General features: G+C 35.4%; 14 protein-coding genes and 1 pseudogene across 18 annotated transcripts; 8 read left to right on the top strand and 7 right to left on the bottom strand.

The window, feature by feature from the left end:
• The first annotated feature begins 991 nt into the window (after positions 1 to 991).
• LOC114711596 (probable galacturonosyltransferase 10) lies at positions 992 to 2,810 on the top strand. Its single transcript, XM_028896011.1, is given in 2 exon segments — positions 992 to 1,313; positions 1,316 to 2,810. Coding segments are annotated over 2 exon segments (1,488 nt in total). The 5' UTR covers positions 992 to 1,007; the 3' UTR covers positions 2,498 to 2,810.
• Positions 2,811 to 3,927: 1,117 nt separating this feature from the next.
• LOC114711589 (QWRF motif-containing protein 3-like) lies at positions 3,928 to 7,136 on the top strand. Its single transcript, XM_028896004.1, has 6 exons — positions 3,928 to 5,130; positions 5,229 to 5,348; positions 5,446 to 5,562; positions 5,772 to 5,861; positions 6,185 to 6,292; positions 7,016 to 7,136. Exons 1-6 carry the CDS (start codon positions 3,928 to 3,930, stop codon positions 7,091 to 7,093), a joined length of 1,716 nt encoding a protein of 571 aa, XP_028751837.1. The 3' UTR covers positions 7,094 to 7,136.
• A 2,249-nt stretch (positions 7,137 to 9,385) lies between these two features.
• Positions 9,386 to 11,459, top strand: LOC114711593 (uncharacterized). The gene is made up of 4 exons (XM_028896007.1): positions 9,386 to 9,522; positions 10,297 to 10,367; positions 10,517 to 10,603; positions 11,261 to 11,459. The coding sequence occupies exons 1-4, from the start codon at positions 9,402 to 9,404 to the stop codon at positions 11,282 to 11,284; spliced, it is 303 nt and encodes a 100-aa protein (XP_028751840.1). The 5' UTR covers positions 9,386 to 9,401; the 3' UTR covers positions 11,285 to 11,459.
• A 1,391-nt stretch (positions 11,460 to 12,850) lies between these two features.
• On the top strand, positions 12,851 to 16,242 carry LOC114711592 (formimidoyltransferase-cyclodeaminase). The gene is made up of 3 exons (XM_028896006.1): positions 12,851 to 12,945; positions 14,715 to 15,123; positions 15,364 to 16,242. Exons 2-3 carry the CDS (start codon positions 14,733 to 14,735, stop codon positions 15,873 to 15,875), a joined length of 903 nt encoding a protein of 300 aa, XP_028751839.1. The 5' UTR covers positions 12,851 to 12,945; positions 14,715 to 14,732; the 3' UTR covers positions 15,876 to 16,242.
• LOC114711590 (protein LTO1 homolog) lies at positions 13,540 to 14,468 on the top strand. The gene has a single exon (XM_028896005.1). The coding sequence runs from the start codon at positions 13,734 to 13,736 to the stop codon at positions 14,151 to 14,153; it is 420 nt and encodes a 139-aa protein (XP_028751838.1). The 5' UTR covers positions 13,540 to 13,733; the 3' UTR covers positions 14,154 to 14,468.
• A 2,140-nt stretch (positions 16,243 to 18,382) lies between the features above and the next one.
• Positions 18,383 to 20,757, top strand: LOC114711598 (formimidoyltransferase-cyclodeaminase). Of its 3 annotated transcripts, none has more exons than XM_028896013.1 (3): positions 18,383 to 18,579; positions 19,371 to 19,779; positions 20,078 to 20,757. In XM_028896013.1, exons 1-3 carry the CDS (start codon positions 18,556 to 18,558, stop codon positions 20,593 to 20,595), a joined length of 951 nt encoding a protein of 316 aa, XP_028751846.1. In that variant the 5' UTR covers positions 18,383 to 18,555; the 3' UTR covers positions 20,596 to 20,757. The 3 variants fall into 3 exon arrangements, with proteins under 3 accessions (XP_028751846.1, XP_028751847.1, XP_028751848.1); XM_028896014.1 differs by lacking the exon at positions 18,383 to 18,579 and adding an exon at positions 18,605 to 18,688; XM_028896015.1 differs by lacking the exon at positions 18,383 to 18,579 and adding an exon at positions 18,722 to 18,918.
• LOC114711597 (beta-glucuronosyltransferase GlcAT14A) lies at positions 20,749 to 25,251 on the bottom strand. Its single transcript, XM_028896012.1, has 4 exons — positions 23,919 to 25,251; positions 21,819 to 21,894; positions 21,590 to 21,705; positions 20,749 to 21,401 (listed from the first exon to the last, which is right to left on the bottom strand). The coding sequence occupies exons 1-4, from the start codon at positions 24,526 to 24,528 to the stop codon at positions 20,893 to 20,895; spliced, it is 1,311 nt and encodes a 436-aa protein (XP_028751845.1). The 5' UTR covers positions 24,529 to 25,251; the 3' UTR covers positions 20,749 to 20,892.
• Positions 25,252 to 34,122: 8,871 nt separating this feature from the next.
• On the top strand, positions 34,123 to 38,367 carry LOC114711599 (protein ULTRAPETALA 1-like). Its single transcript, XM_028896016.1, has 3 exons — positions 34,123 to 34,662; positions 35,986 to 36,310; positions 37,995 to 38,367. Exons 1-3 carry the CDS (start codon positions 34,452 to 34,454, stop codon positions 38,167 to 38,169), a joined length of 711 nt encoding a protein of 236 aa, XP_028751849.1. The 5' UTR covers positions 34,123 to 34,451; the 3' UTR covers positions 38,170 to 38,367.
• A 548-nt stretch (positions 38,368 to 38,915) lies between these two features.
• On the bottom strand, positions 38,916 to 42,185 carry LOC114711605 (H/ACA ribonucleoprotein complex non-core subunit NAF1-like). Of its 2 annotated transcripts, XM_028896022.1 has the most exons (4): positions 41,534 to 42,185; positions 41,123 to 41,488; positions 40,424 to 40,501; positions 38,916 to 40,227 (listed from the first exon to the last, which is right to left on the bottom strand). In XM_028896022.1, the coding sequence occupies exons 1-4, from the start codon at positions 42,056 to 42,058 to the stop codon at positions 39,163 to 39,165; spliced, it is 2,034 nt and encodes a 677-aa protein (XP_028751855.1). In that variant the 5' UTR covers positions 42,059 to 42,185; the 3' UTR covers positions 38,916 to 39,162. The 2 variants fall into 2 exon arrangements, with proteins under 2 accessions (XP_028751855.1, XP_028751854.1); XM_028896021.1 differs by having other exon boundaries at positions 41,123 to 42,185.
• Positions 42,186 to 46,012: 3,827 nt separating this feature from the next.
• Positions 46,013 to 46,675, bottom strand: LOC114711604 (uncharacterized). Its single transcript, XM_028896020.1, has 2 exons — positions 46,278 to 46,675; positions 46,013 to 46,173 (listed from the first exon to the last, which is right to left on the bottom strand). The coding sequence occupies exon 1, from the start codon at positions 46,547 to 46,549 to the stop codon at positions 46,343 to 46,345; it is 207 nt and encodes a 68-aa protein (XP_028751853.1). The 5' UTR covers positions 46,550 to 46,675; the 3' UTR covers positions 46,013 to 46,173; positions 46,278 to 46,342.
• Positions 46,676 to 48,774: 2,099 nt separating this feature from the next.
• LOC114711601 (secretory carrier-associated membrane protein 1-like) lies at positions 48,775 to 54,246 on the bottom strand. 2 transcript variants are annotated; one of them, XM_028896017.1, is made up of 13 exons: positions 53,918 to 54,246; positions 52,817 to 52,876; positions 51,937 to 52,038; positions 51,779 to 51,841; positions 51,333 to 51,366; positions 51,074 to 51,196; positions 50,601 to 50,663; positions 50,402 to 50,495; positions 50,022 to 50,067; positions 49,865 to 49,932; positions 49,549 to 49,597; positions 49,339 to 49,404; positions 48,775 to 49,250 (listed from the first exon to the last, which is right to left on the bottom strand). In XM_028896017.1, exons 1-13 carry the CDS (start codon positions 53,969 to 53,971, stop codon positions 49,164 to 49,166), a joined length of 909 nt encoding a protein of 302 aa, XP_028751850.1. In that variant the 5' UTR covers positions 53,972 to 54,246; the 3' UTR covers positions 48,775 to 49,163. The 2 variants fall into 2 exon arrangements, with proteins under 2 accessions (XP_028751850.1, XP_028751851.1); XM_028896018.1 differs by lacking the exon at positions 52,817 to 52,876.
• Positions 54,247 to 55,617: 1,371 nt separating this feature from the next.
• On the bottom strand, positions 55,618 to 63,951 carry LOC114711602 (protein STRUBBELIG-RECEPTOR FAMILY 3). The gene is made up of 18 exons (XM_028896019.1): positions 63,827 to 63,951; positions 63,565 to 63,643; positions 63,230 to 63,416; positions 62,750 to 62,879; positions 62,581 to 62,652; positions 62,376 to 62,441; positions 62,223 to 62,294; positions 62,044 to 62,115; positions 61,873 to 61,944; positions 61,720 to 61,785; positions 61,491 to 61,556; positions 60,589 to 60,980; positions 60,052 to 60,491; positions 58,989 to 59,260; positions 57,431 to 57,569; positions 56,552 to 56,688; positions 56,308 to 56,464; positions 55,618 to 56,184 (listed from the first exon to the last, which is right to left on the bottom strand). Exons 3-18 carry the CDS (start codon positions 63,348 to 63,350, stop codon positions 56,086 to 56,088), a joined length of 2,373 nt encoding a protein of 790 aa, XP_028751852.1. The 5' UTR covers positions 63,351 to 63,416; positions 63,565 to 63,643; positions 63,827 to 63,951; the 3' UTR covers positions 55,618 to 56,085.
• Positions 63,952 to 74,778: 10,827 nt separating this feature from the next.
• On the top strand, positions 74,779 to 78,240 carry LOC114711595 (lipoyl synthase 2, mitochondrial). The gene is made up of 4 exons (XM_028896010.1): positions 74,779 to 75,294; positions 75,529 to 75,740; positions 76,574 to 76,953; positions 77,875 to 78,240. Exons 1-4 carry the CDS (start codon positions 74,867 to 74,869, stop codon positions 77,998 to 78,000), a joined length of 1,146 nt encoding a protein of 381 aa, XP_028751843.1. The 5' UTR covers positions 74,779 to 74,866; the 3' UTR covers positions 78,001 to 78,240.
• Positions 78,241 to 95,610: 17,370 nt separating this feature from the next.
• LOC114711594 (indole-3-acetic acid-amido synthetase GH3.10-like) lies at positions 95,611 to 98,636 on the bottom strand. Its single transcript, XM_028896008.1, has 4 exons — positions 98,019 to 98,636; positions 97,712 to 97,813; positions 96,779 to 97,608; positions 95,611 to 96,320 (listed from the first exon to the last, which is right to left on the bottom strand). Exons 1-4 carry the CDS (start codon positions 98,381 to 98,383, stop codon positions 95,755 to 95,757), a joined length of 1,863 nt encoding a protein of 620 aa, XP_028751841.1. The 5' UTR covers positions 98,384 to 98,636; the 3' UTR covers positions 95,611 to 95,754.
• Positions 98,637 to 104,333: 5,697 nt separating this feature from the next.
• Positions 104,334 to 106,423, bottom strand: LOC114711600 (pentatricopeptide repeat-containing protein At1g03560, mitochondrial-like; annotated as a pseudogene).
• Positions 106,424 to 108,473: the final 2,050 nt, after the last annotated feature.

The raw sequence follows: 108,473 nt of genomic DNA on the forward strand, positions 1-108,473 counted from the left end.
ACCTAGGAATGATGATTGTTCATGAGATGGTTTGCATGTTTCTGTTACTCATCTTCCTTCCTCCTCCTTCAAAAAATGTATCATTTGGCCACCCTGCTTTCCTGGGAATCGTGCATATATTTGTGCGACGAAATTGTCACTTCTCAATTATGTGATATATTTTTCTCAATGTTCTTTCTTTTTCTTCCATCCCACGTTTTTACTTAAAATTTCAAAGGGATTGTTGAGGAATGGATTGAATCAAATTCTGCTTTGAATAATAGAACCAATACTATTTCTACTGGCTTTTACTTGTTGTAGGCCGCCTTAGCTCTAATTTAGAATTCTATTGTTATGCTGGTTTAGATTTCACAGTTCCACTTCTGGATTTCTTGACGCGCAAAATGATGTGCAATTCTTTCTCCCCCCCCCCCCCCCCCCAGTTCCTAATATACTAGTCTTTTATCTTTGCTGAAAGCCGATACATTTAGTTCATCAAATTATATCAGGCAAGTGAAGAAAAATTACTAATTTCCATTTGAAATTAATCCAAATTTTACTAATTTACTTCCGTGGTATTACTGCCTAAGGTGTGTCCTGACCACCGTACTGCTGAAAATTGTTATGGGATAGCTAGAATGTAATTCAGATTGTGTGTCCAGGTGCTGTAACTGCCTTAACTCTGAACGTGTTGTCACATGTTCTCTTTCCTTAATACTACCTCCGGTCCTAATTATAAGACTAGTTTGAAGATATAATTAGGACCGGTTATAATAGTAGGAAGTATATATATTATTTATGATGTTGTTTACAATGACTGAACTTCGTATCAGAATGTTAAACTAGGCTTCAGAGGAGATTGCTATGATCGCATGAAACAACTTTGACTTGATTAAATTGTCAAAATGTTGCTTCCATGGAATGCTTAAGTGCTCATTATGAAATTATAAATCTAAGATTTACTTTAAGGTCATGATGTTCGTGGGAGGGAGGAGGAAGAGATAATAGATACAGTCCTTATCATCCTTATGTTTACATATTATTTCTTGAACAATGTTATGCAGAGAATGTACAAACATGATAGGATTATGGAAGGCCTTAATATTACGGAAGAGATGTTAAGCCCCGACTCGGTGACCAGACAACTGAATGACCAGATATCCTTAGCGAAAGCTTTTGTTGTCATTGCAAAAGAAAGTAACAATCTTCAATTTGCTTGGGAATTAAGTGCCCAGATCCGCAATTCAAAGATTCTGCTCTCGAAGGCTGCTACAAGGCGTGTCCCTTTAACAACCATGGAATCAGAACATTCCATCCGTGAGATGGCAGTATTGCTATATACCAGGCCCAACAGCTGCATTAAGACAGTGCAACAATGATAATGAGACTGAAGGCCAAAATTCAAAGTCTTGAAGAACAATCGAGTTCTGTATCTGAAAAGAGTTCAAAATATGGACAAATAGCTGCTGAAGAAGTCCCAAAAAGCCTATACTGTCTTGGTGTCCGGCTGACAACTGAATGGTTCAGAAACCTTAATCTGCAAAAGAAATTGATGGAAAAGAGGCAAATGGAGCTGAAGCTAAAGGACAACAATCTTTACCACTTTTGCGTGTTCTCCGATAACATAATTGCCACTTCAGTAGTTGTCAATTCAACTGCAATAAACTCTAAAAATCCCGAAATGGTAGTATTCCACCTTGTCACTGATGAAATAAATTATGCTGCGATGAAGGCATGGTTTGCCATGAATGACTTCCGAGGAGTGACTGTTGAGGTTCAGAAGTTTGAAGACTTCAGCTGGTTGAATGCTTCATATGTTCCTGTTCTTAAGCAACTTCAAGACTCGGAAATACAGAACTACTACTTTTCTGGCAACAGTGATGATGGCAAGACGCCAATTAAGTTTCGGAACCCTAAATATCTCTCCATGCTTAATCACCTAAGGTTTTATATTCCTGAAGTTTTTCCTGCCCTGAAGAAGGTGGTGTTTCTTGATGATGATGTCGTGGTTCAGAAGGATCTCTCTCCACTTTTCTCCATCGATTTGAATGGCAATGTTAACGGAGCTGTTGAGACGTGCATGGAGACATTTCATAGATACCATAAATACCTGAATTACTCCCATCCTCTTATACGAGCACATTTTGATCCTGACGCATGTGGATGGGCATTTGGGATGAATGTATTTGATTTGGTTGAATGGAGGAAAAGGAATGTCACAGGCATCTACCACTACTGGCAGGAAAAGAATGTTGATCGGACATTATGGAAACTTGGTACGTTACCACCCGGCCTGTTGACATTTTACGGTTTAACTGAACCCTTGGATTCGTTATGGCATGTATTGGGATTCGGCTACACTACTGTTGATCCTCAGTTAGTAGAGAAAGGAGCTGTGCTACACTTCAATGGAAACTCCAAACCATGGTTGAAGATTGCGATTGAGAAGTACAAGCCAATGTGGGAGAAATATGTCGATTATTCTCATCCTTTATTGCAAAAATGCAACTTTCATTGATTTATAACCATGCTTTATTGGGGACTCCTAAGTTCAACGTTGGTCCATGGCTAGGCCTTGAATCGTACAAGCCCCTGCTGACTGATGATTATCCTCTGTTGTTATTGCAACTGTGCGTTTTCCACCGACCATGGAACCAGAAGGTTGGGTGATCCCGTGCACAGACAAGCTGGGTTTTGAGGTTTGAATTTTGCAGCCTGAACCAAGAAATGCCTGTACAATTTTTTTTGTAGTAACATGGGAGTACGCATTTGATTCTTGATATTCTGTTGTAGCATATGGATGTTGATTGTTATTGGATTATATTAACTTAGAAGGAATTTAGTTAGTCCATGTCGTCGTGCAGAACTGCGAGCTACATTTAACCCTTTTTCACTGGAGCTTTCCATATATGTTCACGTTTCAAAGCCTTGTTGATATTTCACGTTCCTCAGAAGTTCAATACTATTTTCATACTGGCAATCTGACACACGTGTCCCATGGACGTAAACAAATTTTAGGCTTTTTAGTCCGTCAAAAAAAAAATTGTGGCTCTTTATATAAAGGTTGCGTCCTGTCGAGATGTTGACATGCTAAAATTTTTCATGGTTAAATGGTAGTGATTTTGATATTGCTTTTATTTAACCAAATGTGACTTTGTTAAATATAGATAGAAGTTGGGGATTGGATAATTCTTCAGATATTTTTGCAAAAGTTGAGTTCCGGGGTGCCTTGCCTTCCCCAAAATAATGTGGTTATATTTTTCCTTAAAAAGTACCGTTGGCCGAAAGATAGACATGTGATCAACCAAGAGAAACAGAGAAGAAAAACTAGCTTATCTGCGCGCATGCTTACTCATTCAAACTCAATGAAGGGGTCCATCTATTTTTGGTAATTTCATATAGAAATTCTTTATCCTTCTTGCCTAGCCTTAAAATAATACTATCTTTTATATATATATATATATATATATATATATATTCTGAAAGAATTCAGGATTTGATTTCAGAATAATGATTTTTCTCATAATATATAACGGTTTATGACTGACAATCATAACTTATTCCATTCTGTTTCTTAATTTCCATAAAAGTCGTCCTGCGTAACAGCATATACTGGTGACAACAGCCTCCTGGACTCGAGAAGGAACTAACATGTTCAATTTGAAGTTTAAACTAGCCATTTGTAATCCAAACAAGAAGCACAATTAAGGCCATTCACATAACGAATATGTCGACACGTGGCACTTCCCCATTGAACCGGTCGCTCGTCAACGGCCGGCGTCTCACACAAAGTGGCGGAGCTTTCACCAATAACTTCTTCTTCCACCCGTCTCCTACTCCCTTTTCATTGTCTCTTCGCACATTTGATTTACCTGAAAGCATCTTCCCTCAACAATAACTCCCTACTTGCTGCCATTCCCAGTTCTCACTTTACTCAAACGTCTCACCATGTCTTCAACCAAGAAAGACAAGGATTCTGTGATTTCTTCTCAGTCGCCGAAGCATCGCAGAGGCAAAACACGTGAAGTGAGTTCGCGATTTCTCTCTCCCACCTCAACCACGTGGCTTGAAGCTGAATTTGCGTCTCCTCAAGGAGCTGTCTCGCCGATTCGACGCAAACAGGGGTCGTCGGACTCTACCGACAACCGGAAGCATTGGAGTCTAGAGGACGCGGGTCTTCTCCGAGGACAGCTTTGGCCTTCTTCGTCCTCTACAGTGAATAAAAACAACCTTGATGCTACTCTCGCTGATCATCTTGGTAATGATAGGCTCAGGGACTTCCTTGATCGCAAAAGTAACGAGAAATCTGAAAAATCTAACTCTGTTTTTGCTCTCACTAAGCAGAGGAGTTGCAGTGTGTTTAAGAGGTTTGAGAATGATCAATTTGATAATAACAGTAATAGTAATATTTCCAAAGAAAATCACCAACATGCTATTATTGGTGGATCTACGAGGTACACGGGAAAACTTGGTTTTCCCGGAAAATCATCTTCGTCTGTGAATTCCAGTTGTAAGGATTTTAATATTGTCCCAGGTAGATTGTCAGTAGATGAGAATGCTCTGTACAGAAAATCGGAATCCTTTACTACGACTCTGGACTCTGAATCAGACTGCAGCGATATCCCTTCAGGTGCTTCTGATTTAAGTACCAGGAAATTAGGGATAGAAGTTCCGTCTAAGTATATGAATCATATATCAAGAAGGAGCCGGAGAGGTACTTCGGATTCGAACATTCAGCATCCACTGTCATCAGAGGACTCTTCCATTTTAAAGAAATTCACTATAAAAAATGCGATCAAGAGGGCAAATTCTCTCACCGGATATAAAAGTTCAAAATCGCAATGGGCTCTATCACCAGGGCGATCAGGATCGCCACCGATGTCTGTGGAAAGCAAGGAGAAACTCATTTCGTTTTCAGGCTTGAAGCCTCCAACTAGTCCCTCACATGTAGCTAAAGGCGTGGATAAATTTCTAAACAGGGGCTTCGATTTCTTCCGGGGCAAGAAATCATCTACGAATTCAACTTTAACAGGATCGAGTACTTCAGACACTGTTTATCAGCTTCGATTGATGGATAATCGATTGATGCAGTGGCGATATGCAAATGCTAAAGCTGAAGCTGTGAACAAAAGCCTTTCTATTCAAGCAGAAGTAGGCTTCCAACTTCTAATATTGATACTAACTTTGTCGGTTTTTTCTTTTTTTTAAAACTTTTATAACAATGTTTACTGCATTTCAATGTGTTTTAGAGCAATTTACTATATGCTTGGAATGGCGTCACGAAGTTGCAACGATCAGTGATGCAAAAGAAGATGCAGTATGAGAAAGAAAAGCTTGAGATGAAACTTAACTTTATAATACAGTCTCAGGTGAGTATTACAACTCACCTAATTATAAAGATTTGTTGAAAGAAAATGAGTTAAAAATATGACCCCTTACTAAGCATGTCTTCTTGCTTTTGTGCAGAATAAGCTATTAGGAGTATGGGGAGATTTGGAAAGACAACACATGTCAGCAATTACTGTAATTAAAGATTGTCTGCACTCTATTGTCTGCAAATTACCCTTAACAGAAGGCGCAGAGGTAGGTTCAATAAAGGCTCACTGACTGAATGAATATTGAATACATTCGTGTATTATGCATGCTTACATACTTTTCCATATATCTCATTCTTTCTTTTTTTTTTGGAGGGAATATCTCATTCTTTAATTTTATTATAAATGTAGCATGCTTGTAAACTAAACTTTTAAACATGGATCAAATCACAATTTTCTGAGTTCTTATGCTTGCAGGTGGACATACCATCAATGTCTGTTACTCTAAAACATGCATATGAACTTATGGCTTCCATGAAGTCAGCGTTAACAAGTTTTTCACCTTTGGTATGTGGTTATCCTGTTGATGTTCTTATTTTGCTAATTTGTTACTCCTTTAATCCTATTTATAAGAAATATCTATTAGCTAGTCCTTAAGACAATACCACTTATAAAATTTAATGATACATTTTTAAAAACATCCTCGTTCCTTTCACAGTTAGCTTAAATAGTAACTTTAGTTTGTTAAGTGTAATTTTGGAAAGTGGTGAAATTTTTATATGTTTAGCTAATTTCCTAAACCTTTAGAAAGTAGTTAATAGGCCCTATAAAAAGGGAGGGGAGGGAATATTAACTAATAATGATTTTAATTAAGATTGTTTTATCGACAGGCTGATGAGGTTGCAGCATGGTTATCAGAATTAGCAGAGGTTGTTTCTCAAGAAAAATTGCTTCTTGATGAGGTTCATGATCTTTTCCAGAACATATCTTTTCTTGAGGTAGGTAATAAAATATGACTTGTGCCATTTTTGCTAGCACTAATTTGAACATAAATGTCACGTTGAAGATTTGGAAATTAGCTTTAGTGCTCATTCTCATTAGATCTGAATCATCTAAATCTTATTTGAAGTGTTCATATTTTAAAATTTTAATTAATTATTTTTAAACAAAAAAATTATCTTTTGAGAAAATAATAATTAAGAGATTATCTTTATTTTATATTCTAAACCTATTAAAATAATTATTTTGAACAAATAAAAATAAAAATAAATTAAATCTGGACCATCCAAATTTTATTTGAATGATCCAGATCTAATGAGCTTACAATGTTTATTAAAATGATAAGTCTGATGAGTTTATAATATTCATCAAAGTGATCAGTATTGTAACTGGTTCCGAAGATTTGGTTTAGCTAAGCATGAAAACCACTTCCATTAACCATTGCTTGTGTGTACTAAATGTACAAAAGTGTATCAAGCCTCTAATTACATCCATCAGCATAAAATCAGTATGTTCCGATATTAAAATTATTAAAAACCAAAAGGCTTGTGACAGGGAAAGAGAAAGTAAAAGTAGAAGGCTAAGATTTGTAAATTCTCATTTGGAGGCTTGTGATATACGAGTAGAATCTTAGAATGACATGAGGAAGAGCATTTGCATATGAGCATCCGTTTGATTTATCATCTGCATTATTAATGTTGTTCACACTGTATATACGACAGTTGCAAGAGAGAAGTATGAAATGTGGGCTCATTCAACTTCAAAGCCGGCAACAGCAATATTTGCAGCAACAATTGTAGCCAGCGAACTTTCCAATAGATTATGTGTAAATGAATAAAATGTTGTGACTAGACTAGGCTGATGCATAATATGGATGTTTTCATAGGAAAACAATTTTGGAAAGTTGTAGAGTTTTGTATGATAATGAATTGCTAGCAAAATATTGATTAAAAAAAATTGCTAGGAAAATATATGACATTTGGTAACGTATCAATTAAAAGAAAAACTGTATAAACAATTGTTTTCTTTTCATTGTTTAGATTCTCAACTGATAGTGATAATTCATCTATTCATAATTATATTCTTTTTTGATCTTTGTTCATCAAAATTATAAACCAAGACTCTCTTTTTTTATATGATTTAAGGAGTGTGCCTAAATTGGCATTATTTTATACGTCTTTTGATTGTGATCGCACAGGATAAATAGTTAATTTAAAATTTATTAAAGAGATTATACTTAAGCTTACATTACGCATAGGTATAGATAATCCGGTGCAAAGATAGATAACACGAAATGTTAGTGCTTAAAATGATTTGCTTTGTTCATGATGTTTACTACTCACTCGTGGTGATTACATCTACATGACATGCTACCTCCAATACTTAATTTAAGTTAGATAACTAATTAGAAAATATAAAAAATTATTTATTTGTAGTAAATAAGTATTGTTTTTTAAAAAAATATATTGATTAATCATGTGCATTAAAATAAAAACTCTTTAACATGTGAAATCAGTATGAAGACTATTTTAGAAAAAAAAATAAGAGTAAAATATATTGACTACCTTTCTATTTTACTTAAATTACAGAAACTTCCATTATATTTTTAAAACGTATATAAAATTCTTTTTAAATTAAAATATATGTTACACAGACCTCCTTTATATTTTTAATATTCAATTTCCATCGATCTAACTGTTAGTTAACAGTTAAGTTTGACTTTTAAATTTTTATTTTGACTAAAATATCTCTTTTTAACGTAAATGTTGTTTAAACATTTATGTATAAAAAAAAAGTTTGATACAACAAAAAATAATTTTAATACATGTATTTTCAAAATTTTTAATATGTTATAAATTTTTTAATTTCAATTATATTATAGAATTATATAATTTTAGTTCCTCATAAAATATTAAACCTTAAGATTTTTTTAAAATGGCTAGAAACTATTTTGAATGCTTATTTTCTTACCACATAATATAAATTATGTGAGTTTGAAAACTTATATAAATAATTTAAATTTATGTTTGTATTAACTAAATTACTTAATTTTTTGGCCCAATACAATAAAAACATCAAACAAACAACAATTTTAAAAATAAAAAAAGTAAAATTAAGGTAAAAGAGAAAATATTAAATTCTTCGATATAGTTTTAACCAAAATTTTAGGATTTAGTATTATGAAAGGTAATTTAGCAACTAAAAAGTATTTTAATATAAATTTGAATTAAAAAATCTTTTTGAAATATTCTTAACAGAGTTAACAATTTGAATTTAAGTATATGTTTTCAAAATAGAAGGAGATCTGTGTAATTAAGACAAAATACAAGGGATGTTAGAGTATTTTACTCAAAAAAATAATAAATATAAAAAATAGAGTAGATTGATATTTTATATTTATGATTAAATTAGATCTCCAACTAACTTTTATATTTATGATTAGAGGTAGTATTTAACAAACTTGTCAAGTCTTACTAAGGAAAAACTTGGCACTAGGCCAAACCAATCTGGGAAACTTTTAATACAATATTTTATTTCCTGACTTTTATAGAATCTATATTTCTGGGGACAAAATATTCCTTTATAGAAATTTATTTGTTTGCTAATATCATTTCATTAAACCTTAAAAAAATGTGATTCGACCAATTTGAAAAATCACTATGACTCGATATTACTACTATAAAAATAAATTAGTTTGCACGTGGGATTTATGTGTCAATTCCTTATTTTAACTGTTCTTGTATGTCATTCTCCCAAAATATAATCCAGGTAAAAAGGGACCAAATATTCAATCTATATACACCGTCAACTCAATCAACGGTTTTAGACAAATGGAATGATGGGGAAGGATCAAACAATTCTACATGCGAGACCAGGAGGCTCTGGCCCAAGGAATCAAACAATAACAACAACATGATTACCCCAAAAAAAAAAAAAAGGGAAATGGTCAGATGAGGTGTGGAAACGACGTCGTCGAACATAGTGGCTGACTCGGGTCATACTCGTCCCCCGGTGCAAGAGTTGGTTTTTGCCTCCTGCCGTCTGGTCCGCCTTTTCTTTTCGTCCCTCGGTTCTTCTCTGTCGCGTCGCGTATTCGAGTTGAAACACATGGCCACTCTAGCAGCCGCTGCGGCTCGCCGAGCAGCGTCTTTGAGCCGTATTTCCTCTGCTAGAACTCCGATTCAAGCCGCCAATCTAATCCACAGGCGTGGGCTGGCAGGAGCTGCGGGTAAATTTTAGTTTTGGATTGTCCATTTATTCTCCGATCCCAGTTGCCATGAAATTGGGATTACTGAATCCTTCCAATCCTCGCGTTTTTTATAGTTTGAGGCGCTATTGGGAGCTAAGAATCTCTGCTTTCTCAAGAATTGAATGTATTGTGTCAAGGGGAAAAAATCAATCATGTTTTTTCTTTGGCTCTAGATTCTTGCTATTTTCTGGCTTGTGATTGAACGGGAAATTTTTTAGTACAATGGAGATTATAAATCTACCTTTATTCGAAAGATGAGTTGTGAGTCTTTTCAGTTACTAGTAAGCAGCACATTTTATCGCCCAAAGGAAGCCTCAGAATAGTTGGCTCGTCCTCGCTGAGAACCAAAAGATTAAATGTTGGATTTTTTTTAATGATGAGAAAAACTGAATCCTTGCTCGAAGGTATCTTTAAATTATCATGATGTAATGAAACAAGGCAGTATAGAAACAAATAAATAAGTAGACAACGGATATCAAACACCATTTGTTTTCTGGGTGTGTGTAGATGTTACTTTGTATACATTTCTCGTGCTAATGAACATTATAATAACTTTGGGAAATAAAAATTATATTTTGGCATTGATGGTGGAATATGACTTGGAAAGTTATTATGCCATCATCCAATCAATACATTTTTCATCTTCGTACTCGTGTTGACGTTTGAACATATTGTATCGTGTTGTGGCCTACAATTTGCTTGAGTGGAAAGTTCTGACGTACGTGTAATGGTTTTCTCATTTGATTCTTGCAGATCACCATGGCCCCCCTAAAGTTAACTTCTGGCAAGATCCAATGAACCCATCTAAATGGAAGGAGGAACATGTATGTCTAATTTTGAGATTGAAGATCCACTCCATCCAAAAGATTTGTCAAATTTGACACGGCATGTTAAACTATTAGTTACATCTGATCTGCTATGTAAAATGGAAACATGTTCGTACATCTCTTCACCAGTTACTATTTGCCTGCAGTTTGTAATTGTTTCTTTGTCTGGCTGGGGCCTGCTCTTCTTTGGAGGATACAAGTTCTTCACTAGAGGCAAGGGCAAGAAAGAAGAGGTATTTCTATTTTTGTTTTCAATCCTACGGCTAAGATTTTCTTTTCTCAGTTTTTAGTTGGGCTGCTTGAGTTATTATGAATTATCCAAGCTCCAGATTTATTTTCATAATTGACCTATGCAACAGCCAAGTTCTGTGAGCCTGAAGATTTCTTCTTGGCCTTCAGTTAACCATACTAGAATACTTGGTTATTGTGTTATAGCCAGAATACTACCAAAATAAACATATTTGTTTGGACATTCTCTTTCAGCAGAAGAACAATTAAATCTTTGATGATTTATCTCATGTGTCATGTTAGTGGTTTGGCATTCCTGTGAATGCTGTGGGTGTGATTATTTTGAAATGTCTGGTATTTGCTTCCTTATTCTGGCCATTAGAGACTTTTTTTTTGGGGGGGGGGGGTCTTTTTAAGACAATGTGATGTGTTCATCTGCATGATAATCTCTTCACCGAACATACTGTGAAATCCGGAATTAATAGTATTAATAGGATACTCTTTCATGACTAAAATCTTCAGATTGATGAGAATTACATTTCATGAAATATTGCGCATTGGGTGAAAAGAATGTCTCAGAATGTTGTGTTGTTAATCACAGGCGTGTCTTATTTGGGAAGCGATGTTATGGTGTTTGCTAAGTAAATTCTGAATATTTGCAGGCATTGGTGGAGGCACTAAAGTGAGGTCCGGAGAGTTTGTAAGAATGCGTTTGCACTGGTTTTTCTCTTTGCCATGTCCGAGACTTAGTCCTGTTTTGGAAAATAATTCTTTTGGCTAGCTATTGGTCAATCCTTGAAGATAAAGAATCTTGCGAGATGATATTTTTCCAAGACTATATACCTATTGGCCGTTTGTCAGCCACACTTAACTACTAGCCTACTACCGCATTTGCAAGTGAATTACTACCTCCTATCCTAATTATAAGGTTCTTATAATTAGGAACGGAGGTAGTACTTTCATTGGTCTAAGGTACAAGAGCATTCCAAGGTAAGCTAGTTATGGGAAGCCTACATTCTCACCACTAAACGGTTTGAGAGGAATTAAAATTAATTATTCTCGAGGAGAGAATATCTGCTCTATTGATTGCTTGATGCGAAATAATTGGCCGCAGGAATTGAATCCGCGTTGCGTTTGAATAAAAGGGTTTGTCTATTTTACTATAGGATAAAAATAGTTTGATCAAATCAATTATTTTTCAGAAGCTGTGTTTTAAAAAATAAATTATTCTTTTTAATTTGGCCAATGGAAAAGATAAATATTCAAATGTTAAAATAAATTTATGAATTAATTATTAATTAGTTCTTTTTAATGGTTGTCGATTTTTAATAAAGTATTTTCTTTAAGATTTAATAAATTAGCTTTATTGTAAATATTTTTGAAAATGAAAGTAAGAGGGTTCAATGACGTGGTAGCATAGGAATGCAATGGAATTTATTTTGTCTGTATAAAGCAATTATGGGGATGGTACTTGGGGTTTCTTTGAATCGTGATTATTATTACCATCGTTACATTTTCTGTTGTTTGAAGTTCAAACTGTTATTTTTCCCGAGTTAGTCCTTACACTGAACTTTTCATAAATCATTAAAAAACCAGAAGCATGAAAAAGTATCGCGGGGTTGTCATTCTAATCTTTTAAACAATAAGGAACACAGCCGTTGGCATGAACAGTTAGGATTTTATCGCCTAATGATGCCTTCATATTAAGTCCTGTAGATATAATTGAAGCTGAATTAATCATATGTATCAAATGTTAAATGGTTTGTTATCAGGAGCCCCCCAAAAAAAAAACAGGGAATTGCTACAGGAAATGAAGTTACACAGAGAAATTTATATTCGGGAAAATTACAATGAAATCTTAAAGAAAAAATAATTATAAAAAAAAGTTATTTTTTTTAATTCTGGAACTTGTGTTACTTGAATTGTTAGTGAGATTTTTTAATAATTATTTTTTTGCGACTTTATTATAATTCTCACTTTATATTTTGCATAATTGTTTACAAGAGTTAAGGCTATGCGTTTGAAGGGTAGGGAAGGGGACCAGGGGAAGGAAAATGAAAATAACAAATGAGTTGTTTTGGTATTGAAAGTTGAAGCTTTCTTCCATGGGGAAAGCTGCTTCCATCCATCTAGGTAAGAATGGGCTTTCCTAGGGGCCCAAGATAAATGGGAATCGGCTTTCATTCCAGGGAATAAATAACGATATTACTATTTCACCCCTAATCTCATCCCGAGCGACCACGCCCCTCTTCCATTCTTCGTTCCTCAAATTCTCTGCCTGCACTTTCATTTTGCCATTCATCCCTGCTTGCTCTTCCCCTCAGATTCTTCAAGGCTCACTTACAAGGTATAAACCCATTCCAAATTACAATATGTTTTTTATTATTTTAAATTTCTGTTTGAAATTATAAATTATAATTACCGAATGCTCTCGTGCAATGGCATTTTGATTATGCTCTTCTTTTAGTCAGTGTTGCAAAGGCTAACCACGCAAAGGGAGAAAATTCTGTAGAACCGAATCCCTGTTTTAATTATATAGGAAAAAACTGTACAACGTTTTTGACACCAGAAAAATAAGAAAACCCGTTCCTGTCGACCGTCAAGGAGCCATTCACAAGCTCGTGTACTTTAAAATGTGCTCACCCGCCAGCCGCCGATAAGCTCCGCCGTGACCTTTGAGCATTTGAGATCCATCTGGCCCATGTCCGACGGGACGATGCTTTGAATCCTTCGCCAGAACCAAAAAAGCCCATCTCACTGTCGCAACGATGAGGCATTTTGTGGTCCAGGATAATTGAGGGTTATTTTTGTCATTTCACTATTTGTTTGTCTTTCACAACCTCCGGAAACTCGTACCAAACAAACTTATAAAAAAAAGGGAATCCCGGCGGGTGCCTCTACATGCCAAACACAAGTTTTGAGTGGTAAAAATTCATTCCAGGCCTCCAGGCGAAGGCCTTTGTTTATCCATTGAGAGTCTTCATCTTTCCCTGCGTCGACCTCGCGGCAGGCAAGATCAGCCTTTTTGCGTCTTTGGAAGTTAATTTGTCCCGCATACTGATACACCGTCCCCGGGACAAGAAGGTTGTCATCGATAAAGGTCGAAACTAGTTTGCCTGAGAATTCTGCTCTTGGATGTCAGACGATATGTTCGATTCATTTATTCACCTAGAAGAAACTCATCGTAAGGAAGGCTACGACGAGGGCTACAAAGACGGTCTAATCGCTGGCAAAGACGAGGCAAAGCAAGTGGGTCTCAAAGTCGGTTTTGAGGTTGGCGAAGAGCTTGGCTTCTACAGGGGCTGTGTTGACGTTTGGAGCTCCGCTGTTCGGGTCGACCCCAACTGCTTCTCTTCGCGGGTTAAAATTGCCATCAAGCAGATGAATGAGTTGATTGAGAAGTATCCGGTCTTGGACCCTGAAAATCTACAAGTACAAGAAATCATGGACAGTTTGAGGCTCAAGTTTAAGATGGTTTGTTCTTCACTGCACGTGAAGCTAGACTATGATGGCTATCCAAAATCTTCTTCAGACGCTAAGGATATTGAGTTTTGAAGAAGGTTCTATGATGTTTGAGAAGGAGAAGAAATATATTTCATTAGTTGTAGGATTTTTGCCCGATATGGGAATTTTATTTTTGCTAAGGTTGGTATTATGTGGCCTTTGAGTCTCATTCGGGCTGTGGTTGCATGGTTCAACCCACCCTCAGCTCTTTTAATGATCTTAGTATTATGGAAATTGATGTACCGTGGCCCTTTCTCGTTTTTCTTCTTTTATTCTCGTTCTCTCTTTTTCCCTGGGCCCTTCGTCCTCTTGATGTACGATTGCGTTAGTTTAATGATATTTCCCCTTTTAACTGGGAGTTTTTTTTTTTTTTTTGTCGAGATAAATTTCCATGAACTAACTCTTTTAAAGTGCTTAATGCGTCCTTGAAATGAAAAGTTTACCTCTGATATGGTTACTTTGGCTCAAAATTAGATGTTGTTTTCGTCGCTGTTGCTGTCATATCTTTAATCTGTGTAAAAAAACCTTCTTGAGAACTTGAGATCAGGTTGGATGGGGAGGCTTGTGGTCGTTTTTCCTGTCTCAGTCTTTACTTTTATGAGTCTCTGACAGGTAATAATTGGAAAGAAAATGTTGAAGATGATGCTCGCATGCTGCAAGGTTTATATATCAGAAAGCAGAAACAGGAGTGCATTGGAGTCAATTGAACAAGCCGCCAAGCTTTTCCCTCGAGCTCCAATGATCAACAAGTTTGAAGATGTGGCCTACAATAGAGTTGGTTACACTCTGGTTTCTGAGTTAGCTCCCGCCCCATCTTCTGAGCCATGCCACTTGAAAAGTGCTGTGTCTGCCATGGTGAAGGCTGCGTTTGACAGCATTGACTTTGAGATGCATTGTGGAACACATCCAAGACTGGGGATTGTTGACCACATTTGCTGTCACCCGCTGGCAGATGCTTCCTTGGATCAAGCAGCTGAGAGTGCTAGACTTTTGGCTGACGATTTGGGCTCCAACTTGCAAGGTTGGTATCCACGGCTGAGAGCTTTACCAAACTCTTAAATTTGAGAAACCCTTCCATCAACCCCTTCTGTCAAGTTGATGTTTTTGACATACCCTATGTAAAGTTCTCATGGGGGTTTGGATCTCACCGACACAAGTTGATTCACTGATAAATTGACTGTAGAACTATTTTTAATATGTCCATCTTTCCGCTTGAATTTTTTGCTTCATTACTTTTACTGATCATATAACTTCCCTGCAGTTCCTGTTTTTCTATATGGAGCAGCACATGAAGAGGGTAGGCCGCTTGATTCAATTAGAAGAGCATTAGGATATTTCAAGCCGAACTCCAGTGCAAACCAGTGGGTCGGAGGGCCAAAATCCAATTTCTTGACACTCAATCCAGATAGCGGACCATCTCAACTTTCTCCATCAAAAGGTGTCGTGGTGATTGGAGCAACTAAATGGGTTGATAATTACAATGTCCCTCTGTTATCTTCTAATATCAATGCCGTTCGAAGAATTGCAAAAAGAGTTAGTGGGAGAGGTGGTGGACTTCCGACTGTACAGGCAATGGCACTAGAACATGGTGAGGGTGTCATTGAGGTAGCCTGTAATTTGTTGGATCCAAGTGGAATTGGGGGAGACAGAGTACAACAAGAAGTTGAGAGCCTTGCTAGGGAAGAGGGTATTCCTGTGGGGAAAGGCTACTTTACAGACTTCTCACAGGAAGAAATAATTCAAAGTTACTTGAAGTTAGGTCCACTTGATTGAGGAGGGAACGAAAAACAAAGAACCCTTGTTCCTTGTCTGCCAGATTTGCCGAAGATTTTTCATGAGATTCTGTGAAGTCTCATTATAAGATGATGTTAGTCCAAATTCTCGCAGGTTGACCCCATTCTGCTGATCATTCCAATGAACTCGGTTTTACAGAAGTTATTCAAGTGATTGGCTAGTTTGCAGCATGTAATATTATCTTGAGGTGAGATATAATTATTTAGAGGATCGTTGAGATGCATTATTTGCCTCGTTGTCTATCTGAATAACAGAAAATGTGGCTATGATTCAATCTGTTCTTTCATTTCTTGATATTTGAGATAAGATATATGATATATAAGGGATATTTCGAATTCAGATACGTTATTTACCTTGTCTTTTTGGATAGAAGAAAATATCCAGGCTTTTAGTTTATCTGTTTATTGCTCGTCTAATTTCTTGGGGGGAAATTTCTCGTTCATAATTATTCCATGTCACTGTCAAACAGCCAGTTTCTCTTGAGTTTTTGTTTCTATTATTTGGAGATGATTCCGGCCATATCCACATGTTCTATTTTTCGTTAAAATATCTGCCCATTGTCCATCACGGATTGTCAATGGCTAAATGCAACAGTCGTTCTTCATCAATAGACAGAAAATAAGCGACCTCACGTAGGAAATAGATTGGTCCAGGCTTAATTCCAGCTGGGACGGGTAAGAAAAGCTTACAGCTTTCTTGTTCACAATAAAGGCTTGGATGTCCTGATTTTACTCCACATTTCCCAGTTTGAAAGTGAGTGCGGTCACATGAGACCCTTATTGGAATTGTATCAAAGTCCAGCAGCTCATATCAGCACATTAACGCTGGTTGTGAATAATATCTTTTCATGCCTCAAGTTTTATTGAGCGGAGAGATATTGGGAAGTATCCCTTGGGATTCTTTCTTGTAAATTGTGATCGTGGCAGTTTAATTTGGACATATAACCTGAGTCAAACCAGTAACCAGGGCTTTATCTCTTTACTCTTAATTCTTTTGCATTATTCCATTGCTTTTCATAAGAAATACCTATTATCTCTTTCTTGTTTTTATTTATAAGAAACATTTAAAAAATGTCTCAAATTTTTTTTGATTAGTTTTTTATTTTTTCCGAATTAATTACTTATTTTAAAATTCAATATATCTATTATATTGTTTCTTGAAATAATATTCATTCATTATCTATTCTCTCTTATACTCTCTTCCCCATAGATATTTTTTAGAACAAACTCACAATTTATATATATATTGTTTTTAATTAATTTTTGCAAAAAAAATTTATTCACATGGTGATTTGGTCAAATGTTTTTATTTTTAATAAAAGGACAGGGATGGTTTTTATAAAAAGAGAAGGAGGCAGAACTGTATATAGCCATTTTTGTAATTTCCAAAAATTGCAACAGTTAACAATTCTTCATTATCTCTCGCAACGCTACTCCAACACGCCATTGAAGGCGATGCTTATGTTTATGTATGTATATAAGATAAAGGTTAATCAAATTAGGCCTGAAAACTCAATAAATATAAACTAAATCAGTCGGACTCAGACAAAATTATACACATCATGCATCCGCAAGAAATGATTAGATTTTTAGTTTCTTGCGAATATGTATTTGATTAGATTAGGTTTGTTAATCATGATTTGGGGGATATGAAAGGCTTGTTTGGATTCTACTATTGCATATTTATAAACATTTTCATGTAACAAATTTTTTTTTTTCTTATTGAAAAGTTATTTATAAGAGCCGGAGCAACTGTCTGACCTTCGAAAGGATGATGAGCATGTGAGCCGCTACGGGATAGCGGCACGTGATTCACGCCCAAGCCAATGGATAAGCAAGCGTCTTTCGGTGTTTTTTCGGGATCACCGGGGAGCCAAGCGTCTTCAATTCTTTGTCACGTACTAATGTACTATCTTCTTAAAAAAAAAAATTAACTTGTTAATATTTCTTAAAACATTTGGATCAGATTTGGGAACAAAATATGAAAATAATACTAACTCTCCACTTTAATATAAAACCTTATTTGACTTTTATTTTGGTCCTAAATGTAAAACCTCAATTCATTTTGTCTTTCGTGTGTGTATATATCTATTTCTTTTTAAAGTAGTTCTTCTAACAATAGTAGTTTTAGTCAATATACTTTATTAGTAAAAATGTTTTTAAAAAAAATATCTATTTATTATAAATAACTAGCTTAACTTTTTTTTTTCATTTCTTTAAGTTAGTGAACTAATTTTTTATAATTAGAAGAGGCAGTAACATTTTATTTCCAACAAATATAAACGACAAGGCTGCACACTTATCGAAACTTCATCGTCTTCTTTTTTTGACTGCAGTACTTTTCCTGTCTATAATATAAAAGTTCAATGATTTCACTTTGAGAGCACGGGACGCACGTTAATTAGATTAAACTATTTTCTGAGAATGCAGTTCCTTACATGCCAACACGGAAAGACGTAGACTTTCGCCTTTCTGCGTGTTGCTATCCGCGGGCGAAGAGCTGAGTCACCCCCAGTGGCTTATTTATTGTGCCACGGCTCAACCACTTAGCACTAATCTGTGTGCCTTCTCGTTGTTTTGTTTTTCACCCCATAATTCACTCGTGACGCTGAGTTTTCACTTTTCAGAAAGAGAGACCACACCTAGCTGAATCGACACCCATGGATTTCCATCCCACTTGCAAGGTCAGAAAATCTATTCCCACTTCTTCGATTCTGAATTTTTACCTTCCAATCAATCTGATGTAACTGGCAGAAGTTTCTCGTGTCAATTCATGCAATGCAACTACAGATTGTACTTACTAAGACCTTTGTGTTTCTCTCTTTCTGTTTCCCCTGTCCTGGTTTATGTCTCTGCAGTGAAATCTTTCTGGGTTTTCTTTGCTGAAATGATCTTTGAATAATCCAAGTATTAATGGAACGAAACAGAAAGTGGAAGGGAATAATGAATTAATCCTTAAATAGATATGGTTCTATCAATGATCGTCGGTTTTTTTCCCTGTAAGAAAGACATTTTCTCCATCGGTGAGTTTCTGGTACAATATCATTTTTCCCCCCCAGAATGACCATGAAAGTTCGTATTTTCACTGTTCTTTTTTTACGGAGGTCGGAAAGAGTTTTTATTTTGCTTCTGTAGTTCTTTCAAAATCTTCTTTCTGATCCTGAGGACGTCCTCAAGGTCAAGGGATTTAGCCAAGGGCTAGCTAGTTATTGCACAGTCGTCACGTGCGTTAACTAACTTACCGGAGCTAGTTTCGCAATTTTCTTAAAACTATGGGGCAACCATATGGCACTGGAAAAAATAAAATAATTCGCAGTGAACTCAATTCAAGTTTAACATGTCTGTCATCCATAGGTTATCTTTTCATTCAAGGAAAAATGAGCCGGTTAAATATCATAATATGCAAGTAGAGTCGAACTTCTGTCCTCAGTATGTTGTATTTGCTGACTTGGTTGGACCATTTTTCACTTGTTAGGACAAGAAAGCCGTTGACCAGTCGATGTTACTATGCTGCAAGATGTTCATCTCTGAAGCACGAAACAGTGCAACACTTGACGCCATTGAAGAAGCCGCGAGGGCGAACCCAGAAACCGTGATCATAACCAAATGTGACGACAGAGCTTACAACAGAACAAGGTACACTCTTGTATCTTACGTGCTTCATGACTGTACAGGAAATGCTATATATAGCCCCTTGCACCAAACGGTGATAGCCATGGCGGAGGTTGCATTCAACTCCATCAACCTTGAATCACATGATGGTGCTCATCCAAGATTAGGCGTTGTGGATGATATTTTGTTCCACCCTCTTGGTCGTGCCTCACTGGATGAGGCTGCTTGGCTTGCTAAAGCAGTTGCTGCTGACATTGGCAGTCGATTCAATGGTTAGTGTCCGATATATTCAGGGGAAAATCATTGAGATCTAAGGAAGGAATGTAATCATAAAAAAGCCTAACAATAAGTGAACTGTATGTAGTGGCAAATTCCAGTACATAAAATGATAAGAGTATATAATGATTGCTTGTTACAAGATTTTTTTTATGATTACTTATTTTCTTGAAACCTTGTTGTAATTTTTCCTATATTCAATCCATTCTCTCGCTGCAATACGTACTAATGTTGTGGAGAAGTATTTATCATATTCATGTTTTGAACGATTATTTTTTTTCCTGGGAAATGCAGTGCCAGTGTTTTTGTATGCTGCAGCACACCCAACAGGGAAACCCCTTGACATTATCAGGCGAGAGCTAGGGTATTACAGGCCTAATTTCATGGGAAGCCAATGGGCAGGATGGACGATGCCTGAGATCCTTCCACAGAACCCTGAGGAGGGACCTATCATGGTTTCAAAAGCCAAAGGCATCTCCATGATCGGTGCACGTCCTTGGGTGGCTCTCTACAACATACCCATTTTGTCCACAGATGTATCAGCAACAAGGAGGATTGCAAAGACGGTTAGTGCTCGTGGCGGTGGACTGCCAACAGTTCAGACACTAGGGCTCGTTCATGGTGAAGACTCAACTGAAATTGCCTGCATGCTACTGGAGCCAAACCAGGTCGGAGCCGACCGGGTGCAGAATCGAGTCGAGATGCTGGCTGCTGAAGAGGGTTTGGATGTAGAGAGGGGATATTTCACTGATTTTTCTCCGGAAATGGTCATAGAAAAATATACCTCTTTAATTGCTGGTAATAGAAAGTGATCTCCTGATCACTTGCTAGTTGCTATCTAAGCGAAAACAACTTCTTTGTAACTCAAAGAAAGATACATGTTGTAAATTGCCTTAATGGTTGACTTGACCCTAATGGCAACCAAATGATGGTTTTTACCAAAATAAAACAAACACCTGAAAAACTGCTGCTCATGGTGCCTTTTGCTTTCTTAACTTTGAGCTTTGAATGTTTGATACATTGGGCACAAAAATACCGACCTTTGGAATCAATGTAACCTATAACCGCATATTTACACTTGAGATTATCCTAATTGGATTGTTAAATATTCAAGAACACTGCTTGCTTTTGAAATCTTCAGACAATAGAGTTTGAAATAATTCACGCAGCCTCTCAGCACCAGGGCCTGGCCTGAACACAGTATCATTGCCCCGAAAGGAACAAGCGTCAGCGCCTCCTGTTGAGTTGCCAACGCACCATGCTCCAGGAGAAAATCTATGTGTGCGTCCCAAAAGTTCTTTGTCAATCTTGTCTAGGACCGGATCGTCCTTAGCAAACTTCCGTGCAAAGGGAGCCTTGCTTTGAACCATTTTGTTGAAGTGCTTCATCGTTAAAGACATGGGGTGCTGCTTTGGTGGTGTGTCCCACGCTATGTAGTGAAGATCATGGCTTATAGCTGTATGTTGAAATTCCTCAGTGTTACAAATGACTGTGTGAAAATAACCCTCTGGAGAGGAGATAAAATTTGTATAATACATCAGAATTGTTCTTGGAAGGTTATCCCAGCCCCATATGCAGTATTCCACAAAAGATCGTGTCAGCACAACCCAAGCTGAACCTGTGCTCAGAAACAAACACAAAAGCAGTTTATGCAAAAATCAAGAGCTATATGCTATATTCCACATCAAGCCAAATGTCATGTTTGAGGCCGCATTTTATGCAACAATTACAAGAGCACTGCACTGTGTAAGCTTATGATGGACAATTAACCAATCAATGCATGTGGAGTCATAGATATAAATGTACCTGTAAATAATTTAAAAGAGGTGGGAAGTGTTCTTCGTTGAGTCGTCCATGCAATAGCAGATTTCTTTGATAAGTAAAGGGCCGGATCGATGATGATTGGTCTTGCTCTATGGTTGCTGAATATCAGAGGCAGGAAAAAGAAATGGAAAAACTTGGTAAACTGATACGGTGAAGCAATGGAGAGAAAAGCATCATTTTAATTGCATTCAAACAGTCATAACTTTCTTACAGTTTCCAACCAGCAATGTGGGTATGTTCAATGAAATTGAGCTCTCTAGACAGATTAGAAAAGATATGAAGCAAATCTGCAAAACCAGAATATATGTGTCAGATTACGGTTTGGCAACAATTGAAAAGTGCTTTTAAAAAATATTTTTCTGCAAAACGAGACAAACTCTTCCATATATTTACTTCGTATAACGTAAAAGCACTTTTAAAATCATGATTTGATTTCCATTCAAACATCTCCGTTCACAAGAACATTTTGAAGGTTCATGGGCAATTACAAAACGCTAAAAACAGCTGAGAAAAAACCATTACATGTAACAAGAAAATGAAAAGAATTTATGTGTTCTTAGGTATTTTCAGTTGAGCCATCTCACCCATTTTGACATCCATCATAAGCAGATATTTTTTGGTACTAACACTACTTAAAGATTAAATATAACTGATAATAGGTCGAAATTGCAAACAGCACCTCCAACACAATGCACTGCGGGAAAGTCTACATATTTATTGAACCTCAAAAATGAAACAAAAAACAAAGAAAAAGGAGAAGGGAAAACTTTCATGACCGTCAATTGTATATTACAGCTACAAGGAACAGGGAGGTAAATAAAAGGGGAGAGTGTTAAAGAGTGATGTATCGTATTAGATAAACTCATGAGTGATGAAGAATTTCTGAGGAGATGGATTATATCTAAAGCAATTATGAAAGTGTCCGCAATTTCCAAAATGAGTAGAAAAGACGACTCAAAAGCAAATTACATTTGCAGCACAACGTGTCTAAATGCCAGAAGATTATAAGATATTGGCTATAAAATTCTCAAACATAATCTTATATGCAGGAGCTATGAATTCTACTGGGGCCAAAACCAATATAGAAAGAATTTCTTAATTTTATCAACATCCCCGTCCAAACATTATGAGTAACCATCAAAGCTTTTTCTGGAATAAAAAATTAAGCCTTAAAATAAAGTTAGCTGATCAAGTGCAGCTCCTAAATGCAATTCAGCAGGTGCTAAGCTTATAAACTTTGAAGTTGGGGTATGCTTGAGAGAAGTAACCAAGGAAAGTGAAAATGCGGAAACGTCTCAAGATACATAATATTCTTTTTCTTTTTTGGCCTCAATATAGCATTCAAATACCTAGCCATGGTCCATCTTTTCACCTCCCACCAGCTTATATAACTCCACTCAAGTACATGAAGTGCACATGGTGTAACTCCAACACACAGACAACTACATAGAGATATTGACATTATCTTTAACAATAAGATTTCGAATTATGAAATCAAAGAGTTTCGTACACCTTTGTCTAGACAATTATCTTTAACAATAAGACTTCGAATTATGAAATCAAAGAGTTTCGTACACCTTTGTCTAGACAACTTTTTGAGCTATATCTCACTTTTTAGCTCATATAAGAACAAAAAATTCAACAACTAATGAAATTCCTCTGAAGTCTGCTAGTGGACTATCAAAATAGCCTGAATGATAGCATTAGACTGTATATCACTCTTAGGAACATCCAAAGTATAACATGAGGTAGCTAAATTCTGTCTTACTTAAGGGTCAACAGAATTGATTTCAAGTGAGGATGACCACGGTGGCAAGAAGGTCTAATAGAAATAAACTACTGGAAATAGCCACACCAAAGCAAGTAATTGCAAGCCAGACTACACTTTTGGAGACTGTGTGAATCTGAAGCGATGAATATTCATTCAGACAATCTAAAACCGATTAATCCAATCATCACTTAATCCAACTGTTATGTAGAGATCTATCCTCCACATCCATCCACAAAAATCAGGATATGGATGAAGTCCCATGAATTTTCTATTTCAAATCGCCAGTGTAAATTTACCAAATAAATGATCAAGGAATAATACAAGGTTGTGCTCAAGATTCCAGGCAAACAACATTTCAACACATTTACAAACATACCTATTGCCTGCAGGACAAACTCAAACGAGGACCGAGTTTCAAGTTTTCAAAACAACTCTAAAACAGCATAGTTTCAAACTCAAGCTTTTGGAGTTTTGACAAGAGTAACAGTAATAGCATATAAAATCATGAAGCCAGATAGTGAGAAGGGTTTTTCAGCTAACCATCCTGTGTCACAAGAGGATAATCTGAAGCACTGAGGTTTATGAACCAGTCCCACTCTGAGCTCTCTTTCAATAGTATTGCAATAGCTTGAAGGGTGCAAGCAATCATAGTTGGACCTTTATAAGTCACCAGATTGGATTGAGACATGACACGAACATTCTCCACTTCACGAAATGTAGGGTCAGCTTTCACTGCAGTTGCCAATTCCAACCTCTCACGGGGCGGAGCCTCAAGATCCAAATGCAAAACATATTGATTTCTTGGGTGGTATACTGCTTCTAAAGTCCTCATCATCCTATGACTATCACCTTTCGTGCCTGAAATAAGATAAGCAAACCTAGGTGCCTCCTCTATTTTTGGAACCTTATTAGCACTCCACGATCTTTCCAAATCCGATTCCACAAAATACCCACTTGAATCCTCTGATCTTGCAAATGAAATAATGTCAAACGTTGACTGTTCTCCCACGTTAGAAGAACTAAGCGCCCCAAGAATAGCTGTGAGAACCAGGCTAACAGACACAAGCAAGCTGGCAAAAAATGGTATAATCCATTTCCTATCACTAAATATCCTTCCTGAATGAGAATTACCATTTTTCCTCATACTCATTGGAATTCGAAGCAACAACCACAAATCTTCAGAAGAGGAGAGACCAATGAGAAGTATTTGAGGTTCAGAGACAGAACAAAGTTACCTTTTATGAAGAAGAATTAGCTTGGGAATCGATAAAATCTGGTTTTCACGCAGAGATGCATGATTTAACTTCGGTTAAATCGATAAAAATGCTAAGATTGTGATATGGGACCAGAAATTAACGGGATACATGAGAAATGTTTGGTTTCGAGGCCCAGCTATGGAGAAGAGGCTCTAAACCTGTTACCTCACTAGAAAGGGACAAAGTTGGAGGAAGGAAAAGATGGAAGCAAATTTGCGACAAGTCACCCTCCAGTCTCTTTACAAGTAACGTCAAATGAGGAACTTGAAAATCTTCGTTTTTTTTCCCCTTGAGATCTCGCCAGCAATTACTTAGATGCAGCTTGTTCTTTAGTGTGTTTATCTGCTGTTTCTCCTTCCCTCGGGAAACGGCCCGAGATCTATACCCCTCCAAAACTAGACACAGAAGTAGAAAAAGAACACGCTTGGAATGCAAGTTTTATATAACTTCCAACCTAAGGGAGGATTAGATTATAGAGAAGAAAAACAAGAGATTATATAGGCAAATAACCCAAAACAAAGAGTCCTAATGGATTCAATAAAGATTCAAAAATAGAGAATGACCAAGAAGAAAAAAAAAGAATTTGAAGGCAGGAAGATTCAAAATCTGAGTAACAGTGATATGAGGAAAACAGGGAGCAGGAGGAGGAGAAGGAGAAGCGGATTTGACAATTAAAAAGTGGGAAAGGAAGGAAGCGAAAATGAGCCGAGCCGAGCCGATGGCGTTGGGATTTGCTTTAAGCTTAGCCAAAATCATTAACCCCAAGGCCGGATACTAAACAGTTATAGGTATAGGATGGGGTATTTGTACTAATTAATAATGATAAACATGCTTTCATTCGAGTTCAATTGCTTTCACGTTAGTTCAAGTGGCTCGCTGAGTTCTACTTGTAATGCCAAACTGATGTCATGAGTCGTGCCTACTATCCATATCCAATGCAACTCCAAAAATTATTACCCTTTTTCAGTTATGTTCAAAGAAACAGGAACTCTCACTTATTTTTGGTTGTATTAAGAAAGTTTCAATCTTTAACTCTACTCACACCTTGTTCTTGTCTCTTTAAAGTCCAATTAAAAATTGAAAGCGCTGCATTTTCGTTCGCAGAGGAGCAAAGGCAAGTCTTGAAATCTCCATATATATTTCCTTTAATTAAGCTGTGAAGAGGGGGAAAAAAAGTGGATTAATTTTTCTCCATCGCGCCTCGACTTCTCCCAATCAACGCCATTGCTTTTCGTTATGGGTAATCATTTTCAAGGTTTTCGGTGGCATCTAGGAGCTTGAATTCTGGCTTTTTCGTCATAGCTAGCTGTAATGAGCGAATATCTTTGTGAGGAGAAACAGGGCTGTTAAGAACTTAAGATCAGATTTGCCAAGACAAGATTTAATTGCTGTGGAGAGAAGGTTAAAAAAAAAATTGCTGTGGAGAGAAATCTATTGGGAGAAAAGGTAAAAGAAGGCGTATTGTCTCCGTAAGAAATTCAAAAATTGGTCCTATTTTACCTGTACTTCTCTCTCTATTTTGCTGAGATTCATTAGAGAGGAGGAAAAGGCATAACTTAATGCTGAAGCAAAATAAAATAAACTGACCGGTCTCTATCAACAACAAAAAATAATTAAATAAACTGATTGGTAGATCTGAATTTTATGTTGAGCCTACAACAGCTTGCATTTTTAAGATTTTTATGACCGACAATTTCAATCTGAATTTGCATGGCAATTTTATTGTAGTTATTGGCACAGCAGAAGAAGCATACCGGTAAACTGAAAATACAAGTAAGCCAATTTAATTTGCAGCCGCTTCAGGTACATCAGTGGCTCTTATTAAATTTGAAAAAATGTGTGGTTTTTAAAAATTTTATTTTTTAATAAGATTGATAAACATAATAAAGTGTTAGTATCTAATAATTAAAAGCATGCCAATAATTTATTGTAATTCTGTATATTTAATTTTCAGTCCTTACAACTCATCAGTGAATTAGCCACATTGTACAGCACGCGTGTGCTTGAGATGAGAGTATCATTAACATCAGGAATTTGAAGCCTTCATTACTTTATTAATGATTATTGATTATTGATATGTTGAGTGATTGATGGGATAAAAAAAAAGTAAAAAAAAAAAAGAAACTTGCGTTTGGTGATTCGACCATTGGAGAAAAGATAATCTAGACAATTAACACTAATTAAAATAAGGGCACCTTCAAGCTGGAAGTCCGCTCATCTGGAAACTTCTCGAGCTTTGGGATATTGTATTTGTATTATCAAATTGTATTAACAAATTATAAGGACAATTGTGCAGATGGCAGGCCAAAAAAGAAGAAGCAATTGTTAGGTACAAATGAGTACTATTATAATATTACTGTTTACGATCAAACTTGTAGTAGGTAATTAATGAAATAAAAAAAATTGTTAGGTACAAATGAGTATTATTATAATATTACTGTTTACTATTAAACTTGTACTACTTCCGATCCTAATTATAAAAGCCAGTTGACTAATTTAAGGAGATTAAGGAAGTAAGTTCAGTTAGTTATTTGTCATAAATAGGTGTTGTCTTTCCTAAAATATCTTTGGTAATCAAGTGTATTAATTACAACTATCATTGTTAGAAAGACTACTTTGAAAAAATATATATAAATATGAGAGACAAAGTGGATTGGAGTCTTATATTTTAGATCAAAATAAAAGTTAAACAGAGTCTTATATTAAGGGAGTGTTTGGATAAAACCAAACCATGGTTTGGAGAATAGCTTCTGGAGAATAGATTCTGAGGAGAATAGATTTTGTGAAGAATAGATTTTGTGAAAAAGTGATTCTGAGAAGTGAGAGTGTTTGGATAGTTATTACCAGAAGTACTTTTTATATGTGCAAATTACTAAAAAGGGTATAAGTTAATATGATAATTACATAAAATATAGATTTATAATATATTTTAATTTGAAGGAACAAAATTGTTAATAATATATTTTTTACCAACATAATTAATAAATAATTAACATGTGTATATATATTTATAAATATAAGATTAAAAATGTTTCTGGAAAAAATAAATATTTTTTACCAACAAAAAAATATTATTTTATTTTAAAGATTATAAATATGAAATATCATGATATTTTTTGACAAAATAAATAAGCACACATTAAAACAATTTATTATTTATTATAGTAATTATCTTTTCCGCTTTATGATTCTTTCAGGCTCACTCTCTTGCTGCGTCAGGACCAAATGACCGTAAACCATTTCTCCACGCCAACAACGCAAGCGAGTCAAGGGGCATTTTTTGTCCAAATAATTTCTGACAACCCAACAGCGAAAGCTTCAGCACCAGAAGCAAGATAATTTTGCTTTCCACAAAACCAAGGTTTTAGAGGTTAAAACCATGGTTTCAGATGAAACCATGGTTTCAAAATATTGGAGGCTGTTTGGGTAGCATTTTCCCCAAACCATGGTTTGGGTCCCCAAACCATGGTTTGGGGTGCTACCCAAACAGACCCTAAGAACCGAAACTGGTATTAGGTAATTAATGAAATAATAATTATTAAACCAAAAATTGTTCTTCTCTACATAGCTGTGCTGCTTATGCTTTATCCCTGCACAGGACATCCTTCTGGTTTTTTTTAGCCCCAGCGAACGCCTATTTACTTATTTAGTTATCGGATTCACAGAAAGACGGAAAGTTAGGGTGATCCGCTCCCACAAATACATGCCGTGGAACCCACTCATTAACCGTTTGCTTCTGAATCATCAGACGGTAAGTGAATAACGTCTTGATTCTGATTGGCCTACAGTAAACAGTTATACATTGGTGTAATGGGTCCTTCCAGGGTCCCAAAAAAATAAGTATATAATCTTGAAAATTAATAAAATTAAGGAATATTTGTTAAATTAAGGATGTGTTTGGATGAAACCAAACCGTGGTTTGGAAAAGTGATTCTGAAAAATAGATTCTGGGAAGAATAGATTCTGGAAAGAATAGATTTTATGAAAAAGTGATTTTGAGAAGTGAGAGTGTTTGGATAGTTGTTATCAGAAGCACTTTTTATATATACAAATTACTATAAAAAAAAAAGACAAAAGTTAATATGATAATTACAGAAAAAAATAGATTTTATGATATATTTTAATTTGAAGGAATAAAATTGTTAATAATATATTTTTTATTAACATAATTAATAATACATAAGATAATATAATTAATAAATAATTAATATGTATATATATTTATAAAATATAAGATTAAATATGTTTATAAAAAAATAACAAGATACATATTCTATAGCTATAGGCTCTCACACTCTCTCTTTTTTCTCCAAAAGTAAAAAATTTTTGCTTTTTCCAAAATCATGGTTTTGACCCAAAACCATGGTTTGTACAAATTGAGTGGGTGTTTGGGTGACTTATCACCCAAACCATGGTTTGGGTGTCACCCAAACGGTGCCCTGCCATCCGGGAGAGCAAGAGGGAGAAGCTTTTGTCACCGTGGTTTTTTTCTCTTGGGACTGGACAAGGCCCTTAAAGCATTTTTTCCTGATATTGCAGCCCAAGATACAAAGCCCAGTGATTCGTTACTAATCTTGAGATCCATATGACTCTGAAATGTAAATCGCTTTTTTGACATTGCAGGAAATTATATTTCTAACCATAATTTAGTGGCAGAACGACAGTCTTGGAGTCTTAAATGTAAATAAGGTATTCCATTTTTAAGTGTAGTATCTCTCCATTTGCAATCGAGTTAAATCGAGATTCATATTCACAAGTGTGTGAATTAATATTTGCAACTAATGTTTTGAGTTTTTTTTTTTGGCAAAGTCATGACTGTCTTTAAATCGATATTTGAGGAGTTAAATCTCACTCCCCCATTAATTTAGTGACGGAAAATGTATATATTATTAGAAAATATCGTGATAAGTCATCCCTCTCCCTTTTAATGAACGGTCAAATTATATATTCATTTATTATTTTATTAACATAAAATTATAAAATTCAAATATTTAAAAAACATTATCTTATGAAAAAAAATTAAAAAATATATAACATACATCTCAAAATAAGAATAAAAAGAAGAGTGTATTTTTCAAATTAAAAAAATAAGAATGCCGTGATATATACTCCCTGCTTTTACTATTATAAGGTATATAGCTAACTCACACTTAGAGGTATTTGGTAACATGAAAAAGTTAAAAATATTTTTTTACGATTTATTTTGTATATTATAAAAATATTTTTTACAGCTATAATTTGCTTTCCATCCAAACATTTCCTAAAGAGCATGAACCAAATATATATTTTTAGGCTTTATTTTTTATTTTTTTAAAAAAGAATGTCTTGTCACAATAAAAGGAGAGAGAGTAATAAATACAGTAAAATGAGAAGCGGAATTTGATGTGGTCAGTGAGGTAAGGAGGTTGGCACTGGCGCCTACACAGACAACAGTAACATGAACCCATTACATCGTCAATGCTGCACAAGCAACAACCTGACTCGCAGCTTTTCTCCGTCCACCTGTCCCCCAAACATCAAAAAAAGTTTCCCTTTAAACAAGACAAAACGTCGTATTTGATTTAACCAGACAAATTAAATAAAAACTACTCTTTTATCCTAAATGTAAGACTTTTTTTAGTGTAATACAAAAAGTATTTTATATTTAAAATCGAAAAAGTAACAAGAACCTGTCTACATGGCCAATTAGCTCTTGCTTCATTAAACATTGGATTCTAATTTCAGCTGGGACAGGGTAGGGGGAGGGAACAAACGAAATACCAACAAGTCAAGCATTAGGTAGTTGATTAGCCAACAATTTCTGTTTACAAAACTGCTCATGACATGCGCAGGACTGGCCCATATATAAAACCCCCATTCAATTATTCATCCTCCCCACTTCCCAATGGCCAATACTACACCTATTAGCCTTTTTCTTTTTTTTCCCAATCAAAAGGACAGGTATTAACAATCTGAACTCACAAGTACGGTTGAACTTGTCAAAAAAAAGCTTTCATGCCACTGAACTAGTTATAATACTATACTATTAACAGTGTACTCAGTAACCCGACCCGAGAATCATATGCAAATGGATTCTATGGTATATTTTGTTCTTCTATTTTTCAAATGGAAAAGGTTTGTACTTTTATTTCAGCTGCGCCTACCAAAGTGAGGCCAAGCTGATGATGATTACCAGCACAAGTGCTTATAGGCGCCAAGCAGAAAAAGTTTGAATGTAGTGTGAATAACACGCCACCTTATAATAGCTTATGACAATAGGGTATAGTGTGCAGATTTTAAAGGGAACATTGCTTTATTCCGTGCATCAGTGTCGGAGGACAAAAGCCATTGGGAGCTGACAAAAATTAGCAAAAACGCAATCATAGAAACCACTGCCCTTTGCCTGCTGCATGCCACACGGCAAACTTATAAAATGACTTGGATTGGATTTCATCATTTCACAAATCATAACAATATATAACCTCAAGTTTTCATAAGGCCAGACAATGGAATCCATTTTGCAGATATCCATCAGCTGTTAAATTCTGTGATAATTTCTCATTGCAAAATCTATTCTTGTCCCGCAACTTTACTTTAAAGTTCATGATCTGATCTCTCTCTCTATATATATATAGTTGATGGCTTTAATTCACTGTCTGTGAACACCACGCAGCTGGGGGGACAACACATACTTACGTAAAGTGAAACAAGCGTTGGACACGACAACATTATATGAAGACAACTATATTTTAGACATGGATTTCTTGATAGGTCGCTTTGTATATATATATACTCACTCTCGTTTTATATATAAAGCACCTTTTAGAAGATGTGTCTTTATTAGTTCATATGATTATTTACTTTATACGTTTGCTGAAACACCAAATAGTTTTCTTTCAGATGTGCCTATATTGAAAATAGGTGGTTGATAGGAGCAGTGAGAGTGGGTGTAGATAGATATGATATTGAGTTTAATGTAATTAATAATGATAATATTTAAAACTAATTTTATGACAACTTTAATCTTTTGACTATTCAGATTGATATAAATGAGTTAATATTGAGTTGGTGGAGGGATAACCGAAGTTGGTACCGTCAGATACAAAGAGTAGCAATCTGCAGGAATCGTGATAGGCTCAGAACAGACATGCCTTTGCTTGTAGCAGGACCACGAAGTCTGCTAGTATTTGTCCGCAGAGAAAGAGAGATTGCGAACTGAGTCAGACCAAAAAAGCCAAAAAAAAAAAAAGCCATCTCATTCTCATATATAATACAAATTAAATACTGCCTTCGTTCCTTCACATAAGCATTATTGATTATTCCAATTTCCGAACCATACTTTTTAGGATATATATGAGTCATATAAGATCAGCATTTGTTGCTCCTACCTTTAATTTTTAATGTAAGATAAGCATGTTGATGCAAGCACAAACAAAACTCATTTTACAATCTTATCTTGTGCATCGTAAATCATGATTAAAAAGTTATTTTTAGAGACTCCGATCACTATATTAGTCAAGTTTTGACTAAGAGGGTGTTTGAGTAAAAACCAAACTATAGTTTTAAAAGTATTTTTACAGTATATGAAGTAAATATGTGAAAAAATGTAGTAACTTTTCTAAAACATCCTGTCAAATCATTTGCATTAAAATTATCATTTGATGCAAACTCTCTCAACATATACGATTAATATATAGAGATAGCTTAGAAAAATAATAAGTATATGGGACAAAATATATTAAAATTTTATATTTAGGACAAAATTTAACTCTAAACTAATTTTTATACGAAACAGCGAAGCATTTACTTTATCTTCAAATCTTCAAATCGTACAAAAACAATAAAATCATTCGAACCTTCAAAAATAAAAATCAATCGGACTAAAAAGTCAAATAGACAGTTGTATAGAGCTCATTAAAATGCGTGAAGAAATATTGAAACTAAAAAGGTGTACTAGATTCAAAAGAAGATTTATTGGTCATGGATCATAAGTAATTGATATAGTAGCTAGCTAAGATATATTTCATGATACTTGGTTGCCTTGAAAATTTAATGAATATAATATTTATCTTGATCAAATTGTCTTTCTAATTTTTATGCCATAATAAATGTTAAATTTGTCCATCAAAGTTAAAAACACATCACCTGTTTTGCATATAATTGATATAGTATATGTACATCCAAATTATATCTGTCGGGGCCTTGTAATTTTACTGGCATTAAGCACTTCTTTTAGAATTTTTTTTTAAGTATAAGGTTGCAGATTTAAATTCTCGACAAAAAATATGGTAGGCATGTGAGGTATGACAACACACACACACACTTCTTGAAACCCTATCGCCCAAAAGCACTGAGTAAGACCAAATTTGTTACTCAAAGTCAAATAATAATAGCACATGGACGTAGTTACCAACACTCCAAACTACTTCATGCTTCTTCCTTTTTTAAAATAAAATAAAAAATTTGAAAGGGGACAAACTAATAAAACGAAGGTTAAAGAAGCATTATTGAATCCGTGACCTCTCAACTAAGCTACTACTATAATACAAGGCTGTATATAACTATAATCATGTCCGACGCACCAAATATTGCAATATGATTCACGTACTGTATGTAATTGGAGGATATAAATTTCGTGCATTAACTCTAAAAAAACTCAGCCTTGTCCAATTTCAAGGTTAACATCTACCCCACACACATGTGCTTCCTTCGGCATCATAATAGTACTCCGTTTTTAATATAGGAAATAATTGTTGAGTTGGTTCTAATTTCAAATATGAGACTTGTTTCTCATATTTATTAATTTTTTCTGAATTACTTTTATGAATATTCTTTCAACTATAGTCAAGTAAGAGAAGGAAGGAAGACATTATGGAAGAAGATTATGGTATTTTAAGAAAAATATGTCATATTTCTTATAATTAACTAACCCACTTAACTTTCTTAATATAATCAAATTAATTAAATAGATCTTATATTAAAGACATGAGGAATATGTTTTAAGTTTATATATGTATATCCATTTCTCTTCGTATCTAAAACGTGGCATAATGAAATATGAAATTTCAGGGGAAGAAATAAATACGAAATTAAAGTGGACACTGAAACGACTAACAAGTAGATTTCCTCCTGTAAATAAGGCCCCTGAACTTAATAAGAATAAAAAATCAATAAATTCAAAGAATAATGGGAGGGCTTTTCGTTGCCAACATCAAGAGATTAAGTGTGTGATTAAATCTTATATCAAATGATTAGAGAACATATCAAATGTATATAAACAAATTATTTGAACACTAGAAACAAATATTAAGGATAATTAATACAGAAGTCAAATACATGGAGAGCCTCGTATGTGAAACCAAATTTGCTGCAAACCAAACAGGGCCTAATGTCAGATCATGCAGATAGCTGAGCTGACTATTTAAGGCTTTGGGAGTTTAAGCCCTTCGCCACAGCACATTGGTGTTGCTCCGCCAGCTCATTCACCGTCCCATCACTCACCTCTGTCACTGCCACTCTCTCTCTCTCGTGCGCTTACTTTCTTCTCTCTTCTGTCTCTCAATGTTTTTCCTGCCAGATCTCTTGGAGTAGCCCTTGGGGGCTGCTTGTAGTTTCGGGTTTTCTTTAACCTCCTTGAGAGCTTTTGTCGGGGGTTTTCCATATCGTATCAATACTCCATCATTTGGAGGATATCCTTGTACTGTTCCTGATTTTTCGCCGCATATCTTTCCTTCGACTATATATTCGACTTTCCTGCAAGATATCCTCTGGGTTTTATCTCTTTTCTTCTCCCTCTTCCTGGCCGAAACAGAGTCTTCTCTTCTCGCGAACGAGAACAATGGCAAATTGTTTAGATAGAGAAAGTGGGTTTACAATGTTCAGTGATGACGAACTGAGGGAGGTGAGTGGGGTGAAGAGGGTTGAAGACTATGTGGAGGTGACATGTGGGTGTACTAGCCATAGATACGGTGACGCTGTCGGACGGCTTAGGGTTTTCGTAAATGGATGCCTCGAAATCACTTGTGAATGCACCCCTGGTTGCCAGGAAGGTCTCTCTCTCTCTCTCTTCCGAGCTCTTTCTAAAGTTGAGGTTTTGATTTTTATGCATGTTGATTTCCTGAGTGTGCGATTTCTGTTGGTCTGAATGTTCACGTTCATGTGCGTCGCTGTTGGTTACTTAATCTGCGTTGCGTTTAGTGCTGGTAACAATAGTTATGCAAGTCGTCACTTCTTTTGCCAGTTACACAGTTCAGGTGTATGTTGATTTGTCTCAATGAAGACGTTCCTTTGGTCGAGTAATGGAGTTACGCGAATGCAGTTCTTTCTTTATATGAAGTCATTGGCAGTAAAACATGGCTAGTTGTTCGGTGCAAAGTTGTGCCTGTTGAATAGTATCGCATGTCCATCACGGCTGAGATTCGGTAGTCTTATTCTAAGGTTATTATGCTCGGTTTTGTTAATACTTCTAATGAGCAAAGTGAATCTGATGAAAGGAGTTATTTGCATTGTGGTTTGGTCACTGGAAAGACATGTTCTAATAACCTGCATGCTAATTAGAGTAGTTTTCCTTGGGTTAACTTATCAGGAGGTTAGACTACGTACGAGTCTGATACAACAAACTGCATATTAACATACGTTGACATAATCTATGGACTTGTTTCTGGCATCCACTTGTTTGCTTTCAGTTGTTTGATCAATTATATATCTAGAGTTTTGGTTACCCCGAGAAGAAGTCCGCCGCTGGCTATACAGTAGGCGTATTGAAGAATGCGCGCTATCATATAAACCTTGTTTGTCGCCGGCAGCGCAGTGATGTCACACACACATAGAGCACTGACGCAGAGGAAACTAAACGATTTTTTTCCCCAGCAATCCTACTTGGACTACACTGCAATAAAACCTATGTTGATATAGAAAGTAGTATTCTGGCATGTCTTTATGATTGAATTTGACCAGCGCCTGGGACATCACCGTCCAGGAAAGAGATTATATGAATGAGATTAGATTAAAAGTCTAATGGGTTTGTTCCATGTGGAGGAGCTTTTCGGGGTGGATTCAGAGTTTATTGTGTTAATGTGTCTTTAATACTTGAATGCAGCAGACAAGCTGTTAAATCTACTTGATTAATTCAGAATGCGGAGATAAAATATAAATGATTGTTTTTAGCTTTCTGCTTGCTTTCATCCAGAAGCATCTAAGTTTTGCCCTGGCCTGATCTCTACTGTGTCTTATGTGGTCATGAAGTAAATATAAATTGTTTCTATATTTGACACTTTGCCTCTCATGCTATGTGGTTTTGATCCGGAAAATTGAATTTAAAACAATTCTCTCCCCACCATGACCTCACTTCCATTATGGTGTTTTATGGCTAGACAAGTTGAGTCCTGCTGCATTTGAGAAACACTCTGGAAGAGAGTCAGCCAGGAAATGGAAGAATAATATCTGGGTGATCATTAATGGCGAGAAGGTTTCCCTGTACAAAACGGTGCTTCTCAAATACTACAATCAAGTATCAAAAACTGTTAATGGTTCCAATAGATTGAATAATGGACGGTCATGTCACCGTGATGAATTTATCAGCTGTACTAGGTGCAAAAAAAAGCGCAGGTTCCGCCTGAGGACTAAAGAGGAATGCCGCATTCACCATGATGCTTTGGCAGATGCAAATTGGAAATGTGCTGATCTTCCATATGACAAGTATGCTTACTCAGTTAGTCTCTTGCACTGAATTGAATATTTGTGCTAATAAACCTAAAACATTGGTGCTGCATACCAAAGTTTTTCTACATAAGAATTAACGGTCAAGTTAATAAACCATGCTTGCAATGATGGTGTTTAAATTATTGATATTTTGTGTTTAATGCAGGTTATTTAAGGCTTACCCCGTATTAAATAATATGGAAGTGAATGTTCCTAGGCTAATAGAGCTGTAATAATTATTTCTGTGATGTATAATCTGGAACGGAGTGGGTAACAACATTAAGCAGAGATATTGCTGTCCATTCTAAATAAAATAACTTTTTGTAATTAAAAAAATTCTTGAGTCTTGGGGTTGACCACCTCCTGCGATTATACGTTTGGACACAACATCTAGGTTCTCACAAAAATTATTTTGTCAAATCAGCTTGTATCAAGTAGTGATTCCAAACTGTGCTTCCACCTTCCTCTATTCTGCCGCAGCTTGATGAAGAACTTTATGAATAACATGTTGACAAGTCTTGTATAGTTTGCCTTTTAAGTTTGCAACTCTATGTTGTTACCTGAAGAATTTGAGCTGCTTGTAGAACCAGTCCTTCTGGTTGTTGGTTGCGTCAGTCATTGTATTCAATTCCTGCCAAGCAAAATGAAAATATGGTTGATGAAAACTGAAAATGGTGGAAAAATTATTTCCTTGTACTAGCATGTCAATGTTGCCCATGATCCAAATGACAAGAACAGCTCAGCCTCCATTGATATTAACCATTATTGCTTCTGTTCAGTTTATTATTCCTACTTGAGTTATATACATCTCCAGCTCATATTCTGCCTCGAGGGCTGATTTTTAAGATAATGGTTAATAATAACCAGAATTTCTCGATATGCGTTGCGTGGAGGGTGGTTGAAAGCCAAGAGAATATTGTATGCAGGTGTAAAATGTGTAGCATGAGGAAAAATAATGATTGCTTCTGGCCGTCTGGGACTTGTGTGCTCTCTGGCTCTGAAGGAAATCATCATTTTGCACAGTCATTTCATATGTTTGTTCTGCCCAGTGCTACATTTCCATTTCCTTCAGCCTGCTCTGGCCCCAAACACCTTGCTATTTGATTTGATTATAAAAGATACTCTGATTTGATAGATAAGGTGCTACCATCCCCAGTAGAATTTTTTTTGGGAAAAAAAATCGAAGCTCTTTCTGAATTTAGGGTCTCTTCTAAATAATCACTGGAACTTTCTTTGCTGGGAGTGGTATGCATTTGCCTTCTGGACTAAATTTTTTATGAAAAGAGAAGAAAATTTGCCCAAAACAATGTGTTATCACTTTGATTATCTAGCTCATGTGAAGGAATCTTTATTTCATTCTAGTTATAAGAAAAGCATTTGAAGTTATTCGTTTCTTATTAAAAAGACATGATTTCGTTACTTCAATGTAATTGTACCGTGTAGCTTTTGTCCTTTTTTTTTTTTTGGGGGGGGGGGGTCAACATCCTGTTTCGCTCAAGATCATTTTCTCTAATATATTTTTCAACGTTATCTTCTAGACAAGTTCTTGAAGTTACATGTAACATGATAATCTCGCAGTTGTACGTTGCCCCAAAAAAAGAATTCTCTAAAGTTTTACTTTGCTATCATGTGAAAACATATATATGGAGCAATAATTTGTAACGGTGAGCTGTATTGACAGAATAACATGCGATGATGAGGAAGAACGAGCAAGTCGCAGAGTTTACAGAGGATGTGCTCGTACTCCGACATGCAAAGGTTGCACTTCTTGTGTGTGCTTTGGATGTGATATCTGCCGTTTTTCAGATTGTAGCTGCCAGACCTGTACTGACTTTACCAGGAATGCCAAAGTTTGAGTCCTGTTTTTGCTTAATTCTGATATTCATATTCACACCCCTTCTCTTCATATGAGTCATTTCTTCCGTCATAGGAATAATTTTGTTATAACTCCTAATTGGATTGATGTTCCAGCCACGGTGCCCCGTTGATTGTTCCCATTGGCTGGATTATAAATTTCTATCAGTATTCTTGTTCTGTCTGAAGGAATCTGCTCCTATCTTCCCTTTAAGGGCCCTTTTGTCCTAGTCATTTTTTCCAGGAAAGTGTTTCTCTTTTAAATCACTTTTTAAAAATTTTTTACATTGTTTGTTTGTTTTTAAGAAAAGTCAATTACCAAAACAGGTCTTAGATTATTTTGAGAAGTTAATTTGAGTAGCCAAATTTTTGTTTTTAAAATATAGAAAAACAAATATTTGAAATGTCATAAAATCTAGAGTTGACTAAATAATAAATTATTTTTTTTATGAAGCTGGGTGAACAAAAATTAGTTTTTATCTAATAAGTCATTTTTTTTTTCATGAAACCTATACCGCATGAAAATAGCCTACTAAATGTTTTATGAGAAAAACATTAAAGAGATGAACTAAGTACTGGTAAAGAGAGATGAACTAAGTAGCCTGATATGTCACATGTACAAAATATACAAAGTCCACCAATTTATGCTGATAAACAGAATTTTACGAGTAATATTTAACATGAAATCTAGACCGTATGAAAATAACCTAAGTGTATTGTGAGAAGCAAAAAGTTCAAGTTCTAATAGTTTTACTGTGATCTAATATCTATTAGTATTCATCATCATTATTTTTTCTGTCACTGCAAGTAATTCGCTTTCATCGCGTTTTACATTTATATTTATGTAGTTGATAATAATCATAGGCACCAAATATAGCTCAAGTAGATTCATTTCAACCCAAGATTCAACATTACACGCTCAAAAAAAAAAAAAAGGGAACATCCAGTATGGCCCGGGTAAAGATTTGCATGGGCAGGGGAGCACACAGAACTTTCTACTTTGTTGGCCGCCAGCCTTTCCTTCCCCTTTGGTGAAAGGTTTTCCTTCCACGATTAGCAGAGCCACCGGACCTAAATTGATTGGGAGCATGGACATTGTCAGAACCTGACTGAAAATTATGATTTTTTTCTGGTTGCATGCCGTACTGTAAAAAGCCTTGCTCTCCACCACCCCTAACACATGTCTGAACTTGAGGGAAACTCATCCCAAATGTCATTTGATTTTGACCAAGAAGCCCCTGTGGATGCATAGGTTGCGCAAATATATTAGGCTGTACTAGGGGCAAGCTGGTTCCTGGAAGTGGAAGCGATCCTAGATTGGGGCCTAACTGCTGTTGAAATGGAATTCCTGTCACTGGCAACTGATAAGGATTTTGTGCATTTCCTGGGAACAAAGATAGGTCATTAGGAGGAAATCCATTGGGAAGCAGAGCTGTTTGTGGCTGCATAAGTGATATCCCATTTGTCCAAACTCCATTTGAAGCTAAATTAGGGCCGGGATTTGCAGGTCGAAAGGGTGGAACAATCGAAGCTGCCTCGAAAGGACCTGGTCTGATGCCTGAAAATGGAGGAAACTTTTGATGATTATGCGTTGAAGCAGATGGGACAGGGTTGGGAGGTGCTGCCGGGCCATTTTTCCTCGAAGCCTTCTTTTTGTTGTTTTTATGCTTTCCATGATTCTTATCACTAATGCCTCGCTTCATCACTTTTTGCATTTTCCTGTATTCTGCCTCTTTCTCGTCATCAGAAAACTCTGCTTCATCGGACACCTCTTCATCATTCAAACCAGAAGCATCATAGCCTTTCTTGTAAACATCCTTGTTATTAAGCACATGATTGGCAAATTCTGGAACAAAAGAGATCAAAGTACCCACATGGACACCCTTGGGGATTTCATTTTCAGAATTGTATCTCACAATATAGTAAGGGTTTTTGACAGGTCCAAAGATTTCATCAACCAACCCTAGTGGTGTTCGGGTTTCAGTTATCCAGAGAATGGACCCCTCATTAAGAGGATCATGCTTCTCAATCCCTTCCACAATGACTTGGGGGCTGATTATCTGTAAAATGAGTTACTTGATTCAGTTTATCAACCATATTATTTGACAAGCTATCCTTTATACTACAGATATTTTGTTTACTGTATTTAAACCCAGGCCACCATGCAGCCAAAAATAAAACATTTGCCACTAATAAAGGTCATAGTGAATGCCTATTATCCTTCCCTAATCAAAGATGTGGTTTTCATTATCTTACCGACATAACTACTCCTACTGGCAGCATTTGATGGTGCGGTTCTATGGTCACATTTACAGGAGGAACTGAAGGAAGATCCTGAAAAGCACAGTCAGTTCAAAAGTCAAGCTCAAAATAAAACTATATAATACTACAGAGCAAGGCTTACTGTGTACACAGATTAGTTCAAAAAAGCATGCTTCATAATATGTTTGCGAGCACCATGCCTGACATATCAAAATATTTTAAGAATACAATAAAATTCAGATCTAAAATGTAAAAGGCTCTTAACACTTTGAAACCTAGATTACACCTATAACATGACTTGCTTAGCTTGCCAGTAATGATACAAACTAGTATTATAGAACAAACTAACTTGCAGGTAAGCATCACGGGAGTAAAATCTCGTCACTCAAAGCCATTATTTGCATGTCTATACAGTATGAGACTCAATTACCGCGACCAGTAAAGATCATATTATCTAATGAATATCCGCCAAAAACATCTCATATGAGATGAGGAATCCTAGCGAAGTCCCCAACGATATCCAAACTAACCCCACTACAAAAAATTTCATCGGCAAACTCAAAGCAGTCCTCACCAACTAGGTTCAGAAGGCAATACTTTCACTTGCGTCGCCAATCAAATTTACTGGCACCATCGGGTTCCAGACCAAAATACTATCAAATATTCAGTCTCTGAGTTGAAGTATAAAATTACCTTGACCTCGTTCTTTGACCTGATGGGTCCTTCCGTAGCAGGCCCATCCTCATCATCTTCATCATTAATGCCACTCCAAGAAACCTCCCCAGCATTTTCATCATCATTGACGGCCGTGTCAGTACCCAGCTCTTGCCCATCAGAGTCATTTATCTCACCTTCTTCAACTTCCACTTCAATCTTTTTTGTAATTTTTTCTTCTTCCTGATGTTCCTCTTCTTCACTATCTTCACTATCGTCATCATCACTAGAACCACCACTAGTAGAACTATCGTCGCTATCACTGCTACTACTAGAAGATGCAGATGTTGATGAAGATGGATCATCACTCTCGGACTCTGAACTCTCGCTCTCATCCTCATCCATCTCAGTCTCACTCGACTCTGAACTCTCGCTCTCATCCTCATCCATCTTAGTCTCAGTCTTCCCGTCATTCTTTCCAATTATAACAGAGCTTCCGAGACCACTAACCAAACTAGTACTTCCCACCCCTTCCTTAACAATACTGTTACCACCCAAAACCCCCATTTCTTGACGCACTTCATCATCCGCCTCCACGACAGTAGTAGCTTCTACAGCAATTGTTTCAGCACCGTTTCTCATATCCTGCTCAGAACTCTGAAGCCCGCCAGCTAGACTAATACTTCCCATCCCGTCCTCAATGTTACAACCGGAAATCCCCAAACTTTCACACGCTTCTCCGTCCACTTTCAAGACAAGAGTAGATTCTATAGCAGTAGGCTCAGCACCATTTCTCATTTCTTGCACCACCGTACCACTCGGAATCCCCAAATTTTCACACTTGGCTCTCTCCTCCACTTTCTTCACGCTATTAGACACAACAGGATTTCTATCCAACTCCTCGAAGGAACAATCCTCGAGCACCAGAGGGAATGTGTCTGCGACCCCAATACCATTGTTCTCTTGATCAGCCATCGAATCTATTTGGGGCAGATATAAAATCTATGACTCGGTGGGCAAAAGTAAAATCGTTTGATCCAGCACCAAGAATAAGGTATTTTGATCTTGGAACGTTGTTGAAGACGTTCAAGAGAAGCTTCAGGGGGCATAGCGGAGGTTTTGTGCGCGGTTCGCTCCTTAAACCCTAGGGGACCGGCTACAAACAAAGTGTATTAGTTAAAAAAAAAAAAAAAAGAGAGAGAGAATGCATTATAAAAATGTAATTATTAATAGATTATATTTAAATTCATATTTCATTTCCCAAACTTAAATTTAATTCTAAAATTTTCAATTATTAATATTGATTCTGTGTTGAAGATGTTTAAAAAAATAAATAATTAACTATGTTTTTTCCGAATCGACTTCATTAAATTAAAATTTAATAAAAAATTATTCAATGGATATTATTAACGGATAAAATTAAAGCCTACTAATACTCTCTCCATTTTTATGAGCCTTTTTTTTTTTGGTTGAATTTATCATGTTCTTGCTTATAAATTATTTTGTGGGATCTGTGAAAAAATTAATACCTTATTTGATAATATTCTTGGAATGGATATAGCTGAGTATCACAGGGGAGCGGAGAATTGAGAAAGATGACCAATAATCTTTCGGAAAATATCTTTAATGGTGAATGATGAAAACTAAAAAAAAATTACTTCTTCTATCCTTAATATAAAACTTAATAACTAATCTAAATAAATTAAAGATATTAATTAAATTAGTTAATATAATATTTTTTTCTAAAACATTATAAGCATATTTCTGAATTCTCTCTCCTCCTTCTACTTAGTTATTAATATGATTAATTTAAAAAAAAATTAGTAAAGATATAAAATAGATCCTGTACATAAGACCAATATAAACTTTTCCAATGAGTACCTTTCTATCTTGTTATTTGTGTTTTTTTTTTTACTAAAATATAAGTATTTTTCTATTAAAAATAAATCCTATTCGAAACTCTTTCTATTAGACTCAATTCGGTCGGTTTATTGTGTTTCTTAATTTATTAAAGAGTTGATCCTGGGCAAGAGTCTTTACCATTTAAACACGAAATCTTAAGTCCAAGTCCATTCTAGACACAAATAGGAGAACATCAGTGTCCTTTTTAACCAGCCCAGCCCATCCGATAACTTGCCTCTCTTTGACTAGAAATCTAGAATCAGATACAGAGCGGAAAGAACCAAGATGGCCGAGTGATCCAATAAAATAGATCGGTCCTGTAACTGGTTCTTCTGCTTCAATGACTTGTTATTCGACACTGCAAACTTAAGAGTAATCCTCCGCCGCTCTGCCTTTTTTAAAAAAAATTTATAATAAGGTCTCAATAAACAAAAAATAATTACGAAATAAGTCTTAAGAATTTTTATTTTCTATTTTAAAACTTGTGATTACAAATTGTTTAGGTTGTTATTACCTTATTGAGATTTTTTAATAATTATTTTTTTCTTAAAACCTCATTGTAATTTTCTAAAAAAAATTGAGAAGATGAAAAATAGAACGCATGTAATGAAATTATATACAGATAAGGTCCTCGAATTTTAAGAATTATCATCAAGGATTGTGATCATTTTCTGAACAAATATATGCAATGACAAAAATGGCCACACTCTTTGCACTTTCATTTTGAATTTGTGTCTCGCAAACAAATCTCAATGACGTGTAGTATAGTTTGGTCAGTAATTAATGTAACCTTGATATACAGATGAATAGGGAGCAGAAAGCATAACGCGACACATCATTCACCGAGGTAAGAAGAAAGCATGTCGGAAGCCGGAGAGAAAGCTCATCGTCACATCGTTGTCTTCATCGGCCACAACTAAGAAGCTACGTGCCCCAATGATCATTTATTTACCGTTAATAATATCTCGAGACATTGATTTTACACATTAATGTTTATGCTTATAACATATAATTGAGTTTTGGGTTTGTTTGAAATAACATTTAAAAACACATATGAACACATTTTACATAAATCAAAACAAAGTTTATTTCACATGGCCTTTCATCGTCAACCTTCCTCTCTTTCTCACTCTCTTTGCCTCTTGGTGCATATGTTAGGCTCCAACCTCTGGCAAAAAGCTTTTCATTATGGAAAAATTGCTTGAATTCTAATTCAGGATAGTCGAAATCAAATTCCAAATCTCGTTCATTGCAAGCACATTATGTATCAGTAAGAGACTTGATGTTGAGATAGCAGCCAGAGCCAATAATATTGATGTTGGTGGCCTTTTCATGGGCTTTGTACAGTGCTCTCAAATGGTCAATTCTGCGGTTTTAATGGAGAATGGCGTTGATCTTATTTTTCTGGGGGAAGAAATATCAGCGTAACGTTAATAAATGCTGAAACCTGTAATATAAGGTCAATATCATGGGCATTCACTCAACTGTGAACGTGATTGAAAGCCACACGCAGCTACTCTCATGTCTCCTTAATTAATTAATCAGCGGCGAATAACTTTAATAATCGCTTGCAATAGCATTTTGTACGGACGAAAACGAAACCTATAAACAGTAAAAAATATTTTTTTTTAACCAAAATACTACCCTAAAAATCGTTACATAAAAAACGATTTCAATTTTACAGAGAACTTGTTCTTATTAAAAAGATTTGTTTATTCTAGCCTCTCCCCCCATCTTATCACTTTATTATTCTGCCAATTATATTTTTTAATAAAAAAAGTGAAATTCATTATGAGAATGATTTCACTTTTTCTCTCACTGTTCCATTTGACATCTATAGTAAATGGCATGAGGATTGAAAATTGTTAGCAAATTAGTTATCTAACTCTCATGTCAAGAATAAGAGGTGAAACTTGCTTTCTTGTGCCCTTGTGGTTTCCGGCTATGCTTCTAAATCTTAGGGCACGAGTTTGAGCGTTGGCATCCAAAAAAAAAAAAAGAACAAGAAGTGAAACATTTTTTTAATCATTTTTGCAAGATCAAATTGAATTACTATTAGAAAATTTCAAGCAATGTATAGTTAACAAAGAATATTTTTATACAAAAAAACAATTTTAATATTAATTTATTATCATCTCTGATTTTTAATATAAGATCTAGTTAATTATAATTTGAGAAAAGTAAGTTTAAAAAATTACTTAATTATAGCATATGCTACATGATCTATCTAAAATACTTATGTGTATCATCAAATTATGTATCAATTTAGAACCCAAGCAAATTAGTTTATAGAAAAATGATAAATATAATACTTTAAAATAATTTACTTATTTTATTTAATTTTTTAAAATTGACCAATTAGGTTTTATATTAAACACAAAAGTAGTATTTGACAATACATAAACAGCACTGCATATACAAATGAATTTATCCTAATTCCATGCGGTGGAGTATTTACCAAAATGCCCAAGTCCTATAATAGGATCAGGACCATATATTTACTTCGTATACCGTAAAAGTGCTTTTAAAATCATGATTTGATTTCCATTCAAACACCTCTTAATAGGATCAGGACCAAATTTATTTTTGATTCTCATATAGTTCATTGTACATGTCAGATTGAGAAAGCAAGAGAAAAGGTGAAACCATTCTTGAAAAAAAAAAAAACTTTCAAATTTTTATTAAAAAAGTAGTGATAAGATGGGCAAGAGAAATTAAAATGAAAACAAAATCCTCCTTGGCTTCTTGCCAAGAACTAGTTGTTCTGTAAAATTAAAATCGTAACTAACTTGATTCAAAATTCATCTAATAATAGAAATCATAACTGAATGGAAAGGAAGTAGAAAAAACCCTTGTCTGAGAGGGAGGAGTAAGCTCTCTGAATGAAGATCCGTATTTTTGCATTAACAAACTAAACTTAACAATAAACAGATTGATCGGTTTTGTTTAGTCAAGTCGTTATTTTGATCAAGATTTTTTTCAAATAAACTAAATTATTTTCTATTGGAGGAGACTAATCAGTATATGTTGACTACATTCAAATATTCATATACTTACCTAGAAAGCAAACTAATACATTACATGTCCTCTACAAGAAGAATACCCCGGCTTATAGGGAAACATGACCAAGGCAAGCTGTGATCTCTCTTCAAGTGTTTCTGCTTCTGGTTTCAAGCCACAGACAGATTCTTGAGCGAGGAGGACAAACACAGCAACTCATCAGGTTCCCCAAAAAGAAAAAAGTTAAAGAAACAGACTGATCAGACAGAGATCGAGAATATATAGGAGAAACCTGAGGAAAAGAAATTAAGTTAAAGTGCGCACGTGGTTGGAAAATGGGAATCATATGGTATCTCTCTAACGGTAAGAACGAAGAACGGCTCCACAAAAAGTGCAGACAACGGCTCTCCAGGATTTCCAATAAAATGGGACATAACAGAATCTGGTCGCCGACCTTATGTCCTCCACCTTGGCTCCTCCGCCACACCGCGAGCACGTCCCCGCCGCCGGCTTACTGTGAAGCACCTGTCGTGTTTGGTCCACCAGAAAACAGTAAAATACCATGATAATCTTCTCCTTCCCTTGCTGCTCTTTTCTGCTTTTTCCCGTCTCAGTACAGTGAAATTCGTTAATTTAAGGCAATATGGGAATGAGCATTCACAAGGGAGACTAAAGCCGGAGCATCTTACTGATGTGTTCTGCAATCATGAGCGTTGGATTTGTTGATAACCAATCTGGTGGCTCATAGCTGCTCGACGTTTAGTGAAGTCAAGCTGAGGCTGGCCTATATACAATCTGGTTCCGTGGAATGGTGTACGTGAGATCTAGTGGTACACGTGGATGTGATAGGAGGGACGAGGCTGTGAACCTTGGTAGTAACTAAGAAGAAGATGCTTGTTATATGTCTATGTCACTGTAATTTGGAGTGGGGCACGGGGCATACAGGTGGTAGTTGGTAGGTCCTCGTTGTGTTTTAGAGCATTACATGATCAAACCGATGGATCCATCTGTATTTCCCAGACGAAGATCAATTCAATTGCGAGTGGTCCATATACTATTCAATAAAATGTACATCACTAACGAAGTATGATGTGATTTATAAGTTTAATAAGTTCTTTTTCTTATTAAATTGATACTCACGGATGGCTTTAACAAGTAGGACGCCGAATGAAGTGCTCCTTTCAAAAGCGTAGTGTTATAATTCCCCACTTTTGATAATTTCCTTAATGGCTTAATTTTTTAGAATTGAATTCTCTCTTTAAATTTATGTTGATATCAACATCTCTCCACTTTTATCCTAAATTAATGCTCATTATTTTTCAACATGGGCCAAGTCTTTATCCGTTGATTAGAGGCAGTTTAATTTCAGAAACAATTATTAATCACTCCTAAAATTTTGTAACCTGGCTACGCGAACACCACACCTTCCGATATTTCATCTTATAAGTAATTAAGATGGGAGGGGACTCTGAGTTTCGTTTGATATTCTCTCCGTTACTATACATAAACTTCAAATAATTTAATCGAGTTTAACGAACAACCAATTAAAATTAGTTAAAAATAATAAATAGATAAGAAATGTACTTTTTTAAAATATGTCCTTGTTTATTATAAGAATAAGTGAGAGAGACAATAAATAAATAATAAAAGAGAATATATGAGAGAGAATGAATTATTAAAATAATTGGGTGTCATTCTTTTCAATGGTCATTTCTCTCCTATGTTCTATGTGTTTTAAAATTAATAGGAATAAGAATATTTCTCTCAATTCAAAGCGTTATCTCTCTCCCTCTCCCGTAACTAGTTAGCCCCATTTCTAATTAATGCTGTTTATAGTCATTAAAAAAACAATAAATACAATAAAAAAAAAAGGTAAAATTGTAAATAAAAAAAAAGCATTAAATATTCAGACAAAACTCAAAATAAAGTTTATAAATTGAACAATGTCCTTTTCCAAAAGTGAAGCTTATATATAGGATGAGAGGGAGTATTTTTCACTCTGCTCACAAACACTCATGTCATACTATCTTATTCTTAAGGTGATGGGTTGAGCACCATTTCCATAAAAGATTATACGAGACCGTTATAGTCTCTTCTCGAATATTAATATTATGCATCTTGCCTTGTAATTTTTTAATATGGGGAAATATTATTGCGGTGCTTAACCATATTGTAGCCAACAACCAACAAGATTTTCGAAATTAATTGTCACATTCCAAAGGGGCCATTTCTAAAATGTGTCTTGATGGAGAGGAATGAAAAAGTATAATAAGAAAGAAAATGACGTTTTGTGGGGGGGAAAAAATAAATGTTTAGTAAGTAAAAATGCTCATAAAAATGAAAAAAAAAACTAAAAATGATAATATCTTAAGCCAAGTTGCTTCAAAGGAAGCAAAGGGTCTTCTGTCGGCAGCAATCTTGGCCCGACCACCAGGGACATGACGGAAAGAGATTGAATTACCACACCATCCTCCCCAAATCACACCAGTGGCCGAATTACCACCCGTTCTGATTTAATCTATCAATTTCATAACTCAACTTTGTTCTTACAAATAAGTTAAATAATTTGCACATAGTATTAAACCTCAATTTCAGGATATAATAAGGTCCACTTGTCAAGTCGGCAGAACATGTGATTATTTTCAACGACAATTACAAGGCAATTCGGCCAAGTGCCTTCCACAAGCCATCCATATTATGACTGGCGTCCGCCAAATCAGAAAATTGTTCACTACAAATAATATTTTTCAAACACAATTATATGATATGTAATATTATCCAGTCATATCTGAACATTATCAAGTTTAATTGGGTAGCTTCCTCAATGTAATTTCTTCCATCCACAAGAAAATTTTTTCCCCAATAGATTTTAAACCTCCATAGAAAAATTTAAAAAAAAAAATATTTTTTGTTGATAAAGTACACGACAAAATTAAAGTAACATTCTGCAAGCCAAACATTATCATATCAAAGGAAACATCTCATGCAACCTTTTTTTCTTCTCCATATGCACAACTAAGCTTTTCTATCTTAAGCATCTGACATGACTGAATCCTATAGCCCAAAACCTGTGAAGATAAGTAAGCCGCAAAGAATCCAAGGCATTGGTAACAAAGAAATCAAGTTTTTTATGGCAATCGACAAGAAGCTAAGAGCTCCGTCCACCTTGTAAGTCGTGTCATAGAGCTGCCATCATGGTGCCCCTCGCAGCTTGGTGTTTCATCTCCGCAGCCTTGCCGCTGCCACGGAAGTACATGTATACTTGCTGCAAATGTAAATCAAGAAACAGTCAAACAAGATATGCATTAGAGAGAAGCCGAGAGAATATCAAGTTATTTCTAGATTATAAGAACCTGAATAACCCAGACGCTCAGCAGAGACTCGAGGCAGAAAAACGCAAACCCAATAAAGTAGAATATCTGCAAGTGAGAACAGGAAGTGACATAATTTTACCCCGAGATCAAGACGTAACAGCCCTTGGGGGCTAAACAGTATTCACCTATTGTTGCATGACTCTATGTTGGCTGATCATCAAGGAGTCAATTACAATATTGAAAACTTACCCCAACCAGTGCGTGGTCACCCAGCAAATCTATAGCAGGCAAGATACCTCTGTCCACATCATACATTATGCAACACAAATATTAGTTGAAATGGAACCAAAATGGTAGAGTCCAATAGTAACATATTTGTACATGAAATCACTATGAACGTGTCCACTCCACAACCTTAAGTGGATACCAATCCATTCAACTCTCCATTGTTTTCCTCCCTTCCAGTAGGCCAAATCAATAAGAGAGTAAGTGTAAATCTTGTGGGGTTTCAAACTTAATTAATACATTAAATCCATAATAAATCCATGAATAGGAAATAACTCACGTGAGGGATTTTCCTTTGAAGATAATTGGTGGAGCAACTGAAGCGAATATGCAAAAGCCAATATGCAACTGATTGGGAAAACACGGGAAAAAAGAGATCAGCACTATGCACATTAGCGCAGAACAAGTGTCCAGAATGAGAAAAGGCATAAACTTGCCAGGTAAAACAAGAAAAACCAGCCAAACTTCAGAGCACTGTCAGTCCTGTGACATGAGATAGCACAAAACTCTAAGAAAAGAAATGAACCATGTCGAATAATAAAAGCAGGAAAAACAAAAAGGATTCTGATAATTAAATGCTTCCTCTTGACAGTATTAATATACCCAAAATTTGCAGGAGCATCTAAATTTCATTGCTAAAGTCTAAATTTAACCAACTAGAAAAGTTAATGCTCTTGAAGTCCTTAATGTTAACAAAGCTTTGGTGAAGGAAAATAGATTTTATTCTTTTCAGACCTTAACAAGGATAACGAAGATGTCAAACAGAAATCTCTATTCCAAACATTAAAAAAATGAATAAAATCAAATTTAGCAGTACCTTGTAGCCCGATAAAGAGGGCGATACCACAACACGTAGCCACCTGGTACACCTGAAATAAAGTAGATGATAGCAAGAAACCATATTGTAGGACCTACAAGGGGGGGAAAAAAAAGAAAAAAGAAAAACCATGATGATCAGATCAGGTGAGAGTATAATAATTACAGTTCACAGCCCAACAAAAAGTTGTCAAACATACCTTCCCCTTTGATCCAAGCAGTAGTAACTGCCACAATATTCCATGTAAGGCACAGAACCAAACCTGCACAATTTTCACAATTCAGAAACAAAAGACATGTAAATTGGTAAAAATAAAAAAGATTGATTAAAACAATTCATATTTGCCACAATGGAAATTGTCAGCTGGAGAGGGGAGATTATTCACGGGTCAACATGTCAATAATGGAAGATGGAAATAACAATTCCCTAAAACAGATTCCAAAACTTAACAAAGAATTACACGAGGATGCACTGAAAGACCAAATTATCTAGCCAAGATGTAGCTCCCATCAACCCAAATTTGTGCTCTTTAAATTATAAAATAAAATTATGGACAGATAAAAATAAACTCTCATAAAGAAGTTCTTTGAATTGAAAAATAACACATCATAATTAATATGATATCAATTATCAGCAAGTAGGTAGTATCTAATACAAACTACTCAAAGATACCTAAAAATGTTGTGAATGCAACGTACTGAACCTTCTGCAGATGTATTGGTATTTCCCTTGCAATGTCATGATGAATGATCGGGAAGAATGGTGGCCAATTTTTCTCCTCTATAACTATACCAGCTGAGCCAAAAAAAAAAAAAAAAAAAACAGAAGATTATTGTCACAACACTTTGCTCAAAAAAAAAAAAAAAAAAAATTTGTCATACCACAGACATGTTTCCAGTAGGCTTCCGTAAGAATGAATAAGCTTACATACCTCGGGCTATAGCATCTTCCCTTCGTTTTAGTTCCTGAAAAGGTCATGAGCTCATTAATTATCTGACAGACAGAAGACATTGTACATGCAGAATGACCAGACCAACTTATAACAAGATAACAGAGAGCAGGCATGGCACTAAAAATTCTAAAATGGTGGTCCATCAATGTGTTAATCTCAATACTCAACAGAAGGAACATCCGTTTACTAATATCAAATAGTAAAAATGAAAAAGGCAATGCCATTTGGCATTTCTGTGGACCACCATTACCACCCAATCAGGTCACTAGATTTGAACTTAGAATTGCTAAAATCATCATAATTTCATAGGCACCACTACACTGAGGAAAAACAAACAAAATCATTGAATCTAACATAGCAACAATCATTTTCTAACACTAACACTTCTTTAAATGCTATCAAATGAAGATGGCAGGATAAATCACCTGTTCCCTTCTTTTCAATTCCGCTTCTTTAGCTTGAAGCTCCTTCTCTCTTGCTTTTACATCCTGAAGATGATAAGAAAATAAGTAAATCTATGCCATTAAGGACTTTTAAATAGAATCATTTTGACATTAAGCTCAATGTTTAAAACTTCTTTTACCGTTGAGGAATCTAGAGGAATATCAATAGTTGCCCCACGATCATAAGGCTCAGGAGGAAGGGGTGAGAGCTTAGATGCTGCAGAAGGGACAGTTGCGGAGTTCTGAGAAAATAAGCGAGAATTAGTAATGGTAATGAACCAACCTACATTATAAGCATGTGGTTGGAAAATCATAAGAAAAATATAGAGACAAATAACAAGAGACAAACATAAAAACTTGCAAAACAGTGGCAACCTACATCAAGTTACCTCCCCAAAACAATTCTCCTGTCCACACACAAAAAGAAAGGAAATATTTTTTTTTGTTTTGGGGGGGGGGTTCATCTTTCATTATGGTCCATAATCCATTTAAGAAAATCGTTTTGATAATTTAATAACAATGACATAGCCAGACGAAGTAAATCGGTTGAAAATTTAGTCCTCCTGGCCCTTGTGCAAGTTTATTGTGTTCTGCTTTAACCCACTCGTAGTGACTGCAAAATGTGGATTGGCATGGTTACTAGGTCGTTGATCTCGAAGGAACTTGGGAAGGATACTAATTAAAGAGATCATATAAGAAGGCATGAGCGAATGAATTATTTCCAAGTTAAAATATTCTGAAGGCAAAGTGTACGGATCAGAAGGGCCCAAGACCCCCCCCCCCCCAAAGGGGGCGGGGCAGGGTCCAAAGTTATAAAGCTGGTAAAAAGTATTGAAAGGATCTAAGCTCCACAAGAAGGAATGGAGGAAGTCCAAGATCATGGATATGCAGTAGAATCTTTCCAACCATATAGGCCAGTTACCAGCACCACGTTACTTCTCTCTTTCCAGTTAAAATATGATAACATAAATCGTTATATCTTAAGGAAATTGTACCCATGATAGGAAAGAGAAAGCTTACGGTCATATAAAATGCACCTCCACTATAGGTTGATTGTCCTTTTCCTTTACCTGCTCCATCCTAAACATTGATGAAAATGGATGCTGGTTTAGTTTTTAAAAGTCATGTAAGGTAGCACATCTGTAAGTTACAATTTTGACGATAGTGTTTAAATGATTCTTCAGTCTTGTGAATTCTAACAGGTTTTGTGTACATTCATTCTCTGACTTAAATTTCATTTTCCCAATGTCTAAATAATTCACTGATTACATTAATCATGCTGAAGACAATTTGTTCCAATTCTCCAAGAGGCACATAGTAAAAACCTAAAAATTTCAATATTGTTCAGCCTGTAATGAAAACTTTTGGTCTTCCATAAAAAACATAAAATTTTGATGACTTTGTTCAGAAAATTTTTCAGACTTTTGAATTCTAACAGCCTTTTTGCATGTTCATTCGTTGAATTAAATTTCATTTCCTCAATGCCTAAATAATCAATATATGGCAATGCAAACTTCTGATTTACTGCCCCCCCGCGCGCGCGCGCGCGCGCACAAACACATATATAGACAATAGATGATAGACATAACCATAAAATCATTTGAAAAAAAGATAAAGATGAAGAGAAAACAGTCAAGAAATCGCTCTCAGGCTTTTATTCTATTATTCAAACATTAATGGTAGGATGCAGTTACTCAATCCTCAATGATTTTAGTAACTAGCGAGCAATCTTGAGAAGGAAGCTATTATGATCCGAAGAAATATATATATCCTCAAGTTTCCAGTTTAACACACCACCTACAGACCATAATATTTATACTTCTTTTTTTCTGGATTTGGCAGCAGACGAACGAGCATCCCACAGGTGCAGGAAGCATCGCCTGTTAAGCTACATTGTGAATTTCAATTCACCAATATCTAGAAAACAACAAAGGGATCTGACATAGCGACATCCAGCCAAACAGAAATGGAAACCATCAGTTAACGCGCATCAACAATCATCACATGAACAATAAACTCAATGCACTTGCAACCTCATAGATCACACTCAAGGGAATCAGACACATCAAGTTGAGCTACAAGATTTGAATGCGAAAACCGTAGATTTAGCCACGAACTTACCGCGAAGGGATTGACCTCTTCTTCCTCGAAAGGATTCGAATCGTACCGACTCATTGGACCAGAGAAAAATAGATCTAAACAATAAGACTAAGCAAAAACCAAATGGATCTAAATAAAAAGGATAAGGAAACTTCGGGTTGGTAAGAAGGATGAAGAGACGATTCCTGAAATTGCGGTTCTTGTTGCCGCCGATTGGCGTAAGGGTGTGGCAGAATCAGAGAAGGTTTGGACCAGATGGCTTCTGTTGAAGGTCTTGTTTTGATTAGTGGGTAACTGAAAAGCAAAAGGATGAGGGGTGTTCCGTTCGCGCGTGAACGGAGATAATTTGATTCTCCCAGCACAGTAATGTAGAGTAAACGCGCATTTTAGAACCGCTGCCTGGATAAAATGTAGAGTATTTATTTAAACAAAAATATAACTTCATTACAATTTTAAGAAAAATTATTTATAAGTCCTAAATAAAATAAATTAATACAGAAATGCCTCAAAATTTATTTTTTATAAGTATAATAAGTTTCACCTATAGATATAAAAGTTTAATTTTTAAAACTAAACATGTAAGTTCGAACTTTGAATTATAAATATAAATTTTTTGAGACTTCTTTGTATTTGATTTTCTTACATTCTATGAGTAATTTTCTCTTGATTTTGTTTTAATCATTTGACATGATTATAAATTTTACTCACGTTTTTTATGTTATTTTCTTTTTATTAATCTTAGAATTTCATTTTTAAATCTTAATTAAGTATTATTTAAATTTAATTAATTGTTTTTACTAATTTTGTTAACTGAAATCTTACGAAGGATAATATTTTTTTACTACCCAAAAGTGACGTTTTGTTGTTTATTTCGTTTTTCGTTTTTCTTTTTTTGCTAACTACTGTGATTTTTTTTAACTAAATATATGTATCCTCCTATTAGAGATAATCCTATTTGAGACACTGTCAGGCACTATTATGATTTTTCCTAGCAACGACAATGATTCTTTTTTTTTTTTTGGGTCCGGGATATCAAAGACTATGACTACAGTTCGATCAAAATGTCTTAATTATCAATCGGATCTGCTTGAGGTCATTATCAATTCGATTGAAACTTTATCGTAACGTATTGGTAAAGTTCACAATTTCGTGGGAAAATATTGCATGCTGGTTTTAAAACACGAATAAATTACCTCAAGTTACATATTATAAACAAATTTTAAGGCTAGTTGGCGTAATTTACCCGAATGATAAAACATCAATCAATTCCATGGGCCAACCCATTTCTCTTGGGAGCAAGGGGTTTTGCCCTTTTCGATTCCTCATGGAACGTCACGCAGCGCAGCACCGGATATTCTCTATCACAATTTAGGGGATGTTAGATAACCCTCAAAAGTACTTCTCAGAAGTATTTTTCCGCAAAACGAAACAAACTCCTCCACATATTTACTTCGTAAACCGTAAAAATACTTTTAAAACTATGATTTGATTTCTATCCAAATACTCCCTTAGTGGCAACTCATATACAACACAGATTACATAGTTCCTGTTCCTGGTTTCAACTACGACAGGGAAGATGGTCCCTTTTTGCATAATTTGTAATTGTTTGTAAACCCAAAAGGAAACAGAGAGAATACATAGTATAATCGGCAATTGCCAACTACAATTTGTTTTCACGGGTAAATCCATAATTAAACCAACACCGTAGTCCAAAAGCAATGTTCAATCCAACGTAAGTAAATCTATCATTACAATGCAAACTATCGAATTACGTGTCACTTTTCAGAGCTGAACACGGAATCAAATGAATGCACAATGAAATTACATTTCATCACCAAATATTTGGAAACAACTATGAAACAAAAATGGGGTTAGTGAATTCTAGTTTCTGTGCAATACAAACATGATTATGGCAAGGTTTTAAGGAACTATATATATATAGAATTGTTAAGTATAAATGAGAACAAGAACGAGGAGGGAGGATTGGCGACCAATAAAATACTCTGAAACTGATTGAACAAATCTCCTCCCAGTAGTACTTGACATAAATACTTGATGGGTTAGTAGTTGGAAGCAAAGAAGCAAGGGGGCGACTATTTGACATGTATACTACTACTTCTTGTTGAATCTTGGTACTCTGGAGGTAAATCTCTGCACACTCATCTACGAGAACATATTGCTACTTTTCCTCAATCTTCATTTGATCCATTTCTGTGAGATTCCTTCCTTATCATATCTAGTAGGTATTGAACAACCTCCGACATAGGTGGCCTAAATTCTGGCTCCGACTGCAGTATGCATTGAGACCAGGAAATTAGATCCCATAAAACTTTGGCACATAAAAAAGTAGCCAGTAACTATAATCAGTTAGTGACAGTAGTGAAAGCTTGAAAGTTGCATTGAAATATCACCTGAACACACTGAGAAATAATGTCTGCAAAGTTTGACAATGATTTGGCTGGATAATCTCCACTGAGAGAAGGATCTACCATATTTGATAAGGCATCAATGTCATGTAGTTGGGGAATTGCCCATCTAACTAGAAATTGCTCCCCCCGAGAGCGTGTCCTGTCCAAGATGTTCAGAAATGCATAAACCAGCTGGATGAAAAATTCTAAAGGGGGTGAGCAAGTACTTAAAGCTATGCATTCTTACCTGTCATAGGACTGGCGGCCTGTCAATAGTTCTAACATAACCACTCCAAAACTGTACACATCACTCTGGTGTGTGTAAATTCCGGACTCAAATTCTGGAGCTCCATAGCCATAAGCTGTTAGCAGGTTCCCTGAGAGCTGAAAAGGATTGGTGCGATTTTAGTTTGCTACAAATGAAAAATACTTCCGATACATTAATGATGTTTCCTTAAAGTAGTCCTGCGATATAGTGCAAACTACTTCAGATGAACATCCAAATAAAATTTTTAATGTTTTACGTCTAATTTTATGACTATGAATGTAATAATTCAGCCCCGTTCTCCATTTTCCCCCAACTGTATCTAGCATTACTTCTTGGCTAACAGGGATCAGAATACCTTATTTCATAGAGACAGTCATGTTTTGAGCTGATGAATCCAAAACATCATTTTGTTGCGGCTGCCAATTACTATGTATTGGAAAAGATGTCTTAAGCCGGGGGCATATTCAAGTTATTTTACAATTAAATGCACAATTGAGAGCAATACATACATTAACATATACATATATTCATTTAAGTATATTTGTCTATTATCTATTTATGTATGCAAGAGCAATGTGAATTTTGCACTGCACGACATCCATCTGCATGTGCAATATTAGTTCCTACTTCCACCTTCTCCCATGGAGCCTCCAGGACGAAGGTGTATAGCTTTTAATATTACCATATTACAAGTTAGAATATCTGTATGGGTGAGAACTGAGAACCAATATTTCCTATTTCCAAAACTGGTCTCACATGATCAAAGCAGGCTTGACTTGAGTAAGTCAGACAAAGATATATTCATAGACAACCCGCATCCATTGCAAAATATAATAAATATTACTCGTATTATCGTACCTGACTTACAGAACCTGAAGTTATCAAGGGAGCCAAACCACAATCAGAAACACGCACAGATAGATCATCATCGAGGAGAATATTGGCAGATTTGAAGTTTCTGTGTACAACAGGTGGCTGGCAGATCTCATGCAAATACCTTCTCAAATTACCACAGCAAGTATTAGATTCAGAACATCAAATTATGTGTCTGTAAAATGTAAATATGTTCACACAAAGAAAAAATTTTAAATCCTCAACATTCAATTATATTTTTGCATGAATGTCATTCCCAAGTCCTGAAAAACCTCATCCCTCTATCAAATATTAGAGCTCAGAGAGAAGATTTAATATTAGGCACTGAGATGTTTCAACTTTATCTTGGTGCCAAAAGCCAGATGGATTTGGCCTTCTAATCAGACACCCCCACTTTCAAGATTAGTCAAACTGGTCCTCTATGCATTTGCTAGCAATTATAGACCCACAATAATGACCAACATACGGAAAAACTTGTAGAGCTGTCGGTGGGCTCAATTAGAACAACTTTATAGCTGGCTAAATAAAACTTGAGAAATAAGGTGCAAAACCTCTAGGAGAATTAAGGGATTGGATTATAACAACTCAATTAAATGGCTAGTGGGAAAGTGAAAAACTAAAAACTGATTATGAACGTGTACTTACAAAATGCAAATTTGAAGCTGTGTCCAGAAACTTGTAATCTTTGTCCTCTTCTCCTCTCTTCTCTAATTTTACTTTTTAATAATTACTTGTCTGATCCTTAATATAAGACCAAATTGGGGAGTTAATGTTGGTCTTATATACAAAACCTATTTCATATGTTTACTCATTTTTTCCAAATTAACCCTATTAATATTCTCCAATAATAATCAAGCAGGAAAGGAAGAGAAGGAATTAAGAAAGATGGTTAGGATGTTTTGAAAAAAAACCTATCATATTAACTAATTTAACTAACATCATTAATTTACTCAAATTAGTTAATTAAGAAGAAAACATATCATATATATAAGACCTATTTCATATGTTTACCCATTTTCCCAAATAAACCCTATTCATATTCTCCAACAATAATCAAGCAGAAGAGGGAGAGAAGAAATTAAGAAAGATGTTTAGGATGTTTTGGAAAAAATATATATATAATATTAACTAATTTAACTAACATTATTAATCTACTCAAATTAGTTAATTAAGTCTTACATTAACAACCAGAGGAATAGATGTCAGATGAACTGATCAAATCGCCTAAAAAATCTACCCATCCGGTGTGCCATAGCCCATAAAGTGAGTTTCACCCACATGATGAAGTATCATGCATAAATATTATGTTTTAGTGGTTTGGAATTTGGAAATCAATAGCAAATTGGGAGCATAAACTTGATGATGCGAAGATATATCTTGCAGCAACTTCTAGAAGTATGGCCGGCATCTACTGAAAACCGACACAAACTAAAAATTCAAACAAAACTCAGAATTTGAAAATGAAAGTTTCAAATTCACTACGAGCTATGCAATTAACAAACTGGGACCAATTTTCTTCTATGTCAATGATTACTGGACTCACTCTAAAGCTCTGGCTGCCCCAAGGGCTATCCGAATGCGAGCATTCCATGACAATCTTGTTTTGAACTCATCATCTGAATGCAGTGCATCCTGCAGTGACCCATTACTGCAGTACTCATAGATCAGCAGCCTTTGGCCATGCTCAGCGCAGTAACCGATAAGCTCAACAATATTTGCATGCCTGATTCTGTCAATACTGTTTACCAGTTCAAGAAAATCGTGATCCTTTTGATGCTCAGAAGCTCTTTTGTCCAGTTTCTTCACAGCAAGTAGCTATTAATTGATTCAGAAAGTGTGTAAGTATAGAAAATATGAATATGACATGCACACAGAGATTTACTGAGTCTGGGATAGTTCAATACATAGAAAAGACACCCAGGCAACAAAATATCGCATCGACCAATCTACCATGTGGTCCACAAAATTTACTAGAAAATTATCAAAAACAGAAGAGACAGAGAGAAAGTGAAAAATAAGTAACCATATTTATCAACCAACAATGTCACTGCACATTTATCCTCAAGTCCTTCAAGAAGTATAAAACTGAAAGATGTCAGCAGTTAAATTTACATAAAGAGAACAGGACAACGCATGAATTTACTGCATTGCCACCTTTTTTTTTTTGTTTTGGGGGCCGGGGGGGATTGGGAAAAAAAAAATGAAAAATTAAGTTCCACACGTGAAATTAACCTAGAAATTATCATAGATGAACAACCCAGCAAAAAGTATGGGACAAATATATTATTCTTTCTATGTTGAGTTTGACCTCAGAATCATTTAAACATCAACATATGAGATGATACAATGACTAGTATTGACTGGCCAAAAGTTTTTCCCTTTTCCTTTCCGGAGAGAATACATGCAAAAGAAAACGTATCAGTCGCATTCTTTACTTTAAAAAATTATTCATTATTAAGTAGTGACAACATTAATGTCTGCTTTACTGGCTATATCAAGGCTATTAGAGTACAGTAAGACAGGTCATACAACATGCGCAAAGAAACAAACAAAAAGCGATTTTACAAATCATACAAATCAATGAATTTGATAAAGAAAAACCATACCTTCCCATCAGGCAGCTCTGCCCTGTACACATTCCCTAGCATGCCTCCTCCTATAAGGTTATCTTGAGAAAAGCTGTTCGTATACTGTTGAAGGGATGCAATGGTGAAAGATTTTGCAAAAGTGGGAGAAACTGGCTTTTTTGCAGAAGGATTGATCGTAGCCCCTCGAGGGAAAGGAACTGACTCAGCAGTCACCTTCTCCTTAGGTGGTGGGGGTGGTGGAGGGGGTGGTGGAGGTGGAGGGGGAGGTGGAGGGGGAGGGGGAGGTAATGAGTACGCATCCAATGCACTCATGTCTATCTCATGATCATCCGGCCTGGGTAATGTTCCCATTCTTCGTACATCTTTGCCTTGCTCATCTTGTGACCTGGGTATAGCTTCTACTCTCCTGGTCTCTGCTTGATGATCTTCCTTTGTTCTCAGAACAGCTCCCTTTGGTCCTGTCCAAACGTAAATTTAAAAAATTTAGAAAACAAACAGATTTAGCATATCATTACTTCGAACAACTAAATATGATATAAAAATATATTTGTTTGCCTTTCTCAGTTTGACTGAGTGGTTGGACTGAAGTCCCATGATTCCTAAGATTGTGTCTGTCATCTCCATATGCTCCAATATGATGTTGCTTAGAAATTCTGCCAGCCCTTTCCCTTCTACTACATCTTGGAGTAAAGAGAAGGAGAGCCAAAACCAAAATAATAAATCCCAATACACTTGCAATAGATATCCAAACCACCCTTTTGGTGCTCTTTTTCGCTTTTCCAGAACTTGATTCCTTTGATGCAGTTGGTCCTTCAGCTGGTTTGGTAGGCACATGTCCAGTCGTTGGGGCCCCAGAGACCACAGTTCCTGGTGATGTTGTTGCTGGAGAATGAGCGGGAGGGGCTGAAGTTGTAGTGCCATTAACATTAAATGGGTTTCCATCTTTTCTGCAGGACATACGTCATCAATAGTTAATGTAGCCACAATATTACAAAATATATATTAATTATATTTCTGATGCTATAAAATTCATCTTAAGGAACAAAAAAGAAACACTTAGATCAAGAAAATGCGGTCAACTCTCGGACACTTGATTTTTCTCATTAGATCTTCACATGATAAAACCAGAATATCTGGCCTGATCATACAACTTAGGTCTCGTTATTGCCCATAAGGCCATAATATAATTGTCTAATGATCACTTTTTTAAGTCAGCCCACCATTCACTACTCTTCTTCATTGACCAAGTTGACATAATCATTCTTCAAAGTCAATCCTAAACCAAACATCCCAAACACCTGGTACATTTAGAAGGCTAAAACCACAAGATTAAACATTAAAATACACAGCACAAGCAGCTAAAAACAAGCGCCATGTCCATGTTCTTATCTCAAGTGCAAAATTTCATCATATTAAAGCATAAGAAACCAAAATACTTTAAAGTTTGAAGCTTTCACCTGAAGTTTGCGATGCTTAGAAGCTTTGGAGGAATTGGTCCATTGAATTGGTTGTTCTCTACATTCCTGTTCAAACAAGGGTAGAAAATACATGAATAAAAAAAGGATAAAAGGAAGACCAATTAAAAGAACTTTAGGCATTCCAAAGGTCTAAAACCTATCCATATTAAAGACATTTATATAAATGATCATATCATTAAAATTTATGAGTCAAGGCAAGGAGCAGTACAAATCATTCAGTGGAAGGTCTTGTAAAACATCAAGGGTCCCAGATAGTTGATTGTTCTGCAAATGTCTGCCGATAAGGGGGTTAGTTAGTTCACATGATCCACAACTGGGAGGTAAGTTCATACATATGGTCTTACCAAGACCAAATACTCACAAGGAGGCCAAAGCTGACAAATTCTCCGCAGACGGAGGCAGTTCCCCACTTAAATTGTTGTTCGATAAATCTCTGGACAACAGTATTAGCGGCTCCATTAGCGTCTATTGTAAATAATATGTAATCAATCTTCATTCAAATAATCTTATAATATTCAAAATAAGGTCTTACAGATTAACCAATTTTGTAAGTGATTGAAATACGTCCGGGATTTCTCCTGATAATTGATTGTCATTAAGAGATCTGAAAGGAGATAATTCAATCTTATTTACAGATAACACTACAATAAAATTTGACCTCAATAATGACCGGATATAAATACAAAACTAGGAGAGGCAACAAAAACTCACATGACTGTCAGTTCAGTCAAGGTAGATAAAGAGGTTGGAATACTTCCAGTGAACTGGTTATCTGAAAGAAAACTAGAATAGTACAGAAAATTATGCCTTATTATCAAAACTATTGGCAAGAGCTCTAGTGTTATCAAGGTAAGTATTACATACAAATTTTGCAAGGAGACTGGCAAGCTGGATGGAATACTTCCCCCAATGTGGTTGTTGCTTAGCTCTCTGTCCCAAAAAATGTTTAAAAGAATATTGACAGTGCAGAAGAGATATATATTTATCATAAAAGTGCACTATACACCTTCAAACATGCTGTGTGGGCGAAGACCAAGAAATACAGCTAGAAAGAGGAGAGCATTATTACATTTTCTTTATAGAAACAAACGTTCCCAAGCTATCACCTAGTTCGCCTCCCAAATTTGCACCAACCAGAACTCTGTCAGACATCATAAGTTGTTAAGGGAACCGAAAGCCAACTATTTTGAGTGATATCAATCAATATGAAGAAGAAACAAGAAGATGGGATACCATACATTGTCTGTATATCTGAACCATTACACTGAATGCCTTGCCATGCTTGTCCGCACGGGTCTCCCCCACTTGGAACCCACCCAGGGAGAACAGGGAAGCCCAGCGCAGCATAAAAGTTATTTATTGCAGAAACTGTTTCAATAAGCATATTTTAGAACTCCTTTAGACCACTCGTACCATACATGGAATTGTCACAAATATCAGGAACCGAATCCTAAGTTCCTATTATAATTTTCTCGTTCCAACACACCCACAGTTCAGTAGTCCTCCTGTCATTGGTCCAGATGAGGAAGAATATTCACGCTAGCGTTAAAATAAAAATAAAAAAATACAGAAGGCTGTCCTGTTTGCTAACAACAGCTGAGCCCTCAGTAAATCTCGAGTCGATTCCCACCCATTCTCCCGCGTTACTTCAAAGATCATATCAGCAATTAGCAAATGAATTAAAAATGATGGAGGTTAAAAGGGAGGAAAATCATTACCGTCAGTAGGATTCGTGTCCGCTTGGGAAAAATGAATCGTGCAGATCAACACAAGTCCCAATAAAAATTGTCCATAGATCTTTGCTCCTTTATACTCAGAAGCAGATCTTGTCCCACCCATTGATCCCCGGCTCAGTCCAATCTTCTCCAGCGAAGCTAATCAGGACAACATCCTCCCAAGTCCCAACTGAAAAATCCACCCGAACAGTTCAAGGGGGAAAAAGCATTTAATCAAATTGCAGGAAAAGGACTAAAAACGGAAGAAGCCCATAATTATCAACAGTTACACACACACACACACAAAGAAAAAACTAACTAACGCGAAAATCTCATACATGACTGAAGAGTGAGGACGCAATCCAAGATCAAAATGAACTCGCAGAGGAAGTGAGGAGCTGAAAATTTCGGCAAATGCTGGAAAAATGAAAGAAAATAAAGCAAGAGAAAAAATTCAGTACACGCTCCACAAGCAAAAACCTGAATTGGAGCTCAACAAATAAACTTAATGGTTAAGAATCAAATGAAATTAAAAAAAATAGCAGGGGAGCGGGGAAAGCAAGCAAAAGGAAAAGCCATCACCACTGAAGTTTTACATACTATATTCTATAAAACCCTAGCCGTTGGAAAAGGCTGGAAAATACGTAAAGGCAAACACACTTAGGAAATTCTCTGAAAGAGTGAATCTTTCTTTCTCCTTTTTTCCCCTCTCTGTATAGCCACTGGTTCTTTCTCTCTTCTGAGCTTAATAGCTCTATAAACATTTATAAAAAAGAAGAGTGCGAGTCATACATATCTCCTTCGTAATGGTCTACAGTAAACGGTGAAAGCACCATGCCACGCTCCTTGCCGACGCGTACAGTCCCAACTTTCAAAGCTATCCCCTTCGTCTCATCTTCTTCATTGCTTGCACGTCAGTAAACCGTTTTTTTATTGTCAGATTTGAAACTTTGAAATGATTCCCAACTTTTTCTGACTTGCAAGTTGCAACATCGGAACAATCATTCAGCATGTTACAATATATTCCCTGACGAGAAATTAAAATTTTCCTCTTCTAAGGGTGTGTTTGGATGACACCCCAAACCATGGTTTGGAGACCCAAACCATGGTTTGGGGAATAAATCACCCAAACACCCCCTCCAAAAACCAAAACCATGGTTTTGGGTCAAAACCATGGTTTTGACTCCAAAACCATGGTTTTGGAAAAAGCAAAATTTTTTTGCTTTTGGAGAAAAAAGGGAGAGTGTGAGGGCCTATATGATATGTATCTTGTTATTTTTTTTATAAACATATTTTTTTATAAATATATTTAATCTTATATTTTATAAATATATATACACATTAATTATTTATTAATTATATTATCTTATGTATTATTAATTATGTTGGTAAAAAAACATATTATTAACAATTTTATTTCTTCAAATTAAAATATATCATAAAATGTATTTTTTCTGTAATTATCATATTAACTTATGTCTTTTTTTTAGTAATTTGTATATATAAAAAGTGCTTCTGATAACAACTATCCAAACACTCTCACTTCTCAGAATCACTTTTTTACAAAATCTATTCTTCACAGAATCTATTTTCCCCAGAATCTATTCTCCAGAATCACTTTTCCAAACTACGGTTTGGTTTCATCCAAACACACCCTAAGCTGAACTTTCTTTGGCTGACCAAAAGGTTGCTATTTAAGTAAACAGTAAAATGATTATGGCTGCATGATTGATTACTGATGACAAATAAATAGGAGAAGGTGGTAGCTGGTCGACTATATTCCTCAATGACGCCGGAAATTATTATGAAGAGCGAGTTATCCACTCGGCATTGAAGTTTCCCTTTCCCAATAAACTAGTTAATTGAAGGGCATTTCACTAATAGCATTCAATTTACTACTCTTCCAATATTTTATATAAGACATATTTAACTAATTTGATTAGATTAAGAAAGTTAGGTAAATTAATTAATTATAGAAAATATGACATTTTTTTTTCTAAAATACCATAATTATTTTTCTTAATATCTTCTCTCCCTCTTTTATTTGATTATAATTGAGAAAGTATCTATAAATTATTTAGAAAAAATTGATAAATATGAGAAATAAACCTTATATTTAAAATAAAATTAACTCAATAATTAAATCTTTTATTGAGAATCGGAGAAGTATTAGCTAAAGATCATATATAAAACATGAATGGATTTGGCCGACTAATTATGAATTTTTTTTAATCATTTTATTTTGTTGAAATTCCATTCCTGTTGCGGGGAAAAACTTCACTATTCACGATTTGATGGTGTTAATTAACCTAGTATTATCCCGCCACGATGGATGACTGGGTGTTGTTTACGTGCCAGGGCCGCGCGTGATCGAGAAATTTGAGTTCGGGAGATTGCACAACTGTAATTGTTGCAGAGCCGCCAGATTCCCTAAGGTAATCACGTGCTGGGGTGTATGATTGTCATGGGCTCGTGTCAGCTATTTTAAAGACCACTGAACTTGAAGTATACTCGCCCTCATAATTGGATGAAGGCTTCTGTATTTCATAATTTATTAATTATTTTATTATTATTGGTTATTAACTTGTTGGGTGAAGTAAAGGAGGCCTTGCAATTTTGCGGTGTGAGATGACCTGCTGCGAATAAAAGCTGATCGAAAACATCCAATAATCCGAAGACTGATTTGGAGCTATCGACGCTGAAAAGACCTTCGAAGATTACTCACAAAATTGATGTGGCAATGCAATGATGGAATTTAGGAAAGTGCATGAAAGAAAATAAAGAGACCGTGGCGATGGATGGAGACCAGGCTTCAGCCCCGTATTCTCCCGCATCTAATTTAGATCCTGTTTGAGTGATACCCCAAATCATGGTTTGGATGATAAGTCACCCAAATATCCATTGGTTTTGAGCAAACCGTGATTTTGGAAAAAGCAGAAATTTTTTGCTTTTGAAAAAAAAGGAGAGTGTGAGAGCTTATAGGATATGTATCTTGTTATTTTTTTTATAAACATATTTTTTTATAAACATATTTAATCTTATATTTTAAAAATATATATACATATTAATTAATTATTAATTATATTATCTTATGTATTATTAATTATGTTAATAAAAAATATATTATTAACAATTTTATTCCTTCAAATTAAAATATATCATAAAATCTATTTTTTCTGTAATTATCATATTAACTTATGTCTTTTTTTTAGTAATTTGTATATATAAAAAGTGCTTTTGATAACAACTATCCAAACGCTCTCACTTCTCAAAATCACTTTTTCATCACATTTATTCTTTCCAAAATCTATTCTCCAGAATCACTTTTCCAAACCACGATTTGGTTTCATCTAAACACACCCTTAGTTAAGACCTTCTCGATTAACTCGACATTAATCCAAGAATGTTTTAAGACAAATTCTTTAACAATATATTCCATCTTTTTTTATTATAATTTTCAAATAATTAATTTATTGATAACAAATAATTAGTTAAAGTTAATTAAAAATAATAAATAAGTTAAAAATATATTTTTATTTTTAAATATGCTCTTATAATAAATAAAAAAATATGAAAGATAATGTGTGAAAAAATATGATAAGATAAAAATAATTAACGGTAACATTAAAAAATCCATTAAATATTAAGACAAATTTAAATTAAAACTTATAAAATAGACCAAACTCATTCTCAAATTTAAAGTTTATAAATAGAACCAGAAGGAGTATATATAAAAGAATAATAGCTAATTTTACTCCAAATAACATATTTTCTTAATATACTAAAAACAATTTGATTTCTAGGTGAGTTATGACACTTGTTGGAGACAATGGATTAAGCCATTAATGGGCAAGGGAAAACATTGATTGTAAAACACGAACTTTACAGTCTGGTGACACGAAAACTTCTCTATAAACAAAAGGTCACAAATATCATTCCTCCTATATCGTCAAATTGTTAGTGCTCACCTCTACAATTAAAGAAGAAAAGTGCAAAGAAAAAAAAAACACCGAGGCGGTTAATTAGTTGAATGATGATTGACATTGGCCCTCAGTGAGTCAGTGTAATATATTATTATGCAAACTTTTTGAAAAAAAAATGATTAAAGTAGATTCAACGTCTTTGAAGTATTTTGGATTGCATCCGATATCCTAAAGTATTTTTTAGATACATTTAGTATAATAAAATATTTGTTGTCCTGGTACTGAATGCACAAATTTTTTTTTGTGCTAGACGCACTTACAAAAATTACTTGGAGGTGCTAAATGCATAAAAAGGTACTTCACGTTATTGGACACACTTAAAAAATTTTAAGCTACCAGATGTATTTGAAAAAATATTCTGAGATGTTAGATGTATCTTAACCCGATTTTTACAAGTTTATTAGAATTTCAATTTAAGTGTCAAATTGGAATTTTTGTTGCTGAAATTTGTAATGCTTGCGTGGTTTGTTGTTTTGATATACGTATATATACGTAGACACCCACACAATAAATGAAACTTCGTACGATTTTGATATTATGAAATGGATGGTTTTGGACCTGTCAAGATTTGTTTGTTAATTTCTTTGGATCGAACATGCAACGTATAAGAATTAATGCTGGTTCAACATAAATGGGATTGAAAATTATGAAAATGGTATATTATCTCTCTTTCTAAATATATAAACCAGTTCATTAATTTGAAGAGATTAAGAAAATAAATTAAGTTAATTATTTATAATAAATAGATATTGTTTTTTTTAAAATATATTTATTAATCAAGTGTATTGATTAGAACTATCATTATTAGAAGGACTATTCTAAAAATATATATATAAAACGAAATGAATTAAAATCTTATATTTATAATTAAAATAAAAATTAAATAAATTTATATTAAGAATGGTAGGTAGTATTAATGGTGGGAAGTTTGGGAGGGCATGAAACTTGAAAGGAGAGGGAGGTCAATTTGAAAGGTTTTGTGAAGAGCGGCGAAAGAGAAGGCAATGCGAAGAAGATTGAAGAATTTAAGAAAATAAGGAGACCAAAAGAGGTTGGCCGTCTTTCAGGTTTTCTACTTTTAATTTGTCCCCTTCACATCCCATACCGTAGCTGTCACCAACGTGGCACGGAAGTCATATTCCTTCTCGTGCACTCTCACCCCTTATCCCTTGGCCTCGATTCTATCACTTGTAATTACTTTGTAATATTCCCCATCACATCCACATTTTTTGACTCAATTCATATATATGTGACCCCCTATTGTCTGTATATAAAGAGTGTGTGGGTAATTCTATAAATATTTTTTAAAAGTTTTTTTTAAAATTGAAATAAACTTATTCACATGTTTATTTTGTATACCGTAAAAATACTTTTAAAGTCATGATTTTGTTTTTATTTAAATATTCCTATAATCTAATTCACATCTCAATATTGATACTATACCTTTTTAGCCTGTTTGACCCTTTTTTAATCCAGCTAATTTCATCACAATTTTATCTCATGCTTTTTGCATCTCACGGTTGATGCCTTCATTAAGAGGGGGAGAATTCTCTCTTTTCTTCTCATTCTCTTTTCTCATCTTCTCCTTTTTTTTAATAATTAGATTAACAGTTGAACATTGCATTACATATTTGATCTTTTATGAAATAATTTTCTGAAGGTTAATTTATAAAATAAATAAATAAATTTAGACAGTTGTTAAGCGTTATATCTTGAGTTGTTAACTACTGCACTTTCGATTATTAATGTATACTTTAAAAAAATAAGGACAATTTAGTAACTAAAATAAATAGAATTTATTATAATGAGGTCTTTTGAAATTTTAGATTAATGTAATAATTTTATGAGACCTTCTTATATATAATTCTTTTAGATTGGACTAATTTAAAAAAAAAATAAAGAGAGAATCCTCTACCCTTCAAGGGTGGCCCTGGCGGGTTTTCCAGCGACCACGTTTGGCGCGGTCATGGTCCCGCACAAGGAACAAAAAACCGGACCGGAAATTAAACCGGTCAAGACAGTGGGTTAAGGGTTACTGGTCGGACCGTGGTCAGACCGGGGTCAAACCGGTCCTATTAAAATAATATAATTTAATTCATAATATTAAAAATATCATATTGATTATTATATTAATCAATTTTTTTTAACCAAAAGATTACCAATGAAAGCTGAAACCATGATAAAAAAGATTGTGAAAATCGACTTTAAATTCTTTGGAATTTATGTCCACTGTTTTTGACTCCATTGGCTTTGAAATCTCAATAAAAAAGATTTTGGCAGACTGGCAGTAGGTGAAAAAAAGTGCAAGAGCGCCGAATTCCCCTCCCACTACTTTTTCCTCCAATATCATATATCAACACGTACAAAAAGCACAGAGCCAATTCTTATCATTGCAAAAGTTTTGACCTTTCTTCCTCTTCTTCTCTCTCTCTCTCTAACTTTCCAGAGCAACGTGTTCATATTTTCCCCTGGCACTGTTAGCTTTCTCTCTCACTGTCGGTGATGGACACGATTTGGTTTTCTTGAAGGGAAGCTTCAAGTTCCAATAGGCAGTGAAAAGTAAGTGAAATTTGCAGTCAAAAGCTGTTCTTTTTCTTCCATAGTGCTCTAGTCGTAGAATTCACACGCTTAGTTTAAGTTCTCATTGGTTCAATCCTGAAAATCTGACTCCTACATCATCTGGGAAACAGGTCTCTCTTCAGATCTTCTTTTCTCTGCTCAGAATATGATTTTCACAATTTTGTTCTCCGATTGAAGGAGGGAGGAGCCGGTGCTGCTCGAGCGAGAGGAGAGGGAAGGGAAATGAGGGAACTCGACAGGAAAACCGGAAAAGAGAAGAGGCGGTTTTTTTTTTAATAAAACGGTGCCGTTTAAGATAGCTGACAGGTGAAAAAAATATAACCGGTAACCCACTGAACCGGATTTTGCCCGGTTTATTACCGGTTTTTTCCGGTTAAACCGGTTTTCCACCGGTTCAATGAACCACCGGTCCAATATTTAAACCAGACCGGACTGCAGACCGGTTCACCGGTTTTCCGGTTGAACCGGCCGGTCCGGTCCGGTTTTTTTTTCCTTGGTCCCGCAAGCTATAATCTTCCGGTCAAAAAAAAAAAACAGACACGAAGCTATGATGAGAAACCTGAAAAGGAATGACCAATAAAAACCCGCCACGTGCTCAAATGTCGGTCACAGAAGGCGCCCGTTACTTTGCTCCTCTCACAGTGTGACCCCCGTCGGTATCATCCAACGTCTAGTTTTGTTTTGGCCGGAATGCCCAATGTCTAGTTTATGAATCAGACTCCACTTTATTTTTTTAATACTCTTCCGATTTTTAATATAAGATCTATTTAACTAATTTGATTATATTAAATAAGTTAGGTAAATTAGTTAATTATAAAAAAAGTGACACATTTTTCCTAAAACACCATAATCATATTTCTTAATACTCTCTCTCTCTTTCTGCTTAATTATGGCTGAGGGAGTATCATAGGGGTAATTTAGAAAAAATTAATAAATATGAGAAATGAGTCTTATATTTAGAACCAAAATCAACTCAAAAATTGGATCTTATATTAAAAACCAGAGGAATAGTATATATTTATAGCAGAATCACATTTTTCTCTGACATGCTTTCCTTGTGTTTTGTTGTTTATAATAAGGTTTACGATGATTACGTTATAAACTTCTACCTGAATTAGGAAGAATCGCATCTCTTACATTAACCTAAGGCATTATTTTTCTCCATCTCTGCTCTTGGATCAAATTCCTCGGACTTGTAATATTTCTTGCGAGCATGAAAATATTTTTGGTGCCGCATAGGTGATAATCCTAACACTCACATACACAACGATGACCTGGCCCCAGGGAGGAATGACCGCTGCCTAAACACAAACTGGTAAATGGCAATGCACGTGTCGATAGAAAACATCATAGACCGAAAACAAGAATGTTCGGCTGGGACGGAGAAGATGGCCCAATGGCAACAACAACAACCAAAATTATCTTCGCTTTACAGAATTCTCTTTTTAAATAATTATTGAGCCTGACCGCACTAGTTTAGTCGCATTTTCTATGGTTAGTTTTGGCAGGTAGTGGTAGTCAAGTTGGAGTAGTTGTTTATATTTTAATTTTTTTAAATCAGTAGACCCTGGATGGATAGGCACAAGAATACGCACAAAAAATTAACATATCTAAAAATTCATACTCTTATTGCGTGACCAAAAATAAACATTTGTGATTTGTGAATAACAATAAATTGCATGTATTAAAATTCAGGCTTTGCTTGCTAGACTACTCCCTCATTAATATAAGACTAGTTTTGTATGTGAATTACATTATAAAACAAGTCTTATATTAAAAATAAATATAAATATAATTTATTTTTCTTTATATATTAATCAAGTAGTTAGAGATGTGAACTGTATGGTATGTGGTGTGTGTGATTCCCCCCTGCCTCCGGAGAAGGTTGTGCATAATTGTCCTTATAAAAAATATACATTCCGTAACAAGTAAGACTGCACCAGTATAAAAAAAATCATGAAATTGCATATTCACCCTTTAACTATAAAGACATAAAAAAAAAAGGATATATGATCATATAGAGAAGTTGATATAATAAATGTAAAAAGTTTGAACCAAAACTTTTTTTTTTTGGTTGTATATACCGCTAGGCATTTTCTTCTAGTTATAACTATGATAAGACGTAATAAAATATGAGTAAAAGACACCCCTTTCAATAAAACGTCGTTGGTTTGTAAGATGCCCAACAATTTTGAAAAGGCAGGATGGGTAAATACAAAAGGGTCCCCTTTTCTCATCAACTTTAAATCAAGTGGCCCATGCCTTGTCATTTTTCTCCGCGGCCACACACAACGTTATAAAGAACCCCACCGTGAAAGGGGCAGAAAATTCCTCCCAATTTTCAAGTCCAAGTTACTATTTAGGGCTGGATTGGAATTGCAATTGAATCTTTCAAAAACAGTTTCTCAATCTTAATTTATAAAATATAAAATAAATATATAAGAAGAATTTTATTTCAGCTTATTTAAAAATATTTATAACTACTACTTATCATAAACAGATCCAAACAAGCTCCTACTCAATGTTTTGAAGACCAAATCCCAGTAGTCATATTCCCACCAATATGCAATTTATTAAATCCTATACTCTATGCTAAATGTAAAATATCCCAAAATCAACATAACACTGCCAGGTTTATTAAGCAGCTAGCTAGATATAAATATGTCTTCCCATGCGGACAAGATGTATGGTAACTTTAAAAAAAAAAATTGCAGAGAGCAAGATCAAAAGAACAAGATCCCTTGCTTATGAGAATTTGACATTAAATACACATACATATTCCATCATAAGTTAACTGGGTTAGTTTTCTGGACTAGTTACTGTTGATACCTCCACCCCGCTGTGATTTGATCTGAATTATTGAGGGCGCTTCTAAGCGCATTAGCTTCTACCCAACCGAATACAAAAATATTCCTGCAATGTTTATGATTGTGACTTGCTCTTATATATGACAATAGGGTGGTCAGTGAGCCGTGAGCCAAGGTAACTAACCACAGTGCCCAAAAGACCACGTTAATTATGGGAAATTGGTAGCGACATGTTTGAATATTTTGCGGAAGTGCCCAGCCCACCTTGAGGTCCCAAAGGTCGTCTTCGCATTGATTAGTCGTTCCAAAGCTCTTAATTATACACGGCATATGGTATATTAGTATTTGTGTTTGAGTGAGCAGGCGCAGGGCTGTTCAACCATCTTAGTCACAATGAACAGCGACGTGATAGAAAATTTGTCAGAGTGTCCCATCTCGTTTTGGTGCTGTCCCGATCCTGATAGAAATGATACGAGACTGTCCCGTTTTGTTTGTTTGTTTTTTTAAATATCCTTGCCTTATAGTTGGACTATTGTAATGGCTTTTTTTTCCCCTTTTTATTTTTAGTTATTTGGGTTTAGCCTTTTTTTAAAGTATCTTTTTGATAACGTAATAACTTTAAAATTCATTTTCACCATTTTGAAAATCATAAACAATTATAAAAACTCTAAATAAATAATACTATTCTGATTCTAAATATAAGAACCATTTTGTAGTGTAAATTACACTACAAAATAGGTATTATTATTTACATTACAAAATGGATTTTATATTTATGATCAGAAAAGTAACTATTCAACTATATATATATGCTAAAAGCTACAAATATAAACATTTTGTATTTTTAACATTTAATAATTATATTTAAAAAAATTACTACCGGGCTGGGATGAGGCCGTCTCGTGTCTCGTCCCATCCAGGTCCTATTTTTTCTCCCGTCTCCAAAATTTTTGGGATGGGTTTTTCTCGACCCAGTATGGCTGAGACCAGGAGAGGTTTATTTTGAACACTCCTAGGTAAGCCAACATGTACATCATCTCCGATCTTCTTTATAGGTTACTTCTGGTGTGTTTATTGGATTCAAAAAAATCTTAAAATTTATTAACTTTATTTTAAAATTTAATATTTTCTTAATAACTTGATATTTAATATATACCTTTTTTTTTAAAAAATAGTAGTTTACACAATAATAAATCAGAAAATAAAATTGTATGCACACGTAAAAAATTAATAAGATGGACCTGTAAATATGATAAAAATATATATTTTTTCTGAATTATAAATAAAATCAGAGAAATGTGAAGCCAGTCAGTCACACATACATTCTAATCCGATGTCGTTGTCTTTCGCTTTTCACGACATTTTCCAACAGGAAAACCAAGCATGCATATCCAATTTGGAAGACCAAAGACCACACCTATAACATATTCTCTTTAAAATTGACGATCCGTTTGTTAATCAATCCGTCTTAACTCAGACATCACCCACCCACTCTCTGTCACAATTCACATCTTATTTATTATTAGTCAGTCTTCTTATTATTATAATTTTTGTCAACGACCTCCACTATTTTTTATTATATATCACTTTGACATGGTTTATGTGTATCTATCCCCTGCCATTGGCCTGAATTAAAAGGCGTTTCCAGCACGTAAGAGGGTGTTTCCTAGTTTTGAATTGATTCCACGGGCCGGGTTTTATATGGTCTTCAAAAGTCTTTCCGCATATAAAATATTAAAAATTCAATTTTATATTGCTATGATGTGCTCTACACATTTCATCTTGGAATGATTTTTTGAACAGACAACTCATTTACCAACACATGATATAATTTATAAAAAGTGGAATTATTTTTTTGACCTGAATAAAGTTACACTATTTACACATTAGGAATAATGTAATTTACAATGGATCAATTTTATTTAAATATGGAACCTTTAACTTTTAACTAGATTAATTTCATCTCTTTAATAAAATCATCACTTGATACCAAATCAGTTTTCATTTTGACGTTTTGTTCCCTATGCCAACTTTAGGCGGCTGGACACTTTTTCTTAAGCCCAATCCATATACTTAGGCCCAATAAGATGCCCAATGTTGGTTGGGCAATTCGACGTAATGCTTCGGCCCATAGTTGGCGGGTAGAGGTTGTTTGTTGCGACGTTACTTGCTGAAACTGAAAGCTTGACCAACCACGCATCATCCTCAATTCCTCATCCCTCTGCGCACTCGATCTCTGGTTGTACCAAAGAGAAGCGCAGTGAGAGATCATGTATTCCCGCATCAGAACCGTTTCTCGAATCCTCAATTCAGCTGCCAAACCTTTTTCCTCATCCTCCACAACCACGCCTTCCAGCACCACGTCTCAATATTCTCAGACTCTTGCGGGTCTCCGAGCTCGGCTTGAGGAGGAATCGCCATCTCTATCCGACTTCGTTGGCTTGAAGTCGAACAATTCATACTCTGTCGAGGTTGGCACGAAGAAGAAGCCACTACCGAAGCCCAAATGGATGAAGGAATCAATTCCAGGAGGAGAGAAGTATGTGCAGATCAAGAAGAAGCTTCGGGAACTGAGGCTTCACACGGTTTGCGAGGAGGCCAGATGCCCAAATTTGGGTGAGTGCTGGTCTGGCGGTGAGACCGGGACTGCCACCGCAACAATCATGATTTTGGGAGATACTTGTACTCGAGGTTGCAGGTTATATGATATGCTTCTGTTCTTTGCTGACTTTACTAACAATGTCTGAAGGAGCGATTTTGATTCTTTATCTGTCAGGAAACGATTTTGAATTGCGAATTACAATGGCTGAATGGATCATTTTACTGCCTGACATATTCTGTATATTTCAAAATAGTGTATCTAGCTGCACCTGAAATATCTTTCTTCCACTTGGTTTACCTGAAGTCGAACAATTCATATTCTGATGTTCAGATTTTGTAATGTGAAGACATCTCGAACTCCTCCCCCACCAGACCCTGAGGAGCCGACCAATGTGGCAGAAGCAATTGCATCATGGGGTCTGGATTATGTGGTCATAACCAGTGTTGATCGCGACGATTTACCTGATCAAGGAAGTGGTCATTTTGCTGAAACAGTGCAGAAGCTGAAGGCACTGAAGCCAAGCATGCTCATAGAAGCTTTAGGTATGCTCTCCGAATTTTTGTAGGCTGGGAATAAAGATTGCTGAAGTCATATTCGTTTATTTTCAGCCATTTCCCGGGTACACTATATAGATAGTCAAAGTAAAACTGATAAGGATCTTTTTGTAGTCTTTTTATCAAATATATTTTTGGTAAATTTTTTATCAAATATTTGCCATTGGTATTAGGCAGTTAGTTGAATTAGGTTCTACCTAGGACGCGGTTTTCCGGTTTGTTAATGACTTTCTCTTGGACAGTGCCTATATGTTATCATATCTTAGTGTGTATAAGAACCTATGCGTGATGAGTGATGTGATGCACTGGATTTTAAGACGTTTATTACGCAGAATGTATTACCAGAATCATTTGATTATTTGTGTTAATGATGACAAAAATCTATTATAATGGTACAACAAGAATTTGTCTTTTCAAATGATATCAGAGAGACTTGCCGTAAGTGTTGCAATTCTATTTTCCCTACAATTATTTTGTACATTAGTGAAGTAAGAAATCTTATAATCTGTGATGTGGCGTGACAAGCTTTCCCTTTTCAGCGGATTGTGTTGGTACTTTATTTAAGAGTTATATCAGACAAAGCATTGGCCAAAATCTTTTATTCAGAATAGATGGTTGTTCGGTTGGCCTTGGTCCCTGCCTTTTTTTTTGGGGGGGGGGGGGTTGCTAAGCTTGAACCCATGCGATTCCTTTATAATGCTCAGTGTGTATTTGTTAAGGTGGAATATCGTATGGAGAATTTTTTTTAATTGAAAACCATTTTCTGATAGCATTGCCTACTTCTTCCCTATGACAATAGATGCACTCTTTTGTCGTAACAGTTCCTGATTTCCGAGGAGACGCTGGCTGTGTAGAGAAGGTTGCCAAATCAGGATTAGATGTCTTTGCACATAACATTGAGACAGTGGAGGAGCTTCAGGGTGTTGTAAGGGATCGTCGCGCTAATTTTAAGCAGTCTATTGATGTTCTAATGATGGCCAAAGATTGTGCACCTGCTGGAACTCTCACCAAGACATCAATCATGTTAGGCTGTGGGGAAACACCTGATCAGATTGTGAAGACGATGGAGAAGGTGAGAGCAGCAGGCGTCGATGTGATGACATTTGGTCAGTATATGAGACCTTCAAAGCGCCATATGCCAGTATCTGAATATGTTACACCTGAGGCTTTTGAGAGGTATCAGATGCTTGGCATGGACATGGTAAGTTTCTTGAGTATCTTATATTTAGAACTAGAGAGTATTTCTTTTTCCTTTCCTTCTATAAGGCATCATAGAATGTCCCCTCAAATGCAACGCATGGATGGTGATTTTGTTTGATAGGACTCATTCTCTTGGGTATTCATCAATATGTAGAGATCTTGCCTCTGGGTATGCTAAGCTTATTTTAATTAGTGGAGATTTGTACCTTGTTCTGCCTCTGGAGAGCTAACCTTTCCCCTTGCATGATAAGATAATTTGCATTCTAGCTTTCACCCTTTTCTTTTCAGTATTTCTGTTATCAAGTTAAAAAATTGACGTGTGCTTCGTTGTCACCAATTTAAAGATTTTAAACCTTCATTAAGGTTTAATGCTGCAGATTTCTTCTCCTTCTTCTTCTTCTTCTTCTTCTTCTTCTTCTTTTTTCTTTCCTTTTTTTTTTTTTTTAAATACAAGGACTATGGAAAACTGTTCAAAAAGGATAGCTATCTTGGAGCCTGGTTCGCATTATATATGTTGGCTAGTAAAATGGCACATTTTTCTGTCTTGCAATTAGCATGTCAGCGAGTAATCTGGTGCTCAGTACAGATGCAGATTCGTTCTTTGTGCAGAGAATTGTCAGTATGTTGCCATTTCATGGCGAATACTGCCTACTTTTCAATCTGGCAAGTAGCATGCCATAGTGTCACTGCATACGGGGGTCTAGTTGTAGCTTTGTCTCAGGCATTCCAAACATGATTAACCATGCCAGTGTGACAATGGTGCATTAATCTTTGAATTATTGTAGCGTGTGGCAAAACTTTAATTTGTGGGAAAACCCTTATCTATAAAAAGCTGCATTTTTCTTTCTCTTATGACAGATGTATAAATTATCACAATCATGTGGTATGAATTATGGATTTTATTGTACGTTTTGTATGATAGGGCTTTCGATACGTAGCATCTGGTCCGATGGTGAGGTCATCATATAAAGCAGGTGAATTTTATATCAAGTCCATGATTGAGTCAGACCGGGCTGCGTCTCCTTCTAAGCTCCCAGCCTCAAGTTGAACATTTCTTTCCTATTACTTGACACAATTTTGTCTTACATGTATCATATGTAAGAAGGAGCTCAAGCTTTTATATCGTAGATGATGCTCATGCCATCTGTAATCTATCTGTAAAATGATATGAATGGGCCCGACCTATGTATGAAATCTTCTCCTCTCCAACACAAACAGCTGATCTATTGAGATTCATTGGGAAATAAGTTTTCCTTCCCATTTCAGTGATTGTTTCAACACTTCTTCACCTTCACTCCCTTCTAAGTTTTGCTCTCTTTCGCCCGTGGTATTAACAGCAACTTCTGTAATTCTATGTATTTTATATCTCAGCTCATGCTGGAGAATTATATTTAGAGCTATTGATGTCAATCTGTTTTTATAACCGTTTTTGCATAGTATCAAGCCATGGATGGCTTGAGTGGGACGGAAAAAAAGTAGTTTTTTCCTACAATGAAATTTAAAGAAGAAGAAGAAGAAGAAGCGGACGACTCTGATTTGTCTTTCCAAGAGAGTATATTGTTCTGTAGACAAATCTTGGTGGGGTCGCGGTTTCAAGTTCTGATTTCTGTTTGTGGGTGAAATCCTGCTGGTTTCTGCCTATCATGCCATCAATGAATTTGTTTGTTTTTTAACAACTAAAATCTCCGAGTCCAACTCCGGGGATTACCAGTCCAAGCAATCCTTTCGTACTTTTTTATGTTTAACCAATTTTGCCTCTTCAATGGTGCACAATTCACAGGTCAAATTGTTCAGTAAATTCACAATTAGGTCTCTGTAAATAATCACATTTTTTATTTGTTTTTTTCAAAATTCAAATTTAAGTGTATCTTGCTGGATTTCTGACTCAAAATGAATCCCTTCAAACTCATAGTCATATAACAAATTGGTCAGTTTAATATATATAAATGTAAACACACATGATTGTGAGCTTATAATTTGAATTTACCCAAGTGACACACGCTTTATTTGTTGCTTAAATGATGTTTAAGACAAAATGTCTCATGAACGGGTCTGAGTATGATGACCCAAGCTTATATCTGTATCAAGCCATCAATTTTTTTAATAGATGAAAATTACAATGAAAAGATCGTTTTGGACTTTTGATTGCAAGGAAATTTTAAAAATCTACACCATAACAATTAATTTTTTAAATGACCTTGACAGCCTTCGGCTTTTGTCCAACAATGCAAGGTTAGCTTCTGGATATGGATTTTATGGTTTGAAATTTCTGAATGTTTCCATGGGAAATAAAAGACAAGTGGCAAACTTTTGATCGGTTTTCAGACCGTTGAAGGAACTGTTCATCATTGATTAAAAAAGTAGTACTAGAAACTGACTTAATTTTCATTAATATAAAATCGTATAATGGAGTTACGAAATTTGAATTTTGTCCAGTTGATGCTCTGCAAGGTCAACGGAACTTTTCTTTTCACAACCGTGATCAGTAGACAAGGGTAACCTATGACGTCTGTAGAGCCATAAACAGAAAATTACTATTAATATCCAGTTAAAGAATTAATGGCTTAAAAAATACGATTGTATTGTATGTAAATTTTTTTAAAAATTTATTTTTCAATTATATTTTTTTATTTTTTCAAAATTTTATGACTGCGTTCCTCGATTAATTAGCCAGGGGAGGTTAAATTATTTTCAGAACTCAATCTGGATGTTCAAATCAATCAAGAAATTGAGGTTGGTTATTTGGAATTGAGCACTTTTTTGAACAACGCTTCGAGCTCCTCGTTACAAAGTACCTCGCTAGCTAAGAACAATATAATACTAGATCCGGTTGGTTCGATTTTTATTTTAATTTTAAATATAAGATTCTAATTGATTTTATCTATCATATTTATTTATTTATTTAAATGTATTAGTTTGGTTTTTATTTTGATTGTAAATATAAGATCCTAATTCATTTTATCTCTTATATTTATTCTTTTTTAAAAGGTATTTCTTGTAATAATGATAGTTTTAACTAATATATTTGATTAGTAGGGATATTTTAGAGAAAAAAAACACCTATTTATGAGTACAAATAACTAAATTAATTAAAAATTAATTTTTTTAATTTATTCAGATTAATTAACTAATTTTTATATTAAAATCCAGACAATATATGCTTGTATACTTTGGGGGGACAATGGCGAGACAACTTTTATAATTTGCAAGGTAAAGAAAACTTTAAAGGCTCTTTTCTTCGGGTGGGGGAAAAAGCTTCTTTTTCCGTTTTTAATGTAAGATGTTTAGAATAGAGTTTTGTCCAAATTAGTCCGATGAGTCATCAAAGTACGTGCAAACTGCAAAGCCTTGCGGCTTGAAAAGGTTACTCAAATAGTAACACCATCCTTATAAACATTGGTATTATCAAATTCCAAACCCATGCCTTACAAGGTATGAAACGCACATTGATGAGATAAATATTCACACTCAGCTCCAAAAAAAAAAAAACAGAGATAAGTATTCACACAAAGAGTTTAAATTTGCAGTGGCATAAACAATTCATTTTCTCAATAAAATAAAATTAGTAACTAATATTTCAAATATTTAATACGAGTATCAAATATGGCCATAAAACAATAAAAACTACGGGGATGTGGTCAAAGTTTATTTTTAGATTATTTTAGAAAAAATACATAATATGGACCAATCTTTTACAGCAAAGCATTTTATATTTTAATGATTAATCTAAGTATCCTAAAATAATTCATTAATTATTAACTGTATCTCAAAGTTACAATTTAACTATTTGATTATCACTGAAAAACTCTCACGTACGGTGTATGTAAATAATATAATCATTATATGTACATATTTATAAATAATAGAATAAAATACGCTAACTATCTTTTTATTTTACTTAAATTACAGAAACCTCTCTTATATTTTGAAAACATATATAAACTTCTCTTCAAATTAAAATGTATGTTACACAAATCTTGTTTATATTTTTAAGATTCACTTTCCATTCATCCAATCGTCAGTTAACCATTAAGTTTGATTTTTAAATTTTTATTTTGACCAAAATATCCCTCTTTAACATAAATGTTATTTAAACATGTATATTTACAAAAAAAATTTTGATACAACAAAAAATAATTATAATACATGTATTTTCAAAATTTTTAATATGTTATAAAATTTTTAATTTTAATTATATTATAGAATTATATAATTTTAGTTCCTCATGAAATATTGAAATTTATTTTTGAATGCTTATTTTCTTATCACATAATATAAATTATGCAAGTTTGGAAAATTATATGAATAATTTAAATTTATGTTTGCATTAATTAAGTTACTTGATTTTTTGGCCCAATATGATAAAAACATTAAACAAACAACAATTTTAAAAAAATAAAATTAAGGTAAAGGAGAAAATCTTAAATTCTTTGCTATAGTTTTAACCAAGATTTTGGGATTTAGTATTATGAAGGGTAATTTAGCAAATAGAAAGTATTTCAATATAAATTTGAATTTTAAAAAAATTGAAATATTCTTAATGGAGTTAACAGTTTAGATTTAAGTATATGTTTTTAAAATAGAAGAGAGGTTTGTGTAATTAAGATAAAATACAAAGAAGGTTATAGTATTTTACTCTAAATAATACTAGAAGAACTATAATTATTTATTATATTTATTGATTATTTAGGCCACATGATTGTTATTTAATTTGTTTGAAAAATTCTCGACTTTCTTGTTTATTATGCATAGGAATTGGTTCTAATAGATACAGAAGGGAAATTTTTTTGAAAAAATTCAGTTATCTTATTGTGCATATGGTTCAACTATCAATAAAGTATTATAATTATTTGTTCTTAATGTATTTTTAGAAAAATATTTAACATACGTCTTTAAGATGATTATGTTTCAAGGTTGTGATGAAGCTAATTATGGTGTTTGTGGCGATGAAAACCAAGTTTTCCTTTAATCACGAGCAGCATCAAGCTTGCTCCCTTTTTGTCCCCTCTCATAAACATCAAATTTAAATATTACTCTTGATCTTTAATATAAAAGCTAATTAACTAGTTTAAATAAATTAAAAAAATTTATTAAATTAATTATTTGTAATAAATAGATATTATTTTTCTTAAAATATTTTTGTTACTGATATATATTGGCTAGAATTATTATTTAATAAAATTTTTAATATTTGCGACTACTATAAAAATTATTTTAAAAAAGTGTTAAATATAAAAAATAAAGAGATAAAATTATAAATCAAATTTCATGCGTGCGTTCCCTGTTCGGTTCACTGTGCCTCAAACAGACTTTCTTCCTTACAACTTTTACGGACTTCCAAAACCAAAACAAACGTACACCTCAACAACAGCCGTTTCGGTTATTCAAAATCTTCAAACCGCAGCCATGCAATTTCAAACACTCTTCTTCTTCTAATCACTCCCCTCATTCTGAGATCTTCTCGAAAGATTGCTTCATATTCCATCCAAATGGGTTGCTGCTTCAGCACTGCTAAATGCCCAAATAAAGATCACCCAGATCACCTAGATGTTTCCGATATCCAGCAATCTTGTCCGAAATCTCCTGAACATAAATCAAATGCCACTCATGAAATTGACAATCGAGCTCCCCCAGCATCGCCACCACCTCTGTTAGAGGAAACTGTGAAGGAGGTTCTCTCAGAAACGTCCATTTCCAAGCCTCAAGTTTCCACTTTGGCCGAAGAAAGAAGCACCCAGGTGGCTGTGATTGAGCCCCAGGTCGTAAAATTTCAAAAAGTTGACGAGGTCTCTGAGGTGTCTCAAGTATCAGAAATATGCAGTGTCAACGAGAGCTTTTCAACCATCACCACCAGCACCACAACTGCTACTACTACTCCGATTGCAGGAAAGAGGGAGGACGAAGCGACTAGTAAGAGGCTGAATCAACCTCCGTCAAGTAATGTACCAAGAAAGCGTTCGTGCAGCATCGACAGCTCCGACGGAAGAGAAAGGAGGCCCAAATCTCCGGCGAGAAGATCCGAGCCTTCACCAGAGAAGAAGAGGAGTCAGGTTAATACGAGGTCAATTCGCGGGAGGGAATTCGGTCAGGTGGCGACGGGGAAGCCTAATATGGGTGCCGGTAGAGCCCGCCGCAACAACGGCGAGTCATCTGGCCGACGATCGAAGTCGCCGTCAACCAGGGCGGTTGATGCCACCAGTGGTCGGATCCAGGTCAAGCCACCGGCAAAAGCAGCGGAGAATAGTGGGAGTGAGAAAGCTGGGGAGAGAGACGACTGCGTTCCGCCGGCGCCGCCGGAGTCACTCGATAACCCGCTCGTTTCCTTGGAGTGCTTTATTTTTTTGTAGATTTTGAAGGGCACAAAGTTCCATTTTTTATTTGTTTCCACTTTCCAGAAGCAGTTTTGCATTGATCGGAAAGCTTATGAAGGGTTTGTTCAAGTCTTCATGCTGGCATTTGTTCCCTTGTACGTGTGTGTGTTTGAGGCTGATTGCTCATAATTTGCTTCTGTAAATAACCATCTAACTGCACAATTTCCTGAGGACAAGTCATTGTGAGTGAAGTGAATCAGAAAGAAGCTTTCTTTCGAAAGAATTTTTCTGTCTGTTATTCGTGGGGATGGGGAAAAGTGGAAAACACTGGCTGTTTTCCATCTGTCTTTAGCTTTGTGGGGCTAAAAGCATGAGAAAAAGTGCAGTACATGACACAGACAAGGCCAAGACATGACATGGAAGAGAACTTGAAAATATGTTGTTAATGCAGCATAACAGGATAGATTGAGCTGATATGAGATTTTATCCTTCTTTTTCTTTTTTGGTTAAACCTTGAAACTTGTTCTGAGATCCACATTATTTGGCAGCTTCTGTATTACGCAAGTCTAAATTCTTTTCAGATTTTTATTTTGCAATGATCCAAAACGCGTTGATTTTGCTTGAATCAGGAGCATCTACAGACAAAAGTTTTTGACATTGTTCTCTGACAGCATCACTTACTATGCATAAGCTTTATCTCACATGCAGGAGAAGACCCATCTTGAAAAAGATATCAACCACAAACCAAAAGTGAGGCCTCACCAGAAGAAGTGAAACCGGGATGAACGCAGTTTTCCTGGCCATTCTCTATAAACTATGAAGAACTTGATCGTTTTAGGGGTTGCAGGTGGCAATCATACGGGCGCTTCTTGCATTGAACTACAATATAGAAGTACTAATAATGAATATAATAATTCACGAGTCCGGATTTCTCAGAAGAAGAAAAGTCTAAATAGCATCCTATAGTCCAAGAATCCTTATCAGCAGCTTTGTATTCAAGTACTTTGTGTCCAAATTCCTCACAAGAATTTCCAGTGGAGTCGCATGATCATCAAAATGCTCAAAATCTTCACTGTGGAGTAGGAAATGGACCACAATCCCAAGTTCCCCAAGTGATGCCTAACAATTTATGAGCCATGTTGTGTGATTTGTGAGTGTTTTCCTTTCAATTTTTTTTCTCATTTTATATTCTTGCTGTTTTCAAATCTGAACGCCCAAAAAAGAAAGATAAAATTGCTATGAAATCCTAAACTATAAACTTAATTATTAAAAGGTTTTAATGACAACAAAACAATATGTAATAACAAGTTCCAGAATACTAAATGACAAATTATTCACTTGTTGTTGGGAGTTATTAGTAATTGTTTTTTTTTTCTTGAGACCTCATTATAATTCTCTCCAAAAAAATTGGAAAAAATTAGATGCAATGGTCACATTTTATTATCCAAATTTCAATGACAACAACATTTGGGACAGCTTAGGCAAGGTATTCGTTGGGTCAAACGAACGAAGAGAAGTTGAAAAGGCGTGGGCCTTAGGCTCATTCAAAGTCGGCCTAGAAACTAGAGAATATTCTTGGGCCCATTATATTTCCCAGACTAGACAAACCAGAAAAACAGAATGAGCAGAAACTTAAATGGCAACGCTTGAGGATTGCATGCGAATCGGGCCAGGCCAGATCAAAGTTGAAGTTGAACACCGACTCAATGGTCCCTTGAATCTTTTTTTTTTTTTTGACCAGCAAAGAGGCATTCATTGAAATATAAAAACAGGGAGTTCAACACGGAATGAAGAAAGCTATAACCGACAACAAACACAGGGAGCTAATAAAGACATAAATAACATTAGCCAATTCCCTCCCTTTCGGCCTCCAAGCTCCGCTGGTCACGATACACACCATCAAAGGCCTGTGCTTCACGAAGGATGATAGTAGCTAGAGGAGGTGGAGATTCAGTGATCAGACCGTTAGGTCCCACCTCCCTTGAAGCCAAAGCAGCCAAACAATCAGCTGCAGAATTGCCCTCTCGGGGAATGAGAGAGAAGGAGACGTTCTTGCACAAGATCAGTGATTTCATTTAGCAGTCCATGAAGACTCCATGGGCAGTGACGAAAGGAGTACAGGCTCACAGCTTTATAGAGATCATGACAGTCCGTTTCAATAATTACAGATTGCCATTTCCACTCAGCAACTAATTTGACTGCCTTACCTATTGCCAGCATCTCAGCGTGGAAGGCAGAGTAAGCCCTCACTTTTTCTGCCCAGCCCTTGATCAGCAGGCCCTCAGAGTTTCTGCAAACAATTCCTATACCTGCTTTCCCATTTTTCTCACAGAAGGCCCCATCACAATTTATCTTGATAGTATTACTTTGCGGTTTCCTCCACTTGTAGATTGTTTCGGTATCCACCAAGTTGGGTGCCTTTGGAAGCAGAGATTTTGCTTCCCAGAACTCCTCTATGGTTCTATTCGTCTTTTCTATGGCTTCTGAAGGGTTCGGAACGTTTTGTTCAAAGACCATACGGCATCTCAGCTTCCATATAACCCATAGCATAGAGGCCACGTACGCCTTACTGTAATCAAAGTCAGGATCTCTAATCATTAGTATCTCTTCCAGCCAGAGTCCCATGCTTTTGATATTTCTAGGAGAGACGTGGATTCCCATAGGGCAGCCAAACCAAGCAGCCTTGACCCAATCACATAGCAGAAATAAGTGTTCAAGGGATTCAGTTTCATCACCGCACACAGGGCAAACAGGATTTGGAGCACAATTTCTCTTGAATAAAGCTTCTTTTGAGGCCAGTGCATTGTTTAAAATTCTCCAGATAAAGTTCTGTATTTTGGGCATAACTTTCAGTTTCCAGACTGCGGACCAGATTCTAGTGTCCACTTTCCTAGATGTTGATGCTCGAGCTGTTCCTTTTTTGCTTTCAGAAGTAGCAGCTTTTACTCTATACCCTGCTTTGACGCTATAGATCCCATCCTTTGCAGGAGCCCAAATCATCTTGTCATCACGCGGAAGGGTTGTAAGAGGGATTTTGACAATTAAGTCCAAGTATTGCTTATCAATTATCTCTTTAATGGGTAGTAAGTTCCAGCTTCTATCTTGAATAAGATCAGCCACAACCATATCTTGATTAACTGAGGGATCGTTATTGACAGGAATTCGAAATTGCTTAGCCCCCGGGACCCATGGATCTTTGAACACATCTATGTAGTGACCAGTCCCAACCTGCCAACACAGATTTTCCTTTAAGAAATCTCGCCCTGCCAGTATGCTATCCTAGACCCAAGAAGCTTTGGACCCTTTTGTGGCCTTCATAAAAGAGGTGTTTGGAAAATAAATGCTCTTTAGCACTTGGACCCACAAACTGTCAGGGTTGTTTAGAATTCGCCAGGCTGTCTTGGCTAACAGAGCACTATTAAAGTCCATAAAGTCCTTGAAGCCCAATCCTCCCTCTTTTTTGGATTTTGACAGCCTTTTCCATTCAAACCAGTGAATTTTCCCAGAACCTTCCGAGTTACTCCAGAAGAAATTCGAAACCAAACTATCCAGAGCTATACAAGTGTTCTTAGGGAACTTAAAACAAGACATGGGATAGATGGGGATTGCACTCACTACTGCTTTGATCATGATTTCGCGTCCTGCAAAGGATAAGCATTTCTTCTTCCAGCCTTGCACTTTTCTTCCCATCTTATCTCTCACATAAGCTAGGGCAGCATTTTTCGATCTTCCCCATAGAATTGGGAGGCCCAGATATCTCCCTGGATCTTCTACTTCTGTAATATTTAGGCAATCCCCAACCTTTGCTTTCACATCATCCGGAGTATTCCTTGAGAAGAATAGGCTAGATTTTTGATAATTTACTCGCTGCCCCGATGCATTACAATAATCCTGCAAAGACTTCATGAATAGGCTACAGTTATCAATGTGAGCATTCAAGAAAATGATAGTATCATCCGCAAAAAGACTATGTGTTAACATAGGGCCTCCTCTTGTAATATTGATTCCTTTCAAATTTCCGTGAGCAGCGTGAAAGGAAATCATGGAAGATAAAGCTTCAGAGGCCAAGATGAAAAGATAGGGGGACAAAGGGTCCCCTTGTCTAAGGCCCCTTTGGGGGGCAATAGAAGCAATTTTCTTTCCTGAAAGCTGAATATTAAAATGAACAGTTCGAACACATGACATAATCCAATTCACCCATTTAGGGTCAAAATTCATCTTAATCATAACTTTTTCCAGAAAACTCCACTCCAATCTATCATAGGCTTTATTCATGTCCATTTTCAGGGCTACCTCAAATTTATCTCCTGAGACTTTGTTCTTTAGGTAGTGGAAGGCTTCATGCACAATAATACTGTTATCTTGTATCAGTCTATTAGGGATAAAGGCTCTTTGGTATTCAGAAATACAGCCATCCAATACATGTTTAAGTCTGTTAGCAAGAATTTTTGCTATAATTTTGTAAGCAAAATTACAAAGACTTATAGGTCTAAACTGGGAAACTGTTTCAGGGGCATCAACTTTGGGAATCAAAATCAGATTTGTTTCATTTAAAGACTCTAGCAAATCCCCATGGTCAAAAAAACCTCGGACCATCTTGACGAGAGAAGGCCTTACCTCTGTCCATGAAGCCTGATAGAAGTGTCCATTGAAGCCATCAGGGCCCGGAGCTTTGAAGGCACCGAGTTGGAAGGTAGCATCTTTAATCTCTGCTTCGGTGACTGGACCTGTTAAGAGAATGTTTTGCTGTTCAGTGATCTTCGGGCGCACATAATAAATCACATTATCAAAATGTCCCTATATGTTGCTGGTAAACAGAGATGAATAGAAGTCTTTAATCATGCTGGCAACCTCTTCTTCCTTGTCAACCCATATTTCTAGATGATTTTTGAGTTTTACCACCAGGTTTCGCTGCCTTCGGATTATCGTTGATCTATGGAAGAATTTTGTATTCTGGTCCCCTGCTTGTAGCCAATTGGATCTAGATCTTTGCCACCAATACACTTCCTCTTTCTTCCAAATTGTTTCTAGCTCAGAAGTTAACTGCTCAATACAGTGCTTTGACTCAAGGGTGTACACTTCAGCTTTTAATCTCTCTATTTTCCCAATGAGTTCTAATATCATCTTCTTGTTATTGGGGAAGTATTTCCTGCTCCACTTGATCAGTTTATCTCTGCATCTATTCAGGCATTTGATAAAGGTGATAATACTGTTATCGCCTTCATTTTCCTCAGGTTTCCAACACTCCTTAATGATGTTAGGAAAATCAGGGTGAGTAACCCACATTGCCTCGAACTTAAAGCTTCTTGGTGTTTTTATATCATTAAAGCAGAGATGCACTAGCAGCATATGATGGTCTGAGGCTACTGGTTCCAGGTGAATGACTAGAGCTTTTGGGAATAATTCTCTAAATTCAACATTACAAAGAGCCCTGTCGAGTTTTTCTTTGACATGATCTTCCCCAATGCGTTGGTTACACCAAGTGAATTTTGCTCCTTTAGCCTCTAAGTTCATTAGCTCACAGTCTGAAATGAACCGTTGGAAGTTGATAATTCTACGAATTGTGTGAGGATTGCCTCCCATTTTTTCATGTTGCGCCATAAGGTCATTAAAGTCTCCAACACAGAGCCACGCATCAGTAATATTCTTTGCTATAAGTCTCATCTGATCCCAAATTCTCATCCGTTCAGCTTCTTTAGGGGGCCCGTAAATGAAAGAGACATACCTGGGGAAGTTCCAGCGGTTTGAGGACGTCAAAGTGTGAATCACATTTTTTGAGCTGCTGAGTATGTTAATAACCACCGAATCGACCCACCAGAGTGCTAAACCTCCTGCTTTTCCAGTTGGTGCAACATACCAAGATTCATCAAATTGGCAAACCTTGCGGATTCTTTCTAGGTAACTCTCCTTCTTCTTGGTTTCTATAAGGAAAACCACCTGGGGTTTGTTTTTCCTAACCTCTTCCTTGAGGTTTTTAACTGCCAAGGGATTCCCCAACCCTTGGCAGTTCCAAGTTAGAATACTCATGGCCCCTCGGTGGCTGATGGAGGACAGCCACCGGAGCCTTCAGCCAACTTATCATCGCCACCTTTAAAGGAGAACCAACTCTCAGGGAAATCTATCTCCTTTCCAGATTGATTACTTTCAGAGGGTTTAGGTACTGATACTTGTCTGTTTCTCAAGCTTTCTTTCACTCTGCGGAAGCTTTTCCTTCTCGGGCTTTTCTTTGGGGAGTTAATCTTTTTGTTACTCGGAGCTTCTTTAGTTGGGGATGAGAATAGTTTCCTACGCTTACCTTCAATCGGTGACTTGGGTTCCTCCGCTCCTCTTTTGAGTTTAACTCTATCAAGACGTGTTGCAACGTCCTAAATTGGGGTCAGTTGGTTTGCTGGAATTATTGCCATATTAAGTTGATCGGCAGATGGTCCACTGGAGCAGGCCTGTTTATCCATTGGGGACATTGGAAGATCCCGGGGTGGGCTTATAACAATCTGGTCCACTAGAGACTTACTTTTAGAGATAGAAGGATTGACTCTGATTCCTGCCATATGGGCTTTCTTTTCTACTATAGGCCCACCACACCTCCTTCCCTTTTCTTCCGTCCCACTATTTGTCTCACACCCCAGATTCGAGTGGTCTAACTCATCAGCATTGTGGGAGAAGTCTTCTGACCATTCCAGTCGTTTTTTCGCCTCAGTCCCATCACGCCGCATACCCCCCTTACTCCTACTTTCCTGTCTGTCATTTTTTATTGCACGCGCTTTTCCTATTTGCTCTGCACGCGCCGTTGAACTTTTGCGGTCATCTTCCTCCGTCCAACCTTGGTCATATTTCATCATGGCTTCATCTCTGTCTCTTTCTGCTCCAGCAGATAGCCAGGGCCCGTAAAACATTTTTACCATTACCATCGACTACAACTTCTCTTCTGCAGGATCTAAAGTCATGCCCAATTAAGCCACAATGATAGCAGAAAATGCCAAGGCGTTCAAACTTGACAGAGACCCAAACTTCTGAATTATCTGGCCTTCCTACCCAGAATGGTCCCTTGAATCTGAATTTTGAATATGAACCTAAATTATATCCCTTACGTGTTAATATCGACTTACTTTTCATCAACCTAATCTTTCTTAGTGGAATCCCTCCACTAATTGACCAAAAATAAACCAAATTAAGCTACTAAATAAAGCCTTTTAAAATATAATATAAGGGCCAACAAGATAAAATGCAGGTTGGGGAAAAGAAAAAAATCCCTTTTTCATGCTTTCTTTTCGGGGGAATAAAAGCATAATGTTGTGAGGGAAGCCACAGGTGGGCAGAGATTTTTTAGAGGTCCATTTGTGAGGGCGTGAATGTTTTATATCACGTTTTGTGTTCAGCACTAGGAACAATAAATGCAGGGCACATCACAGTACTGAAAATCCTTGCAGCATAAGCTGTAAATAACGTATTTCCATTTTTTGATTAAAAAAATTATGGAGCCTCTGAAAATGATGAAGCAAATCCACAATGTAGTGGAGTGCAGAGGACCACGGCCCACTGATTTGGACCTGCATGCTTCCCTGATACATTATTTTTTTAAATTAAAAATATCAGAATTATAAGAAAGGCCAAAAAAAAGAGAGGAGGGAATATTACATCCAAGGACTCCAACATTAAAAAATTTATTCAAAGTACTTTTTTAAAATTTGTTTGTATATGAGACGGAAGGGAATTTGGAATTATATGAGGATGATAAATTATAGATGGGAAAGAACTGGGGAAACCTAAGTCCTTTTATAACCCCTCTTTTTTTTCCCCTTCTTAGAATCTCATCTCCACTCTTAAATTGAAAAAGTGCATATTTTACAAAACTATTATTATAAATACATGAAAAATGAGAGAAAGGCAGACATTTATTTTTTAAAATATTACAACTGAATTGCTCGCCTTTTTTCCCCCCGGGGGTGGAGATGTGATGCGAAGGGGGAAAATCTGGGGAGAGAATCAAGCGGGGTGGCGGGATGAGGAAGGACGAGCACTAAACGACATATGTGTGGTGTAAACGACATGACATCTCTTCAGCCTTTAATTCTATGATTCTATCTTTGGAAACGGTCGGTTCCATCATTGACCCTCCGCAGCATGTGACTTTAAAGGCCGCCATCTGTTATGGCTCGTTCTCCTCCCCTCCACCTGTCGGTTTTACTGGCTTTTGCACCTCCCCTTGCATTACATACATTACATGCACATATTTAGGTATTAAATTAAAAACAAAATCAATCTTATCTTTATTAATTTTTTTCTATGTTTAAAAATCATTCTTATATATATATTTTTTTTTTCAATAAGAATTAAATAAGGTTAGAATTAAAAAATAAATACTCCTCCGGTCCTTAATATAAGACCCATTTCACTAATTTGATTATATTAAACAAGTTAAGTAAATTAGGTAATTATAAGAAATGTGATACGTTTTTCCTAAAATACTACAATCATCTTTCTTAATACCTTCTCTTCCTCTTCTATTTGATTATGGTTGAGAGAGTATCCATATGAGTAATTTAGAGAAAATTGATAAATATGAAAAATGGGTTTTATATTTAGGATCAAAACTAACTCAATAATTAAGCCCTATATTAAGGACATGAGGAGTATTAAATATAAATAAAAGTAATTTTCATTTAGAACTGCGCGTGTTTATAAACACTGAAAGGTAAGCATTTATATTGATGTGTCGTCATCTTCCAGCCACAACAAATATGATTCACCTTGTGACTTTCAAGTTGCTGCAGCGATGCGCGCCACATGTTCCCGCAACATTCGCTCCACACATTAATATGTATTTGTACATATAACGTACCCCCTCCATATATATTTGTGCTTGATTCATAGTACTGCACATACTTCTTCACATCCTTTATATAAAAACTAAAAAACTATTTTGAAAATATTATTAAAAAATTAGTTATTTGTAACAACTCCATCTTGATTTTCTTAAAATATCATTTTTAATCATGTAAATCGTAATAAAAATTTTGCTTATTATATGCAATCAATTTGGAAGACAAGATGAAATGTTGCCGCTGCCTTAATTATTTTATTATTGATTTAGCTGTTGGCCACCGTGCATACTTAATTAAGAATAGCTTCATCATAAGCGGGATTTTGATTTCTGAAGGAACAATGGAAATTCATTCAAGTTTCATGTGCATTTAGGGGACAAAATAATGGTCGACGTTGGCAATTTATGTAGTACTACCTCCGGTTCTTAATATAAGACCTGTTTGACTTTTATTTTGATTCTAAATATAAAACCCCAATCCACTTTGTCTCTCATATTTATATATATTTTTTCTAAAATAACCCTTCTAACAATGATAGTTCTAGTTAATATACTTGATTAGCAAAGATATTTTAGGAAAGACAATACCAATTTAGGACAAATAACTAACTCAACTTACTTCCTTAATCTCCTCAAATTAGTTAACTGTCTCTTATAATTAAGACCGGAGGTAGTACAATATATGTGTACGTCGATGCTTTTGAATGCAGATTCTTTGAATTTCCTTAATTACCTTCTCATGGATTATTTATGGGTTAGACTGAATTTTGGCCTTGATCTGGTATTTTGTGTGTGTGTGTATTCCACAAACGCAAAAGTTAATGAGAGCAACCAGAGTTGTAGGAATTCATCATGAGAAAAAAGTGAGATTTACAACTTAGAAATCTCTTATATAAAGAGATTTATTAAGTGTCTACAAAAGAAGGTCTTGATATCGATCGTGAGACTTGAACCTATGCATTAATAAAATATTACATAAAAATATACATTAATTATAGATCATAACTAATGCAATTCTAACACTATCTAATATATTTTTTATATTCTAACTTTTTCTCGCATGTTAATTTGACTTAGTCCCATGCAATTTTGTTTTTATTCCTTCAATAATATCATATATTAACAATGATTGGGTTTACGCGTATATGAAAGAAGACGACACTTAAAAAGAAATTATAAAATGTTATCTTTTATATGCATCACACATAAAAAGAGATCTAATTTTTTACTAAAATGACAAAATGGTCCTTTATGTACATGGGAAAATTATGGCCTATCTTTGGAGTTTGGATGGAGACATGACCTTGAGCATCATTTCGATGCCTTTAAATTATTTATTTGTTTTAATTTAGTCCTTCGTTTTGTTAGATACTTAGATTTAATAACCTGATTTTATATTAGTTTTGTATTTATATATTATACAAAAAATTAATCATACAATCTATAAGATTTTGACTCAATTAAAATTAGAGATAAAAGCAGTTTAGCCAACCTTCAACTTGGCATAACTTGCTTAATTGTATATCGATAACTCAAGCTTAATTATAGGCCTAGTTTCGTAAGGTCTTATCATTGAAGGCCTTAGACTTGCTTGGAGCTTCTAAGGTTAGGGTTTTTGAACTTATTTAGAGGCTGCCTCCTTAGGCTTTTCGGTCATACCTACCCTATTGCAAGGAGGTTTGAGTCTAAAATAAGACCCTGTATTCATAAGCTTAGATAAGACTAAGGCCTAGGTTGACTTGGCATAAATTGATTATTATATCTCTATGACTTCATGCAATTGAATCTATAATATGGATTTGATTAAAATTCAATCTCTGAACTTTACTTCAGTGCAATTCAATTCTTATGATTTTAATTATTTAAAATATCAATGCCTACATGTGTTAAAATAAAACAATAAGGACTGAAATTATTTTATGTTCCCGAGGAACCAAGTTTTAAACATTTAAAATTATAAGAATTGAGTTATATTGGATTAAATTTCACGGATTGAGTTTTAATCAAGCCAAAACTATAAGAATTAAACTGCACTAAATTAAAATTTAGGGATTAAATTTCAACCGATCGAGTCAATTTGATTTCTCAAAATAAAATTACAAAATTAGAATAAAAGTGTTATGATTCGGAATACTCTAAAAGACAAAATGATTGATCAGCCAATTTATATGTCTCATGCGTCGGCTAGTTATTTGTGGCAATTCCAGAATCCACGTAATTCACAACTACCATATCCTCTAATTTCAACGCTTGCAATTGATTAATGGACTCTTTAGCCGTGTCCGTTTTGTATTCTTTTGACAATGGAAAAAAATCGCACCATATGTGGGGTTCAATGTTTTAAAATGCAAATTCGGGTTTAGAACAGTACTCTACAGATTTTTACTTTTATAATTTTTATAAACCTTTAGAACAGTACATGTATTTAATATCGATCTCAACATTATCATGTGATTTCTAATATATAAGTGTGTTTGTGATTTCATGCCAGGTTTTCTTTTGTTGCACTTTGAGTTTCCTATAACGATGTTTGAAAGAAGTTTTAAATTATTAAACTTCAAATAAAAAATTTCTACGAAAATTTGATATTTGCAAGTCCATTACATTGTTATTAAACTTGATTTAATATTTAGTAATTTTAAGTTTTTTTTAAACATATTCTACCTCGAACCAATTTGACACACAAACACTTTTCAAAATAGCTAAAATACTTAATTAAATTCTATAAATTTTCCAATATTAAGGACCTAGCAAAATTTCTAGAATGCGTCTCATATATTTAATCTTTATTGAAATAACTCAAAGTCACTCAAAACAATTATTCGCGGGTTCTCCCGTTATGAGATTATTCTGCAAACATCACGTCACTCTGTTGACTGTTAAGCAAAACGCTCACCAACCAAGGGTGCACTTGGGGGAGCGATTCATGGGCAGAAGTATTTGTTTTGCAGTAGAATTCCAATTTAAAAAATAAGCCTGTTTGGGAGAGTTTGGACAAGACTCCACTTATGGGTAAAAAAAATGGGGCCAAACACGTCATTCACCTTAAGTTGAGGGTAGTTTTTTCAAGTGACAATTGGGGTTTGGATCATTAGAAATTGTCAAAATAATAATTTTATCTTACTCCTCTGATTATTATCTCATTATTTAATAAAACTCATGTTTATTTTGGTAATTTTACAACTTAAATGTATTTTTATTTAATCATAATCCAAATAATTTTTTAATCAATCTGATTTTTACAAACTAACTTTTATAAAATCCAATCCAAATATAATTTATATTACCTAATTTAACTTTTATCCAATCTATTTTTTCAAAAATCAGATTGTAAATAAGTTACTTTTTCTACTACGAATCCAAATGGGCTCTAAACTTAAAGGGCAATTAAGAATACCCTAATAAATTTAGTGCTTCTTTGAAATGGTAACATTATTTAAAAGCATCCTTTTAATTTTGATTTAAAGATGTGAAAGAAATTTTTGTTCCGAATCATGTGAATATTTGCTTTTGGATTATCCAATCATGATCCCAAACAAACACAGATTATATGAGTAATATGAGACCTTCCTTAATCCTCGCCAATTCAAACAAGAACTAGCTTGCTAACGGAACGATCAATTAACATACTTGCAAATTCAAAATACAACCTTAACAAGTGACACCAACTTTAAGCAGTTTCTTCTTTTTCCTGCAAACCGTAAGCAGAGCTGCGAACGCTTTTCACGGTGCAAGTGTCAAGAATCTTGAGAAGCACCTGATTATTAGTGCATCTAGGAGTCTTGAACTGGCTCAAAGCAGCCCCATTGGCAACAAAATAATCTAGAATCTTCTTGAATGTTCCCCTTTCCACCAACCGAAGCTCAAGAGGTCCGATGGAATTGGTCTTCCTCGACACAATATACCCATGGTCCGCAAAAGCTCCGTCCATCTCCCTACAACATTGCTCAAGAACCTCGTCCTCAACCTCACCTTTGACTTCCCAGTATATAACGTAGTGTCCTGGTTGGTTTGACACGTCCGCATAGCTCGTGAAGTCCACTAGTTCGGCTTTCTTTTGAGCCGCGCTCAGAAGCTGGGAACCCCTCTCCACCACTAGTTGCAGGTCCTTCTCTGTGTTCTTGTCTATGTTCACTGTTAGAATCAGCTTCCTTCTGCATATGAAGTTCAGCTTCGGAGTTGTATTGTGAAACCCAGCTACTTCCACTACGTCCCCTAATCTGCACCTGTAGAGCCCTGAAAACGAATGAATGGACATTAGTTTTGTTTTGTTTCGATTCAAAGTCTCTCTGTTTATCTTGGTTTTGCGAATTAATGCATGATTAATTATGGGGTCAGGGATGTGAAAATGACAATTCCACAACAAGCCATTGCGATAATGGTCAGAAGAGACAATGAAATGACAACTACGTAACATCGTTAATGGAGGTAGTGAAATGGCACTAGTCACGACACATAAACAACTCGTGTGTTTTCTATGCCCAAATTATCGATGCCCCGACAAAATTTATTTCCAGTTTTTACGTGTCATATTAAGCTTTCTTTAATAACAAGATGGAAGCAAAAAGCCCCACATGGACAAGGAAAGAACAGATTAGATCTGGGCAAGATATTATTTAAATTTTGTCCTGCAAATAGAGCAGTAAAGGCCATCTATTATTTCGTGTTCAAGATGAAGAAGTTAAAAAAATTACCAGTGAAAGTTGTGAGGACTATTTCATACTTCTGTCCTCCTCGAACCTGGGACAATGGAATTGGCTTGCCTTCCACGAAATCATCACTAACGGAATTGCACTCTTGTGATTTCTGGGATCTGTGAAGCGGTATGAATTCAAAATAAGAGAAAGTGGGCACTACAGCAAATGTCACATTCTCAGGAGGCAGACTAGGATCCACATTAACCCCAATCCAGCTCTCTGTAGATCCGTAATCAGCACTCACTAATGGCAACCCGTTCGCATAATGCCTTAGCTTTTTCAAATATGGCTCCATGGATCCTGTCATTATGGAATACACATACTTGGCATTTGGCCACAGCTTAGGAATTAAACCAAACCAATTCACCTTTTCTAGTTCCTGGCATTTAGCTTCAATTTTTGAAGCCAGAGATGGGTTTGGATGGGAGAGAATCTCCAAAACAGAGTTTCTCATTCGGGATATTATGATTCTGGAGCTCAGAGTACCATTTCTGATGTCACAGCATATTTCTCTCCAGAGCTCCTCGAAGTTGCGAAAGGCTTGGACGATGCTGTAGACAAAAGCTGAGGTTATGAACTCTACCTGTTCAGAGTAAAAAAGGCCAAGGAGGAGGTGGCAGTAAGTGACTTGTTTGTAGTCTCCTCCTGAGATTACTTCATAGGGGCTGCAAGTAAATGACTTCGTCTTCTCTTGCTTGATCTTGAACTCTTGGCTTGCGTAATAGTGTGTTGTGGCTGTTCCTGCTGTCAAGCCTCCTTTTGTTTTGAACTGCTTGCTGCTGTATATGAATTCGAGAATCCTTCCTCCTTCTCTTGTGGGATAAACTCTGCAATTATTATTATTATAATCAGCAAAAAGACTGAGAACTTCCAAAAGAAAAACAAATTATAGAAAACAGTCTCCAGGGACTGAGGAAGATTGAGACAAACTTTGATCTGTAAGCTGCTGCTAATGTGAAAATTTGGAGGGTAGTCTGGGCGCTATGGTGGGTGAAAGGTACGAACTTTTGCCTCCCCTCCGTGGTGCCAGAACTGCAGAACATACAATTCATCAGGGAAAAAAATGGAGTGTCAAAGAAAGATAACAGCTTGATGCTTCAACCCAACAAATTCTCTCAAAGACAAAACGTTGACCGTACAAGCCTCCAAAGGGGCATGTGTGGTCTCTATTTAATATTCTGATTCCTACCAACGTGACCATAAAAAGAAGAAGATCGGAGGAGGAGGAACTGTATACCTCAAGGAAAGGGTGGTCATGGGTTGCTGAGTGAGTAAAGGGGCTGTGTCCCCATCTGCAATCCTCAGGATAAAGGGCTCAAAATCTGCATGTGACGCCAGAGGAACCACTGAGGTGAAAAGCGATTCCAATGCAGAGTCATCCATGTCTTGAATATTATAATCTCCAAGCCATTTCTTGAGGTATTCAACCCCACAGTTCTGCTTCAGAATTTTGGATAACATCTGACTCTGAACAGAACCAGCGTTGTTGGTCACATCTTCAAACCAGCTTAAGATATCACAGTCATGGCCGGTGCCACCATTGCCGTAACTGAGAGTGAGAAGTACCGGTTCCATCAACGATGATGGTTGGTGTTGAGGCATCAAGAAGAAGAAGAAGAACAAGAACAAGAAGAACAAGAAGGAGGCGAGTAGTTCAGAGTAAAATTTATCTGCTCAGGTAAGAGGGGGCCCGTGTACTTTGTAGATGGGAAACAGAGACGAGCAAAGGGAGCCCCACTAATTGAAAGGTCTCTCTCTGGGTGTATCCATCCATATACATATATATAATGGAGGGATTTGTCTTGAGTTTGAAAGGCTCAACAATTAAAAATGCTAAATGTTGCAGAAGCGCCATGGAGATGAAGACGGGGAAGATAGTTTATAGACCACAGGAAATGGGGTCACCATTTTTAACGGTGGGAGAGAAATGGACTTCCTTTTCTTGCCAAGATAGATATGGGTTGGGGCTTGGGGGCTACAAACACAAATGTGGCTAAGGACACTTTAACACTTTCCCTCCAATTTATTGCGTGAGCCACCTTTTGAAAATGAGACCCTGCTTTAGTTATGCCATAATCACTCTATGTAGATTAAAACAACCCATGTTCATTTAGTTAAAAAAATCTTATGGTAATTTAAGCTTTATATTTTTAATATAAATTCAGGTGGATATAAAAAATAATTTTAAAAAAATTACGATCAATTAAAAATGACAATACTTGAATCAGATTTAACAATACTAAATATTAAATAGTTATATTAAAAATACAAGTTAAAAATAAAACGTTTTTGTAAATCATTAAAATTACGAACTATTTTCAATTCTTCAAATATATCTAGTATATTTAATTACCCAAAAGAAAATATAAACAAATAGGAATAATGTTGTTGTGGCCCGATTTCAATTTCATTTTGAAAAATTCTTGGGTGACTAATTAAATCCTCTCAACTCAATAAATGAAATCTTACGTGGCAAGCTATATGTTATTGTTTTAATTAATTATTCTAGAGTAATATTTTTACGATTTTCACATCACTCACCTCTCACAGACTCTCTCCCTTTCCCTTGTTCTTCGTGATTCATACGTTTCTACTATCATAATTCAGATTCTCTCTTCTCATCTTCTTCATTCAGCTTCTTGACAATGCCTTTTAATTTAGAGACTTTTTATTGGTGCTGGGTCTTGCTAATACTGCCCCCGTTACTTAATACTCTTCCCGTCCTAAATATAGGATATATGTTGCTGTGTAAATTGCATTATAAAATGGGTTTTATATTTAGGATTATAAGAGTATAAGAGCTAATTGACTAATTTGAATAAATCAAAAAAGTTTGTTAAATTAATTATTTGTAATAAATATGTGTTGTTTTTTTTAAATTACTTTTACTAATCATGTGTATTAGTTAGAACTACTATTTGATGGAACTTTAACATGTATAATTACTATAATAACTACTTTGAAAAAAATAAATAAATATGATAGATAAAATAGATTGGGATTATATATTTAGAGCTAAGTTAAAAGTCAATTTAGCTTTTATCTTAAAGGCCGGAAGTAGTATTTATTTTCATTTGTTATCCTTGCCCTCTCATGACTCAATAATTTTTCTCATTGTTTTTTTTTTCCCCAAAGTTATGACTCAGAATATCCTGAAACCATTTGAACTTGAGACTCTCATTGCCTTTTTTTTTTTTTTTTGCCCCCCAACCTGCTTGAAGAAGACAAAAAAATAGTAGGTAAGAGAGACCCATAGAAGAAATTTCGCTTTTGACAGACAAAAGTTTCTAAGCGATTCCTCCTTATTAATAGCAGAAAGACGGTTGTGTCTTGCCGAAACTTCTTTGTCCACACCTTGAAGATGGGGGGTTTTGGGTATGGTAGACAAGCGAGAGAGGGAGAGAGAATTCGAGAGTACCAAACGTGTTGCCTGTTGAATTGGTTCAAGTCCTTCAAACCACACGATTTTTTCTTTTTACTTTCTTCCTCGTTTATCACATATGACACATTAACGTGATTCATGTTTTCATAAGCTATTATTATAAAAAGATCAATTTGACATAAAATTATTTGTATTATATTTGAAAAATCAGTTTTAAATGATTTATAAATCTGAAGAAAAGTAAAAAATTTTAAAAATTTACTTTAGCTGTTAAATAATTTTTGGGTTGTATCTTAATTTACCGTTTTAACTGTTTTCTCATCCATTCTTTTCTCTGGCGTGTTTAATTTCACATTAAAAATCTACTACCTTTGGTCTTAATTATAAGAGCGAGTTGATTAATTTAAAGAGATTAAGGAAGTAAGTTGAGTTAGTTATTTGTCCTAAATAGGTGTTGTCTTTTTTAAAATATCCTTGCTAATCAAATGTATTAATTAGAACTATCATTGTTAGAAGGGCTACTTTGGAAAAAAATATATAAATATAAGAGACAAAGTAGATTGAGGTCTTATATTTAGGACTAAAATAAAAGTCAAACAAAGTCTTATATTAAGGGCGGGAGGTAGTATTGTTTTTGGTGGAAGCAAATACATGGTTGGAGTTTTGAGAGTTTTCCTGGTGAAACCGAATAAGATGCCATCACTTTGGACAAACAAATATTAAAAGGAAAAGTATTAAGTGTACTACTTTCGATCCTAATTACTCCTCCGGTCCTTATTATAAGACTCAATTTGACTTTTTATTTGGTCCTAATTATAAGACCCAATCCATTTTCTCTCTTATATTTATGCATTTTTTTCCAAGATAATCTTTCTAATAATGATAGTTTTAGCCAATATACTTAATTAGCAAGGATATTTTAGGAATAACAACACTTATTTATTATAAATAACCAACTTAACTTACTTCCTTAATCTCCTCAAATAAGTCAATTGGGTCTTATAATTAGGACCGGAGGAGTATAAGAATTAGTTGACTAATTTGAGAAAATTAAAAAAATAAGTTAAGTTAGTTATTTATAATAAATAGGTGTTATCTTTTCTAAAATATCATTACTAATTAAGTTTATTAGTTAGAACTACTATTATTAGAGAGACTACCTTGAAAAAAAATATATAAATATGAGAGACAAAGTGGATTAAGGTCAAATAAAAAATCAAATAAGATCTTATATTAATAACCGGAGGTAGTAGTTTGAATAAAACGAGAAAATAACAATCAGTGATAGCATTGTGAGATATTTATGGATGGAACATGTTTTAGGGCCGATCGTAATGATAATTGATGAAGATCATGATATTCATTCATATAATTAGGATTGTATCGTTTAAATACGATTTCAATTATCTATATGTAAAATTCTTCATTAATACTCCTTCAGTTCTTAATATAAGACCTATTTAATCAATTTGATTAGATTAAAAAAGTTAGATAAGTTAGTTAATTATAAGAAATATGATATGTTTTTCCTGCAACACTATAATCATCTTTTTTAACATCTTATTTCTCTCTTCTACTTGATTATGATTGAGGGACATCCATATGGATAATTTAGAAAAAATTGATAAATATGAGAAACAGGTATTATATTTAGAATTAAAATCAACTCAACAATTAGGTCCTGTATTAAAGACCGGAGGAGTAATTTTTAGATAAAAATTATTTTTTTTCAAAAGTTAATTAAAAAATTATCTTTATTTGGCATTGTACACACATTAAGATGATTTTTTTTAACAGAACAAAGGTAAAAAAAAAAAAAAAAAAAGCTCAGTTTAAAACCATTTAAATTAATGACCCATCATGTGCTTAAGATTAAGTACGTCACTCGCCTATCTCATTCAACAATCAGCTGGTGAATATGCTAGCCCCGATTTCATATGAACACATCAAATTTTGAACCGTACTGAATGAGTAGTTTTTTTTTCAAAAATATTTTAAAAAGGATAATTTTCGTTTTATTTTGGCTGGAGAAATAGGAAAATAAAAATTCTCGCACGTGCATTTATGTCGGCCATTTGTGTCGGTCACATGAGAACCAATCAGAAGTTGGATTAGACAAGAAAGAAGAGAGGAGTCTCGTTGGCGCAAAATTTCCAACTTGGTCAGGCCGTACGGTCCTTGAGCACAAAAACTGGTGCATAATTGTTTACGTTAAGGCTCTTAAACATTAGAATTTTTGTCTAAGTGTAGACTTCTATTTTTGTCCGCTCTTTTATTCTCAGACTATTGGACCCATCTTCATAGATGAGATGTTTGAATGGAAATACCTTTTTTTTTTAATAATATTTTTTTAAAATAAAAGACATGATGATAGTTAGGAGCGATACAATGTATAAGGAAAGGAATTTGAAAGGACAATCAAGGACTGAATATTTTACAATTAATTTAAACACACAAATAAATTATCATCGGTTTAAATTTTGAAATCTCATCCAAACATAACAATACTATTCACAATGTGATAAATGCTTTTATGCAATTTGGTGTGTTTGAGCCTTTGAGGGGGCAAAGAGTCAAATAGACGGTGCTTTTATTCTGCATCACAGTGTGAGCGGGGAATTGGGACAGAAGCTGTTTGGCATTCTTCATGAATTGGACGCCAGAGTAATACATCACGTGCGGCATTACATTGGAGGGAGCTCAAATTATCACTTTGACTTTTTACCCTTCATTTTTTTTATAAAGTCCATGGTATTACTAATGTGTTAATATTTGATTCCATGCTCATCATCTAATAATGTTCTTATTATTACTCTTGCGTAGAAATGGGTTAATCGGGAGGGCTGAGGGAAAGAAATTAGGGAGATCAGAGGAGTTCAAACATGCCCATCTATTTCTATTTCTTAATAATCCTTTTTCCTCATTTTTCTTGACGATTCTTGTTGGATGAATGTAATTATATTTTTCATTAGTGAATGAAGGAGGGAAAATGGTGAAAAATCCTTATTTATGAATTTTACTGGTAAAAAAAAAAATACCTAACATATTTTCAAAAACATGATTTTCTCTTCAAAACCACATCCAAACGCACAGTTAGGCACACACAATGGCCAACTACCGATGCTAATCTGATCTTACCTGTGCACACAGTGCTCTATAATTAAAAAATTCAGAGGATTCATGAAAAACAGAAAAAGTGAAAAAAGGACATAACCTGGCAAAGGCCCTGTAACGAAAACAAGGACACAGTGACAAAGCTAATATTGGATTGCCCAGTGCTGTGTAGGATAGGAACACGCTCAGCATCTATTCCATAATAAATGCCTGTCACATTCGACGCAGGGAGCTATATGCTCCACTACGTTGCTTCCTGTTCATGCATTCGTCGCCTTTTTTTTCATTTGTTTATTTCCTGAATAAAGTACAACTGAAAGGAGTGCTTTTATTGTTTATCAAATGAAACAGTTAAATGATAGGATGGCGTATGACTTTCTGTTTTGGGTTATAAGTAAATTTGATTTCTCATTTGTCGCCTGTAAACTCCAGACCCTAGAGATGGACTTAGGCAGCTAGGCTCAACCTCTTCCTATATTTCTTTCGGGGTAGCAACAGAGAGCCGGGCCCAAAACAAAACGCATAACAATGGTAGTGTGGGCGAGGCCCTGGTGGAGTTTTCCACAACCACGAGAGAGAGCCACGTCAATGATCACTGGGGCCTTACCCAAGTGGTAAAATCACCTTCTCTGTTGCTGGTAAAACAAACAAAAAACAAAAAATCACCTTCTCTGTTCTCTCCCAAGCTAACCCTATCTGCTCCTTCATCAGTGTCTTCAGAAATTATTGATGAATTCTTTGTTTTTCACTTTTTATATTTAATAGAAGGGGCAAGCTCAAGGCTTGAGATAAGCATTGCAAAAACAGAAAATTAGGCCATATAAGGCTGCGGATCACATGTTGAATTAATGATATTGTTATTCTACCCTGTTTATACTCTTTAAACCCAGAGCGTTCTCAATTTGTTCAACATAATTTCATCTTTAATCTCTCCAGCAATCTAAGATATACCACTTGAATACTTGCACTTCCACGTAAACAACAAAATGTATGTATCAGAGAGTTGGCAGTTGCCTTTAAAACACTATTTTACTCCACAAATTGAACAGTAATAAAGGCACCAAAACAAGAGCTCTTTACTCAAAAGACATGACAGTCGATGAACCTTCATATTCATACACAACTTAAGCGACATCTAGCCGATGAAATCATCTGTCAACAAGGTTTTGGAACTTGACTCGTTTTTTAACACTACCCATTCGATCATACCCAATCCAATCTTGCTATGCATTAACTTTATGGCCAAATCAGCATTCCCAGCTTTCCTCAAGGCATTAATAAATACAGTACGAATCCTTCCAGGTATTTTCCTACCTCTATCCACAACCCCATCAGCTAATTTGCAGGCTTCCTTCACACGTCCGGATTTGCACAGCACATTGATCATATCTTCATAGGCCGTCTCAGGAATAATCCCCATAGGGGCCAGCTCATCCATGACCTTACATGCTCTTGCTACCTTACCCGAAAGGCAAAGTCCTATTGAGAGCGCCCTAAAGGAGGCTGCATTTGGTGTTTATACCTTTGTCAATCATCATGTCCCCAGCCTCAATGCCTCCTCATTCCATATGCTCATTGAAAAGTCCACTGATGAGTATTGTGTATGTGTAAATTGTCTGCTCGCAACCTTCACCTTCCATTCGTTTAAAGAGTTCCAGTGCTTCATCCATTCTCCCACACTAGACATGGCGTCGATAAGGGCATTATAGCAGTAGAATCCCGAGAGCATCCCCTTCGTGGCCATCTCTTCAAAGAGTTTCTCAGCTTCATCTACTCTGCCTGCCTTTCCTAAACCATCAATCAAACTGGAATAGAATACAGCATTAACTGGAATACCATTACCATTGCAATACCTAAAATAATCTATGGCCTCCTCTAACCCTCCCACACTTGCACAATCCATTGACGATGGCTCCAAAAGTAACTTCATCTGGTTTGATCTCATCCAGATTCATCCTCTCAAACAGTTTCATTGCCCCCTCCATGTTTCCACACTTTTCGCATAAGAATCAATTAACGCAGTATATATAGCCTTGTTTGCTTATGACCCCTTCGAAACATAGTCTCAAACACAGCATATCCTTCCACATGTTTACCTTCTCTACAGAGCCCCACAGATTACTAAGCTATAAGCATGAGGTGGAATTTCCAATCCCCTTTCTTCTAATTCTTGGTAAAGACTCAAACAAGAATCAAAATTCCCTTCAGAATAAGACGCCTGAATCAGAGTCATATATGTAATCTTATCAGGCTCCACATTCCGATTTTTCCATGGCTCGAAGCTTCTCCAGTGCTTTCTGTGTTTTACCTGCTTTACAATACCCTTTGATAATAGTGTTGTAAGTTACGATATCAGGTTGGATTTCCCATCTTCCATTACCTCAAAAACCCGCTCAGCTGATTCTATAAACATGGAATTTACCAACCCGTTCATCAAAAAAATTATAGGTATACAAACTCGGCTCTATGCCATTCTCTTTCATTTGACCCCACACCCACAGCAATTCCTCAACCAAACCAACACTACCAAAACTTTTAATCAAGCAATTAGCAGAAGAAGCTGTCATCAAGAAACCCATTTGTTGTAGCTCCGCAAAACATATCGAAACCTATCCAAGTCGCCGGATGACAACAAAACATCAATTACAGATACATAGCAATCAAGAGTATGGGCGTACTTCTTTTGCTTACCAGCCCAATAGAAGAAACGCAAAGCAACATCAGGGTTTTCTATGTAGCTCGATGGACCGCAGAACATGCGCAACGAAATTTGGGGTCAATTTGATGAAAAATTTGCGACAGTAAGCGTCCAAATAGCTTCCATATTCCAAGAACCATCCAAAAGATTGATGATTTCTTTCACCCAGGCGAAGGCTTTAACTTTTGAGGATCTGAGACTACGTCAGAGATATCGCTGAGGGTTCTATCCATTCTGGAGGAGGAAGGGAGCTAGTGAACACAGACCTGTACTTCGCGAAGAAACTTGATGTGTAATCATAATATGACGAATTCGAGGTTGACTCGCCATCTTCACACAGAATTAGAGGTCGACGAGGAACAGGGATCCCTACTACAGGGAGGGGAGTTCGCCGTAGCAGAACAGAGATTCTTCTCATCAGGGTTTTGCCACACTGCAACTGCAACATTAGAGAGCAGAGTGGTCAGGTTTCTTCGGCACTCACTAAGTTCAAATTAACAGAAGAAATAATTACTCTCTAAAGTATATTTTAGTTGGAATGAGCTCTAAATTTCAAGTTTTATCATTGGATCCCTCGCTTTGCTAGATAAAAAACCAAAGAGCATTATCATAATACCTTTTTAAGCACATCCAATCCAAATGTCTAGTATCTGTATCGAATGACAGCGACGAAGACTGGAACCGTCACACTCTCCACTGCGGTCTCGCCGTCTCGGTCGACGGCGATGAAGATGGGAGTCGTCTCACACCCTAGCCTTTCGATCTGACGTCGCACCTCACTCAGCCGCTGCGGTGTCGTTTTTTAAAGTACCCACCATGCTGAGTCACACTATATTGATCGAGGTGTCAGCCATCTCAGAACAGCATTTGCCACCTAAGCAAGAGCTCAATGCAAAAAGTTTACAACTTTATGTCAAGCCTGGCCTCCTTCGGGTTTCGGGTTTCGGGTAAAAAAAAGAAGGGAAAATTACATACAAATTCCACATAAGGTAATTTATTACTCTGAGGTCCCATAAAATGTCAAAATCACTGACAAGTCCCAAGGGACCTCAGAGTAATATTTTTGATTTGTAAAATGACATTTACTGCCCCTCATATTCCATATTCACATTTGCCCTGTCATTGTGATTTACAACCTCAGCAGCGACTATTAACAACCCAATAGAGGGCGTTAACAACCCTAGCAGTATCCGTTAACAACTTACTTTATAGAATCATATAACCTCCACATAAGAGTAAATTATAACCAAATAGTATAATACAACAACTTTAACACTAAAATGGGAAGCTTTTTGATATCATTAAGAATTTTAACTAGATCCAATAGGATTATAGTAATATTTTAATGCGAAGATCCATTTACAACCTCAACAGCGACTATTAACAACCGATGAGAGGCATTAACAACCTAAGCAGTATCTGTTAATAACTTACTTTATAAAATTATATAACCTCCGCATAAGAGTAAATTATAACCAAATAGTATAATACAACAACTTTAACACTAAAATGGGAAGCTTTTTGATATCATTAAGAATTTTAACTAGAGCCAATAGGATTATAGTAATATTTTAATGCGAAGATCCATTTACAACCTCAACAACGACTATTAACAACCGAATGAGAAGGCATTAACAAATCTAAGCAGTATCCGTTAACAACTTACTTTATAGAATCATATAACTTCCATATAAGCGTAAATTATAACCAAATAGTATAATACAACAATTTTAACACTAAAATGGGAAGTTTTTTGATATCATTAAGAATTTTAACTAAACTCAATAGGATTATAGCAACATTTTAATGCGAAGATCCATTTACAACCTCAATGGTGAGTATTAATAACCCAAAGAGAGCTGTTGACAATCTAGGCAGATATCTGTTAACAACTGACTTATAGGATAATATAACCTCTAACAACTATATAAGATTAACTTTAAGACTATTTAGTTATAATTTAGTTAGTTATAGTTAGAAGTTATATTATCCGATAAAATTAGTTGTTAACAGACACTGCTGAGGTTGTTAACAGTTTTCCTTAGGTTATTAATACTTACTGTTGAGGTGTTGTAATGGATTTTTGCATTAAAATGTTGCTATAATCCTATTGGGTGTAGTTAAAATTCTTAATGATATAAAAAGCTTCCCGTTTTAGTGTTTAAGTTGTTGTATTTACTATTTGGTTATAATTTACTCTTATGCGGAGGTTATATAATTCTATAAAATAAGTTGTTAACGGATACTGCTTAGTTGTTAATGCCCTCTCATTCGATTGTTAATAATCGCTGTTGAGGTTATAAATGGATCTTCGCATTAAAATATTACTATAATCTATTGGATCTAGTTAAAATTCTTAATGATATAAAAAGCTTCCCATTTTAGTGTTAAAGTTGTTGTATTATACTATTTGGTTATAATTTACTCTTATGTGGAGGTTATATGATTCTAAAAGTAAGTTGTTAAACGGATACTGCTAGGGTTGTTAACGCCCTCTC

This window comes from Neltuma alba, unplaced genomic scaffold, assembly GCF_004799145.2.
Source record: "Neltuma alba isolate B1F8T4 unplaced genomic scaffold, ASM479914v2 tig00011300_pilon, whole genome shotgun sequence".
Lineage (NCBI taxonomy): Eukaryota > Viridiplantae > Streptophyta > Magnoliopsida > Fabales > Fabaceae > Neltuma > Neltuma alba.

Coding starts and splice junctions, on each gene's coding strand:
- LOC114711595 (XM_028896010.1), top strand. CDS start 74,867: ATGTATTCCCGCATCAGAACCGTTTCTCGAATCCTCAATTCAGCTGCC. Junction 75,295..75,528: donor ACTTGTACTCGAGGTTGCAG/GTTATATGATAT, acceptor TCTGATGTTCAG/ATTTTGTAATGTGAAGACAT. Junction 75,741..76,573: donor CATGCTCATAGAAGCTTTAG/GTATGCTCTCCG, acceptor TTGTCGTAACAG/TTCCTGATTTCCGAGGAGAC.
- LOC114711599 (XM_028896016.1), top strand. CDS start 34,452: ATGGCAAATTGTTTAGATAGAGAAAGTGGGTTTACAATGTTCAGTGAT. Junction 34,663..35,985: donor CACCCCTGGTTGCCAGGAAG/GTCTCTCTCTCT, acceptor TTTTATGGCTAG/ACAAGTTGAGTCCTGCTGCA. Junction 36,311..37,994: donor GCTGATCTTCCATATGACAA/GTATGCTTACTC, acceptor CTGTATTGACAG/AATAACATGCGATGATGAGG.
- LOC114711589 (XM_028896004.1), top strand. CDS start 3,928: ATGTCTTCAACCAAGAAAGACAAGGATTCTGTGATTTCTTCTCAGTCG. Junction 5,131..5,228: donor GCCTTTCTATTCAAGCAGAA/GTAGGCTTCCAA, acceptor AATGTGTTTTAG/AGCAATTTACTATATGCTTG. Junction 6,293..7,015: donor AGAACATATCTTTTCTTGAG/GTAGGTAATAAA, acceptor TATATACGACAG/TTGCAAGAGAGAAGTATGAA.
- LOC114711590 (XM_028896005.1), top strand. CDS start 13,734: ATGTCAGACGATATGTTCGATTCATTTATTCACCTAGAAGAAACTCAT.
- LOC114711605 (XM_028896021.1), bottom strand. CDS start 42,058: ATGGCTGATCAAGAGAACAATGGTATTGGGGTCGCAGACACATTCCCT. Junction 40,502..41,122: donor GGTCAAAGAACGAGGTCAAG/GTAATTTTATAC, acceptor TGTGCTTTTCAG/GATCTTCCTTCAGTTCCTCC. Junction 40,228..40,423: donor CAGTAGGAGTAGTTATGTCG/GTAAGATAATGA, acceptor CTCATTTTACAG/ATAATCAGCCCCCAAGTCAT.
- LOC114711592 (XM_028896006.1), top strand. CDS start 14,733: ATGTTGAAGATGATGCTCGCATGCTGCAAGGTTTATATATCAGAAAGC. Junction 15,124..15,363: donor TTTGGGCTCCAACTTGCAAG/GTTGGTATCCAC, acceptor ACTTCCCTGCAG/TTCCTGTTTTTCTATATGGA.
- LOC114711601 (XM_028896017.1), bottom strand. CDS start 53,971: ATGAGTCGGTACGATTCGAATCCTTTCGAGGAAGAAGAGGTCAATCCC. Junction 50,496..50,600: donor TGCTTGGATCAAAGGGGAAG/GTATGTTTGACA, acceptor CCCCCCTTGTAG/GTCCTACAATATGGTTTCTT. Junction 49,251..49,338: donor TGAGCGTCTGGGTTATTCAG/GTTCTTATAATC, acceptor TTACATTTGCAG/CAAGTATACATGTACTTCCG.
- LOC114711602 (XM_028896019.1), bottom strand. CDS start 63,350: ATGGGTGGGACAAGATCTGCTTCTGAGTATAAAGGAGCAAAGATCTAT. Junction 62,116..62,222: donor TTGACTGAACTGACAGTCAT/GTGAGTTTTTGT, acceptor ATCTCCTTTCAG/ATCTCTTAATGACAATCAAT. Junction 60,492..60,588: donor ACTCAGTCAAACTGAGAAAG/GCAAACAAATAT, acceptor ACGTTTGGACAG/GACCAAAGGGAGCTGTTCTG.
- LOC114711604 (XM_028896020.1), bottom strand. CDS start 46,549: ATGGTATTTTACTGTTTTCTGGTGGACCAAACACGACAGGTGCTTCAC.
- LOC114711597 (XM_028896012.1), bottom strand. CDS start 24,528: ATGAGTATGAGGAAAAATGGTAATTCTCATTCAGGAAGGATATTTAGT. Junction 21,895..23,918: donor TCCTCTTGTGACACAGGATG/GTTAGCTGAAAA, acceptor CTGGTTTTGCAG/ATTTGCTTCATATCTTTTCT. Junction 21,402..21,589: donor CTCTTTTAAATTATTTACAG/GTACATTTATAT, acceptor TTCTGAGCACAG/GTTCAGCTTGGGTTGTGCTG.
- LOC114711593 (XM_028896007.1), top strand. CDS start 9,402: ATGGCCACTCTAGCAGCCGCTGCGGCTCGCCGAGCAGCGTCTTTGAGC. Junction 9,523..10,296: donor TGGGCTGGCAGGAGCTGCGG/GTAAATTTTAGT, acceptor TGATTCTTGCAG/ATCACCATGGCCCCCCTAAA. Junction 10,604..11,260: donor GCAAGGGCAAGAAAGAAGAG/GTATTTCTATTT, acceptor GAATATTTGCAG/GCATTGGTGGAGGCACTAAA.
- LOC114711598 (XM_028896013.1), top strand. CDS start 18,556: ATGGATTTCCATCCCACTTGCAAG. Junction 18,580..19,370: donor ATTTCCATCCCACTTGCAAG/GTCAGAAAATCT, acceptor TTCACTTGTTAG/GACAAGAAAGCCGTTGACCA. Junction 19,780..20,077: donor CATTGGCAGTCGATTCAATG/GTTAGTGTCCGA, acceptor TGGGAAATGCAG/TGCCAGTGTTTTTGTATGCT.
- LOC114711594 (XM_028896008.1), bottom strand. CDS start 98,383: ATGCCTCAACACCAACCATCATCGTTGATGGAACCGGTACTTCTCACT. Junction 97,814..98,018: donor ATGACCACCCTTTCCTTGAG/GTATACAGTTCC, acceptor TATGTTCTGCAG/TTCTGGCACCACGGAGGGGA. Junction 96,321..96,778: donor AGTCCTCACAACTTTCACTG/GTAATTTTTTTA, acceptor ATTCGTTTTCAG/GGCTCTACAGGTGCAGATTA.